The sequence below is a fragment of the Carcharhinus amblyrhynchos genome, unplaced genomic scaffold, assembly GCF_965287045.1.
Source record: "Carcharhinus amblyrhynchos unplaced genomic scaffold, sCarAmb.v2.hapA scaffold_38, whole genome shotgun sequence".
Classification (NCBI taxonomy): domain Eukaryota; kingdom Metazoa; phylum Chordata; class Chondrichthyes; order Carcharhiniformes; family Carcharhinidae; genus Carcharhinus; species Carcharhinus amblyrhynchos.
In genome coordinates this window covers 6,967,891-7,087,044 of record NW_027649779.1, presented here as the reverse complement: position 1 = coordinate 7,087,044, position 119,154 = coordinate 6,967,891, and the positions used below count along the sequence as shown (strand labels likewise).

The 119,154-nt window shown below is 41.3% G+C and overlaps 17 non-coding genes and 1 gene segment (V, D, J or C); 6 read left to right on the top strand and 12 right to left on the bottom strand.

The window, feature by feature from the left end:
• Positions 1-28,819: 28,819 nt before the first annotated feature.
• trnav-aac (transfer RNA valine (anticodon AAC)) lies at positions 28,820-28,892 on the bottom strand. The gene has a single exon. It is a non-coding gene; the product is annotated as a tRNA-Val (tRNA).
• A 2,137-nt stretch (positions 28,893-31,029) lies between these two features.
• On the bottom strand, positions 31,030-31,102 carry trnar-ccg (transfer RNA arginine (anticodon CCG)). The gene has a single exon. It is a non-coding gene; the product is annotated as a tRNA-Arg (tRNA).
• A 269-nt stretch (positions 31,103-31,371) lies between these two features.
• Positions 31,372-31,443, bottom strand: trnaq-cug (transfer RNA glutamine (anticodon CUG)). Its single transcript has one exon. It is a non-coding gene; the product is annotated as a tRNA-Gln (tRNA).
• A 1,062-nt stretch (positions 31,444-32,505) lies between these two features.
• On the top strand, positions 32,506-32,576 carry trnag-ccc (transfer RNA glycine (anticodon CCC)). Its single transcript has one exon. It is a non-coding gene; the product is annotated as a tRNA-Gly (tRNA).
• Positions 32,577-32,990: 414 nt separating this feature from the next.
• On the top strand, positions 32,991-33,064 carry trnan-guu (transfer RNA asparagine (anticodon GUU)). Its single transcript has one exon. It is a non-coding gene; the product is annotated as a tRNA-Asn (tRNA).
• A 2,158-nt stretch (positions 33,065-35,222) lies between these two features.
• On the bottom strand, positions 35,223-35,294 carry trnae-uuc (transfer RNA glutamic acid (anticodon UUC)). Its single transcript has one exon. It is a non-coding gene; the product is annotated as a tRNA-Glu (tRNA).
• A 988-nt stretch (positions 35,295-36,282) lies between these two features.
• trnak-uuu (transfer RNA lysine (anticodon UUU)) lies at positions 36,283-36,355 on the bottom strand. Its single transcript has one exon. It is a non-coding gene; the product is annotated as a tRNA-Lys (tRNA).
• Positions 36,356-37,069: 714 nt separating this feature from the next.
• trnat-ugu (transfer RNA threonine (anticodon UGU)) lies at positions 37,070-37,142 on the top strand. Its single transcript has one exon. It is a non-coding gene; the product is annotated as a tRNA-Thr (tRNA).
• Positions 37,143-42,723: 5,581 nt separating this feature from the next.
• trnaf-gaa (transfer RNA phenylalanine (anticodon GAA)) lies at positions 42,724-42,797 on the bottom strand. Its single transcript has one exon. It is a non-coding gene; the product is annotated as a tRNA-Phe (tRNA).
• Positions 42,798-43,764: 967 nt separating this feature from the next.
• Positions 43,765-43,835, top strand: trnag-gcc (transfer RNA glycine (anticodon GCC)). Its single transcript has one exon. It is a non-coding gene; the product is annotated as a tRNA-Gly (tRNA).
• Positions 43,836-44,265: 430 nt separating this feature from the next.
• trnan-auu (transfer RNA asparagine (anticodon AUU)) lies at positions 44,266-44,339 on the top strand. Its single transcript has one exon. It is a non-coding gene; the product is annotated as a tRNA-Asn (tRNA).
• Positions 44,340-46,601: 2,262 nt separating this feature from the next.
• On the bottom strand, positions 46,602-46,673 carry trnae-cuc (transfer RNA glutamic acid (anticodon CUC)). Its single transcript has one exon. It is a non-coding gene; the product is annotated as a tRNA-Glu (tRNA).
• A 7,735-nt stretch (positions 46,674-54,408) lies between these two features.
• On the bottom strand, positions 54,409-54,481 carry trnaf-gaa (transfer RNA phenylalanine (anticodon GAA)). The gene has a single exon. It is a non-coding gene; the product is annotated as a tRNA-Phe (tRNA).
• A 790-nt stretch (positions 54,482-55,271) lies between these two features.
• trnal-aag (transfer RNA leucine (anticodon AAG)) lies at positions 55,272-55,353 on the bottom strand. Its single transcript has one exon. It is a non-coding gene; the product is annotated as a tRNA-Leu (tRNA).
• A 12,012-nt stretch (positions 55,354-67,365) lies between these two features.
• trnae-cuc (transfer RNA glutamic acid (anticodon CUC)) lies at positions 67,366-67,437 on the top strand. The gene has a single exon. It is a non-coding gene; the product is annotated as a tRNA-Glu (tRNA).
• A 1,216-nt stretch (positions 67,438-68,653) lies between these two features.
• On the bottom strand, positions 68,654-68,735 carry trnal-uag (transfer RNA leucine (anticodon UAG)). The gene has a single exon. It is a non-coding gene; the product is annotated as a tRNA-Leu (tRNA).
• Positions 68,736-71,928: 3,193 nt separating this feature from the next.
• trnat-ugu (transfer RNA threonine (anticodon UGU)) lies at positions 71,929-72,001 on the bottom strand. Its single transcript has one exon. It is a non-coding gene; the product is annotated as a tRNA-Thr (tRNA).
• A 12,202-nt stretch (positions 72,002-84,203) lies between these two features.
• On the bottom strand, positions 84,204-100,421 carry LOC145362438 (Ig heavy chain C region-like). The segment is given in 6 exon segments: positions 84,204-84,658; positions 85,893-86,201; positions 88,489-88,788; positions 98,647-98,691; positions 99,941-100,240; positions 100,376-100,421. Coding segments are annotated over 6 exon segments (1,392 nt in total).
• Between the last annotated feature and the right edge of the window lie 18,733 nt (positions 100,422-119,154).

The following is a 119,154-nucleotide window of genomic DNA, read 5'->3' as shown; positions in this document are numbered from 1 at the left end:
TCCAACATTGACGAATTGAAGGATCATACATTAATACCAAGAGTTGGCCATTCGCGCCCTGAAGTTTCCTCCATCATTCTCTGAGATTACAGATGAGCTGATTGTGGTGCTAGCTCTATTCTGAACCTCCTCACTCCGCCCGTCCATCACCCGCTCTCTGCCCATTTTCCCAGCTCTTTGCCCTTTCCCCTGGCTCTCTGCCTTTCACGGTGGCTCTTTTTCCCTTTTATCTAGGTCTCTGTATTTCCACCTGGTTCTCCACACTTCCCTCTAGCTCTGTGCCCCCCCCCACCCCCCCCGGCTGTCTGTTCTTTCCCTCAGCTCCCTACACTTTCCGCCAGCTCTCTGCCCTCTGTCCCTGGTCCCCCCCCCCCCCAAATCTTTCTCCTTTCCCCCAGCTCTCTGACCTTGCCCCCTGATTCTCCTGCCCTTTCCCTTGGCTCTCTGACTTTTCTCCTGCCTCCCTGCCCTTTTTCCTGGTTCTCTCCCATTTCCCTGGTCTTTCTGCCCTTTCCCCCATCTCTCTGCCCTTTCTTTCGGCTCTCTCCCCTTTCACTGGTCTCTCTGCCCTTTCCACCTGCTCCCTGTCCTTTCTCCTCTCTCTCTGCCCTTTCCCCTGGGCTTTCCGCCCTGTTCCCCAGAGCTGTGTGCTCTGTTCCCCAGCTCTCTGTCCTTCCCCCAGCTCTCTGCTGTTGCCCCATCACTCTGCCCTTACCCACACCACCCCCCGCCCCCCGACTCTCTGCCCTTTCCCTCGCCTCCTGTTTTCTCCTGACTTTATGACATTGTCCCTGGCCCCGAGCCCCCAGCGATTCCCTCCAGCTCTCTGCACTCCCAGGGCAGCTCCCACCTTTGAACACCAAACTGCCACTTGAGATCTTTCTTCTCTCTCGTTGCAGACCCTCACCACACAGATTCAGTGAGTGTGAGTGAGAGAATGTGAGTGTGTGAGGGTGAGTGATTAAATGAGTGAGAGTGGATGAGTGATGGTGTATGTGTGACGGAAGCTGGGTAAGTGAGGGTGAGTGAGTGAAGTTCTTTGACTGAGGATGAGTGATTGAGGGTGAGTAAGTGTGGGTGAGGATGAGAGAGTGTGAGTAAATGAGGGTGAGTGCGAGAGGGTGGGTGAGTGAAGGTGGCTGAATGAGTGTAGGTAAACAAGATTGAAAGAATGAGGGAAAGTGAGTGAGGATGTTGAAGGTTAGTGGAGGTGGGTGAGTGAAAGTGAGTGAGAATGAGGGAATGAGGGTGAGGGAGTGAATGTAACTGAGTAAGTGAGTTGTGAGAGTGAGTGAGTCAAGGTGTGTTATTGAGGGTGGTGAGTGAGTGAGGGAGAATGAATGTGGATGGGTGGGAGAGTGAGGGTGAGTGAGTGAAGATGTTTGATGAGGATGAGTGATTGAGGATTTGTCAGTTAGAGTGCATGATGTTGGGTGATGATGAGGATGTGAGGGTGTGTGAGTGAAGGTAGGTGCGTGAGTCTGAGTGAGTTTGAATGAGTGACGTGGCGTAAGTGAGAGATAGAGAGAGAGAGAGAGGGTCATTGAGCTTGATTCTGTGGGGGTCAGTCTGGGTGATTGAGGGTGGGTAGGTGAGTGAGTGAGTGTGAGTGAGACTGAGTGAGACTGGATGAGTGAGGGTGAGTAAGTGTGGAAGAGTGAGTGAGTGAGTGTGAGAGAATCGGGTGAGTGAGTGAGGGTGCGTGAGACTGAGTGAGTGAGGGTGGATTAATGGGATGAGTGAATGAAGGTGAGTATACAAGTTGGTGACTGACTGAGGGTCTAAGTCAGTGAGTGAGGTTTAGTGAGTGAGGTTGAGTGAGTGATGGTGTATGAGTGTGGGTGGCTGAGTGACAGTTAGAAAATGAGGGTGTGTGAGGGTGAGTGCATGTGGTTGCGTGACTGAGGGTGTGAAAGTGAGTGAATGTGAGTGAGTCAGTGAGGGTGTGAGAATGAGTGAGGCAGGGCCTGACATTGAGGCTGAACGAGTGAGGTTGAATGTGTGTTTTTGGGTGAGTGAGGATGGATGAGAGTGAGTGAGGGAATATGAGTGAGTGATTGTGAGTGAGTGAGTGAGTGAGTGAGTGAGGGTGTGAGGATGAGCGAGTCAGGGCGTGAGTTTGAGTGAACGAGTGAGGTTGAATGAGGGTGTGTGAGTGCTTGTGGGTGAGTGAGTGGGGATGGATGAGAGTGAGTGAGGGAACATGAGTGAGTGATTGTGAGTGAGCGAGTGTGTGAGGGTGAGCGACTCAGGATGAATCAGGATCAGTGAGTTTCTGAGGTTGAGTGCGAGAGGTTGAGTGCGTGAGGTTGTGTGTGTGAGGTTGAGTGCGTGAGGTTGAGTGCGTGAGGTTGAGTGCGTGAGGGCGAGTGCGTGAGGACGAGTGCGTGAGGACGAGTGCATGAGGGCGAGTGCATGAGGGCGAGTGCGTGAGGGTGGATGAGTGAGCAAGGGTGAGTGAGGAAACGTGAATGAGAATGAGTGAGTGAGGGTGAGTGATTGTGGTTGAGTGAGTGAGGGTGAGTGAATGAGGGAGAGCGAGTGAGAGAGTGTGTCAGCGAGAGAAGATAGGTAAGATAGGGTGAGTGAGTGAAGTTATTTGAGTGAGGATGAGTGAGTGAGGGTGAGTGAATGAGGGTGAGTGAGTGAGAGTGTCAGCGAGGGAGGTTGGGCGAGTGAGGGTGAGTGAGTGAAGTTGTTTGAGTGAGGATGAGAGATTGAGGGTGAGTGAGTCAGTGTGGGTGAGGGTGAGAGAGTCAGTGAGCCACCTCCTCCTCTCCCTCTCCATCGATCTTGTCCCGATTCTCTCCATTGATCAGCTTTCAGTAACAGGGCTGTGTAAAGTCAGGAATCAGTGTAGATCACCGGGCAGCTGCTTTAATGTCGGGGCCTTTCTTTCAGAAACACGGATCAGTGAACAAATAGACAGACTGAGGGAGCTGGAAGGGAAGCTTCCAGCAAAACTAGGGTCACACAGGAATCAAACACCAAGTTTACACCAGTATTGGGGAGCCAGGCGGACTTAGTCTCAGCCAGATCCCTTCTTATTGATTGTGTCTTTGTGTCCGGTGTAACACATGGAAATCCCTACTTCTGACCTCATGTTGGATGGAATGTAGAACATAGAACATAGAACATAGAACATTACAGCGCAGAACAGGCCCTTCGGCCCACGATGTTGCGCCGACCAGTTACAAAAACAATGACCCACTAGCCTATACCAATCCCTTTTCGTCCATAAACCTATCCAGAGATCTCTTAAACGCCCCCAAACTAGACGCATTTACAACTGCAGCAGGCAGGGCATTCCAATCCCTCACCACCCGCTGGGTAAAGAACCTACCCCTGACATCCGTCCTATAACTACCCCCCCCTTAATTTAAAGCCATGCCCCCTCGTGCTAGATTTCTCCATCCGAGGAAACAGGCTATCACTATCCACCCTATCTAAACCTCTAATCATCTTATATGTTTCAATAAGATCCCCTCTTAGCCGCCTTCTTTCCAACGAAAACAACCCTAAATCCCTCAGTCTCTCCTCATAGGACCTCCCCACCATACCAGGCAACATCCTAGTAAACCTCCTCTGCACCCTCTCCAAAGCCTCCACATCCTTCTTGTAATGCGGGGACCAGAACTGCACACAGTACTCCAAGTGCGGCCGCACTAGAGTAGTGTACAGCTGCAACATTACACTGCGACTCCTAAATTCAATCCCCCTACCAATAAACGCCAAGACACCGTACGCCTTCTTAACAACCTTATCTACTTGATTCCCAACTTTCAGAGATCTATGTACACACACACCTAGATCCCTCTGTTCATCCACACTATTCAAAGTCCTCCCGTTAGCCCTATACTCGACACATCTGTTGCTCCTACCAAAGTGAATTACCTCACACTTCTCCGCATTAAATTCCATCCGCCACCTCTCGGCCCAGCTCTGCAACCTATCTAAGTCTCCCTGCAGACTATGACACCCTTCCTCACAATCTACCACACCTCCAACTTTGGTGTCATCAGCAAATTTACTAATCCACCCAACTATACCCTCATCCAGATCATTAATAAAAATTACAAACAACAGTGGCCCCAAAACAGATCCCTGAGGCACACCACTCGTAACTGTACTCCATGATGAATATTTACCATCCACCACCACCCTCTGTCTCCTATCTGATAGCCAATTCCTGATCCAACTTCCTAGATTACCCACAATCCCATACATCTGCATTTTCTGCAGAAGCCTACCATGGTGAACCTTATCGAACGCCTTACTAAAATCCATGTATACCACGTCAACTGCCTTGCCCCCATCCACCTCTTTGGTCACCTTCTCAAAAAACTCAATAAGGTTAGTAAGGCACGACCTACCCGCTACAAAACCATGCTGACTATTTCTAATCAATTCATTACACTCCAAATAACTATAAATCCTATCCCTAATAATTTTTTCTAAAACCTTGCCCACAACAGAAGTAAGACTCACCGGTCTATAATTCCCGGCAAAGTCTCTGTTCCCCTTCTTAAACAATGGGACAACATTCGCTATCCTCCAATCCTCCGGGACTACACCAGAGACCAATGACGACCTGAAGATCTGAGCCAGAGGCTCTGCAATCACCTCTCTAGCCTCCCAGAGAATCCTAGGGTAGATCCCATCCGGACCAGGGGACTTACCTATTTTCAGCCCCTCAAGAATTTCCAGCACATCCCCTTTATCAACCGTAATACTGTCTATTTTACACCCCTGCAACCCAATGTCCTCAGCTATATTCATGTCCCCCTGCGTGAACACCGAAGAGAAATATTGGTTCAATACTTCTCCAATCTCCTCCGGTTCCACACACAACTTCCCCCTGCTGTCTGTAACTGGCCCTAATCTTGCCCTGACCAACCTTCTGTTCTTGACATACCTATAGAACGCCTTAGGATTCTCCTTAATCCTATCAGCCAAAGTCTTCTCATGTCCTCTTTTAGCCCTTCTCAACTCACTCTTCAACTCCCTCCTAGCCAATCTAAAGCTTTCTAGTGCACTATCTGAGCCCTCCAATCTCATCCGAACATAAGCCTCCTTTTTCTTTTTAACCATGTGTCATTGATGAAGCAATAGAAGATTGTTGGTCCCAGAACAGTCCCCTGCCGAACTCCTGCAGTGATTTCTCAACTTAGATGTTTGAACTCCAACAATCATCACCATCTTGCTTTGTGCTAAATATGACTCCAAACAGAGAAGAATTTCCCGCGGAAACTTATTCACATGAGTTTTACTCGGGCTCCTCGATCGCACCCTCATTCAAATGTTAGTGGGGGAGGGGGAGGGGGTGGCCGAGGTGGCACAGTGATTAGCACTGCTGCCTCACAGTTCAATTTCCGATTTGAGTCATTGTGTATGGAGTTAGTAAGTTCACCCCGTGTCTGCTTGGGTTTCCTTCGGTTGCTCTTGTTTCCTCCCACAGTCCAAAGAAGTTTGGGTTCAGGGGATTGGCCGTGCTAAATTGCCCCTTAGTTTCAGGAGGACTAGTTAGAGTAAACACATGTGGTTATGGGGATAGGGCTTTGGTGGGATTCCTGTTGATGCAGACTCGATGGGCTGAATGGCCTCCTTCTGTACTGTAGGATTTCGGGATTCTATTCTATGATGTAAATGACAGTCTCTCTGACGTATGTGAGGTGGAAAGTGTGTGAGTGGGTGTTTGGGTGTGTGTTTGATAGAGAGAGAGGGTGAATGTGTGTGTGATGGTGCCTGTGAGTGATAGACTGTGTTTGCACATGTGTGAGACAGTGGGCTGCGTTTGCAAGAGGGGGCAGTGTGCCTATTGGAAAGCAAAATAAACTGTTCATCAGTATGTGGAAGTGTGCACGGGATTGCGTGTGAGAGAGAAAGATGTGTGCAATGTGCGTGGGTGATAGAAACAAAGTGTGTGTGTGTGTGTGTGTGTGTGTGTGTGTGTGTGTGTGTGTGTGTGTGTGTGTGTGTGTGTGTGTGTGTGTGTGTGTGTGTGTGTCAGAGAATGTTTGCGCGAGACTGTGCTTATGTGAGAGACTGTGTCTGTGTATAACTTAGAGTGTGTGCATTGGTCTATGTTTGTGAGAAAGCTAGTGTGCGAGAGCAAGAATGTACAGGTGTGAGATAGTGTGTGCAAAAGGGATAGAAATATATGTGAGTGTGAGAGAGAGAGAGACAGATGCGTGTGTAAGATGAATTGTCAGAAAGTGTGTGTGAATAAATGTGAGACAACTTGAGCGTGTGTGACAGAGTTTGGGAGACAGAGTGCATGTGCGAGTGTGTGAGGCTATCCTTGTGTGTGTGCGTGCGTGCGTGTGTGTGTGTGTCTGCGTGTAAGAGACAATGTGTGTGGAGGTCTGTGCGTGTGAGTGTTTTTGTGTATGAGATGTGAGAGACTGATTGACAGAGCGAGAGTATGTCTGTATTCGTATTTGAGACAGAGTATCTAGACCGTGAGAGAAAGAGAATGTGTGTGAGATATCGTATGAGAGAGAAAGTAAGTGTGTGTATGTATGTGTGAGAGAATATGAGCGTCTGTATGTGTGTATTTATGTGTGTGAGAGTGTGTGATGTGTGTAAGTCTCTATCTGGCTGATTCAGTCTGGAAAAGCACCCTCACTCCACACATACTCACCCACTCAGAAACAGTGGGGGTGAAAAGCGAGCACAATATGGACTGTGGGGCACGGGTTGGAAAAAACATTTAAATCTTTCACAAGTCAGTCACAATTAAATAATTTCCTCTTTCCTCAATGAGACAAACTTGTAAAACCTCACGCAATTTGACACAATCCAGGGCAAAGCCACCCACAAGATTACCCGGCCCCTCATTCACCCTATTCACTCTCTCCATCACTAACAAGCAGTGCCAGCAGTGTGTGTATTATATACAACATGCACTGCAGCAACTCACCAAGGCTGCATAGAATACACTGTCCAAACCCGCTGCCTTTACATCCTAACAGTACAAGGGCAGCAGACACATATGAAACACTATAACCTGTAAGCTCCCCTCCTCAACCCACACCACCCTGACCTGAAACAATATCTCAATTCATTCATAATCGCTGGGTCAAAATCCTGGAACTTCCTGCCTAACAGCAGGGCGGATGCCTGCAGCATATGGACTGCAGTTGTTCAAGGATGCTTCGGATCAATACTTCGTGAAGGAACAATTAGATTAAAAATTCTGGCCGAGCAAATGTCTCTAAAATGCCTTTAGAAGATTAAAAATCACATGCAAGTGAATTTGACCCTTCAACTGTCAAACTAAACAGTTCAGGGGCTGCTGTAGTACGGAGCACAACATAGTAAATCTCACTTTGTGTTTGTTCATCGAACAGTCCCAAGGCCGGTACATCACTGCTTAAAAATCACCCAATTCTCCCTCTACAGTCTGATGTTTCTGCTTCTCTGATGGACACAATATGCTTTAGGGATTTAATTTCTGAGACGCCGAGTCAAACAGTCACATGTCTCACAGATACTAGTGTATTGAAGAAATAAATCAAATTTCACTTCCTGCAGTACAGGAGAAGGAACCAGAAGATTTATAACCAGTCAGGGAGATTCCTGGTCCCAACACAGTGACCACACGCCCAGAAACAGAACAGACACAAACAGTTCAACAGTCGATTTCCCAGCAGAAAGATCTGTTCACTCTGTCAATTTCAAACTGTTGGATTCTCATTGATCAATAGTCAACTTACAATAGAAACATCAATAACCTATTTTAAATTAAACTGATATTCATTTCAGAACTCCTCTCGACTTTTAATTATTTCTCTCTGCATGTCTCAGTTCTCGGAAACTGTGTAAAAATGTAATTTCGCTGAAAATGAGCAAAAATAACAGATTCAGGACAGTTCAATGTCCCTAACAGAGATACAGTGACATCGTAACAGTTGAATTTCCCCCAACAGAGATACAGTGACACAGTAACAGTTCAATGCCCCTAACAGAGATGCAGTGAAACAGTAACAGTTCAATGTCCCTAACAGAGATGCAGTGACACAGTAACAGTTCAATGTCCCTAACGGAGATGCAGTGACACAGTAACAGTTCAATGTCTCTAACAGAGATACAGTGACACAGTAACAGTTCAATATCCCTAAAAGAGATACAGTGATACAGTAACAGTTCAATTTCCCCCAACAGAGATACAGTGACACAGTAAGAATTAAACAAACCGGGAAACATTTACATTGAAAATCGTCACCTGATTCGATCTAATTTCTTAATTAAATGGAATCAACAAAATAATCAAGGCAAAACACTTTATCGAGCCGAGCACAGCTGAGCAAAGAAATGTTTTGTTTTTGAATTCATTTTGATTCAATTAAATATTCTCTAAAACTATTGATATTTTGCACGCTAGTGCAATATTCAAGGTCTTTTGTTTTGAATTAATCAGCGTCAATATTACATTTTAAGTTATTGTTAATTGTCAGTTAGTTCTCCTGCCAGCTGATTTGAACTCTGTAATAAAATGAGTTTTCAATCATTCAAAACGTGCTTCTGCCCCCAACATTGTTAAATAATTAGGTTACTATTAAATCTCAATGTTAAACTATAATTTCAAATTACTGAATGGGAACATTCAAACATCTGTCATTCATTTACTGAGATCTAATCACATTGTAATATTTTACTTTTTCACTTTTACTACAAATGGCTTATTATAACCAACAACCGTGTTAAAAATGGAAATTTCTGAGTTTGTCCAGACTGTAACGGCCTGGTCGTTAGAAATCAATAATACTGCTTCCGAGATTTAATAATTTAGACCACCCGTATAACAACTTCATTACTGAACACATTGTTTAATTAAGGAAGATCTTAATTAAACAGTGCAAACACAGAGACGAAAATTGATTCAAATCCTCTGTAACGCTAAAAACACGATGCAGAACATAAGTCTCAACCTTTTCTTCATTATAATATTTAATAAGAATTAAACATAAGCTTCAGTTAGTATGAATTCTTCCATTCTGTCATTTATTCTTCCTATAATTCTATTCTGTGTTTAACATTAATGGGAGACATGATGTTATTAAGTGCAGAGCTAATATTATTTTTATAATATTTATAATATCATACTATCTTTATATAAATTAATCTTGTTGAATTTCAAGCATTTAATTGTCAATCTGTAGCCAGTTTCTGTTGACACTTTACCACAATTCAAACAATCAGTTGAACAATTTTGTTTGAGTGTCAGCGAATTCCATCTGTCAGAAAACTGTGTTCACTCTGTCAAATTTTTAAATCTGTTTGATTCTAATTGATCAAAGGTCAAATTACAACAGTGAAAAAAAAATCAATAAACATTTTAAATTAACCTGATGTTCATTTTAAAACTCCCTTTGCTTTTTAACTATCTCTCCCTGACTGTCTCAAATCCCAAAAACTGGGCAATTATTTTTCTGAAAATGAGAACTTCGAATATAGCAGATTCAGGGCAGTGTAATGTCCCTAACAGAGATACAGTGAATTGTAATTCATGTTTTATTTTAATATGTAACCATTAGTTAATATGAATAAAATGCCCTCACATATATTTATTTTATTTTCCGAAACTATTCTGCTTTATCCCGACAAGAATATTCAAACGCAATTTTATTTTCATTTAGCCAGAACTGCTCAGCATCACTGAGTTGAAACAATGTAAAAACAATTGAGGAACACCAAACAATTTCACAAGTTTTGAGATGAGATAAGTAATTAATTATCTCGGTATCTAATTTTAAAAAAAACTTAGAACGAATAATCTGGTTGCAATTGCAGAGAAAAAAAATAATCGGATACAAAAATTTCCAAAAAGGAAATTATTCTGCAAAACTCGTGTTCCAGTAAATGCGAACTTAATCTGGGATATACCGATTAATGCATAGTATCTTGTTCAACTGAGCGCTGCTGTGAAAACAGCAGGATATCATTGAAATAGCTTCTGGAATTGTCACAAAATATTTCCAGTCTGGAAAATGTTCTGGTCATGTTAATTGTGTGAAAAACACAACAGAACTATTAAAGGGGATTATTGCTAAATTATTAGTAGAAAATAATCTGTGGTGAATATGGAGCTAAATTTCCAATTAATGATTCGTTGATTTATATTAATTTTACTATTAAACTTGTTCATGAGAAGATTGTGATTGCAGCAAAAACTAAGTGTCCGAATGAGCGTTGTAAGTCATGACTTACTTGAATTTGTAAGCGTCAGTTAAAATTTATAAAAATGCTGTGATATCTTTTAGGGGTTTTTTTTTCGCAACCTGCTTGTTTTCTCCCTACAAGGATTTTCAAACTCAAAGATTGTTTGCATTCAACCAGAAAACATCTAAACTCTCAACGGCACCGTTAAAACACTATTTAAACAACACAGAAATAACGACACAAAGCCAAACCATTGCACAACTTTTAAACATTCACAGTGACTGCACCACAGAATCTCCTCAGGAGAAATACAACGAAACACATCAATGAGGGAATGAATCCGTTTCACAGAAAAAAACAGCTCAATTATCCATTCAACAGAATCAAATGTAACATTGCAAAAAAAATCTCAATATCGAATCCAGCAAACCAGCTCTTAACCAATTATTAAACGAAACAGAAATCTGGAAGAATAGCAATAACATTGCGAGGAAGTGGAATATGTCCAACAAATTAGTATTCAAACTTTATCATATCTTATTTATATTGGGTCATATTTCAAACATATCGAAACATTTGGATGGTAAAAGTTCCAGCCATCAAATGCCACCGAGATTAAACATTGCAGGTACCCCAAATTCTGAATGCAGTGACAAACTATGTTCTGAACGAGCGGCGTAAGCCGTTATCACTAAAGATTTTAAACATACAAACATAATAAAGCCTGCTTTATTTCTGTCTGCAGTTATGCATCAAGCAGTTGTGACCCGCAGAATGTTCATATTCAATCACAAAACGTGTAACAGCTCAGTGACACTGAGTTCAAACAATGCAGAAACACCAAATTAATTCACAAATTTTACGTGTTTAGAGTCACCCAGATACATAATCTCCTCACCAGTGAAAAAAACCGCATCACTGAGAGACTGAACCCCGCTTCATGCAGAAGCAGCACAATTCTACAAACACTTTCAACAGAATCAAGTATAACATTTACAGAAATGTTTAATATAAATTCCAGCCAATTCGCCCAACACCAAACTAATTAATGTTTAGAATAAGCAGAAAATATTGCAGAGCAGCACCAGCATTGAGAGTGAGTGGAACATTTTCACTGGATATAGAAATTTTAGATTTTTGAAAATTTTTGGTTTAAATTTCAAACACTTGTGCAGTCGATGGTTCAACCCGCAGCCACTAGATGTCGCCGAGATTAAACGCTGCAGAAACGCTGAATTGTATAACAGACATTCGGATTTTAAAGTAACCCAATCACAGTAATCTCAACAGATTAACACAAAATCCCAACAAATTGGGATTGAATCTCTAAGCAGCACCTATTGTCCAGAAAGAGCGGAATTCTAAAACCCCTTCGCAGCAGAATCACAGGAAACATTGTAACAATTTTCAACCGAGAATCCACCAAACTCACATTTGTGTTACCACATGGATTATTAGTACAGATAAAAATATAAAACAAAGACACATGTAAACCAGTTACTGAATAAGTGGATGGTTCTTACCTGTAGTCACCGTCACCATGGTCCCTTGTCCCCAGTAGTCGAAAGGATCACAGTGTCACATTCCGTAGCTGTGTCATACAATAACCGTCCCTGCACAAAATAGACACAAAATCACCATTATTTTAAATACCCACAAACCCAAGGAAAAGCAAAGACAATTAATGTTCATTCGATTATAATTAGATTTCTGGATACCATTTGGCATTCATAAATTACCCTAAAGTTTTATATTTCACAGGGTTACACGTGAACATGTTGTTGAAAACACACATCGTTAATTGAGTAATTATCAAGATTTTCCATGTTTATTCTTGCCATGTGGTCAGTGCTGGACATAAATAATACTGTACTGTGATTACAGCTGGGATTTAAAAGTGACACTGATCCAGTTTCAGTCAATCAGTGCTGAGGGGTTTTTGTATTGACAGTAACTGCTGTGCCATCCAGGTATCACAGTGAGACACAGCATGACAAATACTGAGGCGGACTGTTAGCTGTAAAATACAGACAGTTAATTTCACTGCTATTTCAAAAGCCTGTCTCCAGCTCGTTAAGGGTGAGTCAGTGAGATATTTCAATTTTTACTGGTCATGATATCGATAATGGGGGTTAGAAACTTTTACACTCTCTGTGCACATTCAGCGTGTAAATCAATAACAATAAAGTTGAAGCATTTTACATCTTAAAAAAAATGCTGTTTCTAAGTATTATTTTGTTGAAGCCTCATTTACTTTGGCATTCGGCAATGGCATTGGTCACAAATTTAAGCAACGTCCTTTTCTGAGGTTTTTGTATGAGGATGGCGCTTTTCTCAGCACTGTGACCGCCCCCCCCCCCCTCCATAGTATCACAGTGACACACACCCATACAAAAACTGCACTCACTCTGTTCAGTACTGCTGTTCAATATTCAGTTTAAAAGGACCATTAGTTTTGCTGTATGTAAAATGTAGGCAACTGTTTATACAACACAATCTATCAGAAATATTAAAAAGAGTAATATATCGTGAGTGGTACTTGCTGAAACTACAATGAATATAAAGTCAGGGAAAACCTCACCAGTTATATCGGTGAGTTTGGGAAGTTTTACTGTTAAATGCTTTCTGTGTGACTTTTATTTTAAACACGATTATAGTTTGTTTCTGACCACCCTCGATCATATTGCATTTAAAACAGATACTGACCTTCAGGTTATAATGGAAGTTGCGGAATCCCCTCTCGGGCTGTTCTTGTCCGGGTGCAGCCCTGGATCCTCTCGCTGTGGTCTCTTGCACAGTAATAGATGGCCGTGTCTTCAATCTTCAGGCTCGTCATGTCCAAAGAGAAGATGTTATTTGAAGTGTCTGCGGACACAGTAAATCGACCCTGAATTGACGGCGCGTAGTAGGAACTGTCGTAATAAGCAGAGTAGCTACCCAGCCACTCCAGTCCCTGCCCGGGAACCTGCCGGACCCAGTACATGCTGTTGCTGCTAAAACTGAACCCGCTGGTTTTACAGGTCAGTTTCAGGGAGCCTCCGGGAATCCCGGTCTCTGCCTCTGGCTGGTTCAACACAACATCCGACTGGACACCTGCGAAAATAGATCAAAAACACCAGGGATTAATCTTCGTGAAATGATTGCTGACTCTGGAACATTCCAGAGAGAGGCTAACACTGAGACAGTAACAGTGAGAGACTTGAACAATAATAAAATAAATACTCACCAGATAAGAAAGTCAGCAACAAACTGAGAGAAATGGCCGACCTCATCTTTCTGGTGATTTGGGGGAAATGGTTGTGTCAGGAACTCAGTGAACAAACCAGCTCCCGGACTGTTGGATTCCGGTCCCAGTGAGCGGTATTTAAATACCCGGCAGAAGGGGGCGGCTTTCCAGGCGCCGCCTGTTGATTCCCTGCTGGAGGCGGCGCCTGGATCCACGTCCCACCTTCCACACCCCCAGCAGAATGGACTTGGAGATTTACAATAGGTTAATATTAAAATGGACATTTTATCTGTATCGGGATATTTGTTTGGCTGAAATGTTCATTGTACTGTCCCCATTATTTCTGATGGTGATATTACAGTTCATCATCTCTTTACTTTTAAAATAACTCATTCCATTGTAAAAATGGTGATTTTATTACCACACCCCCAACAAGAAAATAAATCTAAAAATGATGAACTAACATTTTGGAATATTAGACAATTTTGCAACAATTCCGTGTCTCTGCCACATTACAATAATAAAGCACAATTTATCAGAAGAAATACCATCGATTTCTGTAATTAAATGTGTAGAATATACAAAGTGATTCTATTTACAGTGCGGATGGCTATCACTGTACAATTTGGGTTTGGAGATTAGAAGAAACTCTCACACAATACAATGTTTCTCCTTATATTTTCAAACTGTCTCAATCTCGAAGATAGACCTTTGAAAATAATGAGAATCCCAACCTCCTGATAATTAAATAGTGAGTTGACAGAGAAACATAAAATTAAATTGATTTTTGACGGAGGAGTTAATGAATTGGAACGGGCACTGAGATCATTAAAGTTCTCCTTCAGCATCCAGATCATTGCAACTCACTCTATTGGCCACCGTTTGTCTAATATGCACTGGTATTGGGAACACAGGATGTCGGAGCTTTGCGGCACATTGCACAATATCACAAAAATAAATGTTTTATCTTCCAGTGAATCAGGTTATGAACTGATCATTTCTCCACTCATTGGCAGCTATGAGAGGAACTCTTCAATAAGAGAAATCAGGTTATACTGTACAATAGAACACGGTGCTAATCAGGGACAAGAGACGCTGCTGTTTCAATAGGATGCAGAACTTTCAGAATATTCCAGGAACCCCCGGTGTTCATGTCAGTTTTATGATGTTGTTTTAATATTATTTCATGCCGTTGCACCGACTTTACTTCACTGGGGAACTGGGCCCACCAACATCTCAGTCTCTCATTTCATGAAGTGATTAATAAACAGGCTTTAATTATTGGAATGAAATTTACTCGGAAACTATACAAATGAAAAAAAAATCATCCGGTCACTTTATTGTTTTGTGATACTATTTACTCAGATAAAGAACAGGACACTGAATGAAAATATTTGATTCGAATGATTACGATTTAAAATGTGCCTTTCTTGTGGGGATGAAACATTTACTGTTTAAATGTCTGAATCCCATGTTGTCCATTCAGCTTCACGCTAATCTGTCCCACACCGTATTTGGCAGCAATCCAGGCTGCTGTCAAATGCTCAAAGTTATTGACAGGAAACATCTGGGGCTGTTTGTGCAGTAGATCAAAGATCAGTTTCATCAGCACTGACCGCTTGGCTACAAGCCAACTTGAAACCCTGCACGTTGTCAGTAAGGTCTATTTATAAACAAATCTACCCAGCAACAGTACTGGAGGCACTTGAATTTTTGGAAGTTATAAATCTAGATGATGTTTTCCCATCTATAAAGAAAGGATTATTTTCCACCTTCTCTGGTACCCTATTAACAACAATGATGATTTTTCCAACACATCAGGATATTGTGATGGACGGACAGAAATAATCACAGGCTGACTGAAAAATGGCTCAGAGAGACGATACATGCTGTTATATTTGAGCATGCGCATTTATATTTTATTTCCTTTTATCTTTCCATGGGATGTTTGTTTGGAAAGACCAACACTCTTTGCCTGTCCGAAATTCCCTTAAATTGACTTGTTTTCTAGGACACTTCTGAAGATATTAAAGAGTCAGCTATTTTGCTTTCAGTCTGTAGTTATATCCTTGTGCGACAAGATAGCGATGGCAGATTTCCACCATTGGGGAATCAGAGCGGTTCCAACGATCGCAATTAGTATCCATTCCAGATTTATCAATAGAATTCAAAATCTACCTGCGGGAACGGCCCGACTTAAATCCCTGTCCTCACACCATTGCCCTGGGCCTCTGGATCACAGGATCAAGTAAAATAATTGATGTCACCATCTACACAAACAATAAATGTATGACTGTGTTGACACTGGAATGAATGACATTTGAATGACTGATGGATGAATGACTGTTGGATGCCTGAATATTTTCATTGAGGAATTAGTGAATGGATTGGTGGATTCATTGATAAATGGCCCTGAATGATGCTGTTCTACATTTCCATATTTGTGTTTGACTACTTCATAAATTGAAACAACTCCTTTATTCAATGTGTGTCCATCTAATACCTTCACTCCTTCCAGAGTGTCTGGACGAAATACATTCCGAGTTTCTCGGGAGTTTGCAAGCTGATCCTCTTGAAGAGTAGGGGGAGATTTTCCTGCAGCTCGGACGGTTCATTTCTCTGCTGATGCTGTATCTTCATATCCAGGACAGAAAGACAGAGCGTGATATGGTTGAGGAGGAATGATTGTACTATATAAAATACTTGCTCTTTCATATACAACAAATCAATCAATATACCCTCACCCAAATTAGTGAAGGCAACAGGGTGAAAAGTAAATAAGATAGCAACAGAAATATTTTTGAAACTCACTGGAAAACTACAAGTGTCACATTGTTTCCCAAAACAGTGTAATAATGAATCGGAATTTAAAGATTCAGTAACTTCACATGAAGTACAGGTAATTCCATTTATATCATCACTTTGAAAACCATCACGCACCCCAGCTATGTACCAGGACTTTCTGTGTGATGATGAGGTGATGACTTGTCAATGAAGCGCAGAGGCTGCTGGGTAGCTGTTCATTCTCCTCGGTCTGAATTAATTCCACTCCCCACTGAATTCTGGGACAGATTTCATTCCTTGGTGTCAAAAAAGCCAATATATTGTCAATAAATTTTACTATCAATAAATTATACGAAGCAAAGTATAGTTATATATTAAATAGAATGAAATGCTGAAAATAAACAGAAAATACTGGAGAATCTCAGTAACATCTGTGGGGACAGAATACAGCCTTTGTTTCACATCTGGATGACCCTCCGGCAGAGTATTCCTGCTGCTTTGGAGAGATCATCATTGTTTCCTACAACGTGTCAGAAAAGCTGCATAAATTTCCTGTGAGATGGCAATAACAGAAATCATAGATACTATTTCGAGACACACACAAGTTGCATCAATTCACATAGTGATCCCAAATATCATAACAAACTTCTTCATCCTAAACTAATCAACATCTCAATCACGAACTATATCCTAAAAAAAAATCCTAATCCCTATCCACCCACATCATTTCTCAATATCATCACTCTCTTCAATTTCCTCCAAAGAAAAGATCACACTGACTCGAAACGTTGGCTCTATTCTCTCTCCACACATGCTATCAGACCCGTTGAGATTTTCCAGCATTCATTATTTTTGTTTCAGTTTCCAGAATCTGCAGTATTTTGCTTTTATCAAACTGATGAACATAATTGGTGAACTAATTGTTTATCTGTATGAATTGATGCTAACTGGGGAATTGGAACAACCTCGCCTGGAAATTCCTCTCCAAGACACTCACAAACCTGACTTGGACCACTCCTTCACTTACACTGCGTCGGAATCCAGGAGCAGCCTCCCTAAGAGCACTGTAGGTGTACCTACACTGCAGGTTCTGCAGCAATTGAATAAGGCGGCTCACCACCAGCTTACCGAATGCAATTAGCAATGGGGAATAAATGGGGGCCTAGACAACATTGCCTTCTTATCACAGACTAATTTTAAATATACTCCTCATTATATATGAATGAGATCTGGTGAATGAAATTATTAAACTGCAAATAGACGGTAATTGGTGAAAATAATTACTATATTTCTGAATTTTTTTTATATTCCCCTTATTCGGTCCAGTATAATTAATTACTCGGTGCTGTCTCAGTTCATGCCTAAGAAGTTCCTACATCATTCAAACTGTGCGAGACACTGCCTCAGTTTTATTTTACTTGACAATGTTATTTTTAAAAATGTTTATTTCGCGGGATATGGGTGTCATTGGAATTTGGCATTTGACCATCCTCACATGGCACTCGGCACTTGAACCAGGCCCCTGTTTATATTAAAATACAGCCTGGCTCTGTTAATACTCTGCTAGACCAGAGCTCAGTTTACATTGCACACGGCATTCTCTCTGGTTATGTAATATTTGATACTCACCCTGTATATATATTTCACTGTGGCAATTTTGTTCCAGCACTTAACTATGCCTCTCTTTGAATTATGTTTGTTTTACTCCACGGTTTTGTGAGAAGAAGAGATAATATGTTGGGATAAAAAAGATTGCTATCAGGCAAGATCCAGAAACGGGCAGTATTGGATCACCAGTATTTTATTGTGCTGTAATTTTCTTTGTTTTTTTGTTCTTCATTGACCGTGCATGCTACACAGGACTTGATATCCACTTTCACTGCAGCCAGCAGAAGTAGATTTCAGATTTCTTTTCCAGTGTCCAAAACCTCATACGGTTTGCCCTTGCAGAAGGATGCAGAGAATTGTGTTCTCCCAGCCACTTTAATCATTACTGGCATTGACCAGTGCAGTAAAAACTGAGACCATGTCTAATACAATATAAACGTGGATATGGACAATTGCAGAAATAAGATTGCATCTACTTTGATACAAACAGAGAGAGATCTACATTAATATAAACAGAGACAATGTCTAGTTTAATATAAACAGAAACATGGTGACATATAATATAAGCAGGGACAGCGTCTTATTTGGTACTGACAGATAATATATCCAATTTACTATGTGTAGAGACAGACAACATAACATTCTACATGCAAGATAAAAAGAGTTAGGGTCCAGTGGAAAATAAACGAAGGCATGGCTCATACTACAAGCTGACACAGGGTAAATTTACTGTAATATAAAGAGACTGGTTCAATCCCCATGAAATTTGTAAAGACGGCTGACTGTCCCATCAAAATCATACAGGACAGGAGTAACATGGGGTTAGCTGCAGAATGCAAAGCCCCCTCTGTACCGGCAAATTAATAACTCCCAAAGCAGGAATAGCATGACTTAGATGCAAAGTGAATCTCCCTCTAAACTATCCAATTCAAACATTGTCACAACAGTATACTGTCTATAAACAGAGTGAAACTCCGTCTACAAATCTGTACAAACAAAATTAAGGCAGAAAGAGCATGGACACTCTTCTATGTAAAACTCTCCTGCACTCTTCCTTCAGAGATCCAGGAGGCAGGTTTAAATTAGTGTAAGGTATCGGGGAAAGAGCCGTCTACACAGTTCCACAAAACACACCCAGGCCAGGTACAGCAGAGATTAAATACGGATCACATCTTCCCTGACAAACATATATCAGCCATTCATAAGTCAGAAACAATGAGATTAGACGCAGAGTAAATGTTCCTCTACACTGTCCAGTCAAATACTCCATGGACAGGGACAACACCGGCTAAATGTAGGGAAAGATTCCACATTGAATCTTTATCCGAGGTTAGGTGCAGAAGAAAATGTATCAAGCATTTCAAGATCATTGATTTCTCAAGAGATCTTTTAGAGTAAATCTCACTCACGGATTCCAATTTATTGAATTATATTATTTTAGAAACCTGTAACTGTGACTGAGAGAACACATTGGGCAGACATTGTCTTTATGCTGTGGAGTGAAGACGATGAACCATCGTGGAGAAACAAGACGCAGAACCAGACAGGAGAAAAACAGAGAAAGAGATGAAACACAGGAGATGATCTGTGTTTTCTGTGTCATTACATTTCGGGATCAGCGGGATTATTTCCTAATTCAGAACATAGATATCATCATGATGTTTATTTTTCCTCACATAACTGATGAATAAATAATGTTGAAAAACCATCATTACTGGAATCCGTTGATTGATTTGCATGGTTCTCTCTATTTCTGTGCTGTGTTGGTGGGGAAATATTTGTTGTGTTTTTGTCTGTCAACAATCTAATTTGGAGTTTCTATTTTTGTATTTATTTACATAAATACCTCACTGTTTACAATGAAATGTTCATGACAGCAAAACCAGATAAACCGTCACTTATTGATCAGTTTCAATTCAAAATAGCGATTTATTTTAAGAATATTAACCGTTGGTTGAAAATGAATAGAAACTTTTTGAACATTCATTACACCAGTTGCATTTAGTTAAAAGAAAATGATACAATCCATTTCAGAATTAGTTCTCAAAGTTCTGAAGTCACAATTAAGAAAACATCTGTGAACAGGCTGATATTCCACTGAATGTTAATTTGATTGAGGATTTAATCTGTTTAAACTAGACAAATGCAATTTAAAAAAATCTGTTGTGTCAATGTTCCTGTCACGAATAGTGATCACACTCACACGACAGAAGAATAGAAAAAAAAATCCAATATGGTTATCACTAAGAGGTACAATTATTTTTGCTGCCTCACGGGCGACAGGGAAACGGGTTCGATTCCAACCCTGGGTGAATGTGAGTGGTTTTCACCTTCTACCCATGTCCATGTGAATTCCCTCCGAGTGCTCCAGTTTCCTTCCACAGTTCCAACATGTGCAGATTATGTGGATTGGCTACGATAAGTTGCCCCTTAGCGTCTAAAGATGTGCAACGTAGAATCACGGAATCCCTACAGTGCAGAAGGAGACCATTCTGTTCATCAAGTCTGCACCAGCTGTCTATCATAGCATGTCTCACAAGGTGGAATGTCTATGTTAAATTTTCTGTTAGTGTCCAGCGATGTGTAGGTTCGGGGGATTAGCCTGTGAATATGTATCGTTGTCGGTATAGGGTGAAGGCTGGGCCCAGGTAGGATGCTCTGCTGGAGAGCGTTGCAGACTTTTTGGACAGAATAGCCTCCATTTGAACTGTAGGGATTCTATGAGTTCATGATGCTATGATCAGGCAGAAGAATGAATATATCTGCAATAATCTCAGCACTTCCAGAAAATTACAACTTTCATTTTGGTGGAACTTGCATTTATAGAACATTTTACCCGACCTCATGTCGTCCCAACGTTCTTACAGCTCACTAATGTACCTTTGCTGAATTTAGTCACTGCTATAATGTTGGAAATACAGCAGGTAATGTATGTGTAACTTGCTCTAACAAACCAAGATATGATAAATGACCATCACAGTGCGATTTTATTTGAAAAATGAGGATTTGTGTCGGACATTGGGCATAACAGCCTTGCTGTTTGTAGTTATATCAAGAGATTTTGCATCCTGGCATCGACCTTAAATGTGAATCTGCTTCTCTCTCTGCTGATGCCCATTGAGCTGCTAAGTAGCGTTTTCATTGTTTAGATTTCTGTAATCTGCAGCACTTTGCGCTGTTATCATTGATCTTCTGGATGTGAGCATCACCGACAAAGCCAAATTAATTATGCCTGCTGAAAAGGCGGTTGTGAACCACCTTGGTGAACCTTGCCCTCGGGATGATTTTATTGTTTGACTGTCGATAAAATCTTTGATACAACTGCGTGGCTTGCTCGGCAATTTCAGTGGTGGTGAAGGGTCATTTTCCTCACAGTGGAACTGGAGTCTATCTGGGACAGACAAGGTAAAGATAGGAATCTTCGGTTCTCGTGTTATTTCCAAAGAACGGTGTTGTTTGAAGTATAAAAGTAAATTACTGTGTATTCTGGAATTGAAACCAAAAGAAAAAAAAACGCTGGAAAATCTCAGCAGGCCTGGTAATATCTGTAAGGAGAGAAGAAAGCTGACGTTTCGAGTCCAGATGACCTTTTGACAAAGCGTTGATGAAGGGTCATTGGACTCGAAACTTCAGCTCTTCTCTCTCCTTACAGATGCTGCCAGACTTGCTGAGATTATCCAGCGTTTTATTTTGGCTTTTTTTTTACGTGTCTTTGGGCGGAGTGAATTGATTCTGAATCCCTGGGACGAATGAATTGTGGGTTGATCCAAGACTGTTGTACTGAAGAAGACACTATAAACATTGCCCAGGGACCTGCGGGACCCAGGCCAAGCTTTTCTTGAAAGCTTGGGATGAAACTTGTAGCGTTCTCTTGTTCAAAATAAATTGAAGAACATAATAAATGTATGTCACGTTGCACTGTAAATGGACACTAAAGGGTAACTGAGCATGGCCATTCCAACCACCCTGTACATCTTTGGAATGTAGAGGGAAAGTGGTAAACCTGGAGGAAACCCACTCACACATGGGGTGATTTTTCAAACACCACACAGTTACACAAGGCCGAAATGGAACCTGTGTCTCTAAGAGTGTGAGGTTCCAGTGCTAACCACTGTGTAAATAATTCTTACTAACTTTAAAAACGATACGAGTAACATATTCAGTATTTACTTGCACATGCTATGTCTCAGTCAATACCTAAATGGAATGAATTTCCCGGGGCTCCCTTGAATGTGATGTACAGCTGACCATTCCGCTGCCAGTGCAATGCATCTTTCAAATGACTCACTGAACTTCTCTCCTATCTTTCTGTGCCTCAGACTGCACCTAAATCAGATAAATTTTATTCTCTCCCTCAGTCTCCACGAACTCACTTACACGGGTACCCAGGAAACGGATCTGGCTACTCGTTGAAAAAAAAAGTTTAGTTTTTTTGGTTACGACATCTTTTGACTAAAAAGGTGAAGCACAAATGTCTCAACAGTGGAAAATTCAGTGTCGGAAACAAACCAGCTCAATCGCTTAAACCCCTCTCCTCAACTCTGTTACACAGCACTGAACACACTTAAACTTCCTACTTTAAAACACCTCGGCGGGAAAATGTTGCTTTAATGTTTCCTCTCAGTGATAATCTTTAGTCCATTTCCCTTCAATTAATCTGTTTAAACCTCCTAATATGATAATTTTCTGGATTCATTAAAATGGGAATGGGGGTGAATGTAATGCTGAGACCGGCAGCAATCTGTCTGACTGTTCTTGATGCTTTCAGAGTGAGTTCACCCTCACAGGCAGGAAGACTGTTCACGGTGATAACATCAAACTGGCCCCGGTTGTTTCATTCTCAGGTAACTCAACTTCCTGTTACATGCTGCCGGTTCCAAACCGCACATCTCACTTCCGAGCAGAAAATAAATCCAGAGACCACAATCTGGTGAGAACATCTGTCAGTGCGGCTTATATCTGCCCACAGAGTCAGGGCAGAGTCACACAGGTCACATTGCGGTGACATTTACAAATGATTCTATGGCGATCTGTTCAGAGTTTCCATTCCCGGGCATTATCGGAATGGTCAGTGGATCAGTCACTGAACTCCCCCGGATTCCGTGAAGGAAGGGAATGATAGCTGTCATCTTTCCTTGTTTGATCATTTTCTGTCCATCTGTTATTTATTTTTGTTCCTCAGCTTTTATCTGTCAGCACCCTGTTCTTCTTTCTCCCAAATCTCCCGTTGTCTCTCTCCATTTCCTTGTTAATCATTTGAACACTTTAATTCGAGTTCAAAATGGTGAAGTTGTGAGTGGGGTAATTAAAGAGAGTATATTTCTACTCGAAGGACGGTCGGTAACCAATGGGAAAAGACGGATTTTATTGAACAGGGCGAGAGAATTTTAATTGTTCACCTTGACACAACAGTTGTCATGAAATGGAATAAAGAGCTTGAAAGTCTGATAGAATCAGATTTCACAGTAACTTTGGAAAATTAATGAGATATATCCTTCATAGAGTTAAAATTTGAAGGATTTTTCGAGAATAGGTCCATTTTAATGGCCCTTAAGTATCATTGTCCAAGCATCGATTCTGTACCCGACACTCCCCCCCCCGCCCCCCGCCCCCCCTCTCCCCCTTCCCTCCTCCACCCCCCCCCCCCCCCCCCCCCCACCCCGCACCCCCGGCCTTCATTGAGCCTGAATAAAATGCAACATTCATCCAGCTTTCATCTTGTGCTACTCTTATCTTGTGACAGCACTTGTGTTTGTGTGTGTTTGTGTGTGTGTGTGGGGGAGGAGTGCTGGGGGGTGGGGAGGGTGGGGGCGGGGAGGTGGACTGTTCCGAAATTCAATTATTCAATTCTACATACAAGCCGTCACTTTGAACAAATTAGCAATGGATCGAACTTGTTTAGGAAAAGCACAACAATCCTTAACATTTATCGCACTGTTCTTTTTGCCTCTGATGATGTTTTTATATTTAGTTTTTTCAGTCTTCACGCGTCCTAATTTTGTCTGTAACTGCAGGGCTATTTGTAAGAATGAGAGGGACCAGATTATTCACAATTATTCACCATTATTGCCTCAGATAACAGGAAAATATGGGGTCTCCCATGACTAACTGCCCCCCTCCCCACCTTGGGAATAACAGCTCTTAGTCAGGTGGAGTCAGTCACTCCTGCGGTTGCCATAGGATTTCCAATCCTTGTTTGCCACACAAATCCCTGCGTCACTCGTCATGACAACGACACCCGGGCTCAGGCCCAAGAAATGATTGTTTTTTTATATCAGGTCCCAGTCTGGCTCCGGGCCCAGCTGTCTCTGTTAGTGCTACACTGAAGCTAGTCATTCAAATTATAATGTTCTAATTCCCTATGATTATTTTTTGGAAAGCGTTACCCAATCAGTTGTGAATTAGAACCTGTATCTGATTTCCATCATTGGACACCTGTCGATTATTATTGAACAATTTACTTTTTCCAGAATTATCAAACGCACAAGAAATGTTTATTTAAATATGATATCATGCTCTGTCTCTCTTACTCTAGAGATCCAATACATTGCTTTGCATGACTCTCTTGGTTAGTTTATGTCATAATTGTGCAAGAATATCTGTCTATATTAGATTCGATTCTGTCTCTGTTGTTACTGCAGAATTTTTAATCATTTATAGGATGTGGGGAGCACTGACCCCTGTTGCCCTTCTCTAATTGCCCCTGACAAAGTTGTGATGTGTTGCTATCTTGAATCGCTGCAGTCCATGTTCACCCGGCAACATCACTGTTTATATCACATAAGGTCTGGCCACCCTTATGATACACCTGATCCTGATTCATCGTATTGCCGAGATTGTATAACCCACACACAGTAGAAAATATTTGTGATAGTTACCATGGAATTGATGAAGATAACGGTTAAATAAAAATATTGAACCTTCTCAGGAGAGCAGCAGATGTTTCAATCCTTAGCATTAATAGGAATAAGAAGTCTGAGAATTAGAGGTATAATTATGTCCTGTCGGCTATATATCCAGGGTCATTTTCACCATCATTTTCACAAATCAGCACGCAATTGAGTCCTATATCAGGAACTTCAGTGAGGCATTGAGAAGATCAATTTTCATAATCTCCTCGTCATTCAAGATACGATTTATTCATTTTCCAACAGATCCCTAAAGACAGATAAGTCAACGTTGGGAACAACATAGTGAGGCTGAAATCATTTTGTATGCAAGAGCACACATCCGAATGGTTGTCAATAAATACTTACAACTTAAATGACCTTCAGTTGAAGCCCATGAACTGTTTGGTGTTTTCATGCATTCATGGAAGGCAGTGATGGGCTGAAGGTTATCACTTGGAAAACTGAAGGGGAATTGCTAAAAGAGATCATTTCTCTAAAGGGGGTTATTAGAAAATACAATATATAAAATAAACAAGCGCACAAATGTCTATGATATTTCTTAGACATAGAACCGTAGAATTCCTACAGTTCAGAAGAAAGGCCATCTGGCCCACCGAGCCTGCGTCCTACCCCAGGTCCTCCCCTCTGCCCTATCCCCGTTAGCCTCACACATTTACCATGGCTAATCCACATACTCTGAGGGAAAATGACGGGCAATTTTGCGTGGCCAATCCAACAAATGCTATCTGTTGTAATATAAACGAGGGATGGGTTTTGCGCAGTAATACAGAGATAGAGCCGAATGCACCAGGTATCGATACAGCAACTGTACTAATAAGAATACAGACTGGGTCCAGTTCAGTCATCACTGAGGGAGTGTATACAGTATATTACTAACCAGCGTGGTGTTTTCTCATCTAAATAGAGGCATGACATACTTAGTTTTGACAAAGACAATGTCTATTCTAATATAAGCAGGGTCAATGTGCGCTGTAATTTAAACTGAGACTGGTTCCAGCGTATCAGCGCTAACAGAAAATAGAGACATGATCGAGTGTGATATAAACAGAGATGTGACCCAGTGGAATAAAAAGTGAGGCAATGCAGAATAAAACAATAATTGAGAAAGGATAATGTGTAAAATGAGCAGAGGTATGGTTTGGCACACTGATAAAGGAGAGAGCAGCTGGCGCAATAGAACTGTCTCCCAGTGTAATTTTGTCTGATTCTGGACTTTGTATAATATATACTGAGACAAAGCCGATGCAGTAATTTCCAACCAAACCTTTAGATTGATATAAACTTTGACAGGGGCAATTGCAGAAATAAATAAATTATGAAACAGAATATAATGAGAGACAGAATATTATTCGGTATAAACAGGGAGGTGGACTAGTGCAGCAGTGATTGAGATATTGTCAATGTTTCTTTATATGTGGCAGGTTTCAGCAATGTAATCACTGAGAAGGAGCCTCGTGTAATGCAAACAGTAACATATCCTGGTGCATTATCAGGAGAGAGAGGATCCAGTGAACTAACAACGGAGTTTCATGACATTAGACGAAGATTAATTCCGTGCTGTCATAACTGCCAGAATGAACGGTGTCAAATAAGTCTTGGTGCAGTATAGCAACAACTGGGATTTTGTTGAGTACAAAATCAGCTGAGAATTATTATCATATAATCAGAAAAATGATTTCGTGTCAGAGAAACTGGTTCACGTTTAGGATGGACAAAGACTGAGTCTATTACAGAAATAACTGAGATGATCATCTGTATCGTGTCGTGCCAAAAAGCACAGTTTCACTGCCATCTCCTGGACTGTCTTTGCTACTGCAGGTGTTGTGAAATGATGATTTCAGTTGCTGTTTCTTATTCTTTGATGGGCTGTATACCCAGCTGGTAAGGCCAGCATATATTGGCAATCACTAATACACTGAATTTACTGGTTTTCTCGACCATCAAAGAAGGTACATCATCGCCAAACACGTGTGCGCCTGGAGTCAACTCTGGGCCAAACTGGTGAATGATGGAAGGTTTCCTTTTCTGCAGGGCATTAGATAATCTGATATATTTCTTGTCATGGCCACAATTACAGAAACGAACTTTAAATTCAAAATTGTAATTGCATTTTAAAGCCTTTTGTAAGTGGATTTAAATATATATATTGAGAAATTTGCCTACCCTCGGAATTACTCTCTCAGAAATATTACCACTATGACACTGTCTCCCTTTTAACATTGACAAAGTACTTACAGCAGAGAAGAAGGCATTTTGAAGCTTCATGTATGTGTTGGCCCTTTAAAGGGGCAATTCATCCAATAACACTCTGTACCCCACAGTCTAGCATTTTGTTCATTTTCAGACCATATGCAATTCCATTTTGAAACCATTAATTGGCGCTGCCTGCACCACACTCTCAAACAGCACATTCCAGATCTGGATCACTCACTGTCTGACAATGTTTTTCGTGATGTCTCCATGTTTCTTCCACCAATTTACTTCAACCCGCGCCCTCTGTGTCAAGATCCTTCTGCCATTGAACAAGACTGTGGTGCAGCACAGTATCATATGACTTTTGAACGTCCATTTAGAGAAATATCCTCACAGACGATCTCTGTCACACAGCATAGAACTCAAACAAGTTAATTAAACTGGATTTGACCTGAACAAATACACTCGGGCTGAATTGTTCAAGAAACATATAATTGGGATGATTCCTGCAGTGATGAAGAAAGTGAAGATATAAATGCTAAATATGCTGACACACAAAGATAGATCGGAAATGTTGGCATTAGCGAGGGCATTGGACATATCTCGAATATTGTGCACACTACTTGCCTCCTTTTCTTAAGAAAGATGTTAATGCGTTAGAAAAAGTTCAGAGGAGTTTCATTGAACTATTGCCAGCTATGAGCGGGTTATCTTATGAGGAAAGTATGGTGACGTCAGGTTTGTGCCCACGAGAGTTCAGAAGAGTAAGAGGCAAATTGATTGAAACCTTCAAAACTCCAAGAGGTGCTCACAGTGTGGATGTTGAGCAGAAGTTTCCTCTTGTCCAGTGTTGTGCCTGTCTTGGATGTGTCTCAGAGTGCAGATATCTCGGGTTTTGGTTCTGCTTCCGTCTACAATGCTGTACTGTCCACGGGAGGGCGCTCTCTGATCACGTAAAGAACATCATGGCCTCTTTTTGCACAACGTGACTATTTGCCGATATGAAAATGGGCGGAGAATAAAAATCCCATCGAATGACATTGCACCTTCCCGGTTCTTTGATTCAACCTTTAACTTCAATACATTTATTTGATACGAAATGCCCTCATTCTGGACTGAATATCTTTGAAATAGACAGCATTCAATTGCAAGCATGACTAACCAACAAAAGAAAGCGAATCACTGGGAAATACACATCCCATGGTACTTATTTTGAAATTGACCACAGTCAGCTTTCAAACAAAAGCAAATAACTTTCAAGGGATATTGATCATCACTGAATTGAAAACACAACTGACCAACAGAACCAATCAAATCTCCGGGTAATACAGATCACAATTTTCAGATTGGCTGTCGTCAGCTTTTACACAAAGTCAATTACATTTAAATGGAGGGGAATCAAGAACTCTCTGTTGTTCACACTTGAGCTTTTTTCACTAGGGGTGTGAAACATTCAGGCGCATAAAATACGGCCCTTTACAGGAAAGTCCAGTAGATCCGCACTGAGCATCGATTCCCTCATCTGTCTGAGTGGCTTTTCCTGTTTTTTAGTGATGAAAAGCCATTAAAAAGATTATTCTGTGAAATGTCCGCCATTTCCACAAGTTCACTTACAGTATCACTTGTATCTGTCTTTTTGAGCACACAGTACTATCAGATATTTCAGATGGTGATTAACCATATGAGTCTGCATCTAGAAACCCATTAAATTCTGTTGGAGACTGAACAGGATGGGAATAAATGCTCGGTGTCAAAATCGAACTTTCCTGTCAGTGCGTCAAAAAGGAGTTTATTATTTTCCAGCAGACATTTGAGAGTGACATCAGAGCAACGAAAACATGCCTTTAACATCGAGGTTCGGATAATGTTGAACAACAAACTGAAATCAAGGAATGCTCCACAGCAGATATCAGAAAGCTAAAATTTGACTGAATGTTTCTGCGCGGTTTCGAACCGGGGACCTTTCGCGTGTTAGACGAATGTGATAATCACTACACTACAGAAACAGCTGGAAATATACTCGAGCAAATCTGCGTGTCTGCAATGTTCAACTGCGCTGTGTTGCTGCAGGTTCCGATGGTTAGACTGAGAGCCCATGTCACTGAATTCAGGAAGATAACCGTTAGTTTCAATCTGATTGTACAACTTATCCCCAACATCAACATTTAAAAGTGTCAGTCTCGAAAGTATCTAAGGGAGCAATGATTTCTGCTCATTTATTAATGCGTCATTTCCATCTTCCTTCGAATAATCTCAATCCATTATACTCAGTAATGAAAGCAAAGCACTCGGATACTGGAATCGGAAACGAAAAGGGAAAATTCTGGCAAGTCTCACAAGGACTGGCAGCAACTATAAGGAGTGAAAGGGGCTGACATTTCGAGTCCAGATGACACCTTGTCAACGCTCATTGTACAATTGTACTCTGTATATGTTTCAATATTTAGTTTCAGGGCACTCTGGGGAAATTCCCTTCCTGCACATGCGCCCAGGCAGTTACATTTTAATCTTTTAGTATGTTGAATCTTGATGATTATTATTCACATCCTCACCCGTCAGACTTTCGGTTCCTTCTCCTTTCGGGAACATTCTTTTTATTGCGTCTATTTTTCAATCACTCCAGCGCGGTGCGCTCTGGGAAAATACTGCAGCACATGCGCGCTTCCGCCACCTGCCTCTTTATAAAAATATGAATTTTATTTAATTTTAATTCCGCTCCGGGCGGGATTTCCGGGTGGGAATTTCTCTCACTTTCTACATTTCTGAACCGTCGCTTTTTCCTCGGCGGGAGGAGGGACTGAAGGTGACGTCACGGCAACATGGCGGCTGGCCCCGCCTCTCTACATGACCCGGATGTTCCGCCAACGAGCAGCGGCCGGGCAGGAGTGGGCAAGATGTGATATTGGGAGGAGCAGCGTCCGGTCGAGTTACACCGACCCCAGGTGGCCAGGAAGGGAAATAGCAGCAGCGCAGTCTCTGCCCAAAGGCTTCCCCAGTTCAGCTGCTCAAAGACATTGGGAACCTCTTCAACTGGAAACTTCAGCTTCTCACATTCACCCCCTGTGTTCAGTCATTGTTTAATAGACAACCTCTGTAGTGAAATCAGAAACAACTTGTTCACATTAAAGGGGATGGGAATCTGGACCATTCTGCTCAAAAGGCTCTGCTTGCCTTGAAATTTCAATTGAAATGTTCAATATGAGAATTTATAGATACAAGTCACGTTGCATGTGGAACGCTCATGATGCCACAATAAGATCAGTACAGACATCTCATAGGGTTGTGTGAGTGGAGAAGATGTCAGAGATGGAGTGGTTAAATATAGAGCTACAGGCTTTGAAACTCAGTTTTGGGGAAAGAAAAATGGCAGTACAAAGAGCAAAGAAAATTACAGCACAGGAACATGCCCTTCGGCCCTTCAAACATTCCATGAACATCTCCTTTAAACCTTGCCCCTCACACCTTAAAGCATGCCTCCATCGGCCGGGGCATTTTGTTGCTGAACATTATCTGAATCTCGATGTTACACCCATAGTACCTTCGCTCTGGCCTCGGCCTCAAATGCTTTGTGTCAAATAGGAAATGATAAATTGTTTGATGCATTGCCAGGAAAGAAACTTCCTATTTTGACACCTGCACATATCAGCAATCATCCAGTCTACAAAACAATTTAATAGGTTTAGGTGCAGACTAACATAGTTCATCAACATCTGAAACGTGCTAGGGTGAGGGAAGTCTGTATGATTTCAGTTTTGTGCTGAATATTATCAGAAGCTCACTGTTACAGTCATATTATCTTTGCTCTGACCTCAGCTTCAAAAGCTTCCTCCAAAATCATAAATGCTGAATTTTATGAAAAAATTGATAAAATAGTGTAAATTCTCTAAGACATGTTGAATTTTGTCCAAAATGTATTTGAGGTTAGCATTTATTTAAAATCCTAATCTTATTAAATGATTTTTCAACCGAAAAAAAAATCTTAAAATAGGCGGTTGCTGTTCATTAGCAATTTCCTAACATTACTTTCTCCAGAGAAGATGAAAATATGCTTACCAGCATTTGTCTGAGTAAGTATGAAGCTATCACATACCTTTTCCATCGCAAGTAACAAGGAATTTGTGATCACCTTTTAAGGGTTTATACTGAGCCACCCAGGAGTGGAACCTGGAATCTTCTGATCCGGAGTCAGACGCGTTACCCATTGCGCCACTGGCCCACACGCGAAAGAGGGATAGTTGTTACATATTAGCTCGATGTTTCGAAAGTTTCAGGCAGAAACATTGTCAAAAAGTTTGCGATTACTTGTGAGGAAAAGGTCCATCACTGAGATTGTCTTTATTCATTTCCTATCATCCCTAATTGCCCTTGAATTGAGAAATAGCAGTTGAACGGGCTGGCAAACTCTCCTCTCGATGAGGACTTGGTGATAAATTCAAATGAAACACCCTTCAGCCAATCCATCATCCGTATTTGCAAATTAAAAAAAGGTTCCGCCGAGATTTGAACTCGGATCGCTGGATTCAGAGTCCAGAGTGCTCACCATTACACCACAGAACCCAACATATAGGCACAGCCTGAAAATCGTGGATCAATACTTATGCCAATTTGAACAGCAGGGAGAAATATCAGTCCCGTTGCACAATTATTCATATTTATATTTCCCTTGCTGGTTCCTCCTGTAAAAATGAGTAGGCTACTTTCCACTGCATTAAATTTCAGTGTAACTGACCACATTCAAACACCAATGTTTGCATCGAACTGACATAAACCTTACTGCAGTAAATCCACTGAACAACATCAGCTTTTCACAGCTCTGCTTTCATCACACTGGAAGCCAATGTGAAAATATAAACAATTTCAAATCTTAACAGACAGGAAGGAGTGTGTGAGTGCGGACAATTGGCACTGTGCACATTCCTGTAATCAGTATCTGGGAGAATCAGGCAGATGGGATCCTGATGGTCTCGTGGTTAGGATTCAGCGCTTTCAGATGTCGCAGACTGGCCTCGATATATGAAGATTGAATGCATTTTTTAACATAAGAGTAAAAAGCTTTGGGGTTTTCCTTTATCCAACTTGCCGAGTACTTCTCATGCCTCCTCCTTTCTCTCCTAAGCCCAATTTTTTTAAACTCATTCCGAGCTAACTTGTAACCCTATATAGGTGTTATCAAGTGTTGAAAGTGGAAGTTTGGCCTGGTGTCGCACTGGGTACCAGCTTTGAAGAAATGTTGCAACTTAAAGCTTTTGCAGAATGGCATGATGTGTATTGTAGTGATATGAGCTTAGTGTAAGAGACAGTGTGCAAATTATTTGAACAAGTTTTAAGTGTGTTTAGACTGATGTGGTGAAAGCAGAGGCATATTTGGGAGAATGAGGCGGTGTGAGAGGGGGATTGTTGCAGAGTGTTTGTGTTTTGGAGGAAGGTTGAAAGTTTGACGTGCGGTTGTGAATGAAAGGAAGGTGTTGAACAGCATGAGAGGCATGTGCGATGTTGCGTGTGAGATTTGACTGACAGCATTTGTGGGCATTTGGGGAATGAAAGGACAAAGTAAGGAAATTACAATGCTGCTGAGTGTGAAGGAAGAGGGAGCATGTGGGAATAGCATTGGTAAGAGTAGCATTGGTGGTTCAGTGGTAGAATTCTCGCTTCCCACGCGGGAGACTCCGGGTTCGATTCCCGCCAATGCAAAGTCCCTTTTTTCTCCGTTCGCTCTGTATATTGAAGCGAATCTCCTACTAAAATTAGGGGAAATATTAAACCTTGGAAGAAATGCTGAGGGAAATGGATCGCAATATTCGGAAAGTAGTGAATGGTGTTATTGATGATTGAGTGGCAAGTATTGGATCGTGAGGCTACTAGTGGTTCGTTCCCTTGCCTCCTGTTGAATTCCTGCCTGTGATAAGAGACACGGATTCATTTTACCTGCACGTTCATAGGAGAAAAGGAATAACCAACACACTACAGCAGTGCTGCGGGATCAACGGAACTAAAGAGACTTGTATAGAATTGTAAACATGCTGCAGTTCTGGAACAGGTTTTCAGAAATAGAATTGTGGTCATTGACACACTAGTTTAGAAGATATTTAACAGCTGTTGTCTCAGTCTATGTGGCGCAGTTGGTCAGCGCGTTCGGCTGTTAACCGAAAGGTTGGTGGTTCGAGACCACCCAGGGGCGGAATTTTTCTATTCTTCTCACTGTCAGCATTCACGGGTCAACAGTTGCCTGCTTGAAAAGTCTGGAACTACGAGAGACAGTTTGGTCGTGTACAAGCTGAGGCATTGGATATGCCTCTGATACTGTGTGTGCCCTTGTATCTTTGGAGTTACCACGATCTCTATATGTCTGCGTCTGAATCTTGTGTGCCCCTCCATCTACATGTGTCCCTGAATCTGTGTATGCCCCCCTGTATCTCTGTAGGCTCCAATACCTCTGTGTGTGTGTGTGTGTGTGTGTGTTTCTTTGTGCCTTTTTTAAGACTAAACCGTGAAAATGTCTGACAAACGAATTGCAGAGGGCAGCAATGTTTACCCACTAAGATTCTGAATTTGATTAACGTCTGATAACTGCATCGAATGTACAATTTGAAGTCTCACATAATCCCAACTTCAATCTCCAGACATTATCCCCCAATGGGAAATGAAGAACACGGTTTATCTGCGGTGCCTGGTTATAAAAAGGGCGAATACGCCAGCCGAGAACCTTCTATAATCCCCATACTCGGACAATATCGTTCAATATTCATATTTCAGCAACCGGTTCGCAGACTCAAAAGCAATAACGCCTGCAGTTACAGGGGCCCGCCAGCAGATGGTGGTGTTGTATCACTTTAATCACGAGGTTCGTGCAGCAGGTTTGAGGAATAATTATTTCCCTGTTTCCATGGAAAGGGAACAATTAGTTATGCAATGGCGTTAATATCTCTGTGAATATCATTCACAGGAAATCTGGCCAAGGATAGCGAATTTAATACTTGCCTTCCGGCTAGTGAACATGTCGATTACAAGCTAATTATTGTGTAACCATGCATTTTAGTGATTTAAAGATTTGTCTATTCTCTCATCCAGACATTATCAAATAATATTTCATTATAATTGGACACATATGTACTATTCGCTGGATTTTCTATTCCTTGGCGCTCATTTTTTTCCTTCGTCCGTTTAGAAATCCAGCCGAACCCTGCCTCTATATTGTGTTCTGTGTATATTTAAAATGTAGTTGCTTGTTATAATGTTTACTACAGCACAATTCGAGCTCTAACTCACTCTGATCTATAACACACACAGTAAATTGCATGAGAGTCTCAAAATGTCTAACTGTGCACTGATTTTAGTTATTAGCTCATTATCCCAATCTCACTGTCGAATGCTGACACGGGATTTTATTAAGTGTTATCGCAGACAATCCAATTTTCTGTTCCGAGCTTTAATCTGAATCTGAATGTAATTCAATGGGAGTTTGGGGCTAGTATTTCATAGACATTATCATCTCAGTATCCATCATAATTTCCCATGCCCTCCGCACCGCCCTCCCCCCTCAGTCCACGCCCCCAACGCCTCCCTCCCCCCCTCCACCTCCACCCTCCACAAACTCCACACCCCCACCCCCGGCCGCTTCCCAACACCATTTATTAATCTCGATTCCACGTCTTCAGTTCACCATTATTAGTTTTAATAGTGACATTTATCAATGAGTTGGAGCGATGGAGGGTGAGAGGGCGGGGCTAAATACGCGGGGGTCCAGTAAGGTTTCAGAACTGGTGGAGTCACCAACTCCCACCCACTTTGACACGGTGCTACTCCATTCTGGAACGGGATTGATGATAAACTGTCAGCTAAACAGAACATTATAATCAGCATGTAATCAGTTTCTGGAGGTGAATGTACCTGAAAGCAAAGGAAGGGAATATCATTTGCTGCAGATGATAGAATGACTGTGTGACTATATCTGTAGTGACAGTGACCTGGGATGAATCAATGGAGACAGTAATGATGATCAATGAGATACAAATCTCAGATATCACAGCAGAACTGTGAAAAGCTCATGTTGTTCAGCAGATTTCCCACAAGAAGCTATAGAAGAGGCAGAGGCTACGAGTGATCTTTGAGTGTGGTGAGCTACAGTGAAATGTAGTGGAGTAGAATGTATTATTATTCATTTTGACAGGAGGAAGCAGCAAGGGGAATGTAAATATAAATTGCCGGGATTGGGCCAATGGGTTTATTTTGTTTCTCCAGGTAGTTCAAACTGACACAATGATCGCTCCTGTTTTCCATCAGGAAGGAATTTCAGCCCCTCCTAAATCTTGTGCTGGTCGGCAGCAATAAAATCTACATTCCCTGACCGGGAATCGAACCCGGGCCGCGGCGGTGAAAGCGCCGAATCCTAACCACTAGACCACCAGGGAAGATGCACGCAACAACCTTAATCTGACAGATACATTGCAGCGTTTTTCAAATTCTCCAGAACGGCTTGTCGAGGGAAAAAAAAAATTGTTTTGATAGAACAGGAATGACTCCTTCAGCCAACAGCAAATTACTGCAGATGCTGGAACTTAAAAAAAAACTTAAAATGCTGGAAAATCTCACCAGGCATGACGGCATCTCTGGAGAGAGAATGTAAGACAACGTAATTGAGTCTAAACTGCCCTCTGAAATGGCCCAACAACATAGTTAGTTCAGTGGGAAATAGGGATGGACAACAAATGCTGACAATGAAATCTATATTGTGTTAGCAGCATTTTATGAAAGAATTAATAATTTTCATTTTGTTTCATTTCATGTCAGACAGGGTGACATATTCGGGGCTCTTATTATTTAAAACCTCAGCCCTTTAACTATTTAGACACTTATGGTTCAGTCAGAGAAAAGTGATCCACTGTGATCCAAAACAAGCAATTTTAGTTGCTGCAAATCCCACTTCAAAACGGAAAATGTTGGAAGATTCATCAATTTCAACAGCTTCTGTGGAGATGGAAAGAGAGGGAATTATACAGCTTGCTGACCTTTGACCCTAACTGGAAGAAATTGATGATTTCATGGTTTTCAAGCAAGTACAGAGTCAAGGAAAATAGAGACAGAGAGGATGGATGAACAAATAGGCTTTTGATAGGATGGAAGGCTGGCGTGATTGAATTACAATGGAGATGATTGTTGTTTCCACTGACACAATCTCGCAGAACTGGGTTTAAATCTCATAATAAATGGGAACAAAACCTCTCGCTGAGTTCAGCGCTTAGCTCACCGCCTTCCAGTGATCTGGAGGCAGTTTTCATTCACAACTGTGAGATGAACAACGGAGAAAAGAGAGAGAGACTCAGTTTGAGCCATGGCACTCCTGGAGGAACGGTGATCTGGAATTCACCCAGGAATGAGTCAAAGTTTTAAAAACATTGACGCCCAACGTGGGGTTCGAACCCACGACCCTGAGATTAAAAATCCCATGCTCCACCGACTGAGCTAGCCGGGCACGTGCACTATGGGTCTTTCCGTATCCTAAAATGCATGGAGAGACTATGACTTTTCTATTTGGTGTCTCAGTTTTGTTCCGATTTCAACGTTTACATTGAATCCCCAAAGTTTCTATCCATCCCTCTCAGTCATCAATTACATCAATCACATCTTTCAATTCTTAGCTTCACCTTTCCCAAACATTCCAAAATCCTCTTACATCATTCACCGTATTTTTTTTTGTTCTTAACAATTTAGCCAGGGGAGGGGACGGGGGGAAAAACCTTCTCAAGATTTTCATGTCACACTGTTCCCCTAGTTCAGATTTTTCAATAAGATCATCTCTGATTATTCTAAACTCCAGAGCGAACACACTCATCCCACTGAATGTCTCCTCTCAGGAGAAACACAGAAATCAATCGCCCCACAGCGTCTGTGAAGGGAACAACATCTAAATCTTCCGGCTGGATGAACTGGCCTCGGAGCTGGAGAAGTCAGAGATGTAACACTAACGATAAACTCTGAAGAACATACATGTCAGATACACAACATACATGTCAGATACACACACAGCACACATGTCAAATCATGTCACTTTCAAGTTGCGTCTTTTAACTTCCTGCTCTCCACCTCAGACATGTCCCCATTCATCAAAAATCCCCCACCTCAAACCCCATCCTGCTCCTCAACCCACTGATAATGTTACTCGTACCGCAATGAGCTGGCAACATTTGGCTCCATAGCTCAGTGGTTGGAGCACTGGTCTTGTAAACCAGGGGTCGCGAGTCCAATTCTTGCTGGAGCTTCCACGCAAAGTTTAGCTAACATAAACTGTAGGAAAAAGCAGTGGACTTGTATCATAACTGAAATGAGGCAGTAATATTCCAGCTTTTAAGAAAGTTCACCGTTCGAGAAAGTGAGAGGAGGACAAACGGGAGAGAGGGCTTGGATCTCTCTTAACGCCCCAACTGCGATGGACCTTCAGAAGGTTATAGGTTTCAGAGGAGATCACCTAGTTACGAGGGCCAGCGCATCCTTTGAAACAATTCTCATGGAAATATAAACAACGTTGAGTTAGGTCCATTATGAGAGATTAAAAGTGATTATCTGTGACAGGTGAATGGCAGAGTTCAGGAAATTTCAGCCACTCCCACTCAAAATTGGATTTGCGTTTCATAACGCCACCGAATGTACAAATACACGTGTTAAATATACATCTCCAATCTCTAGTCACTATCTCCCACGGGAAAGAGAAATAGAATTCCTGTGCAGTGACTGCTGATAAAATGGCAAACTGACCAGCCGAGCTCCTGTTGGAAAACTTCAATCCCGACAATTTTGTCCAATATCCACACTTGAGCAACTGGTTGCCAAGTGCAGACATCCAGCTACTGAATGCAGACACATGAGACCAGCGCTGTGAGTCGCCAGCAGATGGTGAAACTGGATCACTATAATCATGTTTGCAGTGAAAAAGGTTTTCAGAGTTTTTTTTTAAGGGTAGGAAAACGTGAATAAAAAGTCGTTTACATATTTTCCAGTAACTTACGGCGTGGAATGGTTATGAATAGAATACTTACTTTGTTATTCCTGCTAATAAAGCTGTCTGTTTTCGGCTAATCATTCCATTACATTCTATTTTATTATTTTAAATACTTGTTCAGAATTCATTAAAAAAAAAATTCATAACTGAAGATAAATCTATTTTTGCCCGAATTTTTCAACAATTATTTACTTTTCAGACCCTTCACTAACAAAGACCAACCTTGCTTATATTCTGTTCTATGGGGAAGATTTGCAACCACCTTTGCCAAATAATCCATTCATCCATGAATCTCTACTCCAATCTGTTCAATTCACCATTGCTAAATCCGGTAATGAATACTGTGCAAAGGGCGCGGGACTGTTTGGGCTGAGGGTCGAGCTGAGCGGGAGGGTGGGGGTGTGGTGAGGTGGGGTGGAATTGTGAAGAGAGATCACGGGGGTTGAGTTTTGAGATTCATTTCATTGAGGGAGTTGTGTTGCAGCTGAAGTGAAATGCAAACATCCACGCAAGCTAACAGAATGGTACAAAACTGGAGGTCAACATGAAGTCCAGGCTGGTTCATTAGTATTAGCTGATTTGAATCTGGATTTTTTCTGGACTCAATTCATTTTTTTATTTGTTTTTACAATTTCAATACACGTTTTAATCAGAAATGGTGACACAAAATATGTCTACACTGTGTATGTTTCACTGAGATATTGTTTTGTGCAGAACACGAGATAATCACCCTGTTCTAACGAAAAATATGTTTATTCTGTAAGTAATTTCACAATTGCAGTAAATGGAGATCTGATCACATTCTTTAGATCCTCTCTGAATTGTGTCTGGGTCACTGCGTAAATGTATGTATTGGTGCAGCAACTCAGAAGTTGGAGCATAAATCCTAATTCCCGCACAAATGCAGGAATATAGAAATGAATTAAGTTTACATTATATAATCGTTTGCAAAAGGAGTGGATAAGTAACACTGACCATAGTAGGATAAAATTTCCTGATAGAGCAAACAGTAAGATAATGGATTTTCTTCTCTTCACTGTCCCTGGGTCCTTTGAACTATCCATACGCTTGTGGCTCTGAAGTCTCCTGCGGAATTTGGTCGACCCTAGAATGTGTTTAATGGTGAAAACATTCAGCAACAGAATCAACAAAAAAGGAATGAACGGTGTTAAAATATAATGCAGATTTTCAACGGCTCCCCATGCTGCAGAAGAGAGGGCATCAAAGTCTACATTACAAAAATGGGGAATATTCTGAAACTCATGTCTATCACCATACATGAAATACCAGAAAATGTTCTTTACACTGAATAGCACACTCACAGTTCCGAGAACTACTGTTGCAGTTTTCTCAGTGCAGTATTTTATTTTCAGCTTCTGACAAGTAATAGCCACAAATCGATCAAAGGTGAAAGAGACAGTGAACCAGACAGAGCAATCAGTGACTGCATAAAGCAGCACAGCATGGATATTACATATTTTAATGTGGTAAATGATTAAAAATTCAAACTTAATCGGAATTTGCCTCAATATGAGATCGATGATAACGACCAGTAGATCCGCTGCTGACATGGAAATGAGGTAACGTATCACACTTTTGGAAAGACCACACTTCCCTCGCGACAGGATAAGAATCGTCAATACATTCACTGTAAGGAAGAGAAACACAATTTACTCGTATTTTAGACTGAGCACAAGAGAAACAATCTCTCAGGATCCTTGGTAACAGCTGAAACATTTTTATTAAATCCACCCCAGAATAGAATGAGTCCACCTATTCTGCTCGAGACCAAGTTCACAGCAGAAAAGCCCCGCAATGATGTAGCAAGAAACCACATTCATCAGTTAATAAAATCTCCAATTTGCTGCCTTCTTCAGATTTGTATATGGGGGTCACAATGGTGCCAGTAGGTTTGGAGCAAATATTTCTGGTCTGGATGACTCTGCTTTGATTGTGCTGAAGGCTGTGCAGTTGTAGATGTTGAATCAGCTGATTTGGAATTGGCTGTGAATCATAATACTGGAAATCATGTTACATAACGACAACCGTAAAGTGGAAAGATTGAAAGTGAATGTCAGGTAGTGTGAGGATATCTGTGTGGCAAGGAGAAATGTTTCCAGTGCGTTCACAGCAACAAACCATGAAAGTTACACAGAATAATATCAATAACTGGGTAACATAGACAAGGACAATGAACACAGAGAAATATGACTTACCAGTGACACCAACTACAGCAAGGAACGGGTAGTAAATCCTTTGGATGTCGTAAAATACCCAAAGAATACGAAGCTCAAGTGGTATAATCCAGAACATGGCTCTGAAATTCAATGATCGCTGGCTGTACTAGAGACCACTCCCAGTTAAACAACATTGCACACAGTGTGAAATTTCCTATTTATAAATCTTCTAATGTCCCCATTGGAACAATTAAACCGTGTGCTGAGGGACATGAATCACAGTCTCTGAACAAACAAGATGACTTCATCTTTTCTTGTAAATTACATGGTATTGCCCTTTTTATGCATGTTAAAAAATCCGAATGAAGGCAAACATTTTGGTTCATGCACCTTGGCAAAAAAAAAGGAACATTGATTAACAATGTGTTGCTGAACTGAAGAGAGTTGAAACCGTTGTGAATATTGCTGTCACACATTGTCAGCCTATCCGCTTTCCAACAGATCTCTAAAGACAGATAAGTCAACACCGGGAACAAAATAGTGAGGCTGAAATCATTTTGTTTGCAAGAACACACAACAGAATGGTTGTCAATAAATGCTTACAATTTAAATGTTCTTCAGTTGAAACACATGAACTGTTTGGTGTTTCCATGCATTCGTGGAAGGCAGAGATGGGCTGGAGTTTATCACTGGGAAAACTGAAGGGGAATTGCTAAAAGAGATCATTTCTGTAAAGAGGGTTGTTAGAAAATAGATTATTTAAAATAAATAAGCACGCAAATGTCTATGACATTTCTTAGACATAGAACCATAGAATTCCTACAGTTCAGAAGAAAGGTTATCTTGGCCCACCGAGTCTGCGTCCCACCCAGGTCCTCCCCTCTGCCCTATCCCCATTAGCCCCACACATTTACCATGGCTAATCCACATACTCAAAGGGAAAATAACGGGCAATTTTGCATGGTCAATCCAACTAATATGATCTGTTGTAATAAAAATGAGGGACGGGTTTTGTGCAGTAATACAGAGAAGGAGCCGAATGCACCAGATATCGATACAGCACCTGTACTAATATGAATGCAGACTGGGTCCAGTTCAGTCATTACTGAGAGAGTGTATACAGTATATTACAAACCAGCGTGGTGTTTTCTCATCTAAATAGAGGCATGACATACTCAGTTTTGACAAAGACAAGGACTTTGTGAAGGATAAAATGTGAAGGATAAACTTGCATTTGGTGAGTAAAAAGTCCCAAATACAATAAAAAGCAGGTGATTCATGAATAAATGAATATTTTAAAGCCTTTTCATTCGCTTCCCTGGTGGTATAGTGGTTAGGATTCGGCGCTTTCACCACCACGGCCTGGGTTCGATTCCAGGTCAGAGAATGGAGATTTATTGTCCTACCACAATCGTGCGTTACTTCCAGGTCTGCAACTGTCAGAATCAATATGATAGGAGATTTCCTTGTTTGCGTCTGAATTGGAAAAGTCACATGTAAAGAATCAAAAAGAAAATAAGAGAGTGATAGGCTGGAAAGTGCTGACGGTACAAAATGCTGATACGGGTTAAAACCTGGCTGTTAATGGGGGGAAATTTATTGTTTCCACCGACAAATATCTGCAGATCTGGGTCCAAATCTCTGCTTCAATGACAAGAAAACTTTTAATTGAATGAAATAGTAAACTCTCCCACCTCCAGTGAAATGGCGGCAGTTTTCACTCAGAAACCAGTAACTGTGAGTTTAACAATGTGGGAAGGAGAAAGACTCAGTTTGAGCGGTGACATTGCGGGAGGAATGGAGAGCTGGAGTTCACCCAGAAAAGCAGCAAAGTTTCAAATCAATGGCGCCCAACGTTGGATGGTCCATTAACGGTGATAATTTAATGTTATTCAGCAGAATCACCACAGGATGGTTTATCACAGATTGATGCTAAAACTTTGAATGGAGTGAACTGCAGTAACATTGAATGCAGTAGAAAGAGCAGCACGGTAGCACAGTGATTAGCACTGATGCCTCACAGCGCCAGGGCCTCAGGTCCTCGGGTCACCGTCTGTGCAGAGTTTGCACGTTCTCCCCGTGCCTCCGTGGGTTTCCTCCGGGTGTTCCGGTGTCTGATTCAAAGAAGTGTGTTTTAGTTTGATTGGCCATGGTAAATTGATCCTAGTGTCACAGGGATTAGGAGGGTAAATCTGTGGGTTTACGGGGAATAGGGCGTGGGTGGGATTGTTGTGGGTGTGGACTCGATGGGCCGAATGGCCTCCTTCTGGAGGAATCAAAAGAGGTAATGCAAATATACATTGTTTTGGATGAAACAACAGGTCAACTAAATGTATTTTCACTGCCATGTAAAAGCGAACCTGACATCTGCACTGAAATGTGATGAGGTTGGAAAAACTCAGGACGTTACATGGCATGTGTGCATCAGGAAACAAAGATAAACCTTCACCTTCCTGAACTTTCATTAACATTGGGAATGTTTAGAAATAGAGGAAGTTTTTTAAAAAGCCAAATCCAACAAGGAGGAAATAGAACAACACCTGGCAGGGTGGAAATTGCGGTGGGGATTTAGTCTGTTGCAGTTTGTGTCAATTGATGTTTGAAAACAGTGCGAGACAAAGTGCAGGACTGTTTAGCAGAGAGCACAGAAAACCAGCAACGGGATCCTGCCGAAACCGGGGATTGAACCAGGGACCATTAAGATATTCAGTCTAACGCTCTCCCAACTGAGCGACTTCGGCTGGCTAGTATGCGGGAAGCTTCCATCTCCCAAATAGCTAAGAGAAAAATGATTTCTGCCTATACGTTAATGCATCATTTTCAGGTGTTCATCTGATTTGCTTTAAACGTCATGAATATTTTTTTTTCTCGAACATGTTATTCCAAAACTTTAATGCAGTGGGAAACATCATTATTCATTTTGACAGGAGGAACCAGCAGAGACAATGTAATATCAATTACTGTGGGCAAAAGATGGGCTTCTGGAGCCAGTCTAGTTGTTTCTCCAGTAAACCGGATCTGCTTGCCCTGAGGTCATCACCCTGTTTCTGTAGTACGGTGGTTATCACAAGACCCAGATTAATTCTGTAAATATCTGGGTAGAAATGGGAATGATGGGATGTGTACACGATCCGATTTCAGTTTCAGTTAGAAAAATCAAGCCCATCACCTTAATTCTTGGGCAGGGAAAACAGTCTCACTGTTTGTAATCCTGTTATTTATATCATGATGTGGAGACGCCAGTGTTGGATTGAAGTGGGTACAGAAAGCATTCTCACAACACCAGGTTAAAGTAAAACAAAATAATTTGAATTACGAGCTTTTGGAGCGCTGCTCCTTCATCAGAGTGTTTAACTCGGCAGTCAGAAATTCACTGTGTGTGTGTGCTCTCGAAAGGGGCCACTTGCACACACTGCTTTACTCCAGCAAATTGTTCAGTTGGTATTGTTTCTGTTCGTTGTTCTTCACGAAAACGACACAGGACACAAAACTGCATTCAATCTGAGCTGTGAGACCAAAACGCAAATCCACTTTGGCAGCGGTGGGATTCGAACCCACGCCTACGAAGAGACTGGAAGAGGCTTGCGCGATGTTGCGTGTGAGATTCGAGTGAGAGCATTCGTGGAACGAAAGGACAAAGTGAGGAAATGACAATGCTGCTGAGTGTGAAGGGAGAGAGAGCATGTGGGGGCAGAACTAACAAGAGCAACATTGGTGGTTCAGTGGTAGAATTCTCGCCCGCCACGCGGGAGGCCCGGGTTCGATTTCCGGCCAATGCAAAGCTTCTTCTTTCTCCGTTCACTCTGTATATTGAAGCGAATCTCCTGTCAAAATTGGGGGAAAACAAGCGAAATATTAAGTCTTGGAGCTAAATCCTGAGGGAAATGGGTCACAATATTCGGAAGGAGGTGCAGTTGTGAATGGTGTTAGTGATGATTGAGTGGAAAGTATTGCATCTTTGGGCTACTGGTGGTTAGTTCCCTTCCCTCCCGTTGAATTCCTGCCTTTGATAAGAGACATGGATTCATTTTACCTGCCCGTTCATAGGAGAAACACACTACAGCAGTGCTGCAGCATCAACGGAACTAAACAGACTTGCACAGAATTGTAAACAGTGCGGTCATGCTGCAGTTCTGGAACAGGTTTTCAGAAATTGAATTGTGGTCATTGACGCACTAGTTTAGAATATATTTAATCTCTGTTGTTTCGGTCTCTGTAGCGCAACTGGTCAGCGCGTTCGGTTATTAACCAAAAGGTTGGTGGTTCGAGACCACCCAGGGACGGAATTTTACTATTTTCTCACCATCAGCATTCACGGGTAAACAGTTGCCTGCTTCAACTCATTGAAAAGTCTGGAACTACGAGAGAGAGTTTGGTAGTGCACAAGCTGAGACATTGTATATGCCTCTCATTCTGTGTGTGGCCTTGTATCTTTCGAGTTACCAGGATCTCTATATGTCTGCGCCTGAATTTTGGTGTATCTCAATCTAGTGTGCCCCTACATCTATATGTGTCCCTGACTCTGTGCATGCCCCCCTGTTTCTCTGTAGGCGCCAATACCTGTGTGTGTGTGTGTGTGTGTGTGTGTGTGTGTGTGTGTGTGTGTGTGTGTGTGTGTCTGTAAATGTCTGATTCTTTGTGCCTTTTTTAAGACTAAACCGTGAAAATGTCTGACAAACGAATTGCAGAGGGCAGCAATGTTTACCCAGTAAGATTCTGAATTTGATTAACGTCTGGTAACTGCAGCGAATGTACAATTTGAAGTTTCAAATAATCCCAACTTCAATCTCCAGACATTATCTCCCAATGGGAAATAAAGAACACGATTTATCTGAGGTGCCTGGTTATAAAAAGGGCGAATTCGCCAGCCGAGATCCTTCTACAAACTCCAATCTCGGACAACATCGTTCAATCTTCATATTTCAGTCACCGGTTCGCAGACTCAGAAGTCCGAGCTCCTGCAGTCGCTTTGGTCCGCCAGCAGAAGGTGGTGTTGTATCACTTTAATCGCAAGGTTAGTGCAGCAGGTTTGAGGAGATATTTGAAGAAAATTGATTTCACTGTTTCCATGGAAAGGGAACAATCAGTAAAGCAATGGCATTAATATCTCTGTCAGTAAGATTCACAGGGAAATTTGGCCGAAGGATAGTGAATTTAATACTTGCATTCATATTTACCTTCCGGCTAGTGAACATGTCGATTACCAGCAAATTATTGTATAACCTTACATTTTAGTGATTTAAAAATTTGTCTATTTTCTCATCCAGACATTATCAAATAATATTTCATTATAATTGGACACATATCTCTTTTTCGCTGGATTTTCCATTCCTCGGTGCTCATTTTTTCCCCTTAGTCCGTTTAGAAATCCAGCCGAACCCTGCCTCTATGTTATGTTCTGTGTGTATTTAAAATGTAGTTGCTTGTTATAATTTTTGACTTCAGCGCAATTCGAGCTTTAACTCACTCTGATCTATAATAAACACGGCAAATTGCATGAGCGCCTCAAAATGACTAACTGTGCACTGATTTGAGTTATTAGCTCATTGTACCAATCTCACTGTCGAATGCTGACACGGGATTTTATTAAGTGTAATCGCAGACAATCCAATTTTCTGTTCCGAGCTGCAATCTGACTCTGAATGTAACTCAATGGGAGTTTGGGGCTAGTATTTCATGGACATTATCATCTCAGTGTCCATCAGAATTTCCCATGCCCTCCGCACCCCCCTCCCTCCACACCCCCAGCCCCTCCCTCCCCCCACCTCCATCCCCTCCCCCACAAACCACAACCCGTCGCCACCCCACCCCCCACCCCCCTCGCCCCGGCCCCAGACCAACACCATTTATTAATCTCGATTCCACGTCTTCAATTCGCCATCATTAGTTTTAATATTTATCAATGAGTTGGAGCGATGGAGGGTGAGGGGGCGGGGCTAAATACGCGGGGGTTCAGTGAGCTTTCAGAACTGGTGGAGTCACCAAATCCCACCCACTTTGACACGGTGCTACTCCATTCTGGAACGGGATTGATGATAAACTGTCAGCTAAACAGAACATTATACTCACCATGTAATCAGTTTCTGGAGGTTAATGTATTTGAAAGCAAAGGAAGGGAATATCATTTACTGCAGATGATAGAATGACTGTGTGACTATATCTGTAGTGACAGTGACCTGGGATGAATCAATGGAGACGGTAATGATGATCAATGAGATACAAATCTCAGATATCACAGCAGAACTGTGAAAAGATCATGTTGTTCAGCAGATTTCCCAAAATAAGCTATAGAAGAGGCAGAGGCTACGAATGATCTTTGAGTGTGGTGAGCTACAGTGAAATGTAGTGGAGTAGGATGTATTATTTATTTTGACAGGAGGAAGCAGCAAGGGGAATGTAAATATAAATTACCGGGATTGGGCCAATGGGTTTATTTTGTTTCTCCAGGTAGTTCAAATTGACACAATGATCGCTCCTGTTTTCCATCAGGAAGGAATTTCAGACGCTGCTAAATCTTGTGCTGATCGGCAGCAATAAAACCTACATTCCCTGACCGGGAATCGAACCCGGGCCGCGGCGGTGAGAGCGCCGAATCCTAACCACTAGACCACCAGGGAAGATGTAAGCAGGTGTCTTAATCTGACCGATACATTGCAACGTTTTTCAAATTCTCAAGAAAGGCTTGTCGAGGAAAAGGAAACTCATGTTCAGATAGAACAGGAATGACTCCTTCTGCCAACAGCAGATTACTGCAAATGCTGGAACTTAAAAAAAAACTTAAAATGCTGGAAAATCTCAACAGGCGGAACAGCATCTCTGGAGAAAGAATGTAAGACAATGTAATTGACTCTAAACTGCCCTCTGAAATGGCCCAACAAAATAGTTAGTTCAGTGGGAAATGGGGATGGACAACAAATACTGACAATGAAATCTATATTGTGTTAGCAGCATTTTATGAAATAACTAATAATTTTCATTTTGTTTCATTTCATGTCAGACAAGGTGACATATTCGGGGCTCTTATTTAAAACCTCAGCCCTTTAACTATTGAGACAGTTATGGTTCAGTCAGAGAAAAGTGATCCACTGTGATCCAAAACAAGGAGTTGTAGTTGCTGCAAATTCCACCTCAAAACGGAAAATGTTGGAAAATTCATCAGTTTCAACAGTTTCTGTGGAGAGGGAAAGGGAGTGAATGATACAGGTTGCTGACCTTTGAAGCTAACCGGAAGAAATTGATGATTTAATGGTTTACAAACAATTACAGAGTCAAGGAAAATAGAGAGAGAGAGAGGAGGGAAGAACAAATAGTCTTCTTATCGGATGGAAGGCTGGAGTGATTGAATTACAATGGAGATGATTGTTGTTTCCACTGACACAATCTCGCAGATCTGGGTTTAAACCTCATAATAAATGAGAACAAAATCTCTCGCTGAGTTCAGCGCTAAACTTACCGTTTTCTTTCATTCACAACTGTGAGATGAACAACGTAGAAAGGAGAGAGAGACTCAGTTTGAGCCGTGACACTTCTGGGGGAACGGAGAGCTGGAATTCACCCAGGAATGAGGCAAAGTCTAAAAAATATTAACACCCAACGTGGGGCTCGAAGCCACAATCCTCAGATTAAGAGTCCCATGCTCTACCGACTGAGCTAGCCAGGCACATACCCTACAGTCCTTTTCTTAACCTGAAATGCATGGAGAAAATATGACTTTTCCGTTTGGTGTCTCAGTTTGTTCAGATTTCAATGAATCATAAGAACATAAGAAATAGGAGCAGGAGTAGGCCATCTAGCCCCTTGAGCCTGCCCCGCAATTCAATAAGATCATGGCTGATCTGAAGTGGATCAGTTCCACTTTCCCGCTTTCTCCACATAACCCTTAATCCCCTTGCCTACCAAAAACCTATCTACCCGTGACTTAAATATATTTAGCGAGGTAGCCTCCACCACTTCAACGGGCAGAGAATTCCAGAGATTCACCACCCTTTGAGTGAAGAAGTTACTCCTCAACTCCGTTCTATACTGCACCACCCCCCCCCCCCCCCCCGACACTTATTTTGAGGCTGTGCCCTCTAGTCCTGCTGTCCTTTCTGAGACAGAATCCCCAAAGTTTCTATCCATCCCTCTCAATCATCAATTAAATCATTTGCATCTTTCAATTCTGAGCTTCACCTTTCCCAAACATTCCAACCTCCTCTGACATCATTCACCTTTTTTTTTTGTTCGTAATAATTTAGCCAGGGGAGGGGGCGGAGGGAAAAACCTTCTCAAGATTTTCATGTCACACTGTTTCCCAGTTTCAGATTTTTCAATAAGATCATCTCTGATTATTCTAAACTCCAGAGCGAACAGACTCATCCCACTGAATCTCTCCTCTCAGGAGAAACACAGAAATCAATCGCCCCACAGCGTCTGTGAAGGGAACAACATCTAAATCTTCCAGCTGGATGAACTGGCAGCGGAGCTGGAGAAGTCAGAGATGTAACACTAACGATAAACTCTGAAGAACATACATGTCAGATGCACAACATTCATGTCAGATACACACACAGCACACATGTCAAATCATATCACTTTCAAGTTGCGTCTTTTAACTTCCTGCTCTCCACCTCAGACATTTCCCCATTCATCAAAAATCTCCTACGTCAAACCCCATCCTGCTCCTCAACCCACTGATAATGTTACTCGTACCGCAAACAGCTGGCAGCATTTGGCTCCATAGCTCAATTGTGAGAGCACTGGTCTTGGAAACCAGGAGGCGCGATTTCAATTCTTCCTGGAACCTCCACGCAAAGTTTAGCTAATATAAGCTGCAGGAAAAAGCAGTGGACTTGTATGATAACTGAAATGAGGCAGTAATACTCCAGATTTTAAGAAAGTTCACCGTTCGAAAAAGTGAGAGGAGGACAAACGGAAGATCTCTCTTAACGCCCCAACTGCGATGGACCTTCAGAAGGTTATAGGTTTCAAGGAGATCACCAAGGTACGAGGGCCAGCGCATCCTTTGAAACAATTCTCATGGAAATATAAACAACGTTGAGTTAGGTCCATTACGTGAGATTAAAAGTGATAATCTGTGACAGGTGAATGACAGAGTTCAGGAAATTTCAGCCACTCCCACTCAAAATTGGATTTGCGTTTCATAACGCCACCTAATGTACAAATACACGTGTTAAATATACATCTACAATCTCAAGTCACGACCTCCCATGGAAAAGAGAAATAGAGTTCCTGCACAGTGACTGCTGATAAAGTGGCAAACTGACCAGCCGAGCTCCTGTTGGAAACTTCAGTCCCAGACAATTTTGTCCAATACCCACACTTGAGCAAATGGTTCCCAAGTGCAGGCATCCAGCGACTGAATGCTGACACATGAGACCAGCGCTGTGAGTCGCCAGCAGATGGTGAAACTGTATCACTATAATCATGTTTGCAGTGAAAAAGGTTTTCAGAGTTTTTTTTAAGGGTAGGAAAAAGTGAATAAAAAGTCGTTTACATATTTTCCAGTAACTTACGGCGTGGAATGGTTATGAATAGAATAATTACTTTGTTATTCCTGCTAATAAAGATGTCTGTTTTCGGCTAATCATTCCATTACATTCTATTTTATTATTTTAAATACTTGTTCAGAATTCATTAAAAAAAATCATAACTGAAGATAAATCTATTTTTGTCCGAATTTTTCAACAATTATTTACTTTTCAGACCCTTCACAAACAAAGACCAACCTTGCTTATATTCTGTTCTATGGGGAAGATTTGCAACCACCTTTGCCAAATAATCCATTCATCCATGAATTTCTACTCCAATCTGTTCAATTCACCATTGCTAAATCCGGTAATGAACACTGTGCAAAGGGAGTGGGACTGTTTGGGCTGAGGGTCGAGCTGAGCGGGAGGGTGGGGGTGTGGTGAGGTGGGGTGGAATTGTGAAGAGAGTTCACGGGGGTTGAGTTTTGAGATTCATTTCATTGAGGGAGTTGTGTTGCAGCTGAAGTGAAATGCAAACATCCGCGCAAGCTAACAGAATGGTACAAAACTGGAGGTCAACATGATGTCCAGGCTGGTTCATTAGTATTAGCTGATTTGAATCTGGATTTTTTCTGGACTCAATTCATTTTTTTATTTGTTTTTACAATTTCAATACACGTTTTAATCAGAAATGGTGACACAAAATATGTCTACACTGTGTATGTTTCACTGAGATATTGTTTTGTGCAGAACACGAGATAATCACCCTGTTCTAACGAAAAATATGTTTATTCTGTAAGTAATTTCACAATTGCAGTAAATGGAGATCTGATCACATTCTTTAGATCCTCTCTGAATTGTGTCTGGGTCACTGCGTAAATGTATGTATTGGTGCAGCAACTCAGAAGTTGGAGCATAAATCCGAATTCCCGCACAAATGCAGGAATATAGAAATGAATTAAGTTTACATTATATAATCGTTGACAAAAGGAGTGGATAAGTAACACTGACCATAGTAGGATAAAATTTCCTGATAAAGCAAACAGTAAGATAATGGATTTTCTTCTCTTCACTGTCTCTGGGTCCTTTGAACTATCCATACGCTTGTGGCTCTGAAGTCTCCTGCGGAATTTGGTCGACCCTAGAATGTGTTTAATGGTGAAAACATTCAGCAACAGAATCAACAAAAAAGGAATGAATGGTGTTAAAATATAATGCAGATTTTCAACTGCTCCCCATGCTGCAGATGAGAGGGCATCAAAGTCTACATTACAAAAATGGGGAATATTCTGAAACACATACCTATCACCATACATGAAATACCAGAAGATGTTCTTTACACTGAATAGCACACTCACAGTTCCGAGAACTACTGTTGCAGTTTTCTCAGTGCAGTATTTTATTTTCAGCTTCTGACAAGTAATAGCCACAAATCGATCAAAGGTGAAAGAGACAGTGAACCAGACAGAGCAATCAGTGACTGCATAAAGCAGCACAGCATGGATATTACATATTTTAAATTGGTAAATGATTAAAAATTCAAACTTAATGGGAATTTGCCTCAATATGAGATCGATGATAATGACCAGTAGATCCGCTGCTGACATGGAAATGAGGTAACGTATCACACTTTTGGAAAGACCACACTTCCCTCGCGACAGGATAAGAATCGTCAATACATTCACTGTAAGGAAGAGAAACACAATTTACTCGTATTTTAGACTGAGCACAAGAGAAACAATCTCTCAGGATCCTTGGTAACAGCTGAAACATTTTTATTAAATCCTCCTCAGAATAGAATGAGTTCACCTATTCTGCTCGAGACAAAGTTCACAGCAGAAAAGCCCCACAATGATGTACCAAGAAACCACATTCATCAGTTAATAAAATCTCCAATTTGCTGCCTTCTTCAGATTTGTATGTCGGGGACACAATGGTGCCAGTAGGTTTGGAGCAAATATTTCTGGTCAGGATGACTCTGCTTTGATTGTGCTGAAGACTGTGCAGTTGAAGATGTTGAATCAGCTGATTTGGAATTGGCTATGAATCATAATACTGGAAATCATGTTTCATAACGACGACCATAAAGTGGAAAGATAGAAAGTGAATGTCAGGTAGTGTGAGGATATCTGTGTGGCAAGGAGAAATGTTTCCAGTGCATTCACAGCAACAAACCATGAAGGTTACACAGAATGATATCAATAACTGGGTAACATGGGCAAGGACAATGAACACAGAGAAATATGACTTACCAGTGACACCAACAACGGCAAGGACCGGGTAGTAAATCCTTTGGATATCGTAAAATACCCAACGAATACGATGCTCAAGTGGTATAATCCAGAACATGGCTCTGAAATTCAATGATCGCTGACTGTACTAGAGACCACTCCCAGTTAAACAAATTATACACACAGTGAAAATTCCTATTTATAAATCTTCTAATGTCCCCATTGAAACCATTAAACCGTGTGCTGAGGGACATGAATCACAGTCTCTGAACAAACAAGATGACTTCATCTTTTCTTGCAAATTACATGGTTATTGTCCTTTTTATGCATGCTAAAAAATCCGAATGAAGGCAAACATTTTGGTTCATGCACCTTGGCAAAAAAAAGGAACATTGATTCACAATGTGTTGCTGAACTGAAGAGAGCTGAAACCGTTGTGAATATTGTTGTCACACATTGTCAGCCTATCCGTTTTCCAACAGATCTCTAAAGAAAGATAAGTCAACGCCGGGAACAGAATACTGAGGCTGAAATCATTTTGTTTGCAAGAACACCCAACAGAATGGTTGTCAATAAATGCTTACAATTTAAATGTTCTTCAGTTGAAACACATGAACTGTTTGGTGTTTCCATGCATTCGTGGAAGGCAGAGATGGGCTGGAGTTTATCACTGGGAAAACTGAAGGGGAATTGCTAAAAGAGATCATTTCTGTAAAGAGGGTTGTTAGAAAATAGATTATTTAAAATAAATAAGCACGCAAATGTCTATGACATTTCTTAGACATAGAACCATAGAATTCCTACAGTTCAGAAGAAAGGTTATCTTGGCCCAACGAGTCGGCGTCCCACCCAGGCCCTCCCCTCTGCCCTATCCCCATTAGCCCCACACATTTACCATGGCTAATCCACATACTCAAAAGGAAAATAACGGGCAATTTTTGCATGGTCAATCCAACTAATATGATCTGTTGTAATAAAAATGAGGGACGGGTTTTGTGCAGTAATACAGAGAAGGAGTCGAATGCACCAGATATCGATACAGCACCTGTACGAATATGAATGCAGACTGGATCCAGTTCAGTCATTACTGAGAGAGTGTATACAGTATATTACTAACCAGCGTGGTGTTTTCTCATCTAAATAGAGACATGACATACTCAGTTTTGACAAAGACAAGGTCTTTGTGAAGGATAAAATGTGAAGGATAAACTTGCATTTGGTGAGTAAAAAGTCCCAAATACAATAAAAAGCAGGTGATTCGTGAATAAATGAATATTTTAAAGCCTTTTCATTCGCTTCCCTGGTGGTCTAGTGGTTAGGATTCCGCGCTTTCACCACCACGGCCTGGCTTCGATGCCTGGTCAGAGAATGGAGATTTATTGTTCTACCACAATCGTGCGTTACTTCCAGGTCTGCAACTGTCAGAATCAATATGAAGGAGATTTCCTTGTTTGCGTCTGAATTGGAAAAGTCACATGTAAAGAATCAAAAAGAAAATAAGAGAGTGATAGGCTGGAAAGTGCTGACGGTACAAAATGCTGATACGGGTTAAAATCTGGCTGTTAATGGGGGGAAATTTATTGTTTCTACCGACACAAATATCTGCAGATCTCGGTCCAAATCTCTGCTTCAATGACAAGAAAACTTTTAACTGAATGAAATAGTAAACTCTCCCACCTCCAGTGAAATGGCGGCAGTTTTCACTCAGAAACCAGTAACTGTGAGTTTAACAATGTGGGAAGGAGAAAGACTCAGTTTGAGCGGTGACATTGCGGGAGGAATGGAGAGCTGGAGTTCACCCAGAAAAGCAGCAAAGTTTCAAATCAATGGCGCCCAATGTTGGATGGTCCATTAACGGTGATAATTTAATGTTATTCAGCAGAATCACCACAGGATGGTTTATCACAGATTGATGCTAAAACTTTGAATGGAGTGAACTGCAGAAACATTGAATGCAGTAGAAAGGGCAGCACGGTAGCACAGTGATTAGCACTGATGTCTCACAGCGCCAGGGACTCAGGTCCTCGGGTCACCGTCTGTGCAGAGTTTGCACGTTCTCCCCGTGCCTCCGTGGGTTTCCTCCGGGTGTTCCGGTGTCTGATTCAAAGAAGTGTGTTTTAGTTTGATTGGCCATGCTAAATTGATCCTAGTGTCACAGGGATTAGGAGGGTAAATATGTGGGTTTACGGGGAATAGGGCGTGGGTGGGATTGTTGTGGGTGTGGACTCGATGGGCCGAACGGCCTCCTTCTGGAGGAATCAAAAGAGGTAATGCAAATATACATTGTTTTGGATGAAACAACAGGTCAACTAAATGTATTTTCACTGCCATGTAAAAGCGAACCTGACATCTGCACTGAAATGTGATGAGGTTGGAAAAACTCAGGACGTTACATGGCATGTGTGCATCAGGAAACAAAGATAAACCTTCATCTCCATCACCTTTCATTAACATTGGGAATGTTTAGAAATAGAGGAAGTTTTTTTAAAAAGCGAAATCCAACAAGGATGAAATAGAACAACACCTAGCAGGGTGGAAATTGCGGTGAGTGTTTAGTCTGTTGCAGTTTGTGTCAATTGATGTTTGATAACAGTGCGAGACAAAATGCAGGACTGTTTAGCAGAGAGCACAGAAAACGAGCGACGGGATCCTGCCGAAACCCGGGATTGAACCAAGAACCTTTAGATCTTCAGTCTAACCCTCTCCCAACTGAGCTACTTCGGCTGGCTAGTAGCCGGGCAGCTTCCATCTCCCAAATATCTAAGAGAAAAATGATTTCTGCCTATTCGTTAATGCATCATTTTCAGGTGTTCATCTGATTTGCTTTAAACGTCATGATTTTTTTTTTCTCGAACATATTATTACAAAACTTTAATGCAGTGGGAAACATCATTATTCATTTTGACAGGAGGAACCAGCAGAGACAATGTAATATCAATTACTGTGGGCAAAAGATGGGCTTCTGGAGCCAGTCTAGTTGTTTCTCCAGTAAACCGGATCTGCTCGCCCTGAGGTCATCACCCTGTTTCTGTAGTAACGTGGTTATCACAAGACCCAGATTAATTCTGTAAATATCTGGTTAGAAATGGGAATGGTGGGATGTGTACACAATCCGATTTCAGTTTCAGTTAGAAAAATCAAGCCCATCACCGTAATTCTTGGGCAGGCAACACAGTCTCACTGTTTGTAATCCTGTTATTTATATCATGATGTGGAGATGCCAGTGTTGGATTGAAGTGGGTACAGAAAGCATTCTCACAACACCAGGTTAAAGTAAAACAGAATAATTTGAATTACGAGCTTTTGGAGCGCTGCTCCTTCATCAGAGTGTTTAACTCGGCAGTCAGAAATTCACTGTGTGTGTGTGCTCTCGAAAGGGGCCAATTGTACACACTGCTTTACACCAGCAAATTGTTCAGTTGGTAATGTTTCTGTTCGTTGTTCTTGACGAAAACGACCCAGTACACAAACCTGCATCCAATCTGAGCTGTGAGACCAAAACACAAATCCACTTTGGCAGCGGTGGGATTCGAACCCACGCCTCCGAAGAGACTGGAGCCTTAATCTAGCGCCTTAGACCGCTCGGCCACGCTACCACGTGAAATGCTTTCACAATAATGCTATTTGATGATAATGATACTGAAATTCATTGAAAGCAATGAAAGCTGGGAAAGACCATCAGGAGGATTGAGCCTGCTCCTTCACTGATTCAGGTAAATCTGAACTGAGTAACAAACAGAAATCATCTCACCTCAGAAACACAATGAGCTGCACACAGTAACATGCAGTGAAGGGCCGGCATCATTTAAACTGTCTCTTCCCAATTTCCTGCCAGGAATGACAAGAGAACCTCCTGTTGAATTTGCTCGGAGTCTGCACTTCTTGACACGAGGCGAAATTATACTTTATATGTTCATCCAGGTAACAACCCACATTTGTTTTCAGAGTTTCGATGGAAGCAATAAATTTTCAATTTCAAACCAGTAATCCGAACAGCAGGGAAAAGTCAAACTCTAACCACCAGACCAGCAGCTTACAGCGTGTTTTAGAATTTATTTTATCCACGCTGCTTTTGTTAATTTAATTTTCACGTCAGACTACTTTCATCATAAACAGATTTCTCCCACAAAATGGCAGCTTCTGATTCAACCATGATGCTTTTAGCCAATGAAAAATTTACATGAACAATCCAGTGCAATAAATACTTTCGCTTCCAACAGTTCGAAACCGGACAGAACTATTTCCAAATGCTTTCCAATGCAAAGTGAGGGAAAAGATTCATTATTCAATGTCAACATAAAGGGTAAAATCTGACAGATTTCACATTGCAAAATCCCAATCGTTCGTACTTTGCAGTCTATCACTGTTCTTCTCTTTCTGTGTTTGTTCTTGAACTGTTCCACATGTGAAATTTCCAGCTCTGATGGAATCTTGCAAGCCTCACTCGGCTGATTCTAATAGATCTGCTTTCGATCGGAGAGTCAATCAGATCATTATTAATGGTTTGCTGAGATCAAATAATCTTATTTTCCTCGGCGGGAATTGAAACTACACATCAGTGGGGAAGTGCTGAACACAAACCACTGGACTACCAGGGAAACCAGTGAACAGTAGTTTTCAAACAGACTTAACACAAATCCCTTTGCTTCTTATTTTCATCTCAGACAGCTCTCACTTCTGACACGTTCCTATTTCAACATGTCCTGTTTGAATGGAGCATTATTTGGTCCTTCAGCCAATGACAACACGGATTGAGCTGGGTCATGGAATTGATAGTGAGATGAAATGGTCTCATAAACTGCTGAAGTTTAGAAGTGAGGGGGGAATCTGATCGAGGTATGTACAATTCTACATGGAAAGTGAAGTTTCCTGATTGGGAGCTCCTATCGAGATGAATCCCCAACAACCAGGGTGACAGCACTCGCTCAGCATTACGTCTCTTGTCCAGCCGCCTTCCTGCTTGTGATTCTTGCATATGGTTGTTGATCGTGAAGTGTCAACATTTATTGCAAGAGTGGCTCCTCCATGTAGTCCAGACAGCCTCGATTTTCAACGTCGTTAATGATGTAGGAGTGTGGAACAAGGTTCCCTTGGGCTTATTCCAATGGCTATTCTGCAGGAGGCTGCATAAAAGCACCCTTAATAGGTCTGAGGGCTTTGTTGCGGCATTTAAATATTCAGAGATGAAAATAATTGACATATGGCTAATGTTGTTTCAATGTGGGTTTGTTCCACAGGCATTGGAAACAACGAATCGACCTGAGAGGCTCCACATCAGCACCGCACTGGAGTCCCTCCGGAAAGTTGATATTTTGAATGCGAGATGATATTTCCTATAGTTCCGAATATAAAACATAAAGATAATGCCTCCAGTTTGAAGATTCCATTCGTTAAGTGCCATTCTCTTCAGGCAGAAGAAAAGGTTCAAGGATTTGAATTTTGTACATGTCTGTCTTCCTCACAGTTGAGTTCAAAATCTTATGGACAACACTTTGGAGCTCTGATGTTGACTTGTGTCATTCTGGGATACGGAATCTTCACTATAATGTGCATGATCAAGTATGAATTTGCACTGGCCACAGGTCAATATCAACATTGTGCAGCGTTAGAAAGAGACAAAGTTCAAATCTGCATCATGAACAATATGAAAACAAATGGTGAACATTGCGGAATTCATATCATTCGCTTTTCCGTCTGGATGTTAGCGAAAGGAGCGTAGAAAGTTCCCACAATAAATGAAGGACAATGACTACTCCTTAAAAATGACATTCTAAATTGTCCATATATAAATACCAGCTGTTAAGGAGAATCACAGCACACGTATTTCACGCAATGTTTGTACTTGTAATGTGTATCTTCCTTTGTAAAATTTGTCTATCGGCTTCAAGAAACTTTGCATACACTATTCAATTATATATTCGTAATACATTTTCATAATGATTTGGATGATTGCAGAGAGTTAGTCCACACAAATTATTTCAAATATCTGGCCTTGTTGAATATATTAGTATAGAATTGGACCATACACAATGTATTTAACAGTGTTTGAAGTCACCCTGCATCGAAATGTATTAAAAGAAACCTGCTTGAATTAGCCAAGCCCTTACTGAATGAATGAACAGCGATTAGAATCTGTAGCTGTCACATGCACGTGTACTGAACTCATACAAGGTTCTCTGAATTTAGACAGCTATATTAACAGGAACGTGTTTGTGATCCACGGTCATCACAGAATTAGAAAATCAGTACAGTACGAATATAGGCCATTCGGTCCATCCAGTCTGCACCGAAAACTATCCTAACCAGGCCCTATCCCGGATACCCCAACTGTTAATGCCGCTACTTCCTGTAACCTACCCATCCCAGTTAAGGGGCAATTTAGCATGGCCGATGCACCTGACCCCACATATTTTGGACTGTGGGAAGAAAGCGAAGCACTCGGAAGAAGCTCACACAAACACGAAGAAAACATACAAACCCCACACAGACAGTGAACAAAGCTTTGAATTGAACCGGGTCCCTGGCACTGCGAGACAACAATACGAATCGCTATGCCACCATGCGTTTAGTTCACATTGAACATCACTGTTCGCTAGTGGACTTTTGCACTGTGAAGTTCAGCTACCAATATTGAGCATACCGTAAATGTCTGGGGTGAAAATTTGTGCAATTTGTGAGTAACTCTTTGCAAAAAAATGTCACCCGTACTTAAGTGGACCTGGCAAATGAATACAAACACAGTCGTCTTTAAAGTGGGCGGAAAAGCTCAGGACATAAAATCTGGTTGGGTTTTCTGATGAAAAATTTCATTTCCAAAGCGATCACTAGCAAACACCATTGTGTTAGCCAGACCCGAAATCCAGGCATTTGGACATTGGATAATAACATGCTACTGTTTTTGTTTTTTTTCTGCAGTCTTTCTCTTATTTCACTTTAGAACGGCGAATCAGATCCCTGACAAATAAGGCATTGATTTTGACTGCAATGTAAATAACACCCAAGGACCAGGTGCACTCATGTGTTTGTTGCAATAATTTTAATTAAGAAACAATGTGAAACCAGCTAATTAATTCTCTAGAGGATGGGTATTGGTATATAAGGGACTATTTTCAGTGATTTGCAGAACACTCGGATAAAAATGCACGGAGTACCAACAGGTCTGGTGTTTGCCATTTACTATCCCGTCATCGGAGCTATTGGAATTCCAGGCATCCCATTTTAGGTTGTTAGCACCTGCGAGAGTCCTCAGCTGGGATAAGTTAGTTCTTCAATGTTAACTATAGGACGTGTTCACAATATTTGTATCCTCTCTCCTATTCAATATTGAACATGCCCACCCCACCGCCCCCCGCCCCCCACCGCCCCCCCCCCCCCCTTTATCGGCAGTGTTTTATGAAATGACCTGTATGTTTAATCCAATGTAATTTCTTGACGTTTTCTGGTGGCAAGCACCATTTTCTTGCTTTAACGATTACAATTCCTCCGATTTTCTTGCACCAGCATCGCATTATGTGAGTGGAATTCTATTCTCATTTCCCACTATTGCTACAGAGCAATTCTGATATTTTTTGTGACAGTGTATGATAATTTATAATGAGATACTGGCGCCGAAACTGAAGGTACAAGATAACATTGTCATCATCATTTAATTTTGGAAACATTGGGTTGTTGATACTCTTCCTTCGCTTTGCGTGAAGTAACCTGATAGTAATATGCTGCAATTGCTGACATTTTGAGTTGCTACAACTGTTACTGTGGATGAATGTACATGTGGGTCTATTGCGGAAATAAACTTGATAGCGACGGGGTTATTTAATTGATTTTGAGGAGTGAACCATTAATCATTGCAAAGTAAATTTAATGAATTAATTTATTCAGGGGATAAAATTAAGCATTAATATGTTGACGACAATTAGTACAATCTAAAAGTTTCGGTCTGCAAATGTGACCTCAGCAGTTGTCAATCCCAATGATTCAAGTACATACCGTGGATCCAAGTGAGGAAAGTGGACCTTGGCGCTAAACGTAGCCAGTATTTTTATGGTAAGATCAAAGAAGCTTTAAATGCCCATTCATGTTCCTCTATTACATAAGAACATAAGAAATAGGAGCAGGAGTAGGCCATCTAGCCCTTCGAGCCTGCCCCGCCATTCAATAAGATCATGGCTGATTTTATTTATTATTTATTATCTATTTGATGTTATCACTGAGGTAGAAGTATGTCAGTGTTCTCAGACGTTCCATTCCAATTTCTTGATGTCGATTTTCTCTTGCATATTTCAAATGTTCATTTTGGTTCCCAAGTATTGGTTCTACTGTCGTCTCCATAGTATTGTCTTGTTGTAGCATTTTACCTTACTCTGCCTGTGACCTACCTTACGCAATTCAGAAATGTCAACATTGTATCTGATGACTTGCCTTTTTTCTCTCCTTATCTATCTATCTATCTATCTATCTATCTATCTATCTATCTATCTATCTATCTATCTATCTATCTATCTATCTATCTATCTATCTATCTATCTATCTATCTATCTCTAGACATACCTAAAGATCTCACTGTCTATCTAACTGTCCATCTCTCTCTATCTATATCTACATACCTATATTTATATGCCTTTGACAATGTACCACATGGTAGGTTGTTGCATGAGGTTAAATATCTGGGGGTTCAGGGGTAGGTAACCGTATGGATATAACATTGGCTGGATGACAGAAGACAGAGTGTGATTATTGAGGATTTGTTTTTTTCCAAAGTGGAGGACTGTGACCAGTGGTGTGACTCAGGGGTCAGTGTTGAGTGCACTGTTATTTGTCATTTACATTAACGATTTGGAAGAGAATTTAGTAAGCATGGTTGGTAAGTTTGCAGATGACGCCAAGATTGCTGGCATATGGACAGACAAAAAAAGGTTATCTACGTTTGCAAAGGGATCAGTGGAGATGGAGTTTAATTTAGAAAAAATCGAGGTGATTCATTTTGGTCGATCGAATCAGGGCAGGACTTGCTCAGTTAATGGTGGGGCGTTTGGGAGAGTTGGAGTACAAAGAGATCTAGGGGTCCATGTTCATATGCCCTTGAAAGTGGAGTCACAGGTGGACAGAGTGGTGAAGAAGGCGTTCACCATTCTTCGTTTCATTGATTAGAATATTTAATACAGAAGCTGGGATGTCTTGTTGAAGTTTTACCTTTCATGGGTAAGGCCACATTTGGAATACTGTATACAATTCTGGTCACCCTAATATAGAAAGGATATTCTTAAACTAGAAAGAGTGCACAAATGGTTTACAAAGATTTTACCAGGACTTGATGGCGTGAGTTCTAAGGAGAGGCTGGATAGACTGGGAGTTTTTTTTTTCCCCTCTGGAGTGCAGGAGGCTTAGGGGTGCTATACAACAGAGGGCATACATCAGTTCGAGAGGGTAGGAGAGTTTAAAACTGGAGGGGAGAGATTCACAAGGCTCCAGAGGACATCTTTTTTCACACAGGCGGTGGTAAGTGTCTGGAACAAGGTAGCAGACCTAGTAGGAGAGACGAGTATAATTCTGTCTTTTAAAAAGCGTTCAGAAAGTTACATGACTAAGATGAGTATAGACGGATATGGACCAAATGCGGACAAATGGGATTGGCTTAGGGGTTAAAAAAAGCGGCAGCATGGACAAGTTGGGCTTGTCTCCATGTTGTAATCCTCTATGACTATGGCTCACGGGATTTTGTTGAAATTGGAGGAAGTAACTCTTCTTTGTTACGGTGGCTCACATAGATATTCTTCGCTGCACATGTGATAATGCTGTTCAATAACGTGCAATTTCTGCAGATGTATCGTGTACATTACAGGTGAAAAATGGTTGTGTGAATTATAGGACTGATGGATGTTGTATCTTGTGGAATAAAGCATGCAATCAATTTGGCTGATGGAAATAATTTATAATATAACAACTTTCGGCTTTATATAATAAGACTTCCATATGCTATCTCCATGGGTTACATGAGGCTGAATTAATTCCATGATAACACCTAATGTGTTTTCAAAGCGTTTTTATTTTTTGGTTTGATTTCATTAGCTAAGTTGTTACGTCATTGATGTGCCACAGTTATAATTGGGGTAAGTACTTTAAAGCGCCTAGGCACTTAATTATTTCTTAAACGATAATGTGCAGTTTTGGACCACGCCCCTATTCAAATTCACGCACCATGAAGATAAAAAAGTACGTATATTTGGAGGGAATTCAAAAACTAATTTTGACTCTCTCTCACTCTCTCTATCTGTCTCTCTCTCACACACACACACACAAACACTCACTTGATCTATCTATCTTTGTCTCACTCTGTCCAAAGCGTAAGTTGTGCCAGTATCAGTTTTTCACACAGCCAGTTGATCACTCATGCACTTTCACAACTTTATTGGATCATTTTCTACACCCTCGCTGTAACAGTAACACAACATCTTGCACTTTCTCATTTTCTTCTCGATGCACGTTATGCTTTATCTGTATAATATGCAAGAAACAAAACTTATCACAGTGTGTTAATGCATATGGTGAAATAAACCAAATCATTTGCAATCACTGTCTTTCTCTCCATTACAGGTAACTTGGCAGTGATTGTGATCCTGTCTCGAAGAAGATGTGGTCTCTCCAGTTGTATCATTTATTACCTGGTTTCCATGGCGGTTTCGGATCTCGGGGTCATGGTCACTACTGTGATATTAAGTCGGGTTGCTGGAATTTATTTCCCCTCCAGTTTCTTGTCCATCACACCGATATGCAGTCTCCGAGCAGCCTTAATCTATGCATGTATTGATATTTCTGTCTGGTTAACTATCGCTTTCACCTTCGATCGGTTTGTTGCCATCTCTTGTCATAAACTGAAAATAAGATACTGCACGGAGAGAACTGCAGGACTGGTGATTGGAACTGTGGCAATACTGAGCTGTGTGAAAAGTTCTTTCATGTACTTTGTATCCGAACCACGGTACATAATTAACAAAGTACCATGGTTCTGCAACGTGAAATCGATATTTTACACATCCCCTGCATGGGTTACATATGACTTGATTCGTTCCATTTTAACACCTTGCCTCCCATTCATTCTGATTTTGCTGCTGAACGTACTGACCGTCAAACACATTCTAGTTGCCAACAGAGCCCGCAGGAGACTGCGGGTACAGAGCAATGGGGAGAATCAGAGTGACCCTGAGATGGAGAAGCGGAGAAAGTCCATTGTTTTACTCTTTTCCATCTCTGGTAGTTTCATCCTGTCGTATTTCTTATTTTTCGTAACAGTGATTTATTTCCGAGTTGCAAAGATCCCTTACTTCTCAAGTTCAAATCAATCGGCATTTATCATGGAGCAAAGTGGATATTTACTTCAGTTAATTAGTTCCTGTATCAACCCATTCATTTATGCCGGGACTCAGAGTAAATTCAGAGAGGAGTTAAAAAATGGGGTGAGATTTCCATTTCGTCGAATTGCTAAATTATTCAAATGCTGAAGAGAGAAAAGAAAAAAATGAACATGCATTAAATTTCACTAATACATCGTAAAATCCCTACAGTGCAAAAAGATGATGCACCGAATCCACAGAACAATTCAACAATAAAACCCCTTCCAGTCTATCCCCGTCATCCTCACACATTCCTCTCACTAAACCATTAACCCTACTCATCTTGGGAAACTAATGAGCAATTTAGCATCCCCAATCCACTTAACCTGTTCATTGTTAGACCGTGGTAGGAAGCTGGAACACCCGGAGAAAAACTGTGCAGACATGGGGAGAATGTACAAACTCCAGACAGTCACACGTTCCCTGGCGCTGTGAGGCAGCAGTGCTAACCACTGTGCCACATTTCCGTCAATTTTGTTAGCAGTGAAGGCAACTGTCTCATAATAAAAAAAAGAAACGAGAAGCGCCAAGAGAATATTCGCCCCTTCGAGCTGCTCCGCCATTCATTTTTATCACGGCTGACAATTAAATTAAATGTATTGATCCCGCCTTCTCCCCAGGGATCCAGGCTGAACAGACTGAGAATGCAGCTTTCCTTAGACATTGCTAAATTTACAAATTCGGGAGGGGTCTATTCAGCTTGTAAACTGTGCTCAGTTAATCTCCCAGTCTCTAACTCATGCAAATAGTTTCTAACTGGTTTCCACACCCTCGATAGCGTTGGAGTACGGAAAAATAACTGGAATTTGCACCAGGTTGTTTATGCAGGCGGGACGTTTGTTTTTAATTATCATTGTTTCATGTGGTGCGTAAGTAATCTTCTCAAGCCAGAGCTCCGACTACGAGAAGCGACGAAACATTATCCTCTCCCGTTCAAGACATTAGTGCAAAATAACTACTGACCATGTGCCTGATTATCTCTAAATTCCCGCCGTTCTCATTTCTTTTCTTGTTGTTGTTCAAGTCTCCAGATACGTCTGGCTAGCTGGCTGCTAACACTGCAAGGCTCTCATGGTCTTCCAAGTGCGTTGTCTTAACTCCCCTTCTATCGGGCAGCATTTTGGCTGTGCTCACCAGGCCCGGTTTTGTGACTCACATGTGACCACCCACCCCTCCCCCAACTCCTACAAACAGAGGAGAAATGCGCAGCTGGAAGCTGTGATCAAATGGTGTGACTTTCATCCTCTGCTCTTTCCTGTCCCATTCGGTGGGGGGCGCATTGTGGCACAGACGCGCTATCTGGATACATTTGCTTCTGGCTAGATACAAAAACATCGGAATAATGAAGGAATATTCCTCTCCCACGACTCATCACTTGGAGCTCCATGTGAGCAGAGGTATACATTCACAAACCACTCTTTTGATTTATGCTGCAGGCCTCAACGTCCACCAGTCCGCCCACCACTTTCTCAGTTCTCTCATCACGCCTTGCTTTGAATGATTCCATCACTTGCCTCATTGAAATCACATTGTCCTGTAAAGGTGCGGGTATGGTATTTGGTTCCCAGTTCCTTCCATTTTTCTCTCACTCCGGGTTCCATTGACAAGCGGGCCTTCTCTGTCGAAAGTAGATTTGCTGCAAACAGTCAAGTGAGGTTTGCGAGCTGGAAATGTAAAATGTGCAACATTTCAGGAATAGACACATAAAGGGAAGGACAGTGATAGGCTGCAAAGTGTTGTCAGTGGAGATGGTGATGCAAGCTAAAATCGATGCTAATGGGACAGATTTTACATTTTATACACCCAGTGAATTTTGGAACTTTTACCTCACCCTGCGGTGAAAATCATTTGGAAATATTTCGGTCTGATTTCGAAACGTCAGACCCGAAAGTGTTAACTGTAAAGGTGTGTTTATTGTATGCTGTCATCGGCAGAACACCACTAGCGTTGAAGAAGAATGTGGCATTTTGCAGGAAAAACTTAGTTGAGCATTGCAGACAGGCAGATTCGCTGTGATGCCCTTCCAGCTGTTTCTGTAGTGTAGTGGTTATCACGTTCGTCTAACACGCGAAAGGCCCCTGGCCCGAAACCGGCAGAAACGTTTATTAAGCTTTCTCGTGTGGTGGAAGAGAAAACAGTTTGATTTCAGTTTGTTGCTCAACATGAACCGAACTTCGATGTTAAACACATGTTATCGTTGATCTCATATCACCCTCAAATATTTCCTGTGAAATTATAGATATGTTATTTTGACGAAAAGACAGGGAAGTCGATTTTGACACCGAGCATTTATCCGCATCTCGTTCAGTCTACGACAGATGTAATGGGTTTCTAGGAGCAGACTAATATGGTTAATCACCATCTGAAATATCTGATAGTAGTGTGTGCTCAAAAAGTGAACTAAGTATATTCTAAAGTAGTGTGTCAATGACCACAATTCTATTTCTGAAAACCTATTCCAGAACTGCAGCATGACCACACTGTTTACAATTCTATACAAGTCTCTTTAGTTCCGTTGATGAACTCGGGGAAATGGCGCACATTTCACAGACGAATTTTTTAAAAATCGTTTTTCATCACTAAGAAACAGGAAAAGCCGCTCAGACAGATGAAGGAATCGAGACTCAGTGCGGATCTACTGGACTTTCCTGTAACGGGCCGGATTTATGTGCTTGAATGTTTCAATCCCAAAATAAAAATGGTGATCAGTTCCCCTGCCTCCCGTTGAATTCCTCCCTGTGGTAAGAGACGTGGATTTATTTGACCTGCCCGTTCATAGGAGAAAGGGAAGAACCAACACACTATAGCAGTGCTGCAGGATCAACGGAACTAAAGAGACTTGTATAGAATTGTAAACAGTGTGGTCATGCTGCAGTTCTGGAATAGGATTTCAGAAATAGAATTGTGCTCCTTGACACACTAGTTTAGAAAATATTTATTATAGATTGTTTCAGTCTCTGTGGTGCAATTGATCAGCGCATTCAGTTACTAAGCGATAGGCTGTTGGTTCGAAACCACCCAGGGACGGAATTTTACTATTTTCTCACCATCAGCATTCACAGTAAACAGTTGCCTGTTGGCAAAGGGTCCGTGGGTGCCAATAAAAAAAAGCTGTCAATTGTTCCCGGCTGTATTGTTATATGGTGTCACCAACATTATTTAATGACGATTGATTTCTAACACATCACATATAACATTATATGTTCCATTACACCACTAAACTTAAAAGAAAAATGCAAACGAAACAATAACTTCTGGCTGAGCATTTGTTCCCATTCCATATTCCTGTTACCATTCATTCCTAGATAGATCATAAATCTGTCTAACCCAAACTGAAATGTGTTCAATGATGGGGCATCGGAACCCTCTGGAGGAGAGAATTCCGAAGGTTCACGAGCCTTTGAGTGAAGCAATTTCTCCTCATCTCAGTCCTAAATCATCAGCACCTTATCCTGAAATTGTGCCCCCGTGTTTCAGATTCCCGGATCAGGAAAAATAACGTCTCCGTTTTTTTAATGCTATTTATTCTTTCTCATTAAAGCTATTGAGATTTTCCAGCATTTTCTGTTTTTGATTCAGATTCCAGCATCCTCAGATTTTGCTTTTATTCTGTCTAAAATGCGGAGATCCAAACAGCACACACTGTTCCAAATGTGGTCTCAACAAAACCCTGAATTACTGGAGCAAAACTTCAAACACTTCAACACGTAACTCCGTGCTCAAGGCTGGAAGGAGAGTGCGACAGTGGATAATTCCCACTGTGTACATTCCTGTAATCAGTAACTGGATCAGGAAGATAAGATATCTGTGTTTCTTTGTACTGTCATTTGTAAACTCCAACTCCCCTCAATGCCGTGTTTCTTACATTCGCTTTCCCTGCTTTCCAGTTTGGTAAATGACGTGTTCCCGTTACCCTCCGTGATGAAAGCCTGCCGTGAATTACCGTGTACGTTTCACAGAAGCCACAGTGATGGGTTTGTTTGGTTTTGGAAATTGAAAGCGCCAAAGGAGCAGTTTGCGGGACTATTTCACCTCACTGTCCATTTCCAGTTCCAGCTAACAGGAATCACTGCTTTCATTGGCTGAAACAGTGACTTGTGTGTGATATAAACATGGCAATGTGAAGGAGAAACTTGCATTTGGTGAATTAAAAAGTCTGAAATAAAATAAATAGCAATTGGTTCATGGATAAGTTCATCTTTTAAAAAATTTGCATCAGCTTCCCTGGTGGTCTAGTGGTTAGGATTCGGCGCTCTCACCACCACGGCCCGGGTTCAATTCCCGGTCAGGGAATGTAGATTTATTGCTGTACAACAATCCTGCGTTACTTCCAGTTCTGTCGGAATCAGTATCAGGAAGATTTCCTCTTTTGCGCCTGAATTAGAAATGTCACATGAAAAGAACAAAAGAGAGAGCGATAGGGTAGAAAGCGCAGATGATATAAAATCTGACTGTTAATGGGGAAAAAATTGTTCCTTCTACTGACACAAATATCTCGCAGATCTGGGTCCAAATCTTGTGCTCAGTGACAAGAAAACACTTTCATTGAATTAAGCAGGAACTCTCCTACCTCCAGCGAAGAAGAGGCAGTTTTCACTCAGAAGCAGTAACTGTGAGATTAAGTGGAGAGGGGGGTAAGGACAGGTTAAAGCAGTGTGAATTGTCTCAAGCCTGGACAGTTACAAGGATTTTGCAAGCCCATGCCAAAAGGTGGGGGTTACAAGTCGTGTTTCATGAACGCAAAATCCCGGTTGAAGCCGTTCTCTGTATTTGGAATTTGGCTATCAGATCTGTTCAGTGATTCTGTGTTGTGGTGTGTCTTGAAGGCGGCCTTGGAGAAAGCTTACCCGGAGATAGAAGGTTGAATGCTCTTGACTGCTAAAGTGTTCCCCGACAGGAATGGAATAGCCTTGTCGGCTGTGAAGCGGTGTCCATTCATCTGTTGTCGTAGCGTCTGCATGGTCTAGGCGATATACCATGATACGGAATATCCTTTCATGCAGTGGATGAGGTAGACCCCGGTGGCTCAGTTACATGTGTATATATCGTCTACCTGGTGGATTCTGTTTTCACGTTTGATGGCATCCATTTCAATGGTCCAACATATCTTGCACAGGTTACCGTAGGGGTGGTGTGTGGTGTCATTGTCGATGTTCTCCTGCAGGCTGGGTAGTTTTCTGCGAACAATGGTCTGTTTGAGGTTGCTCTGTGTTTTGAAGGCAAATAGAGGTGTGTGGAGATGGCCTTCGCGAGATATTTGACTTCATCAGTTGCATGCTGAAGGTTCCGAAGAAGATGCCGTGGCTTCTTCACTCTGGGGACGTACTGGAGAAGGAAGGGACTCGAACGTTGTCCCCTATTTGTATTCTGAGGAGGTTGGTGAGTTTTTCTTTTTGCAATGGCGCGTCGGAACTGTCAATCGATGAGTCAAGCGCAATACCCCGTTCTTACAAGGGTGTTTGTCAAAATAAAAACAAGACCACACACACCCCTGTGTTCAACTGCTCTCTGGCAGTGGTGGGGTTCGAACCCACGCCTCGAGAGAGACTGGAGCCTAAATCCAGCGCCTTAGACCGCTCGGCCACACTACCACATGGGGAAACATGATAATCCTGTCATTTCACTGCATTGATACTGAAACATGTCAAAATCAGTGGAGTTGGGATGAGCGATGAAGAAATCGTCACCGAATCAGATGTGCAGCAAACAAAACTCATCTCCAGTCAGAAACACTGAAAAGCTGCAGTGAAGAGCCGGCTCCATTTCAACTGTCCTTAACCTCGTCTGCTCCTCAGATGGGAGAATATGGCTTCCTGTTGAATTTGCTGCGAGTCTTTACCTGAGAAAGGACAGGACACAAGGCGAGACTGAGATTCGTGCCTGCTGCCGGGAAATAACTGATATTTATTATCACGGATTGGAGAAGAGCAATAAAGCTTCATTTCCCGACCTGCAATCAAAATAGCAGTGAAAGTGGATTTGAAACTGATGTTTTCTCACGAAGATTTGAACCTCACCCACTGCTGTGCTCAGCATTCATTCCTTTAGGTGACTGCAGAATTAATTCTTCGTTCAATGCAATCAAATCCTTCCAAATATTCCAGTTTATTTTTCCTGTTTCACTTTCAGGTTCCGTCATTAATGCTCATCAGTGATAACTTGCTAAACTCCAGCCAGAAATTGAACAAGACTGAAACCCACTGTTGACATCCTTGATTTCTGGATGTTTGCATCTCCTCAAGTCTTTGTCCGTCTTTGTGTCTGTGTGTGTGTGTTGCTCTGTGCATCAATGTGATTTTGTTTCCAGAAGGAGTGAGCACATTTTTACATCACAAACTGTGTTCACTTTTTCATTCATTTCACTTGGCAAATGGTACAGAAAATAACAACATGTTTGAAAGTAGAGAGAAAGACTGACTGATTCTGGTTTCTATTTTGATTGGCTATTGCTTATTGATTCGGTATCCGTATGTCACAGAGGATAATTGGCATTTTCACTGATCAACATTTAAACCGACAGTGGATTCACTCGGCGTGATGGTGGGTTCCAGTTCTATCTCTGCAATCACATCAACAACTTCTATCAGTTACTGTGAACACAGTGTTTCTAATAGTTTGGAAATGTACCAAAGCATAATCTAATAGCTCTTGTATTATTTGAAATGAATATTCAGAGATCTATTTGTATATCAACTTACTGAATAACAGCGAGACCAGCAAAGCTTGAATCATGTTTCTTTGTTGCAGAAGGACACACAGTGTGTCTGTGTTGGAAATATAAGTAGAAGCAGGAATAGAGGAAAACTGTGTGGCTCACGGTGCGATCAAGCCTCCAGCCTTTCAGTTAACAGCTAACTTTCCTGAATAATTTTACTACAGGAATATAGCAGCAGTTTAAATTCAGGACATTCGTTGCCTGGATTTAATTCAATTCCCTGTCTAGATGTTGTGCAAATTGTTATAACTCGAAGATGTTACTGTTTTGAATAACATTATATTGGATTCTGAAACTTAACTGTATTTTTCTCTTCATGTTTGCTGCCAGACCTGCTCATAGAGATATAGAGGTTAACAGCATGGAAACAGGCCCTTCGGCCCAACTTGTCCATGCCATCCGTTTTTAAACCCCTAAAGTAATTCCAATTGCACGCATTTGGCCAATATTTTTCTATTCCCATCGTACTCTTGTAACTATCTAATTCTTTTTTTAAGATAAAATTGTACCCGCATCCACTACCACCCCTGGAATTTTCTGTATGACGTAAAAAAATCCCACCTGGACACTTTGGATTTCTCCCCTCTCACCTTAAATCTAAGCCCTCTAGCTTTAGACTCCCCTACCTTTGGGAAGGGATATTGACTATCTACCTTGCCTATGTCCCTCATTATTTTATAGACCTCTACACGGTCACTCCTCAGCCTCCTAATCTCCCGGGGAAAAAAAAGTCCCCACTTATAAATCAATCTGTCAAGCACTAATAAATCCTAATAAATCTTTTCTGCGCTTTTTCCAGTTTAATAATATCCTTTCTACAATAGGATAACCAGAATTTGCACACGGTTTTACGAATATGCCCTTAAAATGTCTTGTACAACTTCAACAAGACTTCCCAACCTGCTGAGAACTTCTGGAGCAATCTGTTTTTATTAAAAACATGAATTACTGTTTTTCTCACACACATGAACACAATAAATAGGAGCAGGAATGGATCACTCGGCCTATCGAGCCTGCTCTACCATTCAATGCCATCATATCCGACCTTGGGCTTCAACTCCATTTTCCCACTAGCTCCCTATATCCCTTAATTCCCAGACAGACCGTATTTTTTTGCCCCATCACAGTCTGAAACGTGTTCAATGAAGGAGCAGCGACAACCCTCTTTGGGGGAGAGTTTCAAAGATGCACAGCACTTTGCATGACGTAAATTCCTCTGATCTCATAGAACCACTGCACTGCTGAAAGAGGCCATACGGCCCGTCTGACTCTGCAACGACTATCCGACTGAGACCACATCAAGGTCCCATTCCCGCAGCCCCACGCACCCATCCTGCTAATCCCTCTAACCTACACACCTTTGGACACTAAGGGACAATTTGCCAAGTCCAATCGACCTAACCAGCACATCTTTGAGCTGTGGGAGGAAACCACAGTACCGGGAGGAAACCTACGTATAAACGGGGAGAATGTACAAGCTCCACACTGCCCTAAACGCTCTTTTTGCCGATGCTGTTTTAGATTCCTGCCCAGTGGAAAGAATCTCTCAGCGTCCATCCCCTCGACCCCATTCAGAATGGAGCAGGTTTTTATGAGATCACCTCTCATTTCTCTAAACGCAAGAGAATTTCAACCAAATTTACTCAAGTCCTCATCACAGCCAAACCCTAGCTTACGGAGCAAACTCGCGACCCTTCACCATACTGTCTGCAATGCAAGAATATATTTTCTTAAATATGGAGACCAGCATTGCGAAGAATTTCCCACATGCGGTCTCAATAAACCCTTTCAACTGTAGTAATACCTATTTATTGCTGAACTCCATTCCTTTGACAAGAAAGGTCAAAATGCCATTTCCCTTTCTAACAAACTAATTTCCTGCGCTCCTGTGTACAAACAAAGCCGCCAGCTTTTTCAAACATGCCTCTTTCATGATCATGGGAATAACTAATCACTTTTCAAAGTCACATTGGGAATGTCGACTCTCATGTGAGCTGCCTTCATCGAATTTGAACCCCGTTGCACTTGCTCTGAATATTGTAAACTAAACCTTCCAGGGAGAGTTAAGCAGGCTCTAGCGAGAGTCGAACTCGCGACCCCTGGTTTACAAAACCAGTGCTCTAACCACTGAGCTATGGAACCAAGCGCTGCCCGCTGCCTGCTGCTTGCAGCAAACGTACCATAATTCGCGAAACAAGGAACAGGCTGAATTTACAGATGGGTGATCTTGTGTGGATGTGTGAGCAATTGAGATGGACAACAGGGAGTTACAAAATGCGATGTGAAAGCGGTAGAATTTACGGCGTTTCAAATACTTCCAATGCTCAGTACCTGCCATGTGTCTGTTTAGAGAATATTCTTCAGAGCTTTATGCTGATTTCATACCTCTGACTTTTCCAAATATGACACAAGTTTATCCAGCTGAATAGTTTACTTTTTTTCCTCACTTCATAGTCTCGCTGTGTTTTACATTTAATGAAGAATTCATGAATCCACGTTGTGTCTGCTTGATTGAACCATTCTTTTCCAAGTGTCCTGCTATTTCTTCATTAATGATAGATTCCAGCATATTCCCAACCACAGATGTTAAGCTAACTGGCCTTTAGTTACCTGCCTTTGGTTTACCTCCTGTTTTAAACAGTGGCGTTACATTAGCTGTTTTCCAATCAGCCGGCACTTCCACAGAGTCCAGCAAATTTTGATAAAATACAACGAATGTATTTGCTATTACTTCTGCCATTTCTTTTTGTACCCCGGGATGCATTCCATCCGGACCAGGGGACTTGTTTACCTTTAGTCCCATTACCCTACCCAGCACTGCTGTTTTAGTAACATTGATCATTTCAACGTCCTCACCCCCATGTCCATCGATTATTGGTATGCTATTTGTATCCTCCACTGTGAAGACCGACAAAACAAACTTGTTTAAGGGCTCGGCCATTTCCTCGTTTCCCATTATTAATCCCCCTTCTCACTTTCTATGAGTCCAACATTTACATTAGCCGCTCTTTTCTATTTTATATATTTGTAAGTATTTTACTATCAGTTTTCGTCTTTTGTGCGAGTTTACTTTCATAATCTATCTTCCCTTTCTTTTTGCTTTCTTAGTAGTTCTTTGTTGCTTTTTAAAGGTTTCCCAATCTTCTAGTTCCTCAGTAATTGTGGCCACTCTGTATTCATTGGTTTTTAATTTGATACTCTCCTTTATTTCCTTAGTTATCCATGGCTGGTTACCCCTTTTCTTACATTCCTTCTTTTTTCTCTGGAATATATTTTTGCTGAGTACTGAGTAAAATTTCCTTAAAAACCCTCCACTGTTCCTCAACTGTCCAATCAATTAGTCTGTGTTCCCTGTCTACATTAGCCAACTCCGCCCCCATCATATTGTATCCCCCTTGTTCAAACAGAGGACACTGGTTTGGGTCATCGTTTTCTCACCCTCCATCTGTATTAGAAATACAACCATATTGTGATCACTCCTTCCAAGAGGATCCCTAACAAGGAGATCATTAATTTTACCTCATTACACAAGACCAGATCCAAGATAGCTTGCTCCCCCGTAAGTTTTGTAACATACTGTTCGAGGAAACTATCTTGACAGCATTCTAAGAACTCATCCTCAAGTCCATGGCATCCAACTTGAGTTATCCAATCAATATGGAGGTTAAAATCCCGTATGATTATTGTTGGTCATTTTTACATGCATCTGTTATTTGTTTGTTTATAGACCGCCCCACCTCGAAGTTATTAATTGGGGGCCTATAGACTACACCCATCAGTGACATTTTTCCCTTTACTATTCCTTATCTCCATCGACATTGATTCCACATTTTGGAACAACCGGAACTGTGCACAATACTCCAAGCACGGCCGCACCGGCGTTTCGTTCAGTTGCAACATGACCTCATGGCTTCGAAATTCAATCCCTCTGCCAATAAAAGCTAACACACCTTACTCCTTCTTAATAACCTTATCAACCTGGGTGCCAACTTTCAGGGATCTATGCACATGTACACCGAGATCTCTCTGCTCATCACCACTACCAAGAGTCCTTCCATAAGCCCTATATTCTGCATTCCTATTACTCTTACCAAAGTGAATCACCTCACACTTTTCTGCATTAAACTCCACGTGCCACCTCTCAGTCCGGCTCTGCAGCTTATCTATGTCCCTCTGTAAACTGTAACATCCATCCTCACTGTCTACAACTCCTCCGACTTTGGTGTCGTCAGCAAATTTATTAACCCATCCTTCGACACCCTCATCTAGGTCATTTATAAAAATGACAAACAGCAGTGGCCCCAAAACAGATCATTGAGGTACACCACTTGTAACTGAACTCCAGGTTGAATATTTCCCGTCAACCACCACCCTCTGTCTTCTATCAGCTAGCCAATTCCTGATCCAAACTGCTAAATCACCCTCAATTCCATGCATCTACATTTTCTGCAGTAGCCGGCCATGGGGAACCTTATCAAACGCTTTGCTGAAATCCATATACACCACGTGTGTCACAAGTTCATAAAATAGTTCTTGCCCTCTTCTTTTCCTTCACTCTGTAGCTGCTTGTAAACCATTAAATCTCTAACCTCTTCCATTTTGGATAAAACGTCAGCGACCTAAAACATTCACTGTTTCCCTCTCCAAAGAGGATATTTGATCTGTTGAGTTTTTCAAATACTTTCTGTTTTGAGTTGGGATTTGCAGTAACTTCAGTATTTTTTAAATTCAATATGGATTAGTTTTTTTGGACTGAACTTTACCTGTTTAAACAGTTAAAGTGCTGAGTTTTTTTAATAAGATACAAAGGTGTGTCATCCCGTTTAACATGAAACGAAACAAAATGAGGATTTCTCATTTCAAAAGATGTTTCTAATTCAGTATACATTTTTCATGGGGTCCGCCTACGGGTGCCATTCACTCAGTCATCTGTGCCAATTTATACAAGATGTGGGACGGCGAGAGTCCACATTGCGACGAGTCACACCGTGCAAACGACAGCACTCTGATCTATGATACTAGGCCTTTCTCCCAAGACACACACACACACACACACACACACACACACACTTGCTCAAACATTGCCTGTCTCCAGTCGAATGGTTATTGATGTGTGACTTTCAAAGAAGAGTCAAAGAGTAACTTTCATCAAGCTTACTCCTCCAAACATGATTTACACATCTTCTCGATAATAAAACTTTAGATGACCGAGGTTTATGTGAGAAAATAAACAAACTAAATGCAGAATTGCATTTATTTCGCCCCAAAATAATAAAGTCCAAGGTGAATTTCGTAGATAAAAAGTGTTTCGCTTGCTGTTTGTAGATCGGAAAACAGGTTCATTGTATCACTTCTTAAAGGAAATATAGCATATTAACCTCAGTTATCATTGGTTATTTCTGTGAAGTCCATCCTGTACTCGCTGAATGTGAGAGCAGGACGATAGGATGTGCAAAATGGCCATAGTGACTTCAGGTGTTTCAGATGTACATCTAATAAAAAGAATGAGGGAGTAGGAACGCAGTTTGATGATCACTCATGATCAAAATGAAGGGCGGAGTAGACTCAGAAATACTGAATGCACTACTCATGCTTCTAATTTCTGTTTCCAAAACTCTCAGAAGGAAATACGTGCCTAACTATTCTGATATCTGTGAGCAAGATGTAATTGGGCAGAAATGAGACGAAATGGTCTTTGAATTTGAGATTAGAGCCCAGATCAATATCTCCCCTCACCTGCTGTTCTTGATGTAGACACGAAGGCAATGTTTGTGGGGGGTGAAGGTAACCATGGAATGAGCAAGCAGCAGTTTGGTTGGTATACAACGGGATCATCCCCCGTTGCCAGTGGTGCAATGTGGAGGTACCAAACAGTGAGCGAATCTGTTTGTTCACCGGTCTGTAACTAAGGTGCCATTTCTAACTTAATTATTCCTCTGGAGACGCTCACTCAGAATGAATGTGGGACACAATGAAACCACTGCAGAGCTCAGGTTTCAGCTTCATTTCACTTTCTGGGAGAGGATGCATGGGCCAGCAAAAGGTCTCTTCTTCGCCATTTCATATCCCATTCTCGCTGCCATTGGTGTTCCTGGTAGGTGAAATATCCCAAATTATTCTCATGGCTTGAAATGTATAGTGTTGCATAAACATTAACCTTTTTATTGTTGAACATTGGGTTTTATTCGAATGTAGTGAAACCCAATCCAGTGTTTTCAATGTTATAAAGTCTCTAAAGTGACCTGTATTTCATCTGCTGGTATGCACAGTCTCAGAAAATGAGATATTGCAATCTAATCATTCAATTAGATGCATTGACTTAGAACACGCATTCAGTGGATACATGAATCTATGCTGTGACCTCCAGCAGTTAGTAATCGTTGATTTCTGGTGAGGTGGCACTGGGCTGCCCACATTGTTACTGAGGTTTTAAGAATTAATTATGGAAACTTTTGAAAAAGATGTGGGGGTTATGCATATGTATTTTGTCTTGGGTTAGTCATTCTGGTAAATGTCGGATAATTATATTTGTAATCACTAGCTGTATGCATGTAGATATGGCAAAGCGAATATGTCTTGTCCATCTCTGGCTTTCATTTGAGAAGGTGATGAGTTGTTCAGTTCTTCAGACACCCGGATAAGTAGAATGGGGATACTTCACAACTCTTTAACAAATCAACTTTATACTGACGTCAAAATGACAGAGAATTGTTCAACAAATTTAATTTCTAAGGATCGTCCTGAAGAGCAAAGAGAAAGTTTACTCTTTGAAAGAAGGAGTTCCAGCCGTTAGGGTCTCGGCAGGTAAAGGCACACTGAAAATCAGGGGCATTAAAGTCCACACTCGGAGATACGGTGTGATCTCAGATAGTTGTAGCATGTTATCAAAATCTGGAAAGGCGAGATTGTGGAGGGATTTAAAATTTGAAGGACGAGATTATAAAAACTGAGACGCTGCCTGAATGGGGGCTGATAGGGCTGATGGATGGATGGGATTAGTACGAAGAAGAATAGTGACAGTAAATTTTGGGTGAATCTGAAATTTGATAGTTATCTGAGGGGATCAACTCAGTGACCAGAGCGCAGAGTTAAAATTTGGACTGATTCCCCCTAATTTAAAATAACTTTAATCCAGTTTTGAATGTCGCGTCATTGCCAAGACTTTACAATCACTGGAGTCTGGAGTTGGCAAAGTGAAGGATGGGGTGGTTTTCAGTAACTGGTTGGAGGGCGCAGCAGCTGGTGTTTACATCCCTCTCAGTAACACCTCTCTGCCTCTTTCTATTTCAGCCAACTTGGTGACGATCGTAATCTTATCCCGAGGACGGTGCGGACTGTCAGGGTGCATAACCTGCTACCTGATCGCGATAGCATTGACTGATTTCCTTGTCATCATCAGTGCCGTCATCCTCAACCGGATTGGCCGCATCTACTTTCAGAACAGCGTCCTGTCTACCACTCCCGCATGTACACTCACCAATCTGCTGGTCTATTTTACCCGGGATGCATCTGTCTGGTTGACAGTGGCTTTTACCATCGACCGTTTTGTGGCCATCTGCTGCCAGAGCCTGAAGACCAGATATTGCACCGAGAAAACAGCATTCCTGGTTATAGGAATAGTCTGTGTCCTGAGTAGTATCAGGAATGTCCCTTTCTATTTCACTTACCAGCCCTTGTACATCCTGGACGGGGTGCCCTGGTTCTGTGTTTTTAAGCCCAGTTATTACACACTGCCCGCCTGGCAGACATTTGACTGGTTGGACAACATCTTAACCCCATTTCTCCCGTTCCTCCTCATCCTGCTTCTTAACGCTCTAACCGTAAAACACATCTTAGTGGCCAGCAGAGCTCGCAGGAGACTCCGGGGCACGGAGGGTCACGGGGACCCAGAGATGGCCAACCGCAAGAGGTCCATCATCCTGCTCTTCGCCATCGCCCTCAGCTTCCTCCTCCTCTGGGTCACCTATGTCATATACTTCCTCTATGTGTGGATTACAGGTGTGGGCTACCGCACCAGCCTGGATTTCAAAGACCCACGGTACATCTTTCAGGAAACAGCAAACATGCTCCAGCTAGTCAGTTCCTGCAACAACGTCTTCATCTACGCAGTCGCTCAGACCAAGTTCCGAGAGGACCTGAAGAAGGTTCTGCTGTGCCCCTTCACCAAGCTCACTGGCTAAAACACAAATCAGCACGTGTTTGGGTTTCATCAATTTAGACCAATGTGTACTCCGTCTGTCTGAAATCAGACACTATTGGGCTTTAGATACCGGACTTAGGAGACGTAAGGCCCATAATAGAGTGCTCACAGCCCCCCGTTATTGTTCTGAATGAATGCTGAGTTATCACAGTTGCTAACTTCCTAGAAGAGATAATGTAGTGATGGAGATTTTCAGCATTGAAAGAGGCCCTTCGGCCATATAACACCTATCTCATCAAATCCCATGTTGCAACAGTTGGTTCTCTTCCTTGCATGCTATGACGTTTCAAGTGTTCATCTAAATGCTTCTTAAATGTGAAGGTTCTTTCCCCTGCCATACTTTCGGCTGTGAGTTCCCGATTCCCACCACCTTCGAGGTTAACGAGGTTTTTTTTTTGCAAGCCCCCTTTCGATATCATGTTCCTATCCTTAGATCTATGCCCCTGGTTATTGACAAATTTACTAAGCGGAATGGTTATTCTCATCTGGATAATCTATATCCCTCATAGTTTGGTACAAATCAGTGCGTTTCCCCTCATCCTTCTCCACATTAAGGAAAATAACCCCAGCCTATCCAGCCTCTTTTCATCGCTGCAAACTTCACCCCAGGTTGCATTCCGTTCAATTCCCTTAATATCCTTAACATCGGAATGTGCAATGAACCGAACCCTCGAATGTGTAGTGAATCGAAACTATTCTCCTTGTTAAAGTCGTTTGGCACCAGTATCATCCTAATGAATCTGCACATGGTTCACTAACCGTGGCATCATGGGAGTTTTATACAGCACCAGCATAACTTCTCTGCTCTTTTCATCAATGCTTCTGCTAATAAAGGCAAGTACACCATGTGAACTCTTAACTACATCATCTGACCTGCGCTTTGCATCCTATCACTGCCTTTCATTATCTGTGTGTGTTCTCAGCCTGTTGCCCCTGTGACATTTCCAGTTCAGAAGCAAAACTACAAATCTCACTCCACTGATGCTGACAGAATTGTTTTTGACCAGGAAGCAATTCAGGATTGCTTATCAAAAATATTATTTGTTAATATATCGAAACCAGTCTGCGAACCTGCAAGGACTGAACATGAATCACTAACGCACCAAGATGGTAGGGCGTTTAGGAAAATTACAAAACATCGAGATCTAGGGGTACAAGGTCAGAGCTCATTGAAAGTGGAGTCATCGGTGGACATGATGGTGAAGAAGGCATTCGACATGCTTAGTTTCATTGGTGAGAACATTGAATACAGGAGTTGTACTAGACATTGGAATACTGTGTACAGTCCTGGTCACTCTATTATAGAAAGGGTATCATTAAACAAGAAAGAGCGCAGAAAAGATTTACGAAGACACTCCCGGGACTTGATGGTTTGAGTTATAAGGAGTGGTTGGATAGACTGTTTTTTTTTCTGGCGTGCAGGAGGCTGAGTGGTTATCTTATCGAGGTTCATATAATAATATGGGGCATAGATCAGTGAGATAGTGCATATCTTTTCCCAACTGCATTGGTGTCTAAATCTAGAGGGCATAGGTTTAACGTGTGTAGGGAAAGATAGAGTCCAGAGGCACTTTATTTCTTCACACAAAGGGCCGTGAATGTCTGGGACAAGCTGCCAGAGCTAGTGGTACAGGCGGGTATAATTTTGTCTTAAAAAAAACGCTAGCTATCGAGGAATATGGGCCAAACGCGGGCAATAGGTACCATTTTAGGAGATTAAAAAGGGAGGCATACATATGTCGGGCCGAATGGCCTGTTTCAATGCTGTAAAACTCTGTGACTGAATGACTCTGTTTCATCTTCCTGATTCTCCCAGATACTGATTACAGATGAGTCAGCCTCCGATTTAAATGGATGAAGGAGATATCATTATGCTGGGTTGTAAAATGCGATTGGCTGAGCAACATATCAGGAATTATGATTGTTGTACGTTTACTGAACGTAATTGATCTTTTAAACTAACATGAGGCAGGAATGATCGATAAGAACATCTATAATTGATCTGTTATTGATTGTACACGTTAGATTCATCGGAAAGTCCTGTGCTCTGTACCAGAGCCACTTAACCCTTTCTGTCATCTCCGAGAAGCTGCTTGTTGTGTTTTTGTTTTAAATAAATATTACGTCTTTATAGAGAGATATCGGCCTCGTGATTTTATATTCTCTGTAGTTAAAGACAGTATTGGTCACCTCAAATTATCCCATAACACTAGCCATAATTTGGAAATGTGTAATTTATTATGTTCTTACGTGAAATACGCCTCAATCTCTTGGTTTCACCTGATGGTTTGCACCTCTGTTCTGTCTGTGTTCTCTATCTAGCTTGTGGTATGCCTGACTTGTAAGTATTGCATTAGACGATATGTGGAGAAACTCACTCTGTTAACCCACGCTGTTGCGACTCTGATAGTGTTTTTAAGGGGCGGGGAAAGGAAACTATTTCCTCCCAAACACGAACCCCCATTGGTCGCGGATGAAGCAGAACCTTTGCTGTTTAGAATTACCTGAAACTCGGTCAGTGACAGATCAGTTTATGAGTGATCATCGATGTCTCCGCATTCTTCACTCATTCTGTCTCTGGATTTTATCTGAAAAAGGCAGAGATGAAGGTGTATTTACACGGTTTGGCCACGGGGTGGCGCAGGGACCGTTTCACTGAGCGGCCTTGAGTTCAACCACATCCCACACATGACCGGGGGAACATTCCTGCCTGGGAAAAGGGGGAAACCCTATAATAGGGAAAATGGGGCGGAGGTGATGGGTTCGGAGAACAGAATGAAGCCAAGCCAGAGATGGTTAAAGTTTAGTTCAATATTTATTTCAAAAATTCAGAGAATATTTTACAGCAAAATTATTTTTTTAAGACACGAAAGTGAACACAGCGATCGAGCTTCACATTGAGAACAGAACACATGCACAGAGAATCCGTCAATATTTGTACATCTGTTCCATACACCAGAAAGGGAAAACAGGACATTAATAGAATGAGGAATTAACAAATGTGAATAAGGAATTAGAAATGTTTCTTATTCATATATGAAATTTAAACTACGGGAAAACTATTAATCACAATTAAATTTATAAGAAAAATGTGTCGTATATTTCATACTGAAAATTGAAGTAAGGTCTATGATTGCTTCAGTTTCAGATTCAGAATGATTAACTGTAAGAATTTTACTGATACAGTCACCAAGAGGAGATATTGTACATGAGCCATACAGAGATCTTGATAATCAGCTGAGGGAAATCTGCAGCGTCCAAAATTCAACCCATCATTTGATCTGTAAAATAAAGATACAATAATGAAGCAGATGTTTATGATATGGGGCATTAATGTTAGAGTTTTTAATCAGTGAAACATTGAGAGATTTTTCAAATCCATTCTGCCAGTTTGAAATGTGAGCGAATTGAATCATCTCACCTTCACCAGAGTGACCGCAGTGCTGTAGAAAATGCTCAGGAAGAACAGGACGATGAATGTGGAAGCGGTTGTCCAGATGTTGCTGTTATCATCCTCATTGTCTTCAATCCAGATGCGGTCGGTGAGGTCTAGGGGCGGAGACCAGAAATTTAAATTAGATTATTTATCCAGGGATTTTTTTTTCTTTTCCCTGTTCTCCTTCATAAACTGTTAATGTATTTTCTGTATAATTTTCAATGTCTATCTACTCTTACATTCAGGACACCCAGTAACCGATCTCCGTAACTATGTTCACACTTGATCGTTATGCACATTCCTTGGACAGTCCATGCCAGAAAGCACTGAAGATGTGTTCTTGAGTATCAGTTCATTTTTGATCAATTTGGCACTATCCCTCATTGAAGAATATTATGACTGATATGGAGGAACGTTCACTGATCAATGATTGTTTCCAAAGATGGTGACTGACATGTAAACTGTGAATGTTGCTGTTTAAGAGCCGGGATGTAATTTCTGATCTCTTATTTATGGTTGAAATTGTAAGTAGATCACTAACTTAATTTAGTTTTTCCACGTGTTTTTGGTGCAATGTACATTGGGCGAATTGTCGGTAGACATGTCCATTAAAATTCATGCTTAAATTTTACTTTCATCATTTACCTTACTTAAGATTTTGCATTTGTGTGCGTGTGCATGATCATCTCGTGCTCTGCATTAATCTTTGGCTCTGAGTTAATACATGTACAAGAGCATTAATGTACGCATTCATTTGCCTGTATTTGTTGATTTGTGTAGTTGTGTGTCTGCATCTGAGTGTATATTTTATTTTTCTGGTATTGTGCGTGTATGACTCTATTATTGTGTTAAGTCCATGTATAATTATTAATGCCACTCTTAATCGGTGCACATGTGCCTCTATCTATGACTATGTCTGAATTTCTGTCATTCTAGTAAGGTTTGTTTCCCTTTCTGTGTGCGTCTGTTTTCCCTATTTGTCTGTGTGTACCCGTTAACATGTATGTATGTATATAAGTGTTGATAGTTCTTCATAACGATATCTTGATTCGTGTTTGTGTTTCGATATGTAGTAATGTGTGCTATGGTATTCTATTCTGTATGAGCATGTTAATGTTTGTGTCCACATGTTTGCGTGCAAATGTTTTGCTGTCCATTCATCTATATGCAGCCTGCTTATTTGTTGATATGCATTTCCATATATATTTGTTAATGTGTATAACATTGTCTGTGTCTTTATGTATATCCCTGTCAGGGTGAATGTGTGCTAATATATATACTTATTTGAGTATATGTATGTGTTTGTGCATTTATGTGGGTCTACATGTACGTGTATCTATCTGTCGATGCATGTATGTGTTTGTGTCTGGGTCTGTGTACCGATTCACAGAAGTGTATGAACTTGTGTGTTTTATGTGTATTTGTGTGAGTGCTTTTGGAAATATTTGATTGTGTGCGTATGTTGTTGTTTTAGTGCCTGTTTGTACAAGTTTGAGTCTACATATTCGTGTGTGTGTGTGTGTGTGTGTGTGTGTGTGTGTGTGTGTGTGTGTGTGTGTGTGTGTGTGTGTGTGTGTGCACGGCTACACCTGTATTTCTAATTGTGATAGTTTTGTGTAGTATTGCCAGTGTGTATATGTTTTAACTGTTGCTTCAAGTTTTACCGGCAATTGTTAACTGAACGTGATCCAAACAATCCGAATAATGGAGCACACTTTCAGGCTTTGCTGTTTAAATGTCTTTTATGTGAGTGGCACGGTGATATCAGGAGAGTGAATGAAATAATTCATTGATGCATCTCAGAATCATCAGGGACAGAACAGTGAAAACCGGGGAGGATTCTATTACTTGTTTAAATTTGTATTATGGGAAATCAATGCCAGCACATGATTAACAGGAACAAGAGTGTTGAAACATTTTTGAATTACGTTGCATAAATATATATGCATATATTAGGTTATGTGTATTATATACTTCAATGATACTTTGATAATGAGAATGATACTTCAAAATCTAGAGCAAAAAGAAGGAAGCTAATTTATACTGATGACAACTGACTCCTGATTAGAGAGCCGTTCCCTTCCAAACACGCGACTTAGGGAGAGGGAGGGCAGTGAGCTCATAGTTTCCCTCTCTCTACCCTGTGATGCAATGTCCCTGATGGTTCTAACCACTGAGGGGGTGGAGATGCAGTGGACTAAATAATGACATTCCTCCTCTTTTCAATGAGGAAGTTGTGGTATATGGGTTAGTTATTGATCCTCCCCTCTCTTTGTTGGGTGAGTGGGAATCCAGGATGTTAACAATTTCACTCTCCCTCAATCTGATGGGGGATTATTTCTCGATGTTTATGTGTGACCCTTACTTCTGTTCAGTGGGTGTGATGCAGCAGCTTAAAGCTGACATGAAAGGGTAAAGGCATGGACAATGAGAGAAGCAGGAACACCGAGATCTAAATATTGAGAATGTTTGACGCAAATGTTGAAATTGTCGGATTTTTCCTCAGGCAGGAAAGTCGGTGAAGACGTTTTGGAGAATATTGTCATAAATGTGCTCTACTCTGTCTCTAAGAAAGGGTGGATCTGAGCAGGGTGCATTGGTTCAACAAGACTTGGGTCTGAGGCCTGAAAATATCTGACTCAAACCAAAAATATCTATTGGACGTAAAACGGGAAAAAAGCAATCAATAAAGCAATTGGGTATTTCATTTATCGTTAGAGGAAAATGATTTTATTCTTTTTATTGTAGTTTTTAATGTAACCGAGTGATTCTCATTGACATGAATTAACAGTGTCCATCAGTGCAAGGGAAATGTTCACAAAACTGGGTTTACCGCTGGATTTGTCAACTGTTCTGTTGATGATCTTCAAGGGGATGGCTTCATGTCCCACCACACAGGAGTAAGAAGCGCCGCTGGACCATTCCTCTGCTGCAATGGATAACAGGCTGTACATGAAGAAGGAGCTATTGCCGTTCTCCGCCACCACCTCGGTGTTCCTGTAGTTGCCGGGATTCACCGGCTTGTCGTTGACAGTCCACTTGACGAAGATCTCTCGGGGGGAGAAACCTCTCACTAAGCAGCTGAGGGAGATGAAACTCTGAGCGGAGACGTCTTCTGCCGAGGGCAGGAGGACAGAGACGACCGGTTCCCGCGGATTTGGATCTGCAGAAAACGTACAATCGATGTCAATAAACTGGAGAATTCTGGAGACAATGAAACCGCTGGTGAGATATCAGGAAAGTGTGCTTCGATTTTGATTTTAAATGTTTCCATTTTTGACTTCCAGCTTGGAGGAGAGGTGAACACAATTGTTTTCTCAAATAACTCAGGGGGGCGGACGGGAAAGTTTCTGAAAGTTTACAGCACAGAATCAGGCCATTCGGCCCAACTGATCTACTTTTCTTTTCTGGTTTTTATTTTTGATGCTCCTCATCAGGCTCCTCCCTTCTTTTTTGATCTAAACCCAATAACATCGCCTTCAGTTCACTTTTCACTCATCAACACATCAAACTCCCCATAAACATATCAATCGGCCCAGAGTCATTCAGTTCAGGGGAGACCATTAATACGCTGAGTATTAAATATTGACTTGTACAATTCCACTGGAGATAGACACAGTGATGCATTTATATAGAAACATAGAAACACAGAACAGTACAACACAGTAGAGGCCCTTCGACCCACAAATGTTGTGCCGAGTTATGTCCAAACTCAAGATCAAGCTATTCCACTCCCTATCATTCTGGAGTGTTCCATATGCTGATCCAATAACCGCTTGAAAGTTCCTGAAGTGTCTGACTCCACTACCACAGCAGGCAGCGTATCCCACAACCCAACCACTCTCTGATTGAATAACCTACCTCAGGCATCCCTTCTATATCTCCCACCATGAACCTCAACGTTATGCCCCCTAGTAACAGCTACATCCACCCGATGAAATAGTCTCTGCACGTCCACTCTATCTATCCCCCTCATCATCTTATAAACCTCTATTAAGTCGCCTCTCATCCCCCTCCACTCTAAAGAGAAAAGCCCCAGCTCCCTCAACCTTTCCTCATACGACCTACCCTCCAAACCAGGCAGCATCCTGGTAAATCTCCTCTGCACTCTCTCGAATCCTTCCACACCCTTCTTATAGTGAGGTGACCAGAACTGAACACAATATTCCAAATGTGGTCTCACCAAGGTCCGGTATATTTGCAGATAACTACACGGTTTTTAAACTCGAACTCCCTGTCAATAAACCCTGACACACTATAAGCCTTCACTGTTCTATCCATTTGAGAGGCAACTTTCAGAGATCTGTGGATATGAACCTCAAGATCTCCCTGTTCCTCCACATTGCTCAGAACCCTGCCATTGACCCTACATTTATTGTTTCAATCTCTCAGCTCACCTGTTTCCTTGTGGATAGATGTTCTTAGAGGAGTCGGCAGATCCTGATGGCTCACCACGCACTCAAACACAGCCGCACTCAGCCAGGCTTGTGTCGAGATGTTTAGTTTGCTGATCACACTGTCAGGATCCGCTCCGGGCTTTTCGGCAATCTCTGATTTCAAATACTTCCTGTCTCGGATCCAGGACACGTTAACTCCATCAGGAGCATGAGAAATGATGCAGGTTAAGGTCGCGGTCGCCTCCAGTAAGACCTGTTCTATTGGTGGTGGCTGTATCTTCACTGTGGTATCAAGGCACTGGAGAGGATCTGTGAATGAGAAATGGAAATCAACCCTAGTTCCCCTTCAGAAGCAGGACAGCAGTCTTCAGCCTGAAGGAGATGAAGTCACCTCCAATACATCAATCTCTAACTATCACCTTTCAACATCAACGGGCGATGAAAAACCAGCTTGTTCTATGAACTTATTCCCTTTATTAAAGTATTGTAGCAGCGGTACCATTTTCATAAATCAACATTGCAGGATTCCCAAGCAATATACCATTCTGAACTCAGGGAAACCAGTACTGGGCGTTAGTTTATAAATAAGGTGGATGCACTTTCTGAAATTTTACCCCTGTGCTGTGACCTGTGAAATAGTCCGATCCCCACTGTCTCCCTGAATCTTACCAGCTGTCTCAGGAAAAGAAAAAGTTGACATCAAGGCCATCTCTCTCACTATATTACTTCAAAATGGAAGGGAGCACTCCTTTAAGGGGAGCCAGAGGCATATGGTGTTATCAATGGGCTTGTAACCTAGGGCAAGGTTCTGGGGACACAGATTCGAATCCAATCATTGCAAATATTAAATCTGAATTCTATAAAAATGTATAATTAAAAGTTGAAATGATTGTTATGAAGCCATTGCTGTAAAACCTCTTCCAGTTCACAAATCTTTTTTAACAAGTAAATCCGCTGACTTTATCTGGCCTGGTATGCATGTGACTCCAGATTCACAGCAACGTGGTTGACATTGAAGTGCCCCCGGGTTTGGGAAATAAATGCGCCTCTCATGAAGGGATAAATAACAATTGCTTTTGTGATGAAATTCTGAAGGAGGCCTTGCCCTAATGCAGCAAATTACGTGACAATAACTTAGAAGTTATTCTATGCGTTGTACCAACGTTAATAGATCTCTAATTCCGGTTAACATCGGAATGATATATTTTATCCTCTGTTTGAGTCTCTTACCCTGAGATGAGCTGATGTTCAGACTCTGAGTGTTTCCTTGATGAGTGACCTGGCAGGTATAGACCGCTTTGCTGAACCATTCCCCGGCGGAGACTGTCAGCCGGCTGCTGGCCGAGAAGTTCCCGTTCACTTGACAGGCGGGAGAGGTGACAATTCCTGAATCCACGGGTTCCCCATTCTTCAGCCACTTCACCGTCAGTGACCCTGGCTGGAAATCGATGATTGAACAGACGATGGTTGCAAATTTGCTGCTTGTGATTTCTTCACTGGAACTCACGGTGAGGATTACGGTTGGGGGGATTTCACCTTCAACAAACATATGTTTAGACACCACTTGAAAATTCAATTGACAACAATTAAAATTAATTCTTTTATTTTAGCACCAGAGCTGCCGATTTGAGAATTGTGTCCATGGTTTTGTTGAACTGGCAGGGAAATGGCAAATAGAATTCAACTGTCAAAAGTGTCACCCAATGCATTTGCGGAGGGCAAACAGAGCAAGGGAATAGTCAACAAAACAGAAGGTTGACAGAGATTGAGGAAATCCAAGACCTTGTACTGAATGTCCACAGTTACTTTTAAATGGTAGGGCAACTGGACAAGTTGATCAAGAAAGCATTTTGGATTAATTCCTCCAATGTGTGAGGTATTGAAAACAAAATCAGTGATGTAATGATGGGGCTGTGTAACACACTAGTTAGGCCACGTTTGGAGTTTGCTGCATAGTCCTGGCCACCACGTTGCAGGAATGATGTAATGACTCTGGAGAGAGATGAGGTTTACAAAAATGTTGCCAGGGCCTGAACATTGCAGCCATGAGGCGAGATTGAATAGGCAGGAATTGTTCTCCTTAGAAAAAAAGGAGGTGGCTGAGGTGTGACATAATTGTGGTTCACAAAAATTATACGGGACGTCGGTAGAAATAATTCATTCCCCAAGTGGAGGGCTCAGTTACCAGGGAGCATGGTCACTTAAGATGTATCTGGATCTGCATCTCAAGTGCTTTAACCAACAAGGCTATCAAGCAAAGACTAGAAAGTGGGATTAAAATGAATGGCTAGTTTCTATGTTGTCACTTTTGGCCAGCACAGACATGATGGGCTAAATGGTCTCCTTCTGCACCGTAACATTTCGATGGTTCTCCAAACGTGGCCTAACTAGTGTGTAATACAGCCCCATCATTACATCACTAATTTTGTGTTCAATACCTCACACATTGGAGTTCTGAGTAACTTATCAGTCAGTAGATATTTACCTGGATTTTGCGCAGTTTACATTTTTCAAATTGCTACAAATCAGTTATGACTAAGGCCTTCTACAGTTCAATCACAGCGCCCCTCCCTTACCCAGGTTTCACAACACTTACATGGCATTTCAACGCTCTTGACTGAGTCACTGTGTCGAACCTCACAGTCAATTCTGGGGCATTCTCCCGCTGAGTCGGTGATGGTTAACTGGCTGCTCAGTGTATAGGTCCCTTTCGTGTTTCTCACTGACGGGTAAGTCTTAAACCCACTGGTGATCGGCTGCCCATTTTTCTTCCACGTCAGTTTGGAGACATCTGGAGAGTAATCCATCGCCAAACAGCCGTAGGTGACGGCGCCGTCGGAGTTGTGTTGCTGACAGGAGGAGACCAGGCTGTAGAGAGTGGGCGGAGACGGTGTCGCTGGGAAAGAATAGCCAATTGAACAAGTTTGACTCTTATTTGCGTTTATTAAGTCATCAAACATATTTTTACAAATATGTTTCTATATCAGATATAGCTCTTGGTGTTATATGGGTTCTAGGTATGATCAGGATATTGATGGGGGATATGGGTAATAGGTATGATCAGGATATTGATGAGATCTGACCAAAGTGAATGGCGGAGTAGGCTCAGAGGGCTAAATGACCACTCCTGCTTCTATGTTATGTGCTTCTATCCCGAACATTGATTAGAATTATGAACTTATCCCAATATTTCCAGATTTAATCCTATATCTGCCTTTCAGATTATGTTATTTCTATCAATTGGGAAAAGTCATCTCTGAAGAAACTGACATCCTTGTCTCCACCTCGAGCAAATTAAGAAGAAAAATACATTCACTAAGTGTCAAAATGGCATATCATTCATTGGATTAACAGAGAAGAGCAAATATTGTCTCAACTGTTGCAGCAACTATTTATTTCTCAAACAACAACACTTTGTGATGAAGAAGTTGTCTCTTCATTCATATCATCCACTCACCTGATGAGGGAGTTCCAACAGCTTGTGATTCCAAATAAACCTGTTGGACTTTAACCTGGTGTTGTGAGAATCCTTACTGTGCCCACAACAACCTCACTCCGGCATCTCCACACTATTTTTGGAAATTGCCTGGGTTCAAACTGATTGGTGCCCCTTCCTCTCTCCAACTCACTGCCTCTCAATCCACAAAACGGAGATTAGTGACTTTGCTTCAAAAATACCTCCGGAATGAATACTTACTGAATGATCAGGAAACTCTAAATGTGATTATAAATTCAAATAAATGCAACATTAACGAATTGAAGGATCAGACATTAATAGCAGGAGTTGGCCATTCGGACCCTGAAGTCTCCTCTATCATTCACTGAGATTACAGATGAGCTGATTGTGATGCTAGCTCTATTCTGAACCTCCTCACTCCGCCCATCCATCACCCGCTCTCTGCCCATTCTCCCCAGCTCTTTGCCCTTTCCCCTGGGTCTCTGACTTTCACGGTGGCTCGTTTTCTCATTTATCCGGCTCTGTGTATTTCCACCTGACTCTCTACACTTCACTCCAGCTCTGTGCCCTCTCGCCCGGCTCTCTGCTCTTTCCCTCAGTCCCCTACGCTTTCCCTCAGCTCTCTGCCCTCTGTCTCTGCTCCCTCCCCTCTTTCTCCTTTCCCCCAGCTCTCTGACCTTTCCCCCTGACTCTCCTGCCCTTTCCCCTGGGCTCTTTGCCCTTCCCCTCGGCTCTCTGGCCTTTCTCCTGCCTCCCTGCCCTTTTTCGTGCCTCCCTGCCTTTTTCCTGGTTCTCTTCCCTTTCCCTGGTCTTTCTACCTTTTCCTCCATCTCTCTGCCCTTCCTTTCGGCTCTCTCCCCTTTCACTGGTCTCTCTGCCCTCTTCCCCCTGCTCCCTGTCCTTTCTCCTCTCTCTCTCTGCCCTTTCCCCGGCTTTCCGCCCTGTTCCCCGGCTATGTGCCCTTTCCCCGGCCTCTCTGCCCTTCCCCCAGCTCTCTGCTGTTTCCCCTGGCTCTCTGCTGTTTCCCCTGGCTCTCTCCCCTCCCCCCACCCCGGCTCTCTGCCCATTCCCACCCCTCCTGTTCTCCCCTGACTCTTTGCCATTGTCCCTGGCCCCGAGCCCCCAGCGATTCCCTCCAGCTCTCTGCACTCCCAGGGCAGCTCCCACCTTTGAACACCAAACGGCCGCTTGAGATCTTTCTTCTCTCCCGTTACAGACCTTCCCCACACAGATTTAGTGAGTGTGAGTGAGAGATTGTGAGTGTAAGTGATTAGATGAGTGAGAGTGGATGAGTGATGGTGTATGTGTGACGGAAGGTGAGTGAGTGAAGTTCTTTGAGTGATGATGAGTGATTTAGGGTGAGTAATTGTGGGTGAGGGTGAGAGAGCGTGACTAAATGAGGGTGTGTGAGAGAGGGTAGGGAGTGAAGGTGGCTAGATGACTGAAGGTAAGCAAGATTGAAAGAATGAGGGAGAGTGAGTGAAGATGTGTGAAGGTTAGTGGAGGTGGGTGCGTGAAAGTGAGTGAGATTGAGTGAATGAGGGTGAGGGAGTGAATGTAACTGAGTAAGTGAGGGGTGAGAGTGAGTGAGTCAAGGTGGTGTGTGAGGGAGAATGAATGTGGATGGGTGGGGGAGTGAGGGTGAGTGAGTGAAGGTGTTTGATGAGGGTGAGTGATTGAGGATTTGTGAGTTAGGGTAGTGAAGTTGAGTGATGATGAGTATGTGAGGGTTTGTGAGTGAATGTATGTGCGTGAGTTTGAGTGAGTTTGAATGGGTGACCGGGCGTAATTCAGAGCGAGACAGAGAGAGGGTCATTGAGCTTGAGTCTGTGGGGGTGGGTAGGTGAGTGAGTGAGTGTGAGTGAGTGAGACTGGATGAGTGAGGGTGGGTAAGTGAAGTGAGTGAGTGAGTGATAGTGAATGGGGTGAGTGAGTGAGGGTGAGTGAGACTGGGTGAGTGAGGGTGGATTAGTGGGATCAGTGAATGAAGGTGAGTATGAATGTTGATGACTGACTGAGGGTCGAAGTCAGTGAGCGAGGTTCAGTGAGTGAGGTTGAGTGAGTGATAGTGTATGAGTGTGGGTGGCTGAGTGACCGTGAGTTAATGAAGGCGCGTGAGGGTGAGTGCGTGAGGGTGAGTGAATGTGGGTGCGTGACTGAGGGTGAGAGGGTGAGTGAATGTGAGTGAGTCAGTGAGGGTGTGAGAATGAGAGAGTTAGGATGTGTGATTGAGGGTGAACGAGTGAGGTTGAATGCGTGTTTGTGGGTGAGTGTGGGTGAGTGAGTGAAGATAGATGAGAGTGAGTGAGCGAAGATGAGTGAGTGATTGTGAGTGAGTCAGGGTGTGAGGATGAGTGAGTCAGGGCGTGTGTTTGAGTGAATGTGCGAAGTTGAATGAGGGTGTGTGAGTGCTTGTGGGTGAGTGAGTGAGAATGGATGAGAGTGAGAGAGCGAATATGAGTGAGTGATTGTGAGTGAGTGTGTGAGGGTGACTGACTCAGGTTGAATCAGGATCAGTGAGTTTCTGAGGGCGAGTGCGTGAGGGCGAGTGCGTGAGGGTGATTGAGTGAGGGTGAGTGAGTGAGGGTGAGTGCGTGTGAGGGTGAGGGTGTGTGAGGGTGAGGGTGTGTGAGAGTGAGTGTGTGAGGGTGAATGTGTATGAGGGTGAGTGTGTGGGAGGGTGGATGAGTGAGTGAGGGTGAGTGTGTGAGGACGAGTGAGTAAGCGTGAATGAGAATGAGTGAGTGAGGGTGAGTGATTGTGGTTGAGTGAGTGAGGGTGAGTGAATGAGGGTGAGTGAGTGAGAGTGTGCCAACGAGAGAAGGTAGGTAAGATAAGGTGAGTGAGTGAAGTTATTTGATTGAGGCTGAGAGATTGAGGGTGAGTGAGTGAGGGTGAGTGAGTGCGAGTGTGTCAGTGAGGGAAGGTGGGTAAGTGAGGGTGAGTGAGTGAAGTTCTTTGAGTGAGGATGAGAGATTGAGTGTGAGTGAGTGAGTGTGAGTGAGGGTGAGAGAGTCAGTGAGCCACCTCCTCCTCTCCCTCTCCATCGATCTTTTCCCGATTCTCTCCATTGATCAGCTTTCAGTAACAGGGCTGTGTAAAGTCAGGAATCAGTGTAGATCACCGGGCAGCTGCTTTAATGTCGGGGCCTTTCTTTCAGAAACACGGATCAGTGAACAAATAGACAGACTGAGGGAGCTGGAAGGGAAGCTTCCAGCAAAACTAGGGTCACACAGGAATCAAACACCAAGTTGACACCAGTATTGGGGAGCCAGGCGGACTTAGTCTCAGCCAGATCCCTTCTTATTGATTGTGTCTTTGTGTCCGGTGTAACACATGGAAATCCCTACTTCTGACCTCATGTTGGATGAAATGTGTCATTGATGAAGCAATAGAAGATTGTTGGTCCCAGAACAGACCCCTGCCGAACTCCTGCAGTGATTTCTCAACTTAGATGTTTGACCTTCAACAACCATTACCACCTTGCTTTGTGCTAAATATGACTCCAAACAGAGAAGAATTTCCCTCTGTATCTGATTCACTTGCGTTTTACTCGGGCTGCTCGATACCACCCACATTCAAATGTTATAGGGGAGGGGAAGGGGGCGGCGGGGAGTAACGTGGATGGGCGCTGTGGCACAGTGATTAGCGCCGCCGCCTCACAGTTCAATTCCCGATATGGGTCATTGTGTGTGGAGTTAGCAAGTTCCCCCCGTGTCTGCTTGGGTTTCATTGGGTGCTCCTGTTTCCTCCCACAGACCAAAGATGTGCGGGATCAGTGGATTGGCGTGCTAAATTGTCCCTTAGTTTCAGGGGGACTAGTTAGGGTAAATACATGTGGTTATGGGGATAGGGCATTGGTGGGACTGCTGCTAGTGCAGACTCGATGGGCTGAATGGCCTCCTTCTCTACTGTAGGATCCCATGATTCTGTTCTTTGGTATCAATGACAGTCTCTCTTACGTATGTGAGATGGAAAGTGTGTGAGAGTGTGCTTGGGTCTGTGTGCCAGGGAGGGAGGGTGACAGTGCGTGTGTGTGTGTGTGTGTGTGTGTGTGTGTGTGTGTGTGTGTGTGTGTGTGTGTGTGTGTGTGGAGGGGAGGGTAGAGTTTGTGTGAGCGAGAAAAAAGTGTAAAAAATAGAAAAGATGTATGAGTGAAATAATTATTGAGAGAACATGTGTCTGTGACAGGTGGAGTGTTTAAGAGAGATACATTGTGTATACATGTGTGTTTGTGTGTAAGAGATGGAGAGACTGTGTGCGTGTGAGAGAGGTGATGTTTGTGAGAAAGAACGATTGAGAGAGTGAGTGTACGTATTTATTTGTAAGTGACAGAGAGTATGTAGAACATGAGAGAAAGAGAATGTGTTTGAGAGATGTCATATGAGAGAGCAAGTAAGTGTATGTATATATGTGCGCATGTGTGAGGGAATATGAGAGTGTGTATGTGTGTATTTATGTGTGTGAGAGTGTGTGATGTGTGTAGGTCTCTATCTGGCTGATTCAGTCTGGAAAAGCACAATCACTCCACACATACTCACCCACTCACACAGTAAGTGGGAGTGACAAGTGAGCACAATACAGACTGTGGACCAATGGCTGGAAAAAACATTTAAATCTTTCACAAGTCATTCACAATTAAATAATTTCCTCTTTCCTCAATGAGTGAAACTTGCAAAATTTCACGAAATTTGAGACAATCCAGGCTAAATTCACCCACAAATTTACCCGTCCCCTCGTTCTCCCTATTCACTCTCTCCATCACTAACAAGCAGTGTCAGCAGTGTTTATTATATACAACATACACTGCATGAACTCACAAACGCTCCATAGATTACACTGTCCAAACCCGCTGCATTTCCATCCTAACAGGACAAAGGCAGCAGACACAATGAACGCTATCACCTGCAAGCTCCCCTCCAAAATACACACCATCCCGACTTGAAACAATATCTGAATTCATTCATAGTCGTTGGGTCAAAATTCTGGAACTTTCTGCCCAAACAGCAGGGTGGATGCCTGCAGCATATGGACTGCAGTTATTCAAGGATGTTTCATCTCAACACTTTCTCAAGGAACGATTAGGGGAGATTAAAAATTCTGGCCGAGCAAATGACACTAAAATGCCTTTAGAAGATTAAAAATAAGATGCAAATGAATTTGGCCCTTCAATTGTCAGACTAAACAGTTCAGGGGCTGCTGTAGTACGGAACACAACATAATACATCTCACTTTGTATTTGTTCACCGAACATTCCCAAGGCCGGTACATCACTGCTTAAAAATCATTCAATTCTCCCCTCTACAGTTTGAAGTTTCTGCTCTCTGATGGTCACAATATGGTTCAGGGATCTCATTTCTGAGAAGCTGAGTCAAATATCAAGTCAAACTGTCACATTTCTCAGAGGTACAAGTTTCTTGAAGAAATAAATCAAATTTCAGTTCCCGAAATACTGCAGAAGGGGCCAGAAGGTTTATAACCAGTCAAACAGATTCCTGGTCCCAACACAGTGACCACGCGTACTGAAACAGAACAGACACAAACGGTGCAACAGCCGAGTTCCCAGCAGGTTTATCTGTTCAATCCGTAAACTTCATTCAAACTGTTGGATTCGCATTGATCAATGGTCAACTTACAACAACAGAAAACCAATTACCTATCTTAAATGAAAATGATATTCATTTGAAAAAGAAATCCCTTGACTTCTAATTATTTACCTCTATTTGTATCACCTCTCGTAAACGTGTAATTTCGCTGAAAATGAGCAAAAATATCAGTTTCAGGGCAGTTCAATGTCCCTCACAGAGATGCCGTAACATTATAAGAATTAAACAAACATGGAAACACTAACGTTGAAAACCATTACAAGATTCGAACTAATTTCTTAATTAAATGTAGTCAACGCAATAATGAAGCTAAAATACTTTATCGAGCTGAGCAGAGCCGAGTAAAGAAATGTTTTGTTTCTGAATTCATTTCTGATACAATTAAATATTCTTTAAAACGGATGATATTTTGTCCACCAGTGCAATATTCAAGGTCTTTTGTTTTGAATTAATTAGCACCAATATTATATTTTGTTATTGTTAATTGGCAGTTAGTTCTCCTGTTACTGATTTGCACTCCGTAATAAAATCAGTTTTCAATCATTCAAAACTTGCCTTTGCCTCGAACATCGTGAAGTAATTAGGTTCCAATAAAATCTTAAACAATAAACTTCAAACTACTGAATGGAAATATTCAGACATCTGAAATTCATTTGCTAAAATCGAATCACGTTGTAATGTCTTTCATTTCAACTTTTACTCCCAATGCCTTATTATAACCTACAATCGTGTTAAAATGCATGCTTCTGTATTTGTATTTGCTGTAACGGCCTGGACGTTTGAGCTCAATGAAACCGCTTCTTAGATTGAATAATTTGGACAATCCATATAATTTACTTACTGAAAATATTGATTAATTTAAGAAGATCTGAATAAAACAGTGAAAAATTCAATGAGGACAATTGATTCAAATCCTCTGCAACATTGAAAAATGATGCACAAAGTAAGTCGAGACTTTTTCTTCAGTATAATATTCAATAAGAATTAAACATAATGCTCCAATAGAATCGATTATTCTATCCTGTCATTTTTTCATCTTTATTCAACATTTATTCTGTTTTCAGCAGTAATGGAGCCATGATGTTATTATTAAGCGTAGAACAAATCTTACTATTATAATATTTGTATATAAATTAATCTTTTTGAATTTCATGGACTGACTTGTCAATCTCTATCCAGTTTCTGTTGACACTTACAACAATTCAAACACCATTAACTGAACAATTGCTTAGTGTCAGCGAATTCCACCTGTCAGAAAACTGTGTTCACTCTGTCAAGTTTATTCAAAATGTGGGATTCTAAGTGGTCAATTGTCAAATTACAACAAATAATCAATAACTATTTTTAAATTAAACTGATAAAAATTTCAAAATTCCCTTCGACTTTTAACTACCTGTACCTCTCTGTCTTAAATCTAGAAAATTGGGCATAAAATATTTTTTTTCTGAAAATGAGCACATGAAATGTAACAGATTCAGGGTAGTGTAATGTCCCTCACAGAGATATAGTGACGCAGTAAGAATTATAATTAATGTTTTATTTTAATCTGCAACTATTAGTTAACATGAATAAAATGCACTGGCGTGCATTTATTTTTGATACTTGTTTGTTTTATCCTGAAAATATTTTTTAAACTTAGTTTGTTTTTTTTGGGTTCATTTAGATGGGAAAAGTGTAACCGCTCAGGATCACGGTGCTCAAAAAATACAGAAGCAATTGAGAAACACCAAACCATTCCAAAAATTTTGAGATGACATTAGTGATTAATTACCTTGACATCCAACTAAAAATGAATTGGAAGAAATGCTGCGCCTCCACAGATAGAATGTAATAATCGGACACAAAAGTACCAAATAGTCACGTTTTAATCTCTAAAATTCGTATTTAAGTGAAAGCGAACTTCATTGGGATATATCAATTAATGCAAAGTATCTTGATGAACTGAGCACTGCTGTGGAAACAGATTGTTTTCATTGAAACAGTTTCCGGAATTATCACAAAATATTTCCAGCCTAAAAACATTTCTGGTCATGTTAGTTGTGTGCAAAGCACGGCAGAAGTATTAGGAGGGAATAATGAATAATGATATTAATATAAAATAATCTTTGGTGAACATGGAGTTATATTACCGATTTAAAAATATTTAATTTATATTAATTTTACGATTAAATTTGTTAATGAGAAGTCTGTAGTTGCAGCAACGACTTAGTGTCCCAGTGAACGTTGTATGTTATGATTTGTTTTAATTTGTAAACGTTAGTTTAACTTTTATTAAAAATGCTGTAATATGTTTATTTTTTTCCCAAAGCCTGCCTGTTTTCTCCCTGCAAGGATTTTCAAACTCAAAGATTGTTTGCATTCAACCAGAAAACATGTAACTGCTCAGTGCCACCGAGTTTAAACAACGCCGAAACACCAAACCATTTCACGCATTTTAACATTCATAGCGACCGAACCACAGAACCTCCTCAACAGAAACACACCAGAACACATCGCTGAGGGAATGAATCTGTTGAATGTATCCATTCAATAAAATCAGAAATATGATTGAAAGGAAATCTCAACATCCAATCAGGCAAACCATCTCGTCAACAAATATATGAATGTCTAAACTAAACAAAAATCTGGAATAAGAGCAACAGCATAGCGAGGAGGTGAAATATATCCAACAAATTAACATTGACACTTTACCACATTCTATTCATATTGGGTCATATTTCAAAAACATTTCAAACATATTTAAACATTTAGCTGAAGCCATCAGGTAAAACATTGCATGTACCCCAAATTGGGAATGCAGTGGCAAACTGTGTTTTGGACGAGTGGCGTAAACCCTGATTTGATTTAACCAGAATTATCAGTTACGATTAAAAAAAAATGCAAATACAATAAAGCCTGCCTGATTTCTCCGTGCAGGCACAGTCAAATAGTTTAAAACCCGCAGACTTCGTATTCGATCACAAAGTGTATAACAGCTCAGTATCACGGAGTGTGAACAATGCAGAATCGCCAAACCATTTCACAAATTTCACTTCTTCAAAGTCACCCAGACAGACAATCTCCTCGCCAGAAAAATGCATCACTGAGGTACTGAACCCCGGTTCATGCAGAAGCAGCTCAATTCTACCAACAGTTTCAACAGAATCTAATTTCACATTGGCAGAAAATCTCAGTTTAAAATCCAGCCAATCCGCCCATCACCAAAGTAACTAATAATTAAACTGAACGCAACAATAACATAACAAAACCAGCATTGTGATTAAGCAGAACATGTTCATAGCATTAATGCAGACACTTTAACACATTTTGTTAAGATTAGGTTAGATTTCAAATACTTGTGGAGTAGATGGTGCAACTCACAGCCACGAGATTTCACCGAGATTAAACATTACAGAAACGCCGAACTTTTTAACGAAAAGAAGGCATTTAAAGTAACCCAGCCTCACACTGTCCTCAGCGGATAAACACCAAATCACAACAAGAGACTGAATCACTCAGTATTACCTTTTATCAATTAACAGTAGAATTCTATAACCCCCATATAAAGCAGAATCAAATGAAACATTGTAAAGATTTTCAGCACGGAATCCACCAAACCATATTTCAGGGAACAAATGAATTAATAAAATCGAGAAAAATATAAAACAAAAACTCAAATAAAACACTGACTAAATAAATGCATGTTTCTTACCTGCAGTCACCGTCACCATGGTCCCTTGTCCCCAGTAGCCCATAGCGTCACAGTGTCACATTCTCTAGGCTGGGCCATACAATAACCATCCCTACACAAAATAGACAGAAATCCACCAGTATTTAAATAAAATCACAAGCCAGAGGGAAAGTAAATCACTGCATTTTTCATGAAATTATTACTATCCTGTGGATACCGTTCGCTCAACATAAATAACCTTAATGTTTTATATTTCACAGAGGATCACATGATCAAGTTATTGAAAACACTAACTGATAATCAAATTGTTATCATAAATTTTCCATCTTAATTCTCGCTATTCGTGTAGTGCTGGGATATAAATAATACAACACTGTAAATAATGCTGGATTGTAAAACAGGGCACTGACCCAGACTCAGTCAATTAGCGCTGAGGGGTTTTTGTATTGACAGCAACTGTTGTGCCATCCAGTTATCACAGTGAGACACAGCGTGTCAAATACTGTTCCCGCCTGCTAACTGTAAAATACAGAAATTTAATTTCACTGCTCTCTCAAATATCTGATTCTGTCTTATCCAAGAGCGAATGAGTGACTTATTTCAGCTTGACCTGGTCATTATATTTAGAAAGGGCGTCGGATTGCTTTCAAACTCACCGTGTAGATTTAGCATATCGGTCAATATCGATTTCATGGAAAGAGTTTTATACCTAATCACAAACTAATATTACGTCCACACATTATTTCTCTGAAGCCTCGTTTAAATTTAGAAATCCTGCTGTGGTACTGATTGCCAATTTGAACAATCTCTTTCCATGAGGTTTTTGTATGAGGATGTCGCTGTGCTCAGCACTGTGACCCACTGTAATATCACAGTGACACACACCCGCACAAAAACTGCACTCACTCTCTGTTCAGTACTACCGCTCAATATTTACTTCAAATAGACCCGTATTACTAATGTAATTTACAATTTATGCAGCAGTTTACAAAACACAATCTAGAAACACATCCTCCAATTATCAGAAATAGTCAAATGAGCATTATATCCAGGTCTGTCATTGCTGAAGCCTGTTAATAGCAAATATAAACAGAGTGAAAAGTTCAGCCAGTTACATCTGTGGGTTTGTGCGGTTTAATGTTTATTTTTCTTTATGTTAGGTTTGTCAGAAGCGGTTTGTGATTTGGTTCTGATCACTGCCGTTAATATTATACTGAAAACAGATACTGACCTTCAGGTTATGATGGAAGTTGTTGAATTCCCTCTCGAGCTGTTCTTGTTCGGGTCCATCCCTGGTTCCTCTCGCTGTGTCCTCTTGCACAGTAATAGATGGCGGTGTCTTCGATCTTCAGCCTCGTCATCTCCAAAGAGAAAATGTTGTTTGAAGTGTCTTTGGACGCAGTAAATCGATCCTTAATCCCTGGGGCGTAATTATTGCTCGATGAACTTTTGTACTCTAGGAGCCATTCGAGTCCCTGTCCGGGAACCTGTCGGATCCAGCGCATCCAGGTATCGCCAAGATTGAATCCGCTGGTTTTACAGGTCAGTTTCAGGGAGCTTCCGGGACGCCCGGTCTCTGCCTCTGGCTGAGTCAACACAATCTCCGACTGGACACCTGTAAAAATAGATCAAAAAACAGAGGATTAATCCTGGTGAAACGATTGCTGACTCTGGAACATTCTAGAGATAGACTAACATTGAGTCAGTAACAGTGAGAGATTTGGACAATAATGAAAAAAAACATACTCACCAGATAAGAAAGTCAGCAACAAACTGAGAGAAATGGCCGACCTCATCTTTCTGGTGATTTGGGGCAAATGGTTGTGTCAGGAACTCAGTGAACAAACCAGCTCCCGGACTGTTGGATTCCGGTCCCAGTGAGCGGTATTTAAATACCCGGCAGAAGGGGGCGGCTTTCCAGGCGCCGCCTGTTGATTCCCTGCTGGAGGCGGCGCCTGGATCCACGTCCCACCCTCCACACCCCCAACAGAATGGACTCCAATAGGTTATTATTAAAAATGGATATTTTATCCGTATCGGGATATTTGTTTGGCTGAATCTGTTCATTGTATTATCCCCATTATTTCTGATGGTGATGTTGCAGTTCATCATTTCGTTATCTAAAAAGAAATCTAATTCAATTGGAAGTATGACTATTTTATTACCACACCAACAACAAGAACACACATCTAAAAATGATGAAATAACACTTTCTGAAAATAAAGAGTGCGTCAGTCAATTTTGCAACAATTCCGGGTCTCTGTCATATTACAATAATAAAGCATAATTTATCAGAAGAATGTTTTTAGCGATTTCTGTAATTAAATGTGTGGAATATACAAAGTGATTCTATTTAAAGCGGGGATGGCTATCCCTGTACAATTTGGGTCTGAAGATGAGTAGAAACTCGCACACACTACAATGTTTCTCCTTGTATTTTTCAATCTGCCCCAATCTCGAAGACAGACCTTTAAAAATAATAAGAATCCCGCCCTTCTGATAATTAAATAGTGAGTAGACAGAGACACATAAAATTAAATCGACTTTTGACTTAGAAGTTAATGAATCGGAACGGGCACGGAGGTCATTAAAGTTCTCCTTCAGCGTTCAATTTTTTGTAGCTCACTCTGTTGTCCTCCAGCTGTCTAACATTCACTGGTATTGTGAACACAGGATATCAGGACTTTGCGGCACATTGCACAATATCACAAGAATAAATGTTTTATCTTCCATTGAATCAGGTTATGAACTGATCATTTCTCCACTCATTGGCAGTTATGAGAGGAACTCTTCAAGAATGGAAATCAGATTATACTGTACAATAGAACACGGTGCTAATCAGGTACAAGAGGCCTGTTTAAATGAGATACAGAACATTCAGAATATTCCAGGAATCTCCGCTGTCAAGTCAGTTTTATGATGTTATTTTGATATTATTTCGATGCATTTTTGGTCATTTCTCTGATCTCAAGTGACTGGGGAATTGGGAACATTAATATCTCTCTCTCTCGCTCGCATTTCATGATTTGGTTAACAAACAGACTTTAAATACTGGAATGGCATTTATTTGGAAGTTATACAAATGAAAAAGCATCTGGTCACTTCATTGTTTTGTGATACCATTTACTCACACAATGAACAGGACACTGAATGCAAATATTTGATTAGAATGATTACAATTTAAAACGTGTTTTCCTTGTGGGAATGAAACATTTACTGTTTAAATTTCTGAATCCCATGTTGTCCATCCAGGTTCACGCTAATCTGTCCCACACAGTATTTGGCAGCAATCCAGACTGCTGTCAAATGCTCAAAGTTATTGACAGGAAACATCTGGGGGTGTTTGTGCAGTAGATCAAAGATCTGTTTCCTCAGTACTGACCGCTTGGCTACAAGCCAACTTAAAACCCTTCACGTTGTCAATTAGGCCTAATTAAGAACAAATCTACCCAGCAACAGTACTGGAGGCACTTTAATTTTTAAAAGTTGTAAATGTAGATGTTTTTATTCCCCATTACTACAGAAAGGAAATCCATGCAGCTTCTCTGGTACCCTGTTAGCCATAACGATGATCAGGATATTGTGATGGATGGATAGAAAGGATTACAGGCAAACTGAGAGATGTCTCAGCGAAAAGATACATGAAAATGTATGTTTGTGGTTTCTTTCCCCTTATTCTTCCATGGGATGTTTGATTGGAAAGACCAGCACTTTTTGCCTCTCCCAAATTCCCTTGAACTGACAGGTTTTTGATTCGGTCACTTCTGAAGATATTAAAGAGTAGCTACTTTGCTGTCCACCTGAAGTCACAATCTTGCGAGACCAGGTAGCGATGGTAGATTTCCTCCATTGGAGTTTCAGAGAAGTTCCAATGGTCGCCGTTAGTATCTGTTCCAGGTTTATTAATTGAATTCAACTTCAACCAGCTGCAATGGACCGATTTATATCCCCGTCCTCACAGCATTGTCTTGGGCCTCTGGATCACTGGATCAATTAAATTAATATTATGTCACAATCTATGCAAATAATAATTGTATTATTGTGTTGATGCAGGAATGAATGACTTTGGAATGAATGAAATTTGAATGAATGACAGTTTGATTCCTGAATATTTTCATTGAGGAATCAGTGAATCGATTGATGGATGCATGAATAGATGGCATTGAAAGATGCTCTTCTGCATATCCGTATTTGTACTTGATTATTTCATAAATTAAAATAGCTCCTTTATTCCATTTGTGTCAGTCTAATGTCTCCAATTCTTCCAGTGTGTCTCGGCAAAATCTATCCCGAGGCTTTCGGGAGTTAACAAACTGATCCTCACGAAGAGAAGGACGAGGTTTTCCTGATGCTCGGATTTCTCTGCTGATACTGAATCTTCATACCCAAGGTAAAAAGAGTGAAGATGATTAGGTTGAGGAGAGAGGATTGTAATATTTGAAACATGTGATTCTTTCACTTACAACAAAACTCTCATCATGCCCTCACCCAAATTAGTGAAGGTAACAGGGTGAAAATTAAATAAGGTACAACAGAAATATTGTGAGACTCACTGGGCACTACAAGTGTGACATTACTTCCCAAAACAGTGTAATAATAAATCGGGATTTAAAGATTCAGTAACTTCACACGAGATACAGTTGGTTTCATTTATATCATCACTTTGAAAACCATCAGACACTCCAGCTATGTACCAGGATTTTCTGTGTGATGATGAGGTGATTACATGTTAATGAAGCGCAGAGGCTGCTGGGTAGCTGTTCATTATCCTCGGGCTGAATTAATTCCATGCCCTACTGAATTCTGGGACAGGTTTTATTCCTTGGTGATAAAAGGCCAGTGTAATGTCAATAAATAGGAATATCAAATAAATCATACGAAGTAAATTACAATTGTGTGTTGTATGGAATGAAATACTGAAAAAAATCAGAAAAAGCCGGAAAATTTCAGCTTGTCTTCCAGCATCTGTGGAGACAGAATGGAGGCTGGATGGCTCTTCGACAGAGTGTTCCTGATGATTTGGAGAGCTCATCACTGTTTCTAACAAGATGTCAGGGAAGTTGCATAACTTTCCTGTGAGATGGGGATAGTTTAAGTAGTTACTGTTCAATGATATATACTATTTCGAGCTACACGCAATTACATCAATTCACATACCGATCACAAACATCATACTCAACTTCTCCATCCCAACTAAACTAATCAACGCCTTAATCACTAACTATGTACGAAAATAAACTTCCTAATCCCTATCCACACTCACCATTTCCCAACTTAACCATCCTCTTCAAATTTCCCCAAATTAAAAAAACAATGTTTTCCTGACTCAAAACGTTGGCTCTATTCTCTCTCCACAGATGTAAGATCAGTTGAGATTTTCCAGAATGTATTGTTTTTGTTTCAATTTCCAGGATCCGCAATATTTTGTTTTTTTTTCAAAATGCTGAATATAATTGGTGAAATAATTGTTTATCTGTATGAATTGATGATAATTGGTGAATTGGAACAACCCCGCCTGGAAATTCCCCTCCAAAACTCTCATCAACTGATTTGAACATTTATTACTGATCCTATACTGTCGCTGGGTCGGAATCCATGAGAATCCTCCCTAACAGCATTATGGGTGTACCTACATTGCAGGTTTTGCAGCTGTTCAAGAAGGTGGTTCACCACCACTACATCTAATGGGAATCAGAGGGAACACAGTCCACTGGCTGGAACACAAAGGAAGATGGTTGTGGATGTTAATGGTCAATCATCTCAGTCACAGAGCTTTGCAGGAATTTTTCAGCTTAGTGACCTAGCCCCAAGCTTCAGCCATCATCAACATTCATGTGTGGGATGTTCGTTGAGGACTGAACAAAGTTCAACACCAGTTCCAACTCCTCAGGTATTGACACAGTCTGCGTCCATATGAAGCAAGGCTGAGAAAACATTCAGAATTGGGCTAATGAGTGGCAAGTAACATTGATGCCACACAAGTGGCAGGCAATGATCTTCTCCAGTAAGGGAGATTCCAACGATTTCCCCTTGACACTAAGTATCATTTTTCTCGCAGAATCCCTCACCGTCAACATCCTGGGCAATATAATTCATGAACCATCTGAACTGGAACAGGCTTTTAAACCAAGTTGCTGCAAGAGCAGGTCAGATGCCAGGAGTTCTGTTGTGAACAGCTAATTTCCTGCATTCCCAAACTCTATCCGTCATCTACAAGGCCAAAGTGAGGAGTATGAACAAAGAACAAAGGATAATACCACACATGAACCGGCCTCTGTTGCAACATAAACGATTGAATATTCTCTACGTGTCCGACTTGTGCCACTCAAAAATCTCAATACCATTCTGGAAAAAGTAGCTGTGTCGAAGAACACCCCACTCAGCAGCTTTCCAAAGCCTGTCACCACATTCTCAAAGGAAATTAGGATGTAGCAACAAAAGTTGACTTTACCAGTGACGGCAAAATCTCATGAAATAAGGAGGCTAGGAAAAAAAAAACAGAGGGCATGGATTAAGGGTGAAAGGAGAAAAGTTTAAAGGGAATATTTCGTGGGGGGGGTGGGTGTGTAGGGGGCTTCTTCACGCAGAGAGTGGTGGGAGTGTGGAATGAGCTGCCGAATAAAGTGGTAAATGCGGGGTCACATTTAACATTTGAGAAAAACTTGGACGGTTTCATGGATGGGAGGGGTGTGGAGGGGAATGGTCCAAGTGCAGGTCAGTGGGACTAGGCAAAAAAATGGTTCGGCACAGACAAGAAGGGCCAAAAGGCCTGATTCTGAGCTGCAATTTTCTATGTTTGTTTTTCTAATTTTAAACTATTATATTTCTGCCTATACTCAACTCGCCTCTGACTCTGTAGTGTTACACTAAGGTCTGCTTGGATCACGTTCCAGGATGTTCTATCTAAGTTTTATTTTCCTGCACTCGGCTCAATTTCAGTTATTCATATATGAGGTAGCGGCCCTGTTAATATTATAATTTCTAAGTTACGATCACAATTAGCCATGTCTCTTCTAATCTGACAAGAGGCCGTGTCTTAAAACATACAGCCTCACAACATTTGCCACTGTATACTAAACTGGAAATACAGTCTTCATGCGTTTCACATGGCTCTGCTACAGTTACTGTGCTAATAGTTCATTAGATTTTAATAATCTAAGTCATGTCTAAGTTTTCCGCTGCACCATCAATGTGTTTGTTTATTCAAGACTACGCCATATCTCAGTTTTATTGCAGTTTGCAATACCTTCTCTTTGCTGCATTGTCCAAATCTCAGTGTGTATCAGTCAAGATCCTGTATCAATAACTATTACGAATAAAATAGGCTCCGTCTTTGTTTACATCAGTCAGGGTTCTGAATCAGTAGTTATCACTAACACTGTGGACTCTGTCTCAGATTAAACATGTCTCAATCCTGTACCAGTCATTATTACTAATGCACTTGGCTCCATCTCAGCTCGTATAAATCTCGGTCCAGTATCATTAATAAGTCGGCAGTGTCTCAGTTCATGTCACACAAGCTCTTATATCAGTAAAACTGCAGAATACACCGTTTCGGTTTTCTTTTCCTTAACAATGTCATTTTTTTAAATGTTTCTTTTATAGGATGTGGGTGTCAATGGAATCTGGCATTTGACCACCCCCACATGGCACTTGGCACGAACTCATTTCTATTTTGTTGGATCAGGCCCCTGTTTATATTAAAATACAGTCTGGCTCTGTTAATACTCTGCTAGATCAGAACTCAGTTTACGTTGCACTACACATTCTCTCTGGATATGTAATGTTCGATACTGACCCTGTATATATTTCAGTAGAATGTGTCAGTGTTATTCCTGCACTTAAGTAAACCTCTATCTGAATTATGCCTGTGTTAGTACACCGTTCTTGGAGAAGAAGAGATAATATGTCGGGATAAAATTATTGCTATCAGGCAGCATCCAGAAACGGGCAGTATTAGGTCGACAGTATTTGGTTGGTGCAGTCTTGGAGGGCCGAAGGGCCTTTTCTTGTGCTGTAATTGTCTTTGATTTTTGTCCTCTGTTGACAGTGCATTCTACACAGGAATTGGTATCCATTTTGAATGCAGTCAGCAGAAGTAGAATTCAGAAATCGCTTCTTCTTTTCCAAATCCCAAAATCTCATAGAGTTTGCAGTTGCAGAAGGATGCAGAGAATTGTGTTCTTCCAGCCAGTTTTATCAATACTGGCCTTGACCAGTGCAATAAAAACTGAGACCATGTCTGATGCAATATATACATGGACACGGTCAATTTCAGAAACAGGACTGAATCTGGTTTGATAGAAACCGTGAAATATCTAAATTAATATAAACAGAGACAACATCTCGCTTTATATAAAGAGCAAAATTACGGACAACATAAACAGGGAAAACGTCTAACTTAGTACAAACAGATAAAAGATTCAGTCTAATATGAGTAGAGATGGGCAATATAAAATTCGACATGCAATATAAAATGAGTTAGGCTCTAGTGAAAAATAAAGAAATACATAGCCTCATAATATAAGTTGACACAGGGTAAATTTGCTGTAATATAAAAAGACAAATTTAATCCCCATGAAATTTTCAGGGATGGCGACTGCACCATCATAAATGGGAAGGACAGGAGGAACATGGGCTTAGCTGCAGAATGCAAAATTCCCTCTGCATTGCCAAATTAAATACTCCCAAGTCAGGAATAGCATGAATCAGTACAAAGTGAATCTCCCTCTACACTATTCAAATCAAACATTCCCGGAGCAGTATCGCGTATAGAAATAGAGTGAACCTCCTTGTACAAAGTCAGCTCAAACAAAATGAAGGCAGAAAGAGAATGGACTCTCTTCGACGTAGAACCTCTCCTGTATGTTGCCTTTAGAGATTCGGGAGGCAAATGCTAGATACAGGGGAAAAATCGGCAACACACTTCAATAAACCACATCCAGGTCAGGTACAACAGAGATTAGATACGGATTAAATTTTGATATTGACAAAGTCATATCAAACATTGAAGAGGCAGCTACAGTGAGTTGAGATGCAGAGTAAACGTTCCTCCACACTGTCCAGTCAAACACTCCAAGGACAGGGATAACACCGGCTAAATCCAGGGAAAGGTCCCTTGGTGCTGCCACATCGAATTTTTACCATTAGCTACACTTGAGGTTAGATTCAAAAGAAAATGTAGCAAGCATTTCAAGATCATGGAGTGTTCAAGAGATCTTTTAGAGTACATTTAACTCACAGATTCAAATTAATTTAGTTACATGTTTTAGAAACCTGTAACTCTGGCTGAGAGAATACATTGGACAGATATTGACTTTATCTGTGGAGTGAAGACGATAAACCATCGTGGAGAGACAAGACACAGAACCAGACAAGAGAAAGACAGAGAAAGAGATGAAACACAGGAGATGTTCTGTGTTTTTTGTGTCATTTTATTTCGGGGTCAGAGGGATTATTTCCTAATTTCGAACATAGATTTCATCATGATATTTTTCCTCACATAACTGATGAATAAATAATGGTGAAAAACAATCATTACTGGAATCCGTTGTTTGTTTTACATGGTTGTCTCTATTTCTGTGCTGTGTTGGTGGGGAAACATTTCTTGTGTTTTTATCTGTCCACAATCTATTTTGGAATTTCTATTTTTGTATTTATTTACAAAAATACCTCACTGTTTACAATGAAATGTTCATGACAGCAAAACCAGATAAACCGTCACTTGTTGATCAGTTTCAATTCAAAATAGTGGTCTATTTTAAGAATTTTAACAGTTGGTTCAAAATGAATAGAAACTTTTGAACATTCATAACACCAGTTGTATTAATTAAAAGAAAATGATACATTCCATTTCAGAATTAGTTCTCAAAGTTCTGAAGTCACAATTAAGAAAACGTCTGTGAACAGGCTGATATTCCACTGAATGTTAATTTGATTGAGGGTTTAGTCTGTTTTAACTAGACAAGTTAATTTAAGAAAAATCTGATGTCTCAATATTCCTGTCACAAATGGTGATCACATTCACACGACACAAGAATAAAAAATCCAATATGGTTATCACTAAGAGATACAATTAGTTTTGCTGCTTCACAGGGAACGGGTTCGCTTCCAACCCTGGGTGAATGTGAATGGTTTTCACATTCTACCCATGTCAATGTGTGTTTGCTCCTCGAGCTCCAGTTTCCTTCCACAGTCCCAGGATGTGCAGGTTAGGTGGATTGGCTATGATAAATTGACCCTTAGCGTCCAATGATGTGCAACGTAGAATCATAGAATCCCTACAGTGCAGAAGGAGGCCATTCGGTTCACCAAGTCTGCACCAGCTATCCAGCAAAGCATCCTTCCCAGGTCCAAGGTGGTTTGCCTACGCTAAATTTCTTATTAGTGTTCGACGATGTTGAGGTTCGGGGGATTAGCCTGTGATTATGCGTTGCTGTCGGGATAGGGTGAAGGCTGCACCCAGGTAGGATGCTCTGCTGGAGAGCCACTGCAGAGTTGTTAGACCGAATGGCCTCCTTTTGAACTGCAGGGATTCTATGATGTTATGTTGTTGTGATCAGGGAGAAGCTTGACCATGTTCACATTAATCTCAACGCTTCCAAAGAATTACAACGTTCATTTTGGAGGAACATGCATTTATAGAACACTTTACCCGACCTCACATCTTCCTAAAGTTTGAGTGGCGCAGGCGTGGAAGGCCGAAGGGCCTGTTTCCTGTGCTGTATTGTTCTTTGCTCTTTGTTTGTTCTTAAAACTCACTGATGTCTTTTTGCTGAATTTAGCCACTGCTGTCATGTTGCAAATACAGCAGGTAATTTGCGTACAATAAACTACCACAAACAGAGATGTGATAACTTGACAGTAAATGTGTGATTTTGTTTGAAGAATCAGTATTAATGTAGAATATTGGAGAGAACAGTTTTGTTCTTTAGAATTATATCAATGAGATTTTGCATCCTGGCATCGATCATTAATATGAATCTAGTTTTCTCTCTGATGATACACCTTGACCTGTTGAGTAACATTTGTGTTGTTGTCGTTTTAGATTTCCAGAATCTGCAGCACTTTACCCTGTTGTTATTGATCCAATGGATGTGAGCATCACTGATAAAGCCAACATTCAATTGTCCCTTCTGAGAAGGCGATTGTGAACCACCTTGTTGAAACCTGCCCTCTGGATGATTTTATTATTTGATTTTCTATCGCAGCTTTGATACAAATGACTGGCCTACCCGGCAATTTCAGTATTGGCTAAGAGTCATTTTCATCACAGTGGAACTGGAGTCTATGTTGGACGGACAGGATAAATATAGGAATCTTCCATTCCAGTTATTTCTAAACAGAAAATGTCATTTGAAATATAAAAGCAAATTACAGCAAATTGAAAACAAAAGACAAAATACTGGAAACTCTCAGCAGGCCTGGCAATATTTGTGAGGAGAGAAAAGAGCTGACGTTTCGAGTCCAAGTGACCTTTTGACAAAGCTTCTCTCTCCTTACTGACGCTGACAGACTTGCTGAGATTTTCCAGCGCTTTCCCTTTACGTTGATTGTCTCTGGGCGGAGTAAATTGATTCTGAATCCCTGGGGCGGAGGAATTGTAGTTTGTTCCAAGACTATCATACTGAAGAAGACACTGTGAACACTGGCCAGGGACTGGTCAGACCCAGACCATCCTGTTGCTGCCAATATTGAACGTTTTGTCTTGACATCTCAGTCTCAGGGAGCCTCAGGGACGCCCGGTTTCTGCCTCTGGCTGAGTCAACACAACCTCCGATTCAACACTTCTTAAAATACAAAACAAAACTATGAAAACAAAACGTCACGCACCCCGGACATACTGTATAATCTTTTGCCATCGGGGGCAGATACAAAATCTGCGAACACGTACAAACTGATTCCAAAACAACTTATTTACAGCTGCAATCAGATTACTGAATGGATCCACCTCGCATTAAATTGATTCTTTTTTTCTAGACCCTAGCTATGACTGCAACATAACATTCTTCACTCTCTCCCGTCCTTCCCTATGTACGGTATGCTCCGTCTGTATAGTGTGCAAGAATGAATAATTTTCACTGTGTTCTAACATATATGATAATAATAAATCAAATTCATTCAAATAAAATATATCAAAAATACTGAGAATTATTCCCAGTTAATTGATTGCTGGCACTGGAACATTCAAGAGACAGACTAACACCGAGGCAGTGAGAGTGAAAAACATTGTAACGTCTCTGCTAGTCCAAGAGGTGAAATTGCATTTGAGCATCTGTATTAGAGAGGAAAAAAAGATTGTAAATTAAGCCCCTTCATTTCTGCACCCCTTCACAATGAATAAACATAAAGAAGATTGCATTTGATTATCAGGATAAATACGTCAGTCTGATTTGCAATAATTTAGTGTCTCTAACACATTGCAGCAAAAATATAATTCATTAGAGGAATTATTATCGATTTATGCAACTAAATGCTGGGATGATTGTATTTCCGGTGTGAATAGCTATCACTGTAATTTGAGACTGGGTATATGAAGAAGAGAATCAATGGCCTACTGTTAGTGTCACTGACAATTCATCCACAAACTGAACTAATGTATTCAGGAATTGGCTTCGAATCCCAGAACAACAGATGGGTAGAATTTAAATTCAGTAAAAACATCTGGAAATAAGAATCTACTTATAATCATGATATCATTGTCGATTTTGTAAAAAAAAATCCATTTACTTCACTAATATATTTTAGAGAAGGGAATCTGCCATCCTTAACTGGTCTGGCCTATCTGCAATTCCAGAGCCACGACAATGTGGTTGGCTCTCCATTGTCCTTGGCAAGAGGTAGGCAATAAATTCCGGTCATCCAGCGGTGCCCATGTTCAGAGAATCCCTACAGAGCAGAAGGAGGCCATTTAGCCTATCGGGCCCGCACCGATAACATTCCTAACCAGGCCCTATCCCCAACATCCAACTATATTCCCTGCTAATTCCCTTGACATTATGGGTCAATTTATCATCGCCAATCAACCTAAGTGACACATTATTTGACAGAGTGAGTAAATAGGCAGACAATTGGAGAATGTGCACACTCCACACAGGTAGTGATTCCACATAGACCAAAATCTGGAATTGAAACTGGGTCCCTGACACTTTAAGGCAGAAGTGCTAACAAAGATGTCACCGTGCAACTCACAAATACATTCAAAAATGAAAATCCTCGTATGATGCAATGTTACACCTTATATTTCCCCAACAGCTGTTTAACCCTGTGAAAATTAATGGTGAAAGAAAACTGGTTGACTTATGATTACTTGAGTTGACAGAGAAACATGAAATTAAAATCGACTTTGGACAGAGAATTTAATGAATGAGACCGGACACAAGGATCAAGAGGGTTCTCTGTCAGCATCCAAATCATTGCAGCTCATTTCAACAGCCACCGGTTGTCTAACATTCACTGGTAGCGTGAAAACAGGACATCAGGAATTTGCAGCATATTGCACAATATCACAAGAATAAATGTTTTATCTCCCACTGAATCAGGTTATGAACGGGTCATTTCTTCACAGATTACCAGCTACGAGAGGGACTGGTACATGATCGAAATCAGATTGTGCTGCACAACAGAACATGGATCTAATCAGATGTAAGAGAGGGGCAGAGCACTGAGAATATTCCAAGAATCCGCGCTGTTCAAGGCAGTTATATGGTTTTCTTCTACTTTTAATTATTTTCATTTTGGGGCCATTACACTGATCTCATTGGACTGAGGGATTGGGAACATTAAAATCTCCTCCATGCAGATCATGCAGTAGCTCACAACATGGCTTTAATTGTTGAAAGGGTATTTATTTGAAAGTTATAAAAATGAAATAGCACCTGCTCATTTTACTAGTTTCTGATATTGTTTAATCATATAGTGAACAGTGCATTCATTTAAAATATTTGCTGAGAAAGAATACAAATTAAAACGTGTCTTTCTTGTGGAAATAAACAATGATTATATTACTGACTAAGTTCCATTCTATCCTTACAGATTCACGTTAATTTGTCCGACGCAGCATTTGGCAGCAGTCCAACCTGCTGCCAAATACCCGAAAATATTTACAGGAAACATCTGACGGTGTTTGTTCAGTAAATCAAAGATCTGTTTACTCAGTACTGAGCGCTTGGCTGCAAGCCAACTTCAAACTCTTAACATTGTCAATGGGGCCTATTTATAAACAAATCTGCCCAGCAGCACTGCTGCAGGCAACTTACTTATTTTTTTAATTTGTAAATCTATACCAATGTTTCCCATTTCTTAGGCAAAGAAAGTTTCCAGCTTCTCCGGCACCTTGGTAGCAACAATCATGATCTCTCCAACACAACCAAACACTGTGATCGTTGGATAGAAATAAATACAGGCAGATTGCGAGAGTTGATTCAGAGAGATGATATATTTTATACTACATAAACATGTATGCTTGTGTTTTATTTCATTTATTCTTCCATTGGATGTGGGAATCTCTGGGAAGGCCAACATTTGTTTCTTGTGCTTAACTTGTTCACAGCAGAGTGGTATTCCAGGGCATCTCAGAAGGCATTGCCCAATTACACATACTGCTGTCCGTCTAGAGTCACATCCTGCTGATGGTGGGTCTTCAAATCGAAGCTGGAAAGAGTGAAAATGATGAGGTTGATGAGAGTGGATTGTTATATTTGGAACATTGTGAAATCGATTTGTGCCCAGCTTGACATTTTCCAGACAAAGCACACAGCCAAACATACACCTACACATTCTCTCTTGTTCTCATTCTGTCTCACATATTATCTTCTTTTCATATACACGTGCACGTAGACACACACACACACACACACACACACACACACACACATATGAATACACACATTTTCCTTCAATTTAAGACTCCACCTTGCCTTCCTGGGAGGCTTCAGAGATAATGACCCCAACTATCTTTCAGGTGCAATGATGAAGGAATAAACGTTCCCCAACGCCATGATTGCCGAGCTGGACGTTAAAGGTGCCATGGTCTCCAACAGAGCCTTGGTCAACATTCTTCCTTCTAACCAGGATCAACAGGAATACATTGACATGAATTGAGGTATTTTGCTCTGAGGCTGGATTGGCAATATAGGAACAGGAGTGGGCCATTCAACTCCACAGACTCGCCCCGCCATTCTTTAAGATCTTGGCTGATCAGTAACCAAATTCCATGTACCTGCCCACGATACATATCCCTTGATACCCCTGCTCAATTAAAAAAAACCCTTAGACTTAAATTTAACAATTGAACCAGCATCCACTGGCGTTTGAGTAAGAGAGTTCCGAATTTCGCCACTCTCCGTGTGTAGAAATGCTTTGTATCAACTCTCCTGCATGGCTTGGCCTTTTTTTAAAACATGGTCCTTCATTCTCGAGCCTTCAACTGGTGGAAACATTTTATCCTTGTCAACTCTGTCCTTCCCTGTAAATATTTTGTTGATTTCTGTGAGCGCACCCTCCAAACTTCTGAATTCGAGCGAAAATCTCTTCATTTGACTAAATTCTCCTGGCAACCTAACCCCTTAAAATCAGGTATAATTCTTGTAAACCTGCGTTGAACTCCTACCAGGGTGATCACGCTTCCAAAGTTTGTTGCCAATACCTGTTCAGAGTTCTGTAATTGGAGTCTAACAAAGATTTTGCACAATTGCAGCACAGCATCTGCGTCCCTCTCCCCCTAACCTTTAGCTATGAAGACCAGCATTCCTTTGGCCTTCTTGACTGGTTTCTGCAACAGTTCATGGCATTTTAAGAAGCTCTGCACCGGAACTCCAAATCTCGCTGGACATTAACTGAACTGAACTTTGTATTTTCTAAAAAAAATCTTAATCAATATCAGTTGGATATTTGTCTATTTTTGTAATTATTTAAGTCGCTGATGAATATTGTCAATAATCAAGGCCCCCAGATAGATTCCGATGGGCACCATCTAACCTACATTATCCAACAGCGTACCTATAGAATTCTTTGCACCTTAAATTTTGGCACCTTCCACAGAAGGGGATGTGATATTATATTTATGGGTGTGAACTCTTGATACATTAGTATCATTGATCATACCTGATAATGATACTGTCACAGTTAACTGTAATTGCAGGGTTTTGCCAGCAGATGGAGTTGAAATCTTGATCAGTTGCATTAGATGATTCAGGCACTCTTTCAATAAATACTGCACTGGACTCTGTGTCCGTTCATTCTGAATTGGACTCCATATGTATATATGTGGAATGGGCCCCGTCTCTAATTACAACATAATGTATCATATGGCACCTTGTTTCAACTAATTTGCACCGGTACATGTCAATGTATACATCACACGATCACTCTGATCCGAATTTTTACCGGCAGGATGGAACGTTGTAGTTCTCCCGCACACAGCCCTGAATGGTAGTTTAAAATAAAACGCAGCAGAAGTCTCAAATAAAATCCAAATTTTTAAGATGGGGGAGCTCAGCAAGAAGGAAAAGAAACAAGGCTGAAACAATTGCTAATATCTTCAGCCAGAAGTGCCAAGAGGATGTTTCATCTGGGCCTCCTCCTGAGGTCCCGAGCATCACAGATGCCAGTCTCCGAGCAGTTCAACTCATTTCACAGGATAACATAGGAAGATAGGGACAGGAGTCGGTCATTCATCTCCTGGAGCCCGCTCGGTCATGCAATATGATCATGAATGATATGTGGCCTAACCCCATGTTAAAAGCATTGGACAATGTAAAGATTGTTCGTCCTGACAATACTTCAGCAACAATAATAACGATTTTTGTTCTGGGACTAGTTGTGCCCCAGCCAATGTATTCAAGTACAGCTATGACACTATCAAAGACACAACATTGTGGAATTTTGGCAGACACGCCTGATCACAAAAGGCAGGACAAATCCAAAACGACCAAATGCCACCCAATGAACGGAACTCCATCAACGTAGTAGAAAGTATCAAGTATTATTGAATAAGCAATAATAATAATTGTAATAATAATAATTTGGTCAGTGATGCTCTGCTGGGTTCCCACGAGGAACACTCATTTCCAGAAATCATTTAAACTTACTCCAAATATAATGGAACTAACTGATTTAATAAAGAGAGAGCCTGCCCTCGACATCAGCGCAGCACTTGACCGATCGTGACAGCAAGGACCCTGAGCAAAGCTTCAATCAATGTGGATCCGGGGGTAAATATTTCACTGACCGCAGTCATACCGAGCACAGAGGAAGATGGTTCTGGTTGTTTAAAGCCAATCGTCTCAGCCACAGCGGTTTACAGCATGGAAACAGGTCTTTTGGACCAACTTGCCGATGCCGCCCTTTTTTAAACACCGAAACTAATCCCAATTGTCTGAATTTGGCCCATATCCTTCTATACCCATCTTAGCCAAGTAACTGGCTAAATGCTTTTTCAAAGGCAAAATTGTAACAACGTCTACCACTATCTCTGGCAGCTTGTTCTAGATTCTCACCACCCTCTCTGCGGAAACAAATGCCCCTCTGGAGACTTTTGTATCTCTCCCCGTTCACCTTAAACCTGTTCCCTCTAGTTTTAGACTTCCCTATCTTTGAGACAAGATATTGACTATCTTGCTGATCGATGTCCCTCATCATTTTATAGAAGTCTATAAGATCACCCCTTAGCCTTCTACGCCCCAGAGAAAAAAAAAAAGCCCAGTCGATCCAACCTCTCCTTATAAATCAAACTATCAAGTCCTGATTACATCTTTGTAAATCCCTTCTGCACTCTTTCTAGGTTTGGCGTAACTGCAGTAAAGCTTCCCTAATTCTGAACTCATGACTTCTTGCAACAGAAACCTTCCTAATTGTTTGTTTTACTTGCCTCTAAAATTTCATTGACTGGTGCAAAAGGACACCCAGATCCATTTTTACATCACACTTCCTAATATATGTTGCTTTCGGCTTTACACACCAGTAGAGAACTGTACATTTATCCCCGTTGTAAGGCATCTGCTCCGTGTTCACCCATTCACTCAAATTGTCCAGATCACATTGAAGCCCCCCTCCCTGCACGCACCCCCCCAGCCCCCCGCGCTACCCCCAGGACCCTCCTCACAGTTCACAAATTTGTCAAACTTTGTTTCGCCAGCCATTTTGGACATGCTACAATTGATTCCCCCTTCCAGATCCCACTGGCCACAGCGCCAGGGACTTGGGTTCATTTCCCGGTTTGGGTCATTGCTGTACAGTATCTGCACGCTCTCTCCGTGTCTATGTGGGTTTCATCCAGGTGATCAGGTTTCCTCCCACAGTCATTCTGCTTAGGTGCATTGGCATAAATTCTCCCTCAGGTGTGTGTACCCGAAAGTGAGCTGCAGTGTGGTGTCTCAGGAATTTTAACTGTAACCTGATTGCAGTGTTACTGAAGCGTACTTGTGACGAATAAATAAATAAAATAAATTCAGACCCTGTGGTACCCCAATTGGAGCTGAAAAATCACTGGGGAAAAATCCCCATCTCTTTCCACTCTCACTTTCTTATCTGTCAACAATTTATATACCTATGCCTATACGTTACTCCCTATCCCACGTGTTTTAATTTGGTCTTCTAATATTTTATGAGAAACCTTCCCAAATATCTTCTGAAAGTGAAAATACACCATGTACGGTGGCCCACCCCCTCCCCCTTGCCTATTCTATTATTTATATTAACTAAAAAGCGCAAGTAGGTTTGTTAAGAATAGCATGGCTTTCTTAAGATCATCCTGTCTTCATCCAACTCCGTTGATGCCTTTCAAATACGTTGCTATCATATCTTTGATAACAGTCTCTGACATCTTCACTGATACAAAAATCAGGCTGTAATTCATCATCGTCACTCTCCCTTCCATTGTGTACATTGGAGTTACAATCTGTAGGAACTGCTCCAGAGTGTATTGAATTTTAGAAGATGAACACCAATGCATCCAATATTCCCCGGGGCCGTTTCCGTTCATATTCTGGTATGTAGATTATCAGGTTCTTGCGATTTTTCAGCATTTAACCCTATTAATTTCCCCAACATGATTTTCCTACTAATACTAGTATTCCTCAATGCCGTCTTCCAACTATCCCCTTGGTTCCATAACATTTTTTGAATGGTGCTTGTGTCCTCTTTTGTGAAGATGGAGTCAAACTTTGTTGTCTATCCCACCAACATTTCTTCCTTCCCCACTATAATTTCTCTGGATTCTGAATGCAAGTTCCGTACATTTGTCTTTATTAATCTTTGTCCATTCAGATATTCATAGATGTTTTTGTAATTAGTTTATTGAAAAAAAGTCACAGATCAGGCTTACATTAGCATTGCAATGAAGTCACCGTGAAATCCCCAAGTCACCTCAGTCTGGCGCCTATCCGGGTGAATTCTTCTGACCAAAACAGAATGTACATGGAAATCGGAGCACTCAGAGGAAACCCACGTAGACACAGGGAAAACGTGCAAAACAACCCAGGCAGTCTCCCAAGAGGGCAATCGAATCCGGGCCGCTGTGAAGCAGGAATGCTCACTACTGTGCTACAGTGCCACCATTATGTCTCTAATGTTCCCTGCAGTTTTATTCTCATAATGTATTTCCCCCCTCAATCATTTTGTCTTCATTCGTTTAATTCACAATCCTCAGGCCTGTTGCTTCTTCTGACAATTGTCAATACTTTATAAGTAAGGAATAAAATTTCCTCTCTTTAAAACCAATAGAGAAGAAGATGAGATTTGATGAAATATGATTGTTAGTAATTACATAAGAATTTTTGTTTCAGTTGAAGCAAATTAATTGAACTGAAATTCCCCAGCTGTCGGGTTGGAATTTAAACTCCTGTCCCCAGAGCATTATTTCAAAATTCTGTATTACCAGTTTAATAATAATATTGCTACAATTAAGTATCATCACATCTAATAATGAAATAATTGAACATTCATAACTGGGTCACAGGTTGGATTATGAGTTCAGGTATCTGTTGTGTGAATTGGACATATTACCAACTATTTCAAAAATGATTTTGACTCCTGTGAGATAAGACTGTTAACTGATCACGTTTTGTGTTTTAACATTATGCCATTTAGTTCACTGTGTCGAAAGTGTGAGGTCAGTGTCCAATATTACACGGATGTGTTTAATTGTCAGAGGCAAGTTTTTTTCCTAGTCTTGAATTTTATCTGTCTCGATGACAATCATTAATGGAAATCTACGTAAAACTTCCATCAAATCTTAAAATAACATCTGGAAACACGCGAGGCACGAGGTCTGAGAGTTTGACGTTAATGACGCATGAGTTCCACCATCATAACAGCTGAACACTGAGTTTGTTTCTCTTCGAACTGAGCAGTCTATGGGAGATTTTGTACAAAATTCAAAGCTGTGAATGGGAATGTTTTACTCATTAGGAAGAAACTGTTACCCACTGGCAAAAGGGCCAGTATACAGAAGGCACAGCTTTATTAGTTATGAATTAAAGGAACCATCTCTCTGATTACATCACACCAGTCCATACTTCTACTTATTTT